The sequence below is a fragment of the Chlamydotis macqueenii genome, chromosome 21, assembly GCF_036417535.1.
Source record: "Chlamydotis macqueenii isolate bChlMac1 chromosome 21, bChlMac1.mat, whole genome shotgun sequence".
In the NCBI taxonomy this organism is placed as follows: domain Eukaryota; kingdom Metazoa; phylum Chordata; class Aves; order Otidiformes; family Otididae; genus Chlamydotis; species Chlamydotis macqueenii.
Genome location: NC_141576.1, coordinates 4,767,979 through 4,887,014, shown reverse-complemented (window position 1 = coordinate 4,887,014; position 119,036 = coordinate 4,767,979). Strand labels below are relative to the sequence as shown.

Below are 119,036 nucleotides of genomic sequence, written 5' to 3'. Positions count from 1 at the left end.
GAAAAAATAACGTGAAAAGTGAGCTTGGAGTAGTGGGAGTTTGTTGCCCTTTGGTGTTGCAGTCGCAGACTTTTCTCAAGGTGTGGAGAAGTTAAACTGAGCCAGGATGGGGTTTGTACTGCTTTGAAGAGGTGAGGTGTGCTTCAGCATAGCCAGCTTCTGATGAAGTAATGTAGTGGAAACTTGCCTCATATCTGCCTAATTTATTGGTATCTGCAAAGGCAGCTACTGCCAATGATCTATAGATGTGGCTGTAAGTGACTGAGTAATTTCTGGGGATGCTTTATCATTCCTCAGTTTTTGTGTGTTGTTTCATGAGCCGGGAGCCCTGCTTGGTCATACTGCTGCAGAGCCTGCTGGAGCTTGGTCGGTCTGTGCTGGGGGGGACAGGCTTTCAGGAAAGTTCTGAAGTTCTAGACTTAGCAAGTTCACATGATTCTGAATAAGACTGTTAACTTCTGCTGTGAAGAACAGCTGCTGGGGTTCTGAGTAGAAAATGAAATTACTGTCTTGTGGCTTCTGGAAAACCAGACTATAAAAATTACAACAGCAGTTCTTTAACTGGTGGGGGAGGGAGTAAGAAAGAGGGGCTTTGTTATGGCTGTTGAGGAATATCAATGACTTTTACCTATTAATGAGTTCTGGAGCTGCAGTTGTGCTTGAAGTTGGTTTGTGGTTAAGCATGCTCACTTAAAGCCTCAGAGGCTTGATAGAGGGAGATCTCCAATCCAGTTTAAGAAGATAAGAATTAAATACTTATGCCTATTTGGTATTAAACAATGCCTTCTCTGTGCAGATGAGCTATGTTTAGAGGCTGGAGAGCTGCTCTGCGCAGGAGCCCAGCTGCAGCAATGGCAGGTGATGTTCCCAAGACCCAAACTGGTGTTCTGTCTGGACAGCTTGGCTCTTAAAGAGCTTAGCATCGAAGTAAAGCTGAGACACTCCAAGGTGAGAGAGTATTAGAGTAATACTGCCTCTTAAGAGCTTCTGTTTCTATTGTTCATTGACTTTCCTTTTTAAACTGTAGCTTTTAAGCTGTGGAAGTCATGTCCAGTGAATGCCTCACAGGTGTGCAGCTTGAGTGGGGCAGGAAAGTGTCTTAACACAGCTGATGTGCTGTGGAGTGTGAGGGAATGACATTACCAGCTAATTCAATCACCTCTCTGCTGCTATCCCCTGCCAGTTGTGGGACTAAAACATGACTTAATGCCCCACTGTGAAATTCTGTCACCAAGACTAGATGAGTCTTTCAGCAGTACTGCTGCAGTACTGATGCAGTCTGCGGTCCCTCAGCAACCGGGATGCAGCTGCAACACAACCACTCTGTAAAAGCAGTGACAAGGGGAAAGGGAGAGCTAATCTTCACCAAGTATTCTACCTAAATCAAAAGAAAATGGATCAATTAAGTAAGCTGTGCCTGCTTTCTGCCTTTTGTTCTAACAAAGTGATGCTCTCATCAGCAGATTAAAGACAAAATACTGGCATCTTCCCCAGGAATTTCTGCCCTGGGACAAGCTGCCTTTAGTCCTCTGGTCGGTCTTGGCCTAAATGAGGAAGGAAATAGGCTAAACATGCTGGTTTTTTCGTTGTAATGTAGGGAAATATTGTCTTCCTCTTGTATGTGAGAACAAAGCTTTGCTTGGCTTTCAGTAGCCACAGGCATTACTCATGGCTCCTGAGGACCTCTTGGTGCATTAACTAAAAGAGTATGCTGCACCTATTCTATGTGAGGGGGGGAAAAAAAAAATCATAAAGCAACTACTGATTCCCCTGCTATAGACATAATATGTGGAGATGGACTAAAATCTGTCTGCTCAAGATAAGCGAAGGTAGTTCACAGATGAAGTGACTGCCTCCTCTCTGCCCTTGGTGTTAAAAGCAATCACCTTTCCTTGTTCGTTCTCTACCATGAACTGTTCTCAATCTGATCCACGCTGATTCAGAGCTTCAGCAGTTTTCAGTCTGTATCATAACTGGTTAATTTACTTCAAGAAGCAGCACAAGGCAGGTAACTTGTGGTGTTGTCTGGCTCTGAGAGCTTTTGGAGAGCTCAGGCATTGAAAGCACAGGGCAGGACTTTGTCCACTGAACAGTGCTGGCTTTCTCCAAACTCTTTGGGGCTGAGTAAGAAAGAAATTGCTTTTCTTGGCTTGTGGTGTAAAAGGTGGACAGAAGACAAACATGTAGGGAGCACTGAAGTCACCGAGTCACCTGAAGTTCCCCAAAATGTACTTGGTAGGAGTTTAATAGTTTATCTTAGGTTAATAGTGATTGGTGAAAACTGACGCACTGAACTTCTGAACTTGGTAATGGATATTGTTGTGCTGGTAATCAGTTTCCTGACTAATTAGTAATAGACATCTTGTCCTAGCTTAATGTCGTGGTTTTGTTAGTGAGGGGGGGGCCTAAGGTGGTATTTTTGTTGTTGTAACTTTTTTTTTTAACAAGTATGTAATTTTGTTGTTGTTCTCTTTTTTTTTTTAAAAAGTATATAAATACCACACTTGTGAAAGAAACCTCCAAATACATGAAAGCTTCCTAGTCTAGGAATATCTTAGCTTGTGCTTTGACTTTCGCATCTTCAGTCCTAGGTTTTTATCATTCTGTGTGCACAGTGCAACACTGAATGCCAGTATCCACCTTTATATTGAAATCTTATTGAGTGATACAGGTTTAACCATTCTACCTTTATGTTCTAATGTAAATAGTGGCCTAGGAAGTGTCTGATGGCATCATACTGCAGCAGAGCTTCGTGGCAGAAAGCTGATCAGCCCAGGACTGCTACACTCGAGGACAGCTGAACTGCATGAATACAGCTGAGGGAAGTCAGAGGTTTTTGTCTGAGCACCTGGCAGATAAATGGGAAAGCAAAGTTGAAAATATATCCCTCTGCCATTATCTCGCTGCCACGTTAAGGTTAGACTGATAAAGTTTAAAACTAAAATCCTTCATCATAAGGTATTTGTTCTCCTGTAACAAAGTGAAATGCACCAAAATGCATCACCATGTTGCTATTAATGGACTGTGGTGCAGCAGCAAATTGATGCAGCATTTGGGATGGTACGTGCTGTTCGCTGCATTCCTTGGCATATTGCATACAGGCTGTGCATTGGAGCTTTGTGTCATTACAGCGGGGCTTCTTCTCATCTTATCTACTACAGATTAACTGTGGCTTTGGTTTGTAGAGCGAGTGGCCTTGAAGTATTGTGAAACAGTTCAGTGAATCAGTATTTTAAAAGCCTTGGCAAAGATGTGTAACACTTCAGTAAAACATTGTGACATTGAGAGCAGTCTCTTCTTGCCGTTGGTTTTAGCCTAATTTCAGGTGTCGCTGAAGGCCTGGGGAGGTAGTGGGCTTCCTTACACGGAGAATATCCTGCTTGTTAATCCTAGCTCTGCCATGCAGTAGCTGCAGCAGTAAATGCTGGTAGGAAGGCACAAGTAACTATAAATATAAAGCTGAATACACAGCTCTGTCTCTGTGCTCTTCTGTGGTGGTGTAAAACCAGAAGAATTGAGTACACATCTTAAGCAACATGTAGGAAGAAGTAAAAACAGACCTATTTCCCTGAATCCTAGGCTAGACCTCTCCTGAGTGGGAGGTAATGACTGGCACGCTGGATGCAGAGCTTAATCCGCATGTGCTACATCCCACCTGGCACAGAACAGGTATCCCGTGTGTTTGGGTTATGCAACCCACAGGCAGGGTAAGTGGTCCAGTCAAAAAACTAATCTCCAAATGGAAGAGCAATGAAGGTGAAAAGGAAGGAAAAGGCTTTCCAGTCAGTGCCAGGACTCTTTTGGATGCGGATAATCAGCATATCTGAAAACTTGATCTAAAAGCTTTCAAGGGTGGTACCAAAAGGCAATAATAAATTTAGATTGACCCTGATGTACGCTTGGCATTTTGCTACAGTGCATCGAAGTATGTGGATGAAAAATTAACATATTTCAGAACTATCACTCTGCAACTGTTGGTTCCAGAACCAGCTTGCTGTAGAACTCTTGTCCAGTTGTCCCCCTGGCAATATCCTTCAGTAACCTTGAGCTTAAACTGGTTTCCCCTTTCTCTGTCTTGCTTAGTGCTGGAGACTGGAATAACAGAACTACAAGTCATCGATGACTCTGGGATGTAAAGTGAAGTCTCTTCTCTGGACACAAGTTCTTTTGTTCCGTAGTGCTGATTCTCCTATATATGAAATGGAAGGAAAATGGACCAGTGCAAGTTGTCTCTGTGCCATGAGAATGGGCTGAATCCACCAAGAGATACAGAGGTCTACATAGCTTCATGGATGTAGCCTTCCAATGGAGTAGTTGAGGGATAAATTGTGCATTCCGTCAAACCAGTATCAGGCAGGAATTAAATATGTGCAGGGCAAAAAGCTTTTCTAGGCCTGAACTGGTTTTAAACAACACAGCTTTGCTGAAGTTAGTGATAACTCTTTGGATCAGGCTTTATGCTGTTCTTTGTATGGGGAAAAAAAATGGACGTGTTCAAAGTTTGTAGAAGATGTCAGCTTTTGGGTTTTTTTCAAATTTACAATTTCTACTTGCATCTTCTTTCTGAATACTTGACGTGGTTAATGCTGGTGTTAGTAATACAATGGAGAATGAGATTTCTCCCTGTTCTTTTTGTCATCCCGTCCTCGCTGATCAAAGTTGGAGGACTCCCCCTGCATCTTTTCAGCTTCTGTTTGCCTGAGAAGCCACTGCTGACTCCTGAACAAGTTCCAGCCTGCACCTCAAATTCAGCCTAGCTCAGGTGGGAGCAGGGTATGTTTGAGAGGCTTCTGCAGATGCCTAATCTGCTTTTCATTTTTCCTCTTGCAAGAGCAACATCACCAGGTGAGAAAAGCCAGCAGGCACCCAAATGGCTCAGTCTCCACCTTGTCAGGAGATAGGGCTGTACAGAGAGCGAGCGCTTGCTTTTTAGACAGAATCCTATAGGATCAGGGTTCTTGCAGTGTCAGGGTTTTAAGACTTTTTAACTCCCCCTCCCCCCTCTTTTTCTTTTTTTTTTTTCCTTGCTTCTCTGAGCAGCTCTGGGCTCTCCCGGCATCGCTTCAGTGCGAGGACCCGTCTGACACTACTTATGCCAGGTCCTGCCTCCCTCACAGAAGCTGTCTGCAACTTTTGCTGCTCCAGACAAGGCTTCATCTCTGAGAAAGCAGAGCTCTGCAGAGTGGATTTGGGGTAAGAAGAGAGAACTTGGGATGGAGGGAGGGTTTGCTAACCTGGTTTAATGGAAGCTCTTTGCTTTGCATGCTCTTTTAAGAAGGGAGGCATTTTAAAGAGGCTGTGGTCCTCCCTTCTGCAGGGCTGTCTTTTGTAATTGATAAAAGATGAAAAAGTCCAACTTCTGGTGTGTGCTTGCTAATTAAACTTCATTCTGTTTGCTTCCTTTCTGGCTTTTAAATTCTCCTTGGACCAATATGAGGGAGGCTGAATCAGTAAAGTATCTTTTTTTTTAAATCTGCTTTTTTTTTTTCAAAACAAACCAAAAAACCAACTCCCTCTCACCCACACCCCCCCACCCACCCAGAACTAAAACCACTAAAATAGCTTATCAGGAGCTCTGGTTTTGTATTCTCTGCTGCTCATTTTCCAGGCAGGTGGCCGGGTTTAATGCCTTCAGGCTGGTGCAGTTGTGCTGCAGTCCGAGCCCTGTGCTAAGCTGCAGAGCCTTTGCAGGAGTGCAGCAGGACGCAGACTTGCTGCTGATGCAGTACTTGGGAAAGGAAACTTCCTGCGTCTCCCCTCCTTTCCCCCTGTCCTGACAGTTCTCAGCTTGTCTCCCCACTCTCACTCCCTGTCACACCCCCCCAAAGAAACCGGGGGGCTGTGTGGCAGGGTACGGGGAGGACGAAGGAGAAATTGGACACTGCAGCTTTAAGAGTGCAGTAGTGCCAGCGCTTTTCTCCTTCAAGTGATCTGCAAAGCAGCAGCCTCAGCCAGGGATTCCCCTTTTCGTGCTCATCTTGAGCTCTCCGGACCTGCCTGCTGGAATCAGGGGTTCTGCAGACCCAACTGACTTTACCTCTGATTTTTAAGCCATCCGTTAAAAACAGGCTGTTTCCTGAAATAGCTGAACTCAGACCTCAGCTTCAGCACCCTTCTCCCCAAAGACAATGTCCTTGTGTGCTTGCATCTGCTGAACCGAGCTTAAAAAGTATGTTTTAGGAATCTAAGGAAAGTGGTCCCGTGTCCTCGAAACACTGCTACCTTTCTACAGCCTTCAAAAGTTGAATTTGTGTTGGAAATGTGTTAGCACAGCCTTTCACTGCAGAAGTTTAACTTGCGTTTTCTGGAGAAATGTGCAGTCTGAACACCATTTGTTAATGGTATGAGGACTGAATTTTTAACTAAAGTGAAAAAAATTCACTTGGACATAAATGTCTGCTAGCAACTTGCATTTTTCTAGTACAAACCCATCTATATTAATTGAAATGTAGCTTCTTGCCAATTCCAGAGTCTTGGTAACTGTATGAATGAATGGGGCAAGGGGAAAAATGCAGGTTTGAGCAATTATCCGTTCTGTTGAAATAGCACTGAAGTCAGCTGTGCTGAAATCCCTGCAGATACAGATTTCATATTATGTGTTGCGGGGTGAGAAGCTCCTCAGCAGCCGGTTGTTACAACACATACCAAGTGAGATCCTTGGTGCTGCTGTGGAGTTGATGCTGGATGACATCAGCAGGATCTGAAACGATTAAATATTTGACTTTCCTTTTTTCAGTGATGTCTCTTGACATCAGGAAGGGTGTTCTTTGTCCCCACTGAGGCTGAGGCAATTACTTGTGTCTGCAACTTTATTTGAGAGGAGTAGTGTGTGTTTACATTGGTTAGATCTGTAATTGTGATGACTTTATCTTGTGCTTGCACAAGGGCTAAGAAAAGCCAGTCAGATCTGTAGGAAAGGTAAGCGTTATCCTGATCAGAGGAGGGGAGCTGAGATGGAAGTGTGATCTCTCAAGGTCACACAGTGCAAGCTGATGGTGGAGGCAAGCCCCTGGGCACCCTCAATTGCAAAGTCATTTTTCTAAATTTAATGAAAATTTCAGATCTTCCATCAGAGATATCTCTGTCCCCAAGTCTTGAAGATACAAGGGGGGAGTCAGATGTAAAGCTGAAACCTTGAATTTTGTGTGGTATAAATCACAAGTAACTGAAACTCAAAAGGTTGTGATGCAGACTTTACGCAGCTCACTAACACCGTTACCTCTGTTTTCCTTACGTCATATTGACGAGCAAAGAGACTTGAGTTCATTTGTAAAGTACTCATACATGAGTTTGTGGCACTTTTCAAGAACCACTCTAATTGGTGGAATACAAAGAAAATAAAAGTGAGTTAGCACTGGCTTTGTAAATCACCAAGGGATAAAGAATGTGTCAAGGAGTTACAACACAAGGGCGTTGTGGAAGGGTAATCAGCATACAAGTGTATTGGTCTCTGCCTTAAGTGAAGAACAACTGCTCTAACAGAGAAACACAAGAACAGATGTTAGCAAAGGTGGTGAAAGCATGGGAGCTGCAGGGAAGCAGCTACATTCTCTGGAGTTCTGCTTCCTAGAATTTGGCATGAGAGCCTCTTGAAAGGGTTCTCTTCATGTCTCCTTGAAAACTTGGCAAGATGACTGTCTACCAGAGATAGGAAATAAGAATGATTATAGAGGACAGAAATGAGCAAAATCAAGACTTGTGCATTTCCAATAGCAGTCCCTGTATTGAAGTGTCAGCATAACAACAATCTCCTATACAGGTGAAGTATGTAACTCCTTATGTGCTACTATAAGGGAACTGAGGGCAAAAAACCCCATCAGTGCTGAGCAGAGGGAGGAAAAGTTGCAAAAGACAAAATAACACCAGAGTGCAAGGGTCAGGGGAGGGAGGATGTACTTTACGCTATCTATCCTCTCACATCCTGTGCTGCCCTAGCAGTTCTTGCTTTGCACACCTGGGAAGCCATCCTCAGCACACATTAAATAGAAACTGGAGTTCTTAGCACCTCCAGTACCACCTTCAACTTCTGGGCTGTGCCTACAGCAATCCAACGTGATAGATATCCAAGTAGCCTGAACATAACATAAGCCTGAGTGCATAGATTGAGTGCCTCTGGAATCTAGCCTTTGCTGTGTCTGGTGAAAGACCATATTTCACCTGATTTCTCCCTTTAATGCAGTCTCTGATTTGGAAAGCAGTGATCTTTGCCAGGCTGCCATATTGATTCTAGAGTAAGGTTTAGCATTTTGGGCTGCCTGGGGTATTTGGTCCTGATAGTCTTTTTTTTTTTTTTTTAAGAGTAAGGTGTGTTGAGGAAGTATAGCTTTATAAAGTGGGGGGATTTATTCCTAGTGCCTGCTCCTGGGGCTCAGGAGCTTGTGCAGAGATGTGCCATACCAAACTCTCCGTGGTTATAGCCAGCACTGCTACCAGAGCCTCTGACCCTGCTGCACCACGTTTAATGAGTGAGACTGGAATGGTGGTTTGCTTGTTGCTACTGACTTTTATCTCTTTCCAGTGGCTGGTATAGAAATGGTTAAGGAAGACTGGGTTAAATGACAGCAAGTATTTTTAGAGAAGACAATGGATTCTGTGCCTGGTGCTCCACTGCTAAAGGCACATAGCCTTTAAATGTCTGGATATGTCTACAGTTGGTTTTAACTCTTGCCTTTGCTGCTAAGGCAAATGGGGTGTGGTGCAACAGCAGGCTGCGTGCTGGGCTGTAGCTTTCTTCCAAGCCAATGTGTGCTGCTGCTTCCCCCCTGCTTAATGAGTGATGTTACTCCATGGGCATCACCTGGCACTGCAGCAAACTCCCATGGTGCGAGTTTCTTTCTTCTAAGAGGCTTGGTTTTGAGTGAAGAAATACAGAAGTGATGTGAGGAAGGGTCTCTTGCACAAAGGAGAAATTAAAAATTGCTACTGGACCCCAGTTGGACAGTCATTGGTAATGCCTGTTCCTGTGAGGAATTGGGAAGATACACTTTCTCTTTCCAAATAACACAGCATTTAAGTTTTGCCCATTTTCCCACAGACGTGAAACATTTGGATTGGGGTAAGGAAGAGAGGCTGCTTCTTGCAAACCCTCCGCAGATTCTTCCAGTTGGCTTTTTCACTGCAGGATCAGGAGTGGGAGGGGTGGGGGAAATTGTTGGCTCAGTTGTGTTGTGATGCACCGATGTATTAAAGCCTTACCAGCCGCTCTAAATTGCTTTCTGCCCCTTTCTGACACGTGAGCACAAGAATTCCCATGTGCCAGGAATCTTAATTTTTTTTTTTTTCTCCTACCTCTATGCCTGGGCATAAATGTCCTTAAGATGTAATTTTTCCAGCTCAGCCTTCAGAATTTCTAATTACGCTGGGAGAGCGAAGCTGCCGCGGGGTTGCCATTCGCCTACCCTTGTGCCTTTCCCCTGCTTTTCAGACAACTGATCTTTTGAGAAGGGAGAGTCCCTACTGCTGAGTGAGGAAGAACTGAGATCTGGCAAATCTAAATGGGTTTTAATTTGCATCAATGTTCTGCAGCAAATAACTGTACATTTACAGAGGGCAAAGCTTACCTCATTTTAAAAGCTTACTTGTGATGAAGAGAAAGGGCTCTTGTCTTAAAGACCAAAATTAAGCAAGGATGTGCTTATTGAAGATGCCTTTCCCTTGGTTTAGCAGCAGAAGTTGTGTTGAATCCTGTGGAAACAAAATAAGGTCCCTGCCCCAGAAAGCTCACAGACAAGAGCGATTAGATGCAAGAAAAGCTTGGAAATGGCCTTGAGCTAGCTGTTGACCTTGAATTGTCGGTGAAATTTTTAGGTTTAAAATGTCAGTGGATTGTAATTTAGCATCAGTCATCACTCTTTTGCCAGTCCTGTCATTCAAAAAGGTGAAGAGTTGGCTGATTATGTACAATTTGATTAAAGTGAAATCATGTGGACAGCCGTTTTCAACTTTGAAGGTCACTGTCAGTGTGGGGACAAAAATGGCTGGTTGAGGTCATCCCTAAGGTGCTGTGATACTGGGGTCCTGCGGAGCTCCCAGGCTCTGAAATGCTTGTCCCAAGGGATACCTGAGTGCATCTTTACATAAAGAACATTTTTTTTTTTTCCATAAGTCATTGTACTAAATGCAGCAGCACTGTCAGTGCAGAACACGCGATGTTAACCTGTCTCCCTTGCACGGTTTGTAGAAGTGCTTGCTGTGCTTCAGAGAGCAACTTCTGGACTGCTCTAGGCAAAGAGGGGACTGAGGCAAATATCCCTGAACTGAAGGCCAGGAGGTAACTGGTCACTGAAACCTATTTTGGAATTGAGATTGTTTGTGGAAAAGCACGCGAGTTAGGGCACTGGGTTGCAGTCCTGAGGAGACAGACCTTGGGCTGGATACCAGGAAATATTCCTCGCTTGGAGGCTGCCTTGCCCGTAGAACTTGTAAAATCATCGTGCCCCAGGGCAGAGGTGCTCTGCAGAGAAGCTGTGTAAATGTGGTTATGGCACAGAGAGGGAAAAACTGAGCAGGATCCTTGTGTACCCCTGAAGGACTCTAAAGGAGGGGTGGTGCAAATCAGACCTGCTCCTCCTTGAAGGCTCTGTCCCCCAGACAGGGTAGGCAGCCATTCCGTGTCCGATTACCAAGTATGAGCCGGTGTGCCTGGGGTGGACGGGGGAGAGGTGCAGAGGAGGGAACACTGTGGTTTGCTGGCAAGTCACCCGCTCTTTGATGCACTGCAGCAAAAGCTCTGTCTGAAAACTCTTCAGCAAAGAAGGACATTGCAGGGAAAGGAGGGGGGGGGGACGACAACGACGACCGGCACACAACTGAAAGGTGCTGCTGCAAGCACAGTGACAGCCAAACCCTGTATTCTGCTTCTTCCTTCCAGTCATTTAGCGATTGAGTTGGCCAAGTCCATTGCCTCATGTCTGAGTAGAATGCAGTGTCCTTTTCCCAGATGTCCTTCAGTTGCAACGAGGGATGCTGCTGTAGGCATGGCCCCAGGGGTTTATTGTAACAGTTCAGGTACCAGGCATGATGAGGAAGCGGCAGAGCTCCAGTAGGTGAATTGGACTTGGGCGACAAGCCCCCGCTGCAGCATCCACTCTGCAGTTGCCTCAGCCAGGACGTTCTACTGTTCTGGGGACTGAAGTGACGGATGTGGCGCATTATGTAGCAGCAGTGTTGATGGGAAGGAAGTGTGGACCAAAGAAATGGATAACTGCTGATGCAGTGCAGGTGATACTTGGATTACTGTTGTTGCGGCATGCGCTGGACTGTACCCTGAGGCAAACTGTAAGATAAAGGGCTGTTCATGCATCTTATCTACTAGGGATTAAAGCTTTTCAATTGGTAGTAGCCTTTCTTGGCCCCCCAACAACTATACTGGTGCTGCAGAGGAAGACTGCAACATGCAGGCCACCCTGGCAGATGGTCTGTTCTGCCCCTCTGAGGAGCATTGCACCCAAAGTGGCAACCCAAGAGTGGGAGAAGACCCCCACTATCAATGAGCCAGGTGCAGGGCTACTGGAGGACTGAGGTGTGCTCATAAAGGGGGTGACCAGCTATGCTGCTTCCAAGCTGGACCCCTTGCAGCATGACCTGCTAGCTGAGAAGAATTTGGCCTTGTTGCAGGAGGATGTGGTAAGGCTTTTTAACTTGATGTCTCGAAGTTAGCTTGTTAGCTTAACTGTTTATACTCCAGTCATAATATTGAGGTAGAGGAGAGGGGACACTAGCTTGGATGACTTTATATGTGGTTTCTTGTGGTGTTAGTGAACTGATAGTGTAGCACTGGAGATACAAAGTTTGCAAGAGACCTCTGATACTGGGAAAAAACTTTCAGTGCTAAATTGTTTCTATTCTGACCATTCCTGTGTAACACACAAGTTGAATACATCATGTGATGAATGTATTTCTGCTGGTAGGTAGCATTCATGACATTAAAATCTAGCTGATAATTTTCAGACTATTTTAAGAAACTGAGTCAGATTTACATGTGAGTGCTTCTGGTAACAAAGCCCTTAACTCAGAGCTGTGTTGCTGGCAGCGTTGGTGTGTTCAGTTGCACAAACAACTTGTGTGGCACAACATCTAAAAACCCACTTGAACTGTGAACATGGAACTAGCATTTGCGTGCCTGTGCAGCTTGATTTAAAGCTGGCCTTTCTTCCCATGTTCTCCTCACGTGTCCTGATGGGCTGCAGAAGCAGCCAGGAGGGATGTGGAGACCTGTGCATGCATGTTTTCCCAGGTTTGAAATTGTTGTGGTTCTGTTCTTGGTGACTCCTCTCTGCAGTGCCATCTCAACGGGTTCACAGCTGCTTTTCACCAGGCAGGAATGGGCAGGCATCTGGAGAAGGATGCATTAGGAAAAGTCTGTCTTTCCATGGCAGTCATCTCAAGAGGAATCAAGGGGTTGCAGCAGTGGTAGAGAAAGTGTGGCCAGGCTAACAGAGATGCTAGTTTTCTGCTGGCCTTGCATTGTTCTTTGGGTGCAGAGGTGGATGCTTGCTGCTGCATAGGCTTCCCTCCCGAAGCAGCCCTGCATGTGAGGCAACTGAACTTGACTCCTCTTGCTGAAAACTCTATTGGTTCCACAGATGGGAAGCATGTAACAAAATAAAAATCTTGGCAGTGCAAAGCTCAATTTTCTTAAAATGATTGTCCAAAATGACCCTTTGTCTCCATCTGTGAGCTAGTAGGGAAAAAGTGATGAGCATTTCCCTGATGACTCTGAAAGAGACTCCTCCATCTGTCCCCCTCCTCACAGCTGCAGCCCCTTGACCCTGTGTGCCTGCAGAGCCCCTTGGTGAGGGATGTCTCCAGTAGTGCTTCAGGTTGGAGGAGGAGCGGATGCCTTGTTCCCAGGACAAGGTGTCCCCTCTGGGTCTGGCTGCCTGTCTCCCAGCAGAGGGAGGCAGAAGCACACCGAGATGCAGTTGTGCAGCCTTCAGCTGCTCTGGGCATTAAAAAAAAAAAAAAAACAACCAAAAACCCCAACAAAACAAACAGCTCACCAAGAAGAGAGGCATTTCTTTTGCTGCTTAACGATAAAGCCTTTGAGTAGCAGGGAATTGCTACCTGTAATTGCACCAGCTAATCCTACTGGCAAGCTCTATCCTTCACCTTAGGTGCTATTCTTAGCTCAGTCCCTCCTGGATTCCTGAGAGAGCAAATGCTAAGGCTTGGTCTGATTAGTTGAATGAGTGAATTAAGAAGCATCTTCTCTCTCTTTAAGACGCAAAGCCATGCAAGAGATTGATGGAGACCCTGCTTTTCTGAGGGAGGTAAGTCAAATACTGATGGAAATGCTGGTGGCTGAACTCGGTGCACTGTAGCTAGCCCTAACTCTGCCGAGGGAGTGCACTGACTGACTGAGGTTTCTTGTGACTCTCTGCTCTTATGACCTCAGTACCAAAGTCTGTCTTTAGTCATCTTGCCTTTTTTATCTGAAGCTGGGTCTCCAGCTTGCTGCTCTTTACTTGTTCCATCAACAAATACACTATCCCTGTGTCATCCAGGCCCTGCTCTTGTGCGTGGGTGTGACACGGGAGGAGATAAACGGCTGTTTGTAGAGGTGTCTGCTTCCTAGAGGAGTAACATGACTGCTGTGTCCTCTGTAGCGTTCTTTTCCCTGAGACTACAGGGACAGGTTTTGCATTGTAGAAAAGAAGTAGAATATGTCAAAGTGTCTCAATTTTGGGCTTCTGCAGCCTGGTGAACTTCAGTGTGTGTGTCTGTTGGTGGTACAGGTCCTTTTGAACAGGGCAGCTGCAAACCTGTCAGTGTGTTGAGGTGTACCTGCACTGGGCAGTTATTGCTGGATGCCATCTCCGTGCTACATGGAGATCTGGGGGGCGTGTGTGTGTCCTTGCTTTGGTTTCCATCTCATCAGGAGGGAGAGAGAATCTTACTAAGAGAAAAATCCTGATCTTGCAACTGGTACATGTGTGAGCAAGGCCAGACTATCAGACTGAACAAGGCACTTGAGTTTGAGCACTCAGATGTTTCAGTCGTCACTGGAGACGTACTCAATTGCCTGGAACATCATCCCTTGCTCTGTGCTTGAATTAGTACGGTTCCTTATGCTAATTGCTCCACTTCTGTTTCTTTTTTCTGCAAAAAGGGGAAATGTTCATAGCCTGTTGTACCCACTAAATGGTTCAGGAGAGAACTTGCCAGTGTTCTTGGGGACCAGAAGCTTCTGGGAAATGATTCATTTAGTGATGTGTAAATTGTTTTTTGGCTGTTTAGAGGCAACACAGGAAACAGAACTGGACCTGAGTTGCTATGCAGTGATGGGGGAGGCTGGTTAGCATGTGGTGTGCAGGGGTAGCTTGTATATTAGACCATTACCTGTGAGATGATCTTTCCTTTTATCTTAAGATATTTCTCCCCTCTTGGACAAAATATGCCTTCACAAATCCTCAAAGTGCTTATTGAAACATTTATTTATTTTATTCCCTCCACCATCTTCGCTGATTAGTTCTCAAACACAGCATCTCCGTTTGGCAACTGGGATGTGATAGAAGCATAGCCAGGCTGCTGCTAGCAGCCTGGGCCACACAGGATCCCTGACAACCTGCCAGCCACGCAGGGATTTGGGGAGGCTCACTGAACTCTGCAGAGACTCACCTCATCAGGGCTTTTCTCCTCTTGTTGCCAGGATCTTCAGCAGATTTTCCAGTTACTCTTGCCTTAAATGTGAAGCAAAAGGAAAGGCCAGTATGAAAACTAGATTCAGGATCAGAAGGACCTGGGTTCTTCGTGTGGCTGCAAAATCAGTGAGTCAGATTTGCAAAATGAACGGACCACCAATAATACAGCAACCAAGGCATTGGCTGAGTAGCAGTATGCTCGCTGATGCTCTGTGTTTACACCTCTGCAACTGAAGAGACCTTGTCCCCATCTCATCAGCTGTAATTAGTCTCTAAAAAGCATGCATAAGCATGTATGTCTGCTGCAGTCTTGCTGGGGGACAGCCTCTGGAGAAAGTATCTGCAGAGCAGCTGAGGAGAGCTCCACCTGCAACTGAGTTTTCACATCAGTGAGTTCGTGACAGCTTGTGCTCCTCTAGCAGCCTGAGAACTTCTCTGATGCTTATGTTCCAGTTGCAGGTGGTTCATGTCTTAGTCTCTAGCCCTTGTCCATCTATTTGCTGCAAGTAAAAACTTCAGCAGAGGGCTAGCTGCACGAGTGAAGTAATGACATGCTTAGACCCCAGTCGTGTTATGTCAAGTGGAGCTGGTAGGTGAAATGAGCCTTCATACTCATCTTGCCTTTTTTATCTGAAGCTGGGTATCCAGCTTGCTGCTCTTTACTTGTTCCATCAACAAATACACTATCCCTGTGGCATCCGGGCCCCGCTCTTGTGCGTGGGTGTGACACGGGAGGAGATAAACGGCTGTTTGTAGAGGTGTCTGCTTCTTAGAGGAGTAACATGACTGCTGTGTCCTCTGTAGCGTTCTTTTCCCTGAGACTACAGGGACAGGTTTTGCATTGTAGAAAAGAAGTAGAATATGTCAAAGTGTCTCAATTTTGGGCTTCTGCAGCCTGGTGAACTTCAGTGTGTGTGTCTGTTGGTGGTACAGGTCCTTTTGAACAGGGCAGCTGCAAACCTTGTCAGTGTGTTGAGGTGTACCTGCACCGGGCAGTTATTGCTGGATGCCATCTCCATAGGACAGGCAGCTGGTTCAGGGTAATGCTCCCTCAGGGTGCATACTGTTAACATACTTGCTGTGTTAACTCATGTTAACATGGGCTATGAGTTTGTACACATGGACAGCTAATCCAGCTCTGCTGAAGCACGGCATTCACTTAACTAAGCTAAGGGAACTTGTTCAAACATGTGACACTGCAGTTGGATGCCTTTCACGTTCACTTGCTGCTAAAGTTTCCCGGCTTAGATGCTAACCAAGGTATTTCCTCAATGGAAGATGTAAAACAGGTTATTGAGGTTTGTCAGGCTTGTATGAAGACCTTGGCCAGTGTTTAAGCCATATTTTAATTAATGTCTGGGAAGTGCTCATGACACAAGGTAAAAGGGCCTGTTCAGTAAGCACAAACTGTTTATATAATACAGCTGTGAACACAGTAACTGGTGTTGTACCTACAGCATTTCTGTTCACTGTTACCAGGCCACTTCGCTGCAATGAAGGTAGCTGGATCCTCTGCTCATCACAAGTGGACAGCTACAAACTCTTCTGCTTATCTGTCCTTGCAAGGGATATCTGGAAACATGTACTCTGGGGAAAGCCTGGATTTTTTTTTCCTGTTTACCAAGAATTTTGCCATCTATATGTTAGTGATTTTTGAAGGCAAAGAAGTCATATTAGAGACTTGTGACTGACAGTTTGCATAGATGATCATGAATCTGCCTCCGTAGTGGTACCATTGAGGGGAAGGGGTTGGAATGGATGGGGAGTGGCTGGGACCTTTAAGGACGCCCTGAGTGCTGATTTCCTCCATGCTGTTTGAGAATGCTCTTTCACCCTTGGTAGGTGAAATGGTAACTTGGTGTCACGCTGACTTGGCTGCAGGATGGAGATCAACAAGTTGACACTCAGTGAAGATGGTAGGTAATTTTTCTGTGCATGTATTTTTGTCTTCCTCATCTGACATTAAATCCTACTGCTAATATCTGTACATAACACAAGTTTTTAACTACTGCGTGATACTGTGATTAAGGGTAACTGTGAAGGTAAAATAAGATTTAAACTAAATTCACATTTAGATCATAGTTCCTTAGAATTTGAGGACAGAAGGGATCTACTAAAGGAATCTGACCACTAAGCAGTGACAATTCATTCAACCTGCTAGATTGTTGGGCTGAGCCAGAAAGTCAGAAAGGTGATTCACCTTGATTTGAAAATAAAAAGAAAATACACCATTTGCCTAGGTACTAATTTCAATCCTTAATGCAGTTTCTCTGCTTAGTTTAAGCTGAACCTCTGGTGTTGGCTTTTAGCCTCTGGCTCTTCTTCCTCCCTTTGCTGCTGTGAAGAACAAGCAGCAGCATCCATTATTTCTCTCTGGGAAAAGCTTCCTACCCTGTCATCATGTTCTGTCTGAAGGCAGCTTGGTTTAGCAGTAAGGACACTGTCAGCGAGACCAGTTCAAGTGCTCCCCACGTGTCAGCAGAGCCCTAAAAGCTCAGCAAGAGAGTAAACTGAGCCTAAATTACAGCAAGAGGAGCTCAGCTGCTAGTTGCTGTTCTGTGCTCTGGAGAGCTTTCATCATTGAAGCCCATCCTTAATGAACTTTGGTGGATGGGATCCTGGTTTTGAAGTGGTGACAGCTCATGCGGGTTAAAGGCAGCAGTTGCCCCTTGTATGGCAGGATGCCAGTCCTTCAAAAAAAAAAAAAAAGTTCAGTCATGGTGCCAGCATGCCTGTGGGAAGCCTTGGATTGCTGATTTCCAAATGTGTGCACTTAACAAGGTCATCCAGCTTAATCTTTCTGTTCAGCTGTAATGTGTCTCAGTTGTCTGGGAAATGACGAAAATCCAAGTGTTCCTGTGGTGGTGGTGCCCACCAGTGCACAGGAGCGTATTCCCAGCCCTCAAATCTGCTTGGGGTCTGTCAGACTGATACCTACCCATGCTTGGTGAATCTCAAGCATTTGGCTTCAAACCCTGCCTTTAAAGGGAGCTTCCAGGCAAGCCCGAACCTGTGGTGATACCACAAGGCCAATGTGAAGGAATCCACGTGCAGTGTAAATATGAGTGTGGAGATGGGCATGGTCACAGGTGCACAACTGGGAGCCTCCTCTTGTGCTGCAGGCTGTGTGCTGGGGAGCATCCCCAGTCAGAGGCAACGCTGCCTGTTGTGAGGATGTACGGCTGCTCTGGGCTGAAGAGGGTTGGAGGGGGATCACAAAGCCCAGAATGAATGAGGAAATTAAGTCACTTCATGCACACGAGAGTAGAAATTAAGCCAAACTGTCCCTATGCAACCTGGTTCCTTCAGGCCACCTTTCATCTTTCAGATTACTATTCTCTTTTATGCCATCTTGGGGGACGTGTTCATTTTACTCTGGCTTTTTCTGCTCTTTGAGGCCAGAGCATGGTTTAAGAGGAGCCCAGCAGTACACAGGGAGAAAAAGGTGGCAGCTATAAGAAGCGATGGACACAGGAACATATCCAGCATCAGTAGAAATGCACAGTTTAAAGGGCCTTCTCTCATCCAGGTCTGTATGGGTAGAGTATAGCTGAGTCACTGACTTATTTCTCCTCCTCTGTCACAGGCTGTCTCAGTTCAGTGCCAGAGGACTGCTTGGGCACATCTCTTCCTTTTCCTAGCCCCAATGCTGGTTGTCAGCGTGGCTGTAGTCATTTGTGCTTGTGTACTGTTGTCCATTGTTGGCATGCACCAGAGCGAATGTGTGTAACTATACAGGTACCACCATGAAATTATTAAAGATCTCTCTGGAAAGAGGCTGTAGACCTGCTGGATATCTTGAGCAGTGTCAGAGCTGTGCTGCAGTATGCTGGCCCAGTGTATATTGTGTATAATGTATATAAACGTAGTGTATAATGTATATAAACGTAGTGTATAATGTATATAAACGTACTGTGTATATTGTATATAAACATTTCATACAGTCACCCCTCAGAAGTTGATCAGATCCCTTGACAATTGCTTTCTCTGTTTGGATGGCTTATCAAAACCAGCCCTTACTGAATTATGACTCTTACTAGGTGAGGGACACTCGATGTTTTGTGAAAACGTAGGTGTTTGTAGCACTTCCTAAGTTAGGGGTACAATCAATTGCCGTTTGTGGCTACCTCAGCAAGTTCTCTCTTGATATTTCTTATACAAACTGTGGAAATGATTAGCTCAAAGACAGAGATGATGGAAGGTCTGGGTTAAGCATGGTTTGCATGCTTCCTTTTGTATTTCAATGTAGCAGCTTTTACACTTGCCTCCTGTGTAAACTGAAATGCAGAGACTTGAAGACTGGAGACTTGAAATATTTGTACCAAATCAGCCAACCTCTGTGTTAATGTTAGGAGGTGGGAGCTGTGAAAGGTGCTGGGTGGGAAAATGATGAGATTTCCTGGGCTGCAAGGGCTCTCCACTGTCTCATGTGGAAAAGAAAGGCTGTGCAGAAGTTGCGTTTGGAGTTTTTAAATTATTTTATTTAGAAGCTGTCAGTTTAGAAGTTGGAATAAGGTGGAAACCTCAGTCTCATGAAGTAGGACAGACCTGATGAAACATGTGAGTAAATGGAGAATTGGAGCCCTTTTTCCTGCCTGTTGCCGTTACACTGTCCAACACCTCACACTCCTTCCTGGGGGGACTCCCCTCTGCATCCTTCCCAAGCGGAGATGTGAGGGAAAGGAGTGAAAGGCTCATCTCCTTGTAGTACAAGCTTAGGTAAGTCTGTGCATAAGGCTAGTTTACTTTTAAAACATTTTTATGGAGGTGCATTTAAAAAAAAAAAGAGAAATAAAGCTTTGGAGCTGTCAGATACCCCACTTGCCCCTGTCACGCTGTGCATCCTGACCCCTTTTTCTTCCCCCAGCTGCATCTTCACATCACAGCCAGGACAGAAGGGCACCCGGAGGAGAGCACAGGAGGGGACTGCTGTTTGCTGCTGCAGGACAGCCTCAGTGTAAGTTAACTTGGTCTCTGCGGGCACTGCAGACTTCAGAGGGGCTCTAATTGTTGGTTCAAAAATGCTGTAGAAATGGGTGGTTTGTTTGGAAGTCTGTTTAAAAAGAAAAGAAAAAGAACAACTCTACAAACTTTGTTTCATTTTGAGCAGGTTTTTGCTTATGTCACAGATGTAAGAAAAATCATAGATGGATTTAACGGGCCAAATTCTTCACTTTCTCAAGTAGTTAACAGTGGAGTCATCCAGTAAGGGATCAGGGTTGCTCTGCACTTGTGCTGCGCTGAAATTGGAATCTGGCCCTGCCGCTTTATTAAGAAAAGGAAATGTGAACACTCACTGACACAAAGGAGAGGAGAAATATCTGCATTGTGTGAATAGGGAGGAGGCTGCTGCAGTTCTGTCTCTGAAGGGCTCGTTATTAATTAGCTGCGTGCACAATAAGTGCTTCTCTGGAGAATGAATGAGGTGCCTTAGCCTCCCTCTGCAACCTTACTGCTTGTAACAAAATTAGCGTTGGGGAGAGAGGGGGGAGCGTATTTGGGATGGGTGGACCGAAGCTGCATGGGCTGGCAGGAGGACAGCCTCCAGACCCCGACGGATGGCTTTGCGTGTGCGTTTCAAACCTGGGGTCCTGCACCGATGGGTTTCTGATGTCCTTGCCGCAGCACTTCTCTCACTTGTCAGTTTGCTTTTTCCAATTAGTGGAGCCTCTGATGTGATTGCGAAGTTGTGGGTTATATTCCATCGCCAGGAAGAATCCGGGAGAAATCTTGCATTCTTCCTAATGTGGGCTTCTTTCAGTGAAAAATATTAAATTCAGCCCTGGCACGAGTGTGCTGAAGTTGAACTGCTCCCGTTCAGTGTATTTCAGCCTCGCTAAAATCAGTGATGTTACACGGGAAGAAATCCGGTCCTGCTTTGTCACAAATGGATGTGGGCTGACCCCTCTGTGGTCTGCATCAGCCTGCGGGCCACGCGAGACCGGCCGTGGTCCCTCGCTCTGACATCCAGAGGGGCTGGCTTCTCTTGAATCGGGGCAGGCTCAGGAAGAGGCTTTATTTGGGCTTGTCTGGGCTTGTTCAGGCCTGAGCCTGCCTTTGTCTCTGCCATCACAGGGATCGGAGTGGATCAAGAGGATCTCCCTCTGCGATTTGCAGCTGTTTTGCTGACGAGACCTCCCTGAGAGACCCCAGCAGCACCCTACTGATCCGGAGCCTTTCTGACCTTCTCTGTCTCTCCAGGTGAGTGCAGGCTGGCTGTGTTGGTGCTTGTTCCTGCAGATGTACTGTGGGTATCTGCCTAGGTTAAACTCTCTGCCAGTGTTTCTGCGGAGTCTGTTTGTGTCTCAGTGGGGCTGTGGAAGGTGGTGGTGGTCTCTGCAAAAATAGGTAAGCTTCCAGAAGTCTCAAAAGTTATGTAGTTACAGTAACTGCCCTTGATTGTCTGTCATATTGGGGTGAAGGGTGTTTTCTTTACCTTCTGTTTTGTCTGTTCTCCTCTATAGCCCCCTTGCTTCAAGCCTTTCATGCACAAGTGCACATTGGAGTTGGGGATACTGGTGAGTGTCTAGTTTTTGAGGGACCCCAGAAAGTAATAGCACCCAGAAAGCAGCTGTGTGCTCACACTATCTGAATGTGCTGCAGCTGCACTGGGAAAGCTGAAGATGCTGCTTAGCAGCTTGAGTCTAGTGAGCAGTAAGTGATTCTGGAGAATTACTGGTTTGGCTTCTGCATCCAGGAGACAAGGTAACTGAATTCGTGTGGTATTAGCCACTCTGGTTCATCATCATGTCTAACACTTACCTAGTGGAACGTGGAAGCTGAATGCTTCATTCTTCACAAGGAACTGGCAGCTCTTCCCTCTCCTGCTACACTGAGCATGGACTGTTCTCCCATCCTATTTCCAGTGTTCTTACCGGGCTCAACGTGTTGCTTCCACACTCATTTTGTAATGGAAAGGATAAATAACATAGCTGAAATGCTGGTACCACCTGATGCTGTGTTTAGCTTTGTTGCCCACTGCCCCGGTTCAGTCTTCCTGAATGCTGGCGAAGTGCAGCTTGGCTTTACCTGCATCTGGGAGCCCTATGCATCACTCACCTGCTTATCGTGAGGTTTCAGGTGTCTGCAAACAGCCGATGGGATTATCTGTTATCTAGGTAACTGTTACTTAGGCAGGAGAGGGCCTTTCCATTACTTAGGAAGGGCCAGCTCCCGATAAGAATTGAAAAAGACACTGGGAGTCATTTCAGGTCAGAGGCAAGTAAGTACCAGTCCATTAGAGCTAATTGTCTGCACCAGCACAGATCTGGGCTCAGGGCTGGGTGTTATTTCCCCTGCCGCCTTTCAGGGGCACCTCAGCAGGGCAGGTGGGGTGAATGGATATGAAGTTTTTGTCTGGATTTTGAAGACGGGTCCACTTATGCTTATCTTCTATATGTGATATAAAATGTATTCATTTGTAAGCAACCTGCCTCTCATCTGTGCAGTCTGGTTTGATATTTTATTAGCTGTATATATGCCAGTGTGTTTTGGAGTTTCCACCTACTGAGGGTGAGTTTGGTTGATTGTTACTGAGTTCGTAATTTCTAAGTGCTGTGAGGTGTTTTTATTTGCTTTGCTTAGTAGACCAGAGATGATAAGGGTTATATTGCAGGATCTGAAATTAGACATGTAATATTTGGTTATGATTAATGCCCTTCTCTTCTAGTGACTACTTTGTTTCTATCATTGATGGTGTTGGCAACCAGTAATGTCTAATATCCATTCCAGCCAGGAGTAATGTTTGCACATCTGTTTTAAACTTGCAGGTAGCTGTAGGGAGTTTCAGATGAGGCCTTAACCTTTTAACACTGATGGTTCCAGTGGGCAGACAGGTCAGGCTGCAGCTCTTCTGTTCTTTGAAGAACTTGCAGTCAGAGTAATGCATCTTGTGGGTGGGGTTGTCTCTAGGACTCTGCTTCAGGCTGAATGAAAGTAACCAAGTCATGTGCACTGTGAAACCGTTGGCTCTGGGCTCTGTGCAATGACCTACTCAGTCTAAATGCCAGAGTAAGAGGGGCAGAGGATTCTTAAATAATGAGGCTCCTCTTTTCTTCCCTCCTGCTTGCTGCCCTCTGCAGCTGACCCAAGGATGCTGAGTACATGCAGGTCTGGTGACCATGTTTGTCTTGTCATCTCACACTGTTTTGTCCCCCAAGAGGAAGTTAACTGACCTATTTTAAGTAGCTTCAGAACGCTGAGGAACAAAAAAAAAAAAAAAAAATTCAAGGGGTGAGTGAGGTTGGAGCAGCAACACGACGCTAAATCACTGCTTGGGTGACTCCGCTGATTTTGGTGGAGTAACGCTAGGGATTCTTGTTGCTTTGTCCTTTTGACTTCAGATTTGGATTGTCCGAAACTAGTCTTGTAGGTTTGTGGGGCTTTTTAAGTCTTCTCACTTTAAAAGGCCGACAAAAACATCTATCTAGACAGATGGAACTGTGGATAAGCTTTAGGGGAGGGAGTTTGATCAGAGCAGGAAAGGAAAAACTCCTCTGAAAACAGTAGGTCATAAATTATCTATTGCTGCTATGTGACCATCACATTCTCTAATCCTTTGCTCTATTTCGATCTGTTGTGTATCACAGAGAATGGACAGGCTTATAATGTACGGGACACAACAGCAGATTTCATACTGATAACGAGAAGAGAACATTTTCTGTCTTGGCCTATTGACATCTCAGAGCATGTACGTTGTCTCCAAGTGTCAGGGAACTAGGGGATTTTTAGTACAGACTTAGAAAAATCTTTTCTTTGTGCTCACTTATACTGTGGCCTCAGAAGAAAGCTGGTTAAGGAAAAAAAAATCAGTACTTTGCTGCTGAAAAGATGTCAATCCTCCTTTTTATTAAAGTTATTTCTGCTTGTTCTCTACAGCTGGATGGAGAGGACTTCTCAGCAGGTTTCCTTTGTATGACTGGGATCTCATTTTGAGTATATGGTGAAACTTGCTAATCTGTTTTGTAGGCAAGTCTGTGTTTCCTTGTATTTTGAAGGTGGAACACCAGTAATCTTCCAGTAACTGGTACATACCATCTCTTAATGCAAATGGAGACAACTTAACACATGAGCCATTGTTTTGGCTGCAGAGAGAAACTCAGCTGAAGGGGCTTATGCTGCTGTGGGATTCTGGTTTGAGCCTTCAGCTTTATGTATTTTTTTCTGTTTGTGATTGAATGTATTATAGGAACAGTGACCAGGCATCAAAACTATATCCAGCCTGCCTGAAGCAGCTTCCTCTCTGAAGTAAGAATCCTTCCCCCAATGGACAAGAGAAGGCTTTGGTAAGATGAATTTGAGTAAACAAATTGGATACTGCTGAAAGTGGAGCAGCTCACTCAAGCTTTCCGGTTCACCCCTGGTGATGTGGATCTACTGTGATACTCCTCTACAAGGGAAGCAGCTAAGATGTAAGACTCTTACCTTGTCTAGAATATTGCAGTGCACTTGTGATTAATTGAAATGCATCTAACAAGGGATGATAATCTTATCTCTTGTGCAACTAGATATAGCCCATGTCAAGTTTTGCTAAATGTAGGCATTATTCATCTTGGAAGCCAGGATGAAGCTAGATGCAGGAGCAATGTCTGGCACTGTTTCAGTCAAGTAACCTTGGACAGAGGAAATGTGAGGAGGAAGATGTGCTTCTGGGGAGCATCTGAGGGTACCTTCCCTAGCTGTGTTGCAGGCATCCTATTGCCCTTTCACCAGCTTTGGTGGCACAATGTGTATCTTACCTCCTTGGGCAGATGGGAAGGCCACATCCCATGCTGATAATAATCCCGATCGTCATGTCTCGCTGCATGCTTTGGTGCATGGTGAGCATTTCTCAGCATAGAGGATGGTGACAACTTCAGCCAGTGGTGCACAGGACTCTTCTGAAGTTCTCTGGCTGTTGTGGCAAGTGGCTGACTGAGCAGTAGTGGGCATCAAAATGTAAGTTACCCTAATGCAGGTCAGACGAGGGGAGAAGCTGTGCAGGCAGGAGACCCTGTTTGACACTTTGCCTCTTGCTTTGAGGCAAACATGTACAAATGGGTGGGTCTGGCCTTGGAAGGAGAGAGGCAAGTACAGGAGACTCCATAAAGATCCCTCAAAGTCCTGATAAAGGAGGAGCCTGAGCTTAACAATCCAGAAAGGACAGAATGACTGTGACAGTAAAATCTCTGCTCTGAATCGGACTGGTAGTCCTCTATCTCAGCAGACTAAATTGGGGGGACAGGTCAGGAACTTGCTGCATTGGATAAACTTGTCTTTGCCAGGCCCGTCTAGGCTTTAAAACCATGGGTTTTAGGTTTTTGGACTCGCATTCTAGAGCAGACATGGGGCTACTGCTGGCTATGACTCTGGGTTTGTGATCTGTGGCTAATGCTTGCGCACTGCTTGGTTAATGAGTCACGGGTGCTTACATGAGGCTGACCGTCCTCTGAAATCTGCAGCGCACTGGACTCTGCCCAGGCCTCTCCCAAGGCACTGAATCAGCAGAACCCGTGAACGGCCTCGTGTTCTTAACTGACACTGCCCGCTGCAGAGTGGAACCAGCTAGGAAAAGGGACAGCCTTGCGTCCAGAGCTCGGGCAGCACTGCAGCCTTCTGCACAGCTCACTGCTGGGAAACACTCCTGTCTGTGGCGTGTCTACCCAAAAATTAATGGCACTTATACAGAGGTAGTTGCTAGCTCAGCCGCTAGTAGAACTGTGAGCTGTTTGTCTAAGCTCCAAAATGACAACTCCTCAAAGAGCTTCTCTAAGATGCTCTACGGGTATTTGACAGGCAGCAGATTGAACAGAACATGTTACTTCTGCTCAAACCTTTGTGTGATTAAAGTAGACTCTGTGTGTTTTACTTAAGTTAGATAAGATATGGGGAGGGAATTGTGTAAAGGGAAGGGAAGAGATAATATGCAGTAAGTTCAATATGTGAAATATGAAGGAGCATCTGCTTTCTTGGTAACACAAGTGCTAGATGCTCTTCGGACCAGTGAGACTGGACTACTTCAAAGAGCTTGCACTCAAAGTTAAAATGTTGCTGCTGGACATCTCTGATCTCATTTAGGAGAGAAGAGGGGAATAAAAGGTAATGAAAGCTGTGTTAAATATTGTTGCAAGAAGAACAGAATTTACTAAAATGCAGAAAGCAGAGACCTTTTTTGATTGTCTTAATGTAAAAAGAAAAATGAAATCTGAAAGAAAGGAAGAAGCTGCACTGAATCTGGCACAGAATGACTTGTTTAACTCAGCTGCGGAAGGAGGCACAAGTCTGTACTTTGTGCGTGTGCATGTTTCTTACTGCACAGTGTCTGGAGAGATTCAGTAAGTGATGTGCATATTAATTCCATGGCTTTATCTTGTTTTGATGTGAGGATTTAATATTGCTTAAGCCAGTGATATTAGCCGGGGCCAGTGAGGTCCCAAATGATGATTCACTTGGGTGAGATGTGGCAGATTTTAAATATGACACTTTCTAAGCAATGGGAGGAGATGGTTGCTCTAGATTTATTCATAGTATCCTTAACTATACCATGGTTTATGGAGTTTTTGTCTGTATTTCTTGGAGCAGGTGACTGAGTGACAGACATAGCTGTCCTGCAGATCTCAGTAATGTCATAACCTGAACTCCTTCCTGAATTTTCCCTGTTACATCTGAGAGCTTTTGTGCTTCTCAAATGCAGGAAAGCCTGTGGTAAACAGCTATAGAGAGAAGATCTAGTTTCTATCTGCAACGTGATCCCAGGACTACAAAAATGCTGCTGCTTTTTCACTTGTTACTTGCAATAGGATGAAAATAGCCTGTTACCCAAATGGCTGTGTCCCTCTGAGCTGAGGGACTAGCTGAGAATCAGTGGAGTTAGGAGGGCAGCTGTCCTACAGGTAGAAATGCTGGCCAGTCTCAGACTAGGACTCTATCTTTTCCCTTGTTCTGCCACTTACCTGTCTTGCATTATTTTTGCCTGTCTTGCTGTGTTTTAGAGAAAGGAATTGCTAGTACCGTCTATTCTTTTCTCTCCGTTCTGCCTGTGACTCACTGGGAAGGTATTGTCCCATTTCCTTATTAGCTGTGAGGCTGGTCCGCAGGAGCGGTGGCAGTGTGTGGGGTGGAGTCGTAGCTATATCAAGAAAGCCGGAACTGTCTGAGTTTGCAGTGAGACTGAGTTATGAAGCAGGTGTCTGCACCGCTCCGGAGCCTATGCTCAGCTCGCTTGCTGTGTATCTGGCCTAGCAGCTTGAAGCTGGGGTCACTTGGGAGCTGAGATGGACGCCGGGTACCACTGCCAGCTGGCTCATCTCCTGCTACAGAACCGTAAGAAACTGGTAAATATCTTTCCTATCTAGGGTCATGTCAGTACATCTCATAAGGAAAGTTTCTGCTGTATGATAAATAAAAAAGGCAAACAGGCATTGTTAAGCAGCTTGTGTCCTGTATTTGGGGAACTGGGATGCTATAGGGAGTTTGGAGGAGAAAAAAGTGACAGGAAAATAATGATAATGCTTAAAAAACACTGCCAAGAGTCATAGCCTAGAACCATTTTCTGGTTGACCTGGTAGCATATCGCAGGAGTTGCAGTAGAAGTTGGGATCATATGGCACTAGTTCAAAAATTTCTCAGACAAACCCAAAAACCAGGATCCACATATCGTAGAACCTGTATAAATCAAAGTCAGAATTATCAAATGTATTCTTATTTTGAAAAGGGAAACCTGACTGTAAAGTTATAAGTCAGGAAAACTGCCTGTACTTGGAGAAGCAAGACACTTTACCTGAAGGTTCATAACGGGAAAGACTGACACCTTTGTTTTGAGAAAGGACAGAATTTGTTCTTGTTCTACAACCACCACTAGTGGTTCGGTGTAGCTTTACGATTATTTTTCTCCGGGATGTCAGTTCATCCTAGTAGGCATAATAGAATCAGCTAGACATTACTTCTAAATCAATGGTTTAGAAATAGGGTTGATTAAAACAGCCTGTATAAAAGACATTAAGCATCCTGATGTAGTTCTGAAGTTAGCCTTCTTTAAAATAGGCAGTTGAACTAGCCGACATCCAAGAGCCTCTTCCAACTTAAATCTTTCTGGAGTTTGAAAACTGACATTTCATCTTTTTCATTCAAGTTTTCTCCTGTTGCTGAGTTTCACCCACAGATTCAGAGACGAAAATTCAGCTTTGTTTTGTCTTAAAACAGGGAAGTATTTGAAGCCTCCAGTGACAGAGGATCTGTTTGCCTCAGGCTCCCAGCAGGAGTTGTTCAAACCTTTAGAGAAACTTTGTGTAATTCTTCAGGTATTAGCTCAGTCATAGCTTAAAACTCTGCTTCACAATAGGAGGATGACACAATGCTGGAAACGAACTTGAAATAAATGTGCTTAATTAAATGAAGCTTGTGGTATCACATATTTCAGTGATGACAAAGATCGCTGCGGATCTTACCTGGCAGGACTTTTTACCTCTCTTGGAATGCAGTCTTTCTGTAACAGGAGAGTGTTTCTATTCTCCACACCCATCAGCTTGTTGTTTTATAGTAGTGATTTCTTTATAGGCTAATTCCTTGCAGACAATTCCCTAAAGCAGAATGCCTTTCATAAATGCACAATCACAGTGACTTTGCCAGGTACTTGAATTAAAGGGAGGAGAACAGGATTTAGTGTTGACAAGCTGAAACAGAAAAGTTGCTTAGCTTATTGGTCAGCACCTTTGGACAAGTGTCCTCTAACTCCAAACTAGTTAAGTTGTTTGGCTTCCCTGTAAGACTTCAAAGCTGTTTAAGTCAGTCATCCCTAGAAAGATAACTTCTGACCATCTAGAACTAAGAGCAAACTCAAGAGCTGGATAACTTTGTTCAGTATTGCAAATGCTTGCTTTTCCTGCAGCCACAGCAGTGAATAATCAAAGTTAAATGATTCTAGGTCTCTGCAGAGGGGCTGCCTTTCTGTTCCTTAGCTTTTGCTGTATAATTTCTAAACTGGGCTTGTAAAACTTCAAGGATCCTTGCCTGACTGCCAGCTTGTTTGGACTCTGCCTGATGGTAAATCCCATTCACATCTGTGGAAGAGGCTTCTGGATTTCTTAGTTGTGGAAAAAATACTCATGTCTATTGTCCCAGACTCATGTCATTAAAAACTTTGAGTTGCAGCTTACATGTTCTTTCCAGGTACAAAGGGGTGGAGAAAGATGCTCCTACACACTTGCCTGTGATGAGATTTCATTTATACATAATACCCTGAAGATTTTTGTCTATATTAAGGAAAGATATTTTTCTAAGATGACTCTGCTGTGATTTGGGTAAAGAATTAATATCTTGTCTCATGCAACATGTAGTGCAGAATAAACTTTTTAGGGGTGGGGATGCATTCTTCTGCTACGTCCTATTTCAACAGTCCCCATTCAGTTGACATCGTAGGCTGTAGCATAAAAAACCCATAATGGGCTGCACTAATTTAATAGGTATTATCTAGATTTATACAACACTTGTCTGAAGGCTTGTTTTGCTGTCAAACAATCTCTTCTTTCCTCTTTCGCACACTTCAGTCTCATGCTGTGCATATGCGCTGATGTGGTGCTGTGCAAATGGTTATGGTGCTGCCCTTGGGGACCTAATACCTGTAAAATGTAACACTTCTTCAGCGTCAGACGTATTTGAGTTCACTGGATTGCAAGTAATGCATGAGAGTGTTGCCCGTGCACTGATGTCCTTCCTTTATGTGTTGTCTAGAATATATTGCACTTGGTGACAGCGAGACAAAAATCTCAGGTTGGGATCTCTGGCTGCCAGGAGCAGGACTCAGTGGATTAGATCCAACTGAGATGTATATTTGCATTAAAGATGCTGACAGCCGAAGGCTTGAGTGGATTTGTTTGGACCAGCTGAGCCGTACTAATGTGGCATGCTCCACTCCCTCTTTTCTAATTTGGGGACATATTTTTTTTTGGGCTGCCCTTCCTGTGAGGCTTGAATGCAAGGGTGCTTTTGCTGCTCCATGTTCTCCCAGAATGTCTAAATGGTTTCAGCTGGGTGACTTAATTCCACCTTTCCGAAAGCACTAGGAATTCTTAGAGGTAGCAAGCAGAAGAGGGGAGCTAAAATTATTTGAAAAATGAAAAGCAGGATCATCATCCTGCTGCATAGATAAACAAGGTTGTTCCCCAAAGCATCTTTTCCCTGGCCCTGTTGTTCTTAATTTTTAGTGACTCAAAGGAGAGTTCTACAGTTCCCAAAACAGCAGTTCTGCAGTCTTATATGTCCCGGGAGGAGGATGAAGGATGAAGCAGTATCTTCCTCTTCTGTACCAGGTTATTTTGCTGTCCTATAGCTGTGCTTGTCCCTGACCTGTTAATTGCCTTTGAGATAGTCTGGTTTGTTCTGATCCTGATGGGAAATGTTGGAGGGATGATTAGGTCATTGTTTAAACAAGACAGCGGGTTCCAGAGTGGGACACGTTTTCAGGGCAAGAAGGTGGGTATTGTTGTCAAGTCTTGATTTTGATGTTTTGGAACTGTTTGCTTTTTTCCTCAGGGTGAAAAGGTTACAGTGATGAAGTGATTTCTTAATTAATTGGTGCTGTCTCCTAGGACACAGGGAATGGAGCCCATGTTCTGTTATCACAATGCCTGGTGGGTATTGCTGTTCTCTGCTGTGCTGGTTGGATTGACGTGCAGTTACAGCACTTCATTTCACCTTTGCCAATCTCCTTTGGTATTATATAGAGGGCACAAGAGTTTCCCATCACCTGCATTGTCATCCTGTACAATAGAAGCCACTGGACTTTATCTCGTGACTCTTGCAATAAACCAAACAGGTTTGCCTTGGGTTACTGGATGTCTTTCAAAAAAACATACACACCCAAATGCTGACTGTTCTGAAGACTTGGTGATGGCCAGAAGTTTGGGGTTTTAACGTCTGCTTTTCAGTTCAAAGTGTTTAATTTCTTGCCTTTCAGTTAGTGCTCATGCCTTTCTTTGCAGGATGGCAGGTTTCTGATACTTATTGGAAGCTGAAATACAGCTTCACTGTGAGCAAAACAAGGTGAGAGCAAGAAAGAATTTAATATTGGCGCACTCTCTCTTGCTATCCAAACACAAACCAAATTTCTGAGTTCTTGGACTTTGTAACCTGGTGCATTAGGAGGGAGAATAGAAGGCTTAGATGTCTCGAATATACGAATGTGGTGTGAATCACTGAAAAATTAGAGACTGACAAAAGCCAGTGAGCTTCTGGTCATGCAGCATGTTTTACCTTGATACTGAAGGTTGCACAAGAGGCCCACCCCCCCCCAGTAATAACCTGCTTTTGAGGCTATGATGCAAGAGTTCAGGAATTACTTTGCCCTGAAGGTTTTCTTCTCATATGTTCATGTGTTTCCAGGAACTGAGGATTGCAGGAATGCTAGATAACACCATATCTTGTGTATCTCAGGCTGTTCCACATGTATTATAGGAAAGTCAAATGGCTTTAGTACAAATAAGTATTGGTCCCTTTTTCATTTGTTTTGCAGATGACTGTGGTCCCAGTGAGTTCTTCCTATCATATGTGTGACCTCAGAGCTGCGCAGTGCAGTGAACCCACCAAGAGTTGGAACAGTTTTGTGTCTTGAACTATAAAGCATCTGGAAACATTTTCTTGTTCCGCTGTGCCTGAATGGCGGTGTATGAAACTTGGGAGATAAATACGGATTGCGGACAAGTAAGCTGGGTTTATCTTGCCAATACTTATAATTCTTAGATGGTCAATTGTTTATGGTTTTGAGCTGCTTCTCCCTTGAAAGCTGTTTTCTTCAGTACTGCTGCTGTTGCTTCATTGACCCTTTGTTTGTCCCCAGACCCTTGCTTTCTGTGAATGAGAAGAGAGGAGGAGCTCGAACCACCTGCCCTCCTTGTGTGATGCCAGCTGTGAGTGTTTCTTTGGCAGTGTCTTAGCTGGTTGTTGTGAACAATAGTCAAGGAAGCAATCAGCAAGTATACTGCCCTAGAAGTGCTGCACATTGTTGGGCCTGCCTCATCTCCCTGGTTTGAGAGGTGGATGGGGACCCAGAGTGGGATGCTGTCCAGGTGTACGGTGTTGCACTGGAGCTTGGGGTGTCTGACGGAGCGGAGGGCCAATGTGAGAAATGCCACAGGATGCTTGATGATGTGGTCGCTGCATGAGAGATGAGATGAAGAAAAGAAGATAAACATCTTGCAAGTTGCTTTGCTCTTTCTCTGTCCTTCCCACATGCATTTTCCTGAGAGTAAAATAACAGCTGTTGTTACTAACACTGCAAAAATGCAACACTAGGTATTGGGAGAAGAGCCTGCTTTTAGGAAGAATTCATCTGAGCCTCAATCTCAGGCTGGTAATGACAAGCTATAATTTGGGTGTGAACCTAGCATGGGAGCAACTCGCCTATAGTCACTGTTTGTCCTGGGTGCTGGTCAGCAGCTGTGCAGTGCAAATGCATGGAATCAGGGCTCAAAAACTTAGCTGATCTTTGTGAGGAATAATTGATTAGGTTTTGATTACACAATGAGACATTACTAATTATCTTGTTTGGATAAGAGGGAGAGAAGGAGGATTTATGGAAAGGACAAATCTACAGTATGAGATCATTCTAAGGGATGAAATGCAAGAGCACCTCAGCCTTGGAAGAAGGAAAGGCCTTGCCTAAATTAAATCTTGTTTCAGAGGGTAGGAGCTTCCATTAATTTTGGTCAAACCCAGTAGGTTTTGTCTTTTCTCTGTGGCCGTCAATGACTTGGCTGGAGTTGGGTGTCATAATCCAGGTACACTCACTGGAGCTCCAGCCCTCTTGAAAAAAAAAATAGTTATGACTTTGGTTGCCCACACTTCTGTATGCCTTCTTGTTTTTTTTCCAGACATGAACATAATTGCACCAATTACAGGGAGCTGTGAAACTTCACAAACTGTCTATAAAAGCTCTGCAGTCAAAGACGATGGGTGGCCAAAAGGGAGCATGGTACCATTCTGTTGCAAATCTTCTGAAACTTCATCTCTGCCTTTGCAGAGTATTTGTCATAAGACAGATGTTTTGAGCTAGTACATCAGATTTCCTGAAAAAAAAATACTATTTTTCTATTGCTTTTCATTTTCAGGTTTTTTTTTCCTTTCTATGGAGCCAAAGATGACCATCACTTCCAGGCTTTTTGGGGAGAAACAGGGTGTGGTGTTATAGGTAATTATAATGACTGAAAAATATCATTGGAAGATCACCATGAAGCTCACTACGGAGACTGCCTCTTTGTGTTCTGTGTAAATGCCCTTTCTAGTGCCCTTTCCCAAAGTGCCACTGCTCCAAACCCGAGTCTGCGCTGGGCGTTGGCTGAATGGAACTGATGCGATGACTGGAATGGGATTAGGGTGACCAACATGTGGGGCTTGACTTGTCTCAATTAGCATGTAATTGCTGAGCAATTTCACCGGTGTTAATAAAGCCAGTGAGTTTGAATTCCAGGTTGTAAGATCATGTTCTGCTCTTCGAGTTTCCTGTACGTAACTTTGCAGTAGCGCTTAAACCAGGATGGCTAGAAGTGACTAACCATCCAGTTGGTTTCTGTAAATATGCGGACACTCTATTTCAAAGAGTTGTGTGAAATGTGCTCTTTGCTACCTGGGTAAGAAGCATGATGCAAACAGCATTAAATACCAAGTGGTGTTCTGGAGTTCTGCGTTGGGAGTGTGACTACAGCTGACCCCGTAGTTGGATGAATGGCAGTGGCTGTGCACCATTCTGCTGGGACCTGAGCATTCAGCACCCACATGTGCAGAGAGAATCTTTAAATTGTTTACCACAAATATGTTCTGTCTGCCTTCAAAGAAGGAGAGTGAGGAATATGACATGGTGCTTCACAACCCATTTTGAAGGTAATATTTGGATTCTGGACAGTTGAATGTCCTTGTGTCAATGACAGAAATAATTTCCTGGGCTCTGTTGCATCTTTTTCCTTTAGCAGAATCATCTTTGTTTTGCACTTCATCTGTTTCAAATAACTTGTGTGAAATAACTTGAGTGAGGCTTCAAGCTCAGTAACCAGGGAAGCTGACATGCTTCATGACTCTTCCTACTTGAGGGTCTCATTATTAGCTTTTTATATTCTGGTCTCATCTGTGTTACAACTACGGGCTGTAGGCAGACTTTCCTGTTGCCAAATACAGTTTATACCTTGGATTTGCGTTACCGTAAAAGCTACACCCCTAAAATACTACTATTTGGCCTGTTTTCCTACTACCACGTATGAGATGCAGTCCATACATTTTTATTATAGGTAATAGAACGGCTGAGAAAAAAGCATTGAAAGATTGCCATGAAGATCACTACAAGGAGTTGCCTCTCTGTACTCTATGCAAGTGCCTTTTCCTGAAGTCCATACTTCAGTCTGAGCTGGGTGACCTTAAGACCAGCTCTTAAAATTTGGGTTTTTTGTTCATGGCATGCTCTGTTGCACTGTGAATGTACAGTATTAATACCTTTATTGTTCTCCATGCAGCCACAGCATGAAGGAATAACCCGTTTAAATTTAAAATGAAAAACTATCACAACACGTGGAACACACTTTAATTCATTGATTGTGTAGGCTTGATTCTGGCAGTATAACTAATTACGTTCTGCCTGAAAAATAATTCTCATTGCTCGTGGCTTTTTTTTTTTGAGAGTTGCTGGCTTCAATTCTTGTGCGATCTCTGCAGCCTGACTACATATTTCTGATGCTGATGGAAGACTGCTTAAAATGACCAAGCATCTCTTCCCTGATGAAAGAAAAGCCATTGGGCTTGCTGAACAGATCCAGCCTGGTGATCTCCTGGCAGGTGATGTGTGTCCTGTTTCAGCAGTTGTGTACACGCACTCAGCTCTGCAGTTCTAGCGCACTGGAGGTGGAACGCGAAAGACTGCGCAAATCTCAGGCTCACCTTGATCCAGCAGGTCCTTACACTGTCGTGCTTGCCTCAGGGCCATTCTTCTCTCCCAATGCTGAGCATGCCAACAGTTGAAAATTTGTGCCTTCTAACAGTGGCCTGTCGTGTTGGTCTGGTTAAAGGAGATAAGGGGACTGCATGTTTCAGCCTTGTGAGAATCACAAGGGTTCCGGTTGGAGTAACGGCTAACGTGCCCAAGTTAGTACTCGGACCCTGAAAGCAGACCTGCCTGCCCTGGAGGGCGTACTGCTGTGTTACTGCTGGACAACAGAGGGATGGGAGGCAGGAAAATGGTGGGTATTTATCTAGAAGTAGCAGCAGCAGAGAAAGTCACAGTATTTGGTCCGGCATAATGAAGATAAAATAGGAATTCATATAGCATTTCTTAATTCCAGAAGACCTAGAATGAATTTAAACTCACTAGTTATAAAACTATGAAACTTTGCTTTGTAGTTTCCCACAGAGAATCAGGGAAAAGAGTCCATATCCTTTCTAGCTCCAAATTACTGAATTGCCTTGATGTACTTCTATGTGTATTGCAGTTCTGCTTCCGGAAACTCGGTGTGTAAAATGGCCCCTCACTCTGCCAAACTTTCAGCGTGACTCTTTGCATGCGAATGTCGGATTCTTCCCGGTTCGACTTGGTAGTACCTAGTTGTACTTGTAACAGAGCTGTCTTGACCCCAGTATTTTCCAAGTAAAACCTTTCAAATCTCTGAAAACTATTTTTCTGAGAAGAAAAGCCATGTGAGATTTGGCTATAGTGTCTGCACCTATTTAACTGACTGCCTTGTTGCTTAGCGTTCGTAACAGATACGTAGGGGATGTACTTCCTTGTGGGGTTTTTTTGCTTGATTCTGCTTGAAGAAGTTGTTGTCTAGAGGGGAGAGCTACTGAGAAATTAAGGCAACTGTCAGTGATCAATTTTGGAATTTTGAGAGCAGCCCTACATGTCTTTCATTAATGCTGTATCGGAAGCTGTTTGTATTAGCATCCATCCAATATGAGGTTAATAAAGTCAAGGATTAGGTCCTTAATCTTTGCCAAGACTCCTAGAAATGTAGATTTTTTTTTGTCACATGCTAGAAAAAGCAACAAAGGACAAACATGAGGATTTTTCTCTCTCAGCAGCCTTCTCTTAACGATGCTTCCTTTCAGCTGATGCAGTGAACCTAAGGATCAGGTGATGACTTAGAAAAATAATCTGGTTCTCCTGGAAATCCAGAGCTTGGGTGCTGGTAAAACAGCTGGCTAGCTTTCTTTTTAAAATTATGTTACGATTCCAGAGTCTGGTTTGTTTCCAGAGGGTTGGGTTTACGTTAACTCCTGTCTAGATAGTCTCATAGCTGCATGGTGCCTTGCATGGGAGTAGCCAGGCTATGCAGATCTGTGTCTGTGAAAGGTTATGTGCCACGCATTTAATTTTGCATTCTTCTGAGAAGGATGGAGGTTGGGTGTCTGATTGCTTCCAGGCTGAGTCCTGAGAAGCTATTAAGTACAAGAAACAGTTGTATTGATTTCCTTAGTAGGAACTGCATGGTGATTTGAAAATAAAAACATTATAAGGTTTTTGCCCTTCTAATGAGTGATTAAAAAAAAAATCTGGTTATTTCAGTACACACCCACTTTTTTAATGGATGTAATGAAACTGGGCTCTACTTTTTTCCAGGCTCCTATGTGAAACTACTTCTAAGCAGGGAGAGCAAAAGGTGAGCAAGGTACATCTACTGGTGTTAGAGCCCTCTGCCTTCATCAGAGGGGAAAAAATACCGTGGAGAAGCTCTTGTTAGATCAGGACAACGCTGATGGGGAAAAATATTACTGCCTGAACAGCAGTGACCTCTTGTGGGTAGTGAGGACGGCTGGTTATGCTGGCAGTTCGCAATGGAGTCAGGGGATATTATCCTGTTGTAATTATGTCCCTGGCCTTAATGTGGTAAAGGCAGCTCGGGTACTCTTGGTTGGGTATCAGAAACAAACAGCTATAAATGGTGCCAAGGCTTTTCTTCCTCGCATGCGTGTGTTCTGAAGCTGCGATGTGGAATAGTGTCCGAATTGCTCAGGAGCAGTCCAGACCCTTCTCTCCCTGGTGAACCCAGAGCTGGCCTTTGAGCACTTCACGGGAGTAAAATAGTGAGACCAGACTTTTTGCTCTTGTACTTTTTTCATGCAGTGTCTTCATCTCTGATAAAAGTGCTCTCGCTAATCTGGCACAAAATCAGTAACATGGTAATGTGCAAGCCAAGCATTCTGTCTGTGATAAGCAGAGGTACCATGGGCGTCTCAGCCGCTAATAATCATTTAAAAGCCCTAAGGTATATAACCAGATTCTCAATTAACTGAGAACTATGCCTCAGCCCAGCTTCCTATCCAGCTGCAAAGGCAAAGTAAAAACTTCTTGTTGAAGCTTTTTTTTTTTAAAAGGTTATGTCAGAACATTCTATCTCACGGTTAGTGGAGGTGAATTTATTAGTTCCAGCTCAGCTGATGCTTTATAAGATGCAGGGTGTAGCCTGTGTGTCAGAAAGCTATTTCAGTAGTCTGTGAGATGAATTCAAGTCAGGAAAAAAGACTTTCTGTGTCTTACCACCAAATACCAGGTTGCTTCACCTCCCTATGTTTTAAGAGCATCTGAAGGTGAAATTGTCAAAGGAAACTTTCATTTTGTGTGTTTCTTTCTGACAAGTTAGCCGCTAAGATTTTTACCTCTGAGCTATTCACAACACTGCCTTTGAACTGCCGTGTATCTTTGGTCAATATCAAAATATTTCTGTTCCCTGGACAACTGCAGATTCCATGGGGCTGAAGGTAGGAATGTGTATCTGGGCAGAGACAGCTGCTCCGCTACCCTGCGCTTAGAAGGGAACAATATCAAGAGGACAGGAATGGCACAGAGATGCTGGGTGGGGGATGTCTTGCACATGTAGATGTCCGGAAAATGAAAGGTAGTGGGAATCCTTAGTAAGAAGTTATCTGCCTTTTTTTACTCAGTTTTGAAGCACTAATTCTTCACGCGTGCCTTTCGGTTGAGTGATGACTTCTGTGTGTAAATTTACTGTATTCCTATTTTTAAGAAATAGGGAGAGATCCAGCAGAAGATCCTATGCCTGTCCTATTTCTTCCTGATTGCTATGGGAAGGACACAAACTGTATGATAGAGACAAAACCAGAATCTGCATTTCCACTACCTTGTAGTTGTGATTCTGATATTCCCTTCTCTCCAGTTCTGAACAAGTAGTTTGTCAGGTCACCATAAGTTGTAGAAATAAACAATTATCTTGCAAGACTTAATTAAGCTGTGTTGTAGGGCCACATCCGTCACCCCAAAATAAAAGCAACACTTGAAACCAGGGTATTTGATGAAGTGGTTTGTCTGGTTGTTTGCGATAAGTGGGGAGAGGGAAACCAAAGAACAAGGAAGACAAGAATGTGTAAGAGCAACAACGGGGAATGCAGGCTTGACAAAGTTTTGTCTCGTGGTTTTTTTAGGGTCAGATGGTGGCTAAAGAAAGCCTGGAATAGAGTTCAAAAAAAGCTATTGGTGTCAGATTGTGTTCAGGGGAAATGCATGTAGCTGCAACTTCCTTTTCCTATGAAGAACATGCAGAGGGCACCAGGCTCCAAAATAAACTTGTAAATGTAAAAGCCTGCTTGCCTGAATTTTAACTGAGTGGTAAAAGTCACAAAGGTATGTAGAAAGATCTTGTTTCCAAAGGAAGTAACTCTAACAGAGCAAATGACAAGATGCATCAAGGTGGCCAAGAAGCAGCACACCAAGCCTGGATACAGCTGGAGACTTAGGAAAGAGAATTTTTAAAAGCCCTGAAGTTTTATCTAGCAACTTACTGGAAAGTGTTGGAGTGACTTGTCCTTGGAGGTGAATCTCTGGAGCAGAACAGTGTATCTGGATGGCACAGGAAAGACAACTGGAAGGTGGTTCATTTGTGGGTTGCCCTGCATGCTTTACCCACTGTGGCCTCCTTCTGTGCTGTGCCAAAACCGATTTAAATCGATCTGATAAGCGCTGTAAAGACTTCATTCAGAACTGGCACCCAATCCTCGGTAGCCAAGGCGTAGCTGAACGTTAGTGAAAAGCTCTTTGTGAAATGGCAGAGCGGATGTGTGAAGACTTATCCTGAAAAACTGATGTAGCCCCAAGGACTTCCAGGATTCATTAGAAAATTGAATTTGAACTTAGAAGTCAAAACCAGATGAAGATAACGAAAAGCTTGAGGAGGCAGTGGAACTGGCTGTGGGTTTTGAATAGAGTTGTGCAGCAGAGTAGCACCAGAAGAAATTGCTGCAGTGGAAACATAGGAAAACCTGCTCTTAAAACTGTGTAAGTAGTAGTGGCCCTCTTATACATCTGAGGGGAATGCGAGTTTATTTTTTCAAAAACGCAGTTGTTTGAGGTTTTTTTTTTTAGTACAGTGGCAATAGTGCAAAAATAGAGTTCAATTAAATATTAGTTATCCTGAAAAACTTATTTGTAAAATGGTGTGTTCTAAACACAAGACTGGTAAAAAGTGATTTAAAATGTTGAGACAAACCCCTTCTCAATTAGGAAGATGGGAGTGTAAAACTGAAAGGACATCCCAGCCGAGAGTAAAATGCAAACACGGATAATTTGTGATGTTTAAGATACTTGTCAGATGTGTGTTCTTGGATGTGTTAGATGGCTTCAGCGTGCTGAGAGAAGCTTGGTTTGGGTGATAAGGCACCTGGTTTTACAGGCCAGAATAAACCTTATTCAAAAGGGTGAGTTTGGCAGTGATCTTTCACTGCTAGGGAGCTAGGAAATGATTAAGCTACTGGAGAGGAGACACCTGAAACAACAACCGTCACCTTTGCAAACTGAGCCCATCACTCTCCAAATCAAAGGTACCACGAGGTCTGTGTGGAAGCAAACAAGGACATGTTTCCAACTTGTCAGCTCTTTGAAGGAGGCGAGGGGAAACCCACTTTATTCCCAACAGAAACGTAAAATCTGTTTAACCTGGGGGTGAATGCTTCCTTGTGCCTGCCTATCGTTTTCTGCTTCACAGGTGCTGGCGGGCTTCAGAGCAAGGACCGTGGAAGGCAGAGGCGATGTCGGTGCCGCCCGGGAGGGTGAAGGGCCGGGGGAGCATTGCGTTTGTTCCTGAATCGGTTCCTCCTCTCAGGCCGCACCAGTCTCGGCGCAGGTTTTGATTTCAAGGAGGTGGTTTCTGGGCCGTGGGGGAGGCGGCAGGTTTTCCCCACGGGCCCTGCCGTGGGTGGCCCCGCAGTCCCAGCCGGCTGCTGGGATCCCGCCGGGGTTCCCTAGGGAAGCGGCCCGGGGGCGGTGGGTGGGGGGCGGCTCGGCTGCCGGGGCCGGCCCCGGGGCTCACATGACGGCAGGGGCGGGCCGGGTCCCGCAGCCCCGCTCCGCTGCCGGGACTGGCTCCTGCCCTCGCTGTCCCGGGCCCTTCCCCTGCCCGGCCCCCCGCTGCCGTCCCGCTCTGCCCCGCACCGCGGCGGGGCGTTCACCTCCCTTCCCGCCTTTGCTTTCCCGCCCGGGACCGCTCCCCTGCCCTGCCGCCGTCTCCAGCATGCCCGGGCCCTTGCCCCCGACGGAGCTGTACACCTCGGAGCGGGTCGTCGTGCTGATCTCCTGTGTGCTGTCCTTCCTGGGTTCCAGCCTCCTGGTCTGCACCCATGCCCTGTGGCCGGAGCTGCGGACGCGGCCCCGCCAGCTCCTGCTCTACCTGTCGCTGGCAGACCTCCTCTCGGCCCTCTCCTACTTCTACGGGGTGCTACAGGACTTCGACAGGACCTCGTGGGACTGCGTGCTGCAGGGTGCCCTGTCCACCTTCTCCAACACCAGCTCCTTCTTCTGGACCATGGCCATTGCCCTTTACCTCTACATCACCATTGTGAGGGGCTCGCCCACGGGCACGGGCTTGCTCTACGGCTTCCACGTCGTGAGGTGGGTGCCGTCCGGTGCGAGCGGCAGGTGGGGATCCGGTGGCACCCACCCTGGGGCCGGGGGGCCACCGCGACTGCGTGCCGCACGCTCTGCTCCGTGGGGAAGCGCTTGGATGGCTGCTGGAGTCACCCTCTCTTTTCTTAAGGGTGGCGTGCCCTTCTCAAGTTCCTTTTAAACAGGGGTTTTGCGGTCTTGTAACTAAACACCTCTGCTTATGTCCCCCCTCATCCCCAAGTGATTAAATGGAGACGTGGAAAAAGTAGAAGTTATTTGCTTAAGGTCACATAGAAAAATCTCTGTCATGGCTCTAAAAAATCTCAGCTTCTGCTTTCCCTCCACAATCTACTCTGACATCCTAGAAATGCTATCACAAAACTATCACAAACACTATCACCGTGTTTGCGGTACCGGTCTGCTGCTGCCAGAACGCCTGTGTTTGCGATCTGTCTCCACGCGTCGCTGACTTCCCAGGGTCAGCCTGGTCTGCGGCTGGTCTCCTTCCCCTTTCCCCAGCCAGGCTGCTGTAATTCAGTGCTTGTAGGAGAATGTAGTAAGGTGGCTGCTAGAAAAGCATTCTGAAGGTTGTTTTGGCATGTTTGATTGAAAGCAAGACAAAACAGACCACAGTGTAGCTTTATGTCTCAGTTTCTGCTATTTAGGGAGCTTATTTTCCACATCGTGTTTAGTACAAGCTTTCATTATGCAATTTGAGCTTGAGGAATCATGTGCTACCTCCACGCTGAGCAAAACAGTGATCCTTTAGAACTCTGCGCTGCCAAGCTTTTGCAATCAATTATAAGAGGAATGATCTGGTTAAAAAAAAAAAAAAAGCCATCAGGGCAAGTACTGAATTTTCTTTGGTTTCCTTGTCAAATATTTGTCACTTTTTATTTTCAAACAGCATTATTTGGGAGACGATCAAATTAGAGTCGAGTCTGAGTAAAGGTGGGCTGGAGGAAGACATCAGGGAAGAACTTTAATTCCTTTCCTACTTGTTCTAATTATTGCTTGACAGCAAAGTCTGCATGTGAGGAAGCCTGTGGCGAAGTTAAAACGAGATGCAGTGAGACAGTGGAGTTTGTTAGATTATTTAATTTCAAGTGAATAGAGAATTGCACTGTAAGAATTATGGAGAGGACAGAGTGCTGGTAAGGAGCCACATGTTGTTTAAGGAACAGAAAAAAGGAGTTGGACTTGTTGATAGGTAGGCTGTCTACATCAGGCTGCATCAAAGAGCTGATGCGAGTCTGGCCTGTTTGTAATTTTCCTGTCTGCTAATCACTTGTTGTGTGATCTTTGTCTGTACTTTAACTTCTCCATCCGGTTTAACACTTCTCAGCCTCATCAGCTACGAAATGCAGAAACAGGTGGGTTCACTGAAATCGTGTTGGCCATAATCCGTGTGTTCTTCTAGAACAGTAAAAATCCTGAAAGATTGCTGTAACCCTGCGACAGAGAGGGAGGCAGTGTTCAACCTGGACTTTCTCTGGGTGAATTTTTAGGTTTATTTTCAAATCTTTGTAGTAAAAATAAAATGTCCCTTTCTGCTCTTGATATTGACTAGCTCCGCTTGCTCGGTTTAAAGGGCAAGATAGTTTTCACTGAAGATCTACAACCAGGTCCTGCTTCGTAAATTACTCCCATTCTGTGCCAAGCCAGCATTTAAAGCTTCTTCCTGCTTTATAATCTGTATGAAAAGCGAGAGAAAACAAGTGAGGACCTGTTCTCTGCCCATCCCTTTGTGACACATCTTCCTCTTTTCCTTCCCTGCACTTTTGTCATTACCTGAGAACTCAATCATGAAACCAAATTCTGGATATAATGCTTGGAGATGGCTTCCCTTTGCACTTTTCAGTGTTTCAGAGTCCTACCGACTGTCTGTGGTGCTTTTAGCTTAAAAATCTTTCAGTACCAGGCAGATAGGAACTTTTGCAACAGTTATGAAAAGATCCTAGTACATACCTGAATTGCAGAAGGTAGGTGAGGGAGACCTGTCTCGGGCAAAAGGAAAGATGACAAAGGGCAGATGGTGTTTTAAGGGTTTAAAGATAATTTTCCAGTGTTTTTGTCTAGGCAAGAACCTGGGAATTTTTTTTCCCCTTTTCCACTTTATAGGTTGCTAATGCAGTCATGCAGCAACCATTGTGTGAAGAGTCCTTTTGAGAGCTCCTTCTGGAAGGGGTTCAAGGCAGGATGGAGTTTTGTCATGCATGTTTCCTATTCTTCACAAGCAGTTACTCACAAGGGGCAAGTGTTTGTAAAGACAAATACTTTGTAACTGTTGAGTATAACCAGAGACTGTTCTTTAGCTGAGTGGAGCTGACTAAATATATGTTGGAAGTCAGTGCCTGAGATTTTCTCTTCAGGAAAATTAGGATGTCACACTGGATCAAACCTGTCCAACAGGTTTGTTCCTTATGGATTCGTGTAGTAACACATCCAGCTATTCTGCTGCTAGAGAACTACAGGCTCTGCTTGGGTTTTAAACTTGTTGAGCTCAGATGAGCTTTGAAAACAAGCTTACAGTTAGCTTTGAAAATATTTGTGTAGTTGTAAGGTGTAAGTTCTGGCATCCAGAGCGTAAATTTCCAGGCTACCTTACTTGTACTGGACTTCTGAATAGCAAGTATCATTTAGTTGGGTAATGTCATCTTTGCTGTGAGAGCAGTTGATCCAAACTCAGGGTGAGGAATAGACCGGAACCCACTTTGGGATTGTTTCTTGCTTTGCTTTTGATGGCAATTGCTGTCGACTCCTGAAGTATTTGCATTTAATGATCAAGCTATGCAGATGTTTATAAGCATATAAATGCTTACTTAATATATATATAAGTAAATATATATGGGTGTGCATATATAAATAAATATATATGTGTGCTTATATATACATTTATAACCATGTATATATATATATAAGCTTGTCCGTGGAGTACGAGGAGATCTTTCGATGTACTGCTGTAGTGTACCCTTGGGTCCTCAATGGCCTCACGCATGATTGTGACAGTGCCAGTGCCAAATTTCACAACTGGACTTAAGTCCTTAACTGTTGCCTGTAAGGTGCGGGGATTTGAAATTCCCATTGGATTTATCATGTAGTTTATAAAAGCTTGTAGGTCAGGCCAACCTAAGTGTGAGCTACCTGACTGCTGGTGCCTTTTAATTCTTGTGTGCTTTTCTGGGAGGAGTCTCTGCTTGGTACCAGGACGATGGTACTTAGGTACTGCAAACTTTTAATGTTTGAGTGGGTAAAAATAAAAGGAAGGGAGCAAAAATTAAATTGGAGTAGATTTGGTCTGGAGTTCTGCTTGCAAGATATGCTCGAAGCTCTTTTCTAAAGTTGGCTGGTATATCCAGAAGACTGATTTTTCTCTCTTTATAGAGTAAAAATTCCTGTCCCCAGAGGAACTACCTGCAGGCTTGCTGGTAGGATGACTTGTTGCCTAACCTGTGCAGGCAGGTGACTGCAAATCTTCCCTGCTTGTAAGAATGTCTGGGAGGAAAAAAAAAAAAAAAAGCAGCTGCGCAGCATAAATCAAAATATGGTATTAAGCAATCTGACCCAGGCACACTGAGGATAAGAAAACCAATACAGCTTGGGCTGAACGCTGCTGTTCAAGGGTCCTTGTCTTACCCTGTGTAACGGCAGCACTGGTGTTAACATGGAAGGGTATGCTGGGTCGTGTGTATTTTTATTAATAGATTGTCAGGGGCTGCATTAGGGAAGTAAATACATTTGTGTCTGCCTTGCAGAGGGGCTTGCCAGCCTTGTTACAGAGATGCAAGCAGTAGTCGTCTTTCCCTTCTCTCTCACACCGATTGTGTTTAGATCCATGTCTACTTTTTAGAGGCCCAGCCTGCATAATTGCACTGTCTTGGAGGCTTGGAGTAAAATTTCTGACTTTGTGTTATCTTGGATCCTTTTTATTCCTGTCTTTACACATGCCTTGTGTTTATAACATTCTGATTCTGCTGTTCTTCTGTTCTGGTAGATAGGTTAAAGCATGGATACTTTCCAGTTCTTGAGAATCTGTCATTTAGGGGTTCTTCAGAATAATCAAATCGCTACTCTTAGTTCTCCTTTCCAGTTTTCTAAAATGGAGCTGAAGAAGTTGGCTGAGATGACTGATTACTTCCTCGGTTCTTTCCGACTTCACTGTGAGTTTGTAATCCTTTGTCCTTGCTCTTAGTTGTAATAGCCATCTGATCCCAATACACTTTATTTCAGTGAAAATTAACTGTCTGGCAGTTTTCTTCCACAATCTTCCTTTAGATTAGATCCTTGAAGATTTTTTTAAGTCCCTTGCGTAATGGTCTGTTATTTCCTACTGTTGCCTCTCTTGCTGTGTCTGTACCTACTTGTGCTGTTCTCTTTTAGTTCCATGCCTAGTAATTTTGACCTGGTTTTATCCTCTCATATAATTCTCTTTCAATTTCAGGTCACTGTGGAGATTATTATTTAGGCAAATTAGTTTCTTAAGAAACTTCCTTTTTCTTGGTGCTGGACTCATTTGTGCTTGTGTGCCTTAATATGTTTGGTTTTTTAAGGAAATGCCAGTTCTCTTGAATTCTTTACCTCAGTGGCCAGTTCTTCCAAGTGTACTGAAATTTGAATGTCTTTGCATCTACCATCCTTGTTTTCAGGCAAATCACCGTTTTTACCGAAATGAGTCTTGAGTTGTGCAGAAATTTTAATGGCGGTGGCGATGTTTGGAATGTTTTTTAGAAAGCCTGCACTGATAATAGCACGGGGAGGGCTTCCTGCAGCAAACTGTCCTTAAATAACAACACCGGCTTGGATTAGCACTGGCTGTTCTGAACACTGAAAACAAAATGTTCTAAACATAGTAAAAGGTTGACTCTGAATTTTTTTACAGCATTATATTTACATTTGTTTTGTGAGAAGGTGAACCCGGACATTATTGAAGAGTGGGAAATGGGGTATTTTTGAGATATCATGGGATTATCTCTGATTTTTCAGTTGGGCTGTGGAATTTCAGATAATCTGGTCTAGCCAGCTGCTGGTTGCCTACATAGTCTGATGCGTGTGAAACTGATTTTAGGAGGAAGATCCTTCTCATGCTCTCTGCAGCTGCTCCAGGCTGTCGGTGAAAGACAGTGTGAACCTGGAAGGTAATGAGAGCCATACAGTAAGGGCTTTGTTTTCTTTGCGTCTGGAAAGATGAGGAGAGCTGTGCTGGGAGCGCAACCTGAGCGTTTGTGTCATTTATTGAGGAAGTGCCCCTTGTCCTTCTTAAGGCTCCACAGAACTTTTCTCTGAGGGTGAATATGGGAAGGGCAGGTGAGGCATTTGGCTGAATGCAGGGCAGTCGTGGAGTAATTTGTGAGTTGTACGTCATGGGCACGCCTGTCAAGTCCTGGGTGTTAACAGCACCCAGGAAGGGGCTGAATGTTTTTACATTTGGGGTCATGGAATTTTTCAGTTCTTGCTCATGGTTTTTTGTGGGCTGCATAAGCTGTTGAGTGACTTAATTCATGTGTGTCACCACAGTTATTTTTCTTACAAATGTTTCCCTGTGTTTGCCTCTCCTGTCAAGAGAGAGGCCAAAGTCAAAACACAGCTCCAAATGATGTGAATATGCCTCCTTTTTCATTTTTCAGCTTTTTGCTGTTACTGCCCTGCTTTTCCTGGGGAAGAAACTTTCCCTTTGTCCTTCAGATATTATCTTTTTGCTCCCAAAATATTGATTACACCTCCCTTTAAACACAAAACAAAAAACCCAACCCACTGACAGAATAAACTTGTGCATTTCTCTGTGTGCTTGGCACTTTGTGCCAAGTGTCACTTAGGAATCAGAATGTGGCATTTGGTTGCTTGTGTTCTGAAAGCTGTGAATTAGCCAGCTTGTTCTTGAATGGCTGGGTCCTACAGGATAGTCACCTTGTACAAAGCTCTGGCCTCATCAAATCCTCAACCTCACTGTATCCAGGAGAGAACGGGAGAGGGAGAGTAGGTGGGATGTCTCCTGTTCACCTCGCTGGACCCTGACTGCTTGCTGTGCAGGCCAGGTTCCGGTTCAGAGTGTAGCACATCATTTTTGCATCTGTCCTTCAGGACTGGGGATCCAAGTTCCTAGAGTGGGTCCCTGGGATGTGGATTTGCAGACCACATCCACATAATGTCAAATACCTGTTTGTCAGTCACTTCTCTTCAGCCTGGTGCAGGAGGGTTGATGTTCTGGAATAGGTATTGGCATCCTGTCTGATGAGGAATGCCATCAGACAGTACGGCACCCGTTTCCCCTGAGGTGTGGAGGGAATAAAAGTATTATGTTCTTGGCTTAACCTTGCTCTTCATGTTCTTTCCTCAGCTGGGGCATCCCCCTTGGCATTACGGTGGCGGCTGTTGCTCTGAAGAAGATCGGCTATGACGCCTCCAACGTTTCCGTGGGCTGGTGTTGGGTCAACTTGGATGCAGAGGATCGGGTCTTGTGGATGTTGTTAACTGGGAAAGTTTGGGAGATACTGGCCTATGTGACTTTGCCGGTGCTCTACATTCTCATCAAGAAGCACATTAATAGAGCGGTGAGTATTTTGCTGCTTTCACCGTAGGTTACAGACTTGCTATGTGATTATATCCTCCCATGCTCTAAAGATTTTGCTGTGTATTTAGCAGCTACGCAGGCAGGAATCATTTCATGTACCGCTGAAGTGCATCCAGCACTGGGAGAAGCAGTACACCTGGTTGAGCAGCTTGAAGCATCATTACACAGTAACTTAGCACAAGAATGTGAAAGCCTTTTGAAAACTTAAGGGCTTATGGGATGCACACGAGTGAAATGTAAATCCTACAGTAAGAACTGAAACAGGATGTGAAGGACAAAATTCAGTTTTAATCAGTCTTCCACAGTTCCACTTGTACCAAGCCTGAGATTGGTGTCTGGACTTAGCTAACCTCAGTCGTTTTAGGATCTCTAATGGTAGTTTGCATTTATTAATATCTGTCTTGTATTAGCAGCATAAAGCCCCATTTGGGCGTCTGGGCACTATAGCCTTAGGCACTGTTTGCATACACAATACAGGGAGACACCCTGTCCTACGAGCTCTTCGGAATTCAGAGGCTTATTTGCTGCTGTTCCTTGTGAACACAAAGAATCCAGGCAACTTGGACATAATTTGCATAATAGAGAAATCTAGATTGAGAGTGGCAGAAGGAACTACAGAGATTCCTTTTTTCTTCTCTAAGTTGTATTGGGGGGGGAAAAAACCCCACATCTGGATAGGTGTCCTGGAAAATGCAACCTGCTTGCTGTGGTGAAGATAAGGCAGTAGTACAGGGATAAACAAATCTGGTTAGGGCAGGATCCCACAGACAAGTTGGAAGAACAACGTAGTCTGAAGCTGTCCTAAGGGTCCTGGGAAAGGGGAGCTGGGAAGGATTTGCTAGTGCCTGTCACCATCACCTGACATAAATCAGACAGGACTCTGTGTTCCAGCAGCTGTCAAAGATAGCGTGGCTGCCTGGAAATCTGACCCTCCACCTGGCCAGGCTCCTACCCTCTTGCTCTGCCAGGGATTCCTGGGCGCTCTGCTCTCCCTGCCCCTCTCCCAGCCCTGACCCTCTTACGGGAGCCGTGCTGAGGGCAGGCAGCTCTCATTCTGTGCTCATAATGGGGGTCTGAGGGCTGGAGCAGCAGCGCATGGGGCCTTCTTGACTGGAGCAACACTAGGGATTTTGCTAAGCCTGGTAGCCTGCTTACTAAGTCTTTTGACTGCCAGGAGGTCTCCCACTTCCAAGGAAGAGCAGTAGGCAGGCAGGGCTGGGTTTGGGCTGAAGTGGGTTTTGCAGTAGTGGTTCCTGCACAGTCTGAGAGCCAGGAGAACTTAGAGAAGTAGCTGTTGTAGTGGAGACATGCAGAGTGTGTACCAGGGGCTTTCCAAATGGAAACGACTCCATGGGAGGGGATGGGAAGCTGCAGTGAAAGCGCTCAGTGGGGTTTGACTCAAGCCAGTATGGAGTGTTACCATACTTGTTCTGGAGAAGGTATGGCATCAGGACTGGGAGTACTGCAGCGAAGGAGAGTACTGTGCATCAAAGTTGTGCATGCTCCGTAGCCCTAATGGTAGGAGAAACAGTTTTCTGCATGGCAGCTGTCCTGAGATTTAATCTCTTCACCCACGTTAACATCCTGGTATTCAGCATCATGTGTCCCTGCAGCTGCTCTGTGCGCTGTGTTGACCTGCTCTCCCCCACCCAGGAATCTGAATGCATCCAGTAGCTTCTACCGCAGGAAGGTCTCACCTGCAACCACCCTGATCCAGGGCACGCATCCCTCATTTTTTCCTACGTGTGCTGCTATGGAGAGGTTTGCTGGCTTGACCACACCCGTGGAAGCCCATTGCTGCCAGTATACGGTCAGAAATCAGGCAGCAGGCTCTACACAAACGTACTGAAGGACAGGTTCACGTGGGCGTGAATTCCTTGTGGAACTTGCTGGCTGTGGTGAAGGCCAGAAGTTTGAACAGTTTGAGAAGGATGAGCCAGACTTCTCCCCATACATACATATATGTGAAGAGAATTTTCCCAAGGCCAAACCCTTAGCTGTGCATTTACAAAGTGGTAAAGCCCCCAGCAGTGGGGCCAGGTCACTGGACCAGTGAAACTCTTCTGTGGAGCACTGCTGGGTTTTTTTGCATTGTTATTGACCTGGTTTCCTGGCAACTATGTAGTGATGTTTGTTAATATAAAGCTTTAGTGGGACTCTGATAAGGGCCAGATATCCTTTATTTGCCACTCCTTGGCTTCAGAAGGAATGTTTGCGTTAGCAAGGGCAGAGTGTATCTGAAGACCGGTGCTCATAACTCTGTGCCTGTTAACTTCCCACAAAATGCAAAAATTGAGTTTGCGTTTGGAAAGAACCCCAGGAGCTAAATGTCCAGTGCGTGTAGCTTTTTAAAAGTTCACGGTTTTGTTTCCTTCTCTCCCTTCATGGAAGCATGCAGCTCTCTCGGAGTATCGCCCCATTCTCTCAAGAGCACCTGCGTTTCAGCCCCGCACTTCCATAGCAGATAAGAAGTTGATTCTCATCCCTGTCATCTTTATCATCCTCCGCATCTGGAGCACTGTGCGATTCATTCTGACCCTTTGTAACTCCCCTGCAGTGCAGAACTCAGTCCTGGTTGTCCTGCATGTAAGTATTTGCCAGGAAATGCATCAGAAGGAGGATCTGGGAGGGAGATGGGGCTTTATTGCTCCTAATATCAATTTTTTTTTTTTGTGGCAGGATGCAGCACATACTGGTAAAAAAACCGTGTGCCTTGGAAGAGTATCTGCTCCTTCCTGGCAAACCCTGGCTGGGATGCTCAGCAATTGCTGTTCCAGCAGCATCTAGTGGCTACAGAGACTAACTGCAATAGGGGTGCTGGGCAGTGCAGGCTGCTTGTAGGGAAAGCAGGCTCAGACCAGAAATACTGGGTGTCTGTCCTTCAGCAGGGCTCAGCCTGCTTCTCCTCTGAACCGGGCTGTGGAAAGGGCAACCCACAGCAGCCATCTCGTCTTGTTTTGGGTGCCCGGCTGATTTTCTGAATCTATTTTTCTCATTTAGGTGGAGGTTGCTGACTGTTGGTTGGGCAGTGCTGTAGCTGGTCTGACACGCTGTTTGCTCTTCTCTGGGGGATGCCCGTAGGAACGGCACTGGTTAATTCCTGTCTTGCCCTTGCAGGGAATCGGTAACACGTTCCAAGGAGGTGCCAACTGTATTATGTTTGTCCTCTGTACGCGAGTGGTCCGGACTCAGCTGTTTTCCTCCATTTGCTGTTGCCACTGCGATGACTTGGATTGGCCTTTGCAGAGATCAAACAGCTACTGGCAGCGCCCGGAACCCCACAAGAACAAGGATGTGCCAGGCCCTGAGCGGACAAAACCCCTGCTTTCCAGCACCTGAGCCTGGGCTGCGTACACCTCAGTGTCGATTTCTTCTTTCTTGGTAAAGATCTAGTGTGAGTCTTTCCTTCTGCCCTGCCTGTGCACAGCTTCATGATGGAAGGGGTGGGGAACAGCTATTAGTAAGCAATTATCAGAGGTGGGTTTCTGCTGCCGCTCTGGGGAGTCCCTGTCTGACTCAAGAGCAGCTCCCGATCGTGTTCCTTTGGGGTGAAACCATTTATAGAACTGATCCGCTCCCCTGCCCTGTGAGCTGGGGTAGTGTCTGTTACTCAGCCCTCTAAAATGAAGAAGCAGACTGCAGTGCTGTCTGGCCCACAAGAAAAGGGCACCAGTGAAAACTGAGGAAGAGGGATTAGTGGCTCCTTTGGATGTAAAATGCCATGCACACATACATTTCTTCAGTAGCGCACAGTTCAGATGTATTTAGTGCCCCAAGAATTCCACTTAAGGCACTGCAATCTCTGCTGCTGAGCATAAAAAGAATCATAGAATCATAGAATAGTTAGAGTTGGAAGGGACCTTCAATGGTCATCTAGTCCAACCCCCCTGCAAGAAGCAGGGACATCCCCAGCTAGATCAGGTTGCTCAGAGCCTCATCCAGCCTGGTCTTGAACGTTTCCAGGGATGGGGCATCCACCACCTCTCTGGGCAACCTGTTCCAGTGCTCTACAACTCTCATTGTAAAAAATTTTTGTAAAAAATCAAAGAAAACAGAGGGTGATTCATCCAAGCTTAGGTAGAAAATCTGTAGGAGCAAAAACTTGACAGCTCTTCATCTTTTCAGGTACAAGATTGGACACTGATGTCCTTGCATTGGTCTACTTGTGTAAGCATCTTATTTCCTTGCACTTGACGTCAGGAGTGATAGTTGCAGAACACAGAGGGGCGTCAGACTTAATCCATTTAAGAGCACTTGGGGCTGGGGCACTGTGTGGGCTTCTGTTTGTGAAGCAGATACTGATAACGCTCTGTCTAAAAACACAGTGCAGCTGAAAGAGGTGAAAACTTAAAGCAGTTTAGGTAAATGTAAACCGTAATGTGTTGGGAACAGCAATCGCTTCAGAAAGAGTATGAAACCCTGTGTACTTCTGCAGTTGTACTTACCCAGCAGGTCACACTCAGTAAAAAGGACTTGAGTCTCTGAAAGGCAGCAAACAAGGGTTGAGCATCCTGGAAAGAAAGCTCTGTGTGGATATGGTAGCTCTCTGGGGTAGACCTGTCTCATGTACATCTGTTTCGTGACCTCTCAGTCCACAAAGCTTGAAAAAAACAAAGTATTTTTAAAAATCAATTCACAATTCTTTTTACTTTATATAGCCAGTTTTTGCAAAAAGAGCAGGAGGCTCATGAATTGCATGGGGAGAGAGGGCAGCTGTCAGGCTCCCGCTGCTCCAGGCACACAGCTGTTCAAAAGCTGCTCTTATTAGTTCAATTTTAGTCATTTAAACAGAGTGCAGAAGGCTTAAATGATACAGTAATCTCATGGGACTGCAGGCAGAGGTGAGTCTCGTTATTTCGTGAATTGAAGACTTGGCGTTAACTTTATTATTGTATGAGTGTATTTAAGCCCCCTTGTACCCCGGCTGTGTAAACATGGGAAAGTGGAGTCCTCAAGAGCTCCTTAGCCTATTTCATGGGGCTGTAGAGGGGCTCAGCTCTTTAGCATCCCTAGAGTCTCTGAAGGGTAGCTGCAAGCATCTTATATCTGGCTTAAATTACTTCAAGAGGTTTTGCCTGCTTTCAAAAGGCTTTTTTAGACTTCTAAAAGCTAAGTAGCAACCTTGGTAGCTCAGGCTCATGTTAATCCCACGCGGCTTTGAAAGAAGAGCTATGTTAAAAACTTGTTGCAGAAAGGTAGGATAGTAAATCTTAAATTTTATGAGACTGAACATTGTACTGTGTTGAGTTTTTTGGAGCTAGCCCCAAAGAGAGGAAGTAAAATTGTCACCAACTTGTCTTGAGGTAAAACAAAACAAAACATCACAGATTTAAAAAAAAAAAAAAAAACCCAACCTGCCCCTCTCTTCCCCCAAAAAACCTAATCAAAGCAGACTTTGTTCTCGGTTTGCCTTTTTCCATAACAGAGCTCTGTGAAATGCTTTTGGAAGAAAGTGCAGCTCGACAGAATTAAATTTCCTGCTCGCAGGGTTTCAGGGAAGCGTGCTGGTTTGTGAAGGCCAGCTATTGGCGCTAGCACCTGTGCTGCTACAAGTGGAAAACCTCTGGTCATCCTCATGTAGGCAAGGACAGAGACAGGAAAACAGCCAACAGAAGCTCTTAGAAACGGCTGTAGCTCCTAACGCTGCAGCCGAAGTATAAGCAGTGATGGGGTAACAGGGAGGTGGTGTGCAGAAGTGCTTGGCTGCTCCTGGCAGGTCCCCCTCAGTCTCCGGCATGAAGTGCAGGGCGGTGCTGGAGTGCAGTTCTCCCTGCAGCCTCAGTTGTCTCTGAAAATGACTCTGGACTCTTCCCTGTTAGGCATGGGCCTGAGAATTTTAACTCAGATCATTCTGAAGGTGGCTGAGGTTGGGGTACCTGGCTGTACTTTAGGAATGGATCCCTTACGCCTGTTTTCAGCTCCTGCAAGGTGATGTCCTGGCAGCTTGAGCTGCAGCAAGCCTGTTGTCCTGGCTCAGGGCAAACCTGATGGGGCAGTCCTGGATTTTAACTGCGCTTCATTTTGAGCAGGTACGGGATCATCCCAGAGTCCCACAGAGGGAGCTGAACCCTGGGGAAACGCACCGCTGAAGTGGCTGAGCAGACAGAAGAGGTCCCGCTCCTCCTTGGCATTCAGATACCAGTTGCGTTGGTCTTGAACTTTGGGGATCCTCTGGAAGATACTGTTTAGCTGTACTCCAACATCCTGGTGTTCTTCCTTCCTTCCCCTCTCCTTCAACTATAGATCATAAAAATTGTTTGAGGTTTTGCTTTTCTGTCTGACAAGGCAAATGTGTTGCAAGTTCTGGGGTGAACAAATATCATGGCGGTAGGAAAACTTTAGTAACTGCTGAACAGGACTATCCTGGGCACGGATTTTGGTCCTAATGTGTGAAGTCTTCCAGGGAGCTCCAGACTGGCTCCTGTTCTTCACTTGAATGTGGACAATGGTGTGCAAACGTGCTTGTTTCGTGGTGGTGATGGATGGTTCCTCTTGACGGTTTATTCCTCCTCCTTGGTGGTTAGGGGTCATCATCGTCAGGGTTTGTGGTGGCAGCATGCTTATTGCCTCCTGGGGAAATGTGAACTCTGCAGACCCCCTTGGTGCTCAGGGATCTCTGGATGTACTACTCCAGCCTCCAGCAAGGACAGCCCTTGCCAGCATCAAGGTGATGCCTGGCACATGCTCTGAACTCCAGATGTTACAGTCTGTTCTCGCTTTGGGAGCGTTATATCGGAGCTGGGGAAGGGATGGGTTTTGTTTGCTATTTGGAGACAATGTTTTAGCATATTTACAACTCCTCCCCTGCTTGTTTTTTAAACATTTTCTCCAACTTTTAAAAAATAAAGTTTTGTTTCTTTACCAAGATGTTGTTCAAGCATGTTGTGATGGGTGTCAGCACTTTGGACAATTGGGATGAGAAACTGTTTCAAGATGTTTCTCCAGGTTTCTTTTGTGTCTACTATAAAGACTAAGGCATGTACAGGAAGACAAATCTTTTCTACCTATTTGGAGATATGTTCCTCTTCCTGTTGTCTTTTTATTTGTGTAGAAATGTAAAACTTCTGTGAGTTTGAGCAACCTGTTCACCAGTATGCTTTGTTGTAGGTCGTTCTTCCTGACCTTATTGCTATGAACTGTGAAAAGACTTCTGCGAAGGGACTATGTGGGCATTGTTGCCCTTATGGGCTGTGGCTCTTGGCTATGTGGGATTACAAATGTTATGTCATCAGGAGATTACAAATTGCACTTTCTCCAGATGAGGCCAGGCTCTAAGGTAGGTGGGACTAATGTTGGGGAGAGCTGGTGCTGTCCCAGGATTTGCCCAAATAGAGAAAATTCAAGTCATTATGGGAGGAAAAAACGTGAGGCATGGACAGGCTGACAGTCGAGTATTGCTCTGTGAGTTGCCATGTGATTCCAAACTGTGAATGAACATTTTTCAGACTAGGTTCAAACTTGGTTGGCCATCTCGGAGGGCTGGAAGCAGCCAAGACCCCATGAGCAACAAGTGGTGCTGGACCGTGGCTGTAGTCACAGCTGACTGAGCAACAATGTCTGTGACTAGGGTTGCACAATGCTTCCCATCTGGGATGTCTGCTTTTCTGAGGTTTGTTACTGTGCCTCAAATTTAACTGGTTGATCTGGGCAGGCGAGGAAAGGAGTCCAGCTGCTGTAGACAGCAAGCAGAGGGAAGCTTGTTTGTTCTGCGGCGTCAGAAATGATTGAAGGCTCCTTGCAGTGTTGTGGCTGCCCTGTCAGGGGGACTTGCAGTGTGTGCTTTGTGTCAGCACTCTGCCTTCTGACTGCATGGCAAGCCTTTGAGAAAAATGTTAGCTTGTACATCAAGGGTTGTCCTTGCTTCTCTATCCTAAATATTGCCATCCCATCATCTTTGCCACTTGGAGCTCCTGTGCTCAGCATGCTCCAACACTGGGACTAGGGGTTGATGTCAGAACAAAGGGCAGGGAGCCGAGCTGTGTGCTGGTTTCCAGTAACTCTTAAGAGTCCTTGAAGTTGACAGAGAAGTTCTAAGTACATAAAAAGAGAAAGCTGCATGTGTGGGGAGGGTGCTGGCTGCCTGTTATGGACGACGAGAATGGAGCCTGGGGAGGGGAAGTAAGAAAAGCTAAGTCTGCAAAGAGCAGAGCTTGCTAAATAACAAGAGCTGGAAGGAAACCAGGCTGGAAAGATGAGAAGGGCTTGTGGAGTGGAGCTGAAAGTTTTAAGACTGGACAGAAAAATACAAGCCTGCAATGAAAATGTTGGGTAGAGGAGCGTGGGGATGCAGGTCTGGATGGAGTGGAATAACGAGCACGGGCTGTAAAGGCTGGAGGGTGCTTGCCCATGCTCTTTGCCCAGGCGGGAGTTAGTTAGAACTCGAGGAGTTCACCCCAGTACTATCAGTACTGTTATACTACTTATCAGTGCTGTTGATACTGGTTTGCGTTGCAAAATCCTACTCTCTTTTCTTCCTTTTTGTCTTCTTCCCAAGAATTGAGTCTAATTGTGCAAGATAATCCCTGGCTCTAGGAGTGAACTGAAGTTCTGTAGTACAGGAGGATTTGGGCAATGCCTATTTTACTTTAAAACCTACAAGTTGTGTGTTTAACAAACCATCTATTTGCAAGAAAAGGATTAATTTTCTCATTGCTAAAGCAGGGGGTCATCTTAGAAATGTTATTTCTGATTGTGCCACTATCATCTTCTCTTCTCATTGTGAAGAACAGTTACAGAGATAACACCAGAGTACTCCAATGCTGCCAAACCTAATGTCTATAAGAATTCCAATTGCATAATACAAGTCACTCCCGCTGCTCAGAAGCAGTGTGAATGTTGTGCTGTGCTGAATTCCATGTATCTTGGAGTTTGTGCTGGCAAAAGGCAGCTCTCGGCTGGCACAGTCGGTATTTCTGTCCTGGACAGAAAAATGAACCCACCAAGGCCCAAGAGGGCAGTGTGGATGGTTTGACAGCCAGGTGCTTCTGCTGAACAAAGTGAAGATGGAGATTTAATATCCAAGCATTCCAACACTTTCTGAAATATCTTCTGGGTCACACAACACTGCTAAAAGAGAAAGGACCGAACAGTTCCCAGGCCAATTCATTGGATCACGATACGGTAAGTTTACAGGTCATTCTGCTCCTTTGTTTTCATTCTGGCGATGCGCCTGTGGCTGAGGCTCCTCTGAGATGGTCTTTGAGGGCAGCAACGGAAAAGGCAGAAGGTTAGCAGGATGCTACCTAGCATTGCCTTGGTGCAGCAAAAATAGGGTCTCGTTTGCCTCGTGGCTGATACTGTTTACCTGCAGAGCATGCTTATGTATCCAGCAACTCTTTTTCCTATTGCTAGGGGATCAGGCTGCCATATCTGCTTCTTGCTTAATTGGCTGGAAGCCATTTATGTGGCTGATAAGACAGTATCTGTATGACTTATTTGCAGGCATATAATTGTTACTTAAATCATTATTTCAGCTCGAGGCCCCAGTTATAGCTCAGGACTGCATATGGTATTGAATTAGCCTTGACTGAACATGAAATTCCTTCCCAAAATGCAGGTGAAAAGACTGCTAATGTCACTATTTTGGACATATACTGTGGGATGTCTCCTTCCTGCCAGCGTTGCAATCAGCATACTGCCGCATGGCTGACTGCCAGCTTCTAAATCTAACTATCACTTCCGTATAGCTGATGTTCTCCAGCACATTTATTCTTCTGGAAACTAAGCCTCCCCTCTTAATTATTTTTGCCAAGAATATCAGGATTTCGTAGGATCCAGCTTTGAGCATGGACAATTGGGCTGAATGTGAACAGTTCCCTGCACACATGCATGGAGACTTTTACCATGTGCTGGATAAGTGCAGAGGAGAGAAGGGACCAAGCTGAGTTTATGTCTTCAGGCAAATGCACTCTGCAGTGAAGAGCAAATGTAAGAAGCTTAATATGTGCTGTAGCTGAAATCGAGAATGTGCTTGTAAAATGCCTGTAAAATTGGCTCTCTTTACTTGTTACTGGCTCTGTTCTTTGCCTAAGTCCAACAGGATCTCAGCTGTTGAAGAAGTTCTACCCCTGCAATTGCTTTGGAAGTCCAAGAAGTTCATTCACCATCCTGTCTCCCTTCCCAGTGCCAGTTACTACCTTATGGATGTTGTTAGCAGTTCCGTGCTGCAATTGGCAAATACTCAAAGTGTTCTGCTGCCATAAGTAAATATTTACACTGGAGGGTTTCTGATGGCAAACATGCGTGTCCTGTTTGATTTCTGTATGTGTCAAGATTATTTCTTCAAGTTCAGGGAAGAAGTTTAAAGACCATGATGGAGAATTCTCCATTCTTATAACTACTGAGTATCAGAGTGGCTGTCATTCTGCCAAGAGCTCCCAGAAGAGTGATACTGTCTTTAAAGAACAGGAGTTTAATGAAAGAAGTTGGTCCTCCTTGCAACTTCCCCACTCGTGGGGCGGAATGGCTTGCTCTTCATTTTCCTTCTTCTGGCCAAAGATCTGTGAAGGTAAGAACTAAACTAGTTACTGAGTGAGCCATGGCCTGTCCCGTTTGTTTTGGGGTGCTTTGAGCAGTGTTTGAAGGCAGCACGGGAAAAGCTGAGCTAGCTCAGAGTGTCTCAGTTAGTCCCAGCTGGCTGCATTCTTTCAATGGGAATGCAGAGGAAGGTAAAGAAGAATGAGTTCTGGGTGAGATTAATATTCTGGTTTGCACCTCTGTTCAGTTAAGACACCACATGACAGGTGGGACTGTAAGCAGGAGTAGTTCTTGAAAGACATGGGGGTGATCTTCAGGTGTGATCCACTCTCAAGATATCCTAGCAAACAGCGTCCTCGAGGATGTTAACTTAAAACAAATGCAATAAGAGACAAATGACAAGAAGTCTAGGGACTAAGCTCCACTACCCTGAAAGGAACAGAGTTCTGTTCTTCTTCCTATTTTCAGAGCAAGATGCTTTCACCTGGAGGAAGGGAAGCTGCAAGCATGCAAAGAATGCATGCAAGACACGTGAACAACTCCTGTTGCTCAAGATGATGCTTTTTTTTTTTAAACTGGCTGTTAAAGATAGACCAATAAGAAGGTCTGGTTCCAGTTTCTCTGGCTGATGGACGTATCTGTGAACTTTGCATTTCTCTGATAAACCCCAGAAATTGTAGTTGACCATTAACCGAGTTCTGTACTGTTCAAAGTAGTCTCATAGTGGAGGAGGTTAATACTAAGCCAGCAACACGTGGTAGACCTTGCCTGTAGAGGGAAAGGAACTAACATGCTTTGGTGGAAAAACAGTGTGTTCTGTGCACTGTCAAAAACAAATCTGAGAGGATGAACCTGTTCTCTGCGAACTGCAGAAGTGCCCCGAGCAAGTTGGTCCGTGCAAGGTAGGACAACGAGGGGCATTTCAGCCCGAGGGCAGATATGTAATTTATGGCTGCAGGAGGGTTAATGCAGCTTTATCGCTGGGGCCCATGGCAAAAACCCTCTCTGCTGCCAGGGCTGCTCACACTGAATGCCCCATTTTTCTCTGGAATACAACAGTCTCCAGGCGGCCTCTCCAACTGCCCCGTCATGAGCTGCAGAGTAAAGGAGCAGCAGCTCTGTTGCTATAACCCGTCTTGTCCATGTACCTATAGCTGGGGGAAAACAGCTCCTTTAGCAGCTTTTGTGGTAAGTCTGCCCCTTCTAGTTGGACAGATGAGTCTGTTTCCTCTGTAGCCGGAGTTTTGAGTCAGGATCTGGCAAAAGAACGTCTGACCTAGCAGCGACAGACTTGAACAAGGAAAAGAAAGGAAACACGAGGGAATCACGCAGAGCAAGGGAATGATCAACAACTAACTTCAGCTGATAGAGCTTGTCGTTGATTGGATGCTTTCTGAAAAGTCACAGAGGGAGATTTTCAGCGTAGGGCGTTTCTATCCCCTGCGTTGTCTGTTTTGGCTATAAAAGCCTGTCCTCTGCATCGGCAATTGAAACGCCAAAATGAAGTTGAAAGGAGTGAAGCGGGAGAGCTCTGACCACAGCGAACACAGCGAACATGCAAAGGGGGTAAGTATGCCGGACTCGATACTTCCAGCCTCAGCCTCCCGTAGAGATGCAGATCAAGCTGCTTGAGATCTGCACGTACTTGTGGAGGAAGGAGAAGACCAAGATCTTTTGGGCTAACATATCCTGGTCTCGCAGGGAAGGCAGAGACGTGGTTGTTCTTGAACTCTAAACTGAGTTTGTCTGCAGCTGACCTACCATGTACCTTCTGTGTGACTTTCCCCTTCTGTGTGTGAGCTTTCTTTTCTGCTTTCTGATCGGTTTTAGGCTGCTTCTGGATGAGGGTTGCAGCGTTTTTGTGGAATCTTGTGCAATGCAATGCTCGTGTATGCCAGAGATTTTCCTAAAAGTGCTGAACGTGAATAGTTAACACTGGTGGGTCTTTTGAGCTGCTGGGATTTGTTTAACGAGAACAAGGCAGCCTGCTTTTCATCACCAATGCGAGAACGTCAACAGTCAGCTCCTAGAAAATGTAGCTGGAAGCCTCAGCTTCCTATTGATCCTTACTCTGAGATAGACTTGAATTTGGATCTCCTGCAGTGCCTTAAACTCTGCAGATCTCTGTAGGTGAGCTGCTAGAGCTTCTGAGGAATATGGGGAATATAAGGAGTGCCAGCAGCTATTTGGACAAATGGTCAGTTAGGAAAATGACAGATTCTTCATGTGGGACCCGAGTTGCCTGTTGGGACATAAAACCTTGCAGACGTTAAGGCTAATGATGGTGACAGACAGTGACATGCATCTGAATGAAAAATTACTTTATTGATGTAGCAGCAGTGAGATGTATTAGCGAACTACAACAAAACCCAAACCAGCAACTAACAAAACAGCTCAATCGACACAGCAGAGCCAGCCCGAGGGCTGAATAGCAACTAAATTTGTTGTGAAAAGCAGGTTGCTTGTAACCCTGAGGTCTGTGTGCCCACAGACGTGGCTGGTGTTTGATCCCACTCCAGATGGCAATTTCACCCTTCTGTTTAACTGCAAAGTGCCGCTCTTGTACCCCACAACCAAGCGCTCCCGGAGCTGCTTGGGTAAGTTCTAATTGGTTTGGGTGGCAATCGGATTAGATCCATAAACAGCTTGATCCTGAAATGTGGGAGGCAGAACAAGCCAGCGTGTGAAAGAAGAACAAATGAACAGGGAAGATTTTGCCACTTTGTGCAAAATCTCTTCTTCTTAAAGCTTTCCTGTGCCAATATCCTGTGTTATTTCACTAACCAATTTGCACGTTGGAAGAAGAGTGATTGCGTACAACTTCTTTTTCCCTGTAGAGTGGTATTTTAAGCAGGATACCTTAAAATTATTAATCATCCAAATGACTCATCAATATTGGGGAAGAGTAGAATGAATTACTGTAATGACCGTACGCAGATCAAGCAGAAGAAAGAGTTCTAATGAAAAGAACCCATAGGGGTTTCTTTATACAGTAACACGAAGCGAAAAACACAGAAGGCAAGTCTGAGAGTATTTTGTTACTTTTACAGAATGCCATTTACGCCGAAAAGCCAAACCTGCTTCTAAGGTGGTGTTTGTGCATTTTCTTTCCCCTCTGCAGAAAATGACATTTTTGCTTGCGATGGTGGCACTGGTATCTGCGTTTGGATCTTCGTTCCAGTATGGCTACAACGTGTCTGTGATCAATTCTCCGGCCCCGGTAGGTTGGACTGTGGAGTGGACCATGACCTGGGAGGACGTTTACAAACAGAACAAGGCAGGAACGTAATGGGCAGATTACGGGTGTTTGTGGGCGGTTGCTTGTACTTCTCCACACTTGGGATCACCGGGCAGCTGGTGAGAAGTGGTTCCCCAGGAAAGGAAAGGGAGGGGGTATTAAGCTGTTCGGACTTTGTGCCCAGCAGAAACGGGGCATGAGGAATGCCTTCCCTTCTGGAAACCAGGCAAATCCTGTGAGGCAGCCTAACTTGTAGTACACAGATATCTCGTCCAGGCTTCTCCATCCCTCTCTTGAATTCATTTTTCCAACTCAGCCATTCTGTTTTTCATCAAGACCTTCATGTAAAGCTTTATGGCATTTGTTGTTAACGAGCTTTTACGGCATGAAAATTTTACTTACTGTGCTAAACATGCTCTGTATTTCGTTCCAGTACATGCAAGACTTTTACAACCGAACCCACTTCAACAGGAGTGGAGTGCCTATGGACAGTGGCTTCCAGACACTGCTCTGGTCTCTTACAGTGTCCATGTACCCTCTGGGTGGCTTGTTTGGGTCCCTCCTGGTGTGGCCTCTGGTCAACAATTGTGGCCGGTACGTGACAGTGGTGTTGAACATCCTTCACCACCAGTTTGCTGGGTTCAGATAAGACTTGCCTCACTGGTCACTCCAGCTTGCCAAGCCCATCGGGAGCATGACTGTCGCATACACCTTGACTGGAAGGCAGATGGGCCCGTGATTAGTTGCTGGACTCGGCACCACGTGTTGTCTCCCACGTGTAGAAGAATTTATATGGTTTCAGTAGGGTCAAGGCCAGGCTGTATGCTGGGCGCTGAGCCAGGTCGAGAGCAACGATGAAAGTCCTGGGCTGGGATCTGAGCTTCTGCTGCTCAGGCTTCCTGAGAAACGTCAGTCCTTTCTTGAAGCCTTCATCCACTGCAGGAGAAATGGGACAATCACCACTTTCTCTTTGATTAGTCTTTGGGATGGTGATTCTATTGACTTTTGAGTAGTATAACACGGAGAGGGTCTACCTGCTCTTAGGAAAAAATAAACTAAGTGTGTCTCCTTCTCTATTACTCTGCAGAAAGGGTACTTTGCTTCTAAATAACCTCTTCTCCATTGTTGCTGCAATCCTTATGGGAACCTCAGAGGTAGCAAAAACCTTTGAAGTCATCATCGTTTCACGTGTTATCATAGGAGTATTTGCTGGTAAGTGAGAGGTTGGAGGGTAAAGGGAGAGCAGTAAGTATATTGTTGGCTATGTAAAGGTGTTTTATTCTCAGGACAGATGGTTTCCACCTGTAGCTCATTTTAGCCATACATCTGCATAACAGTGCTGTACTTGCTTGAATGACAGTTGTCATCTGTGTGCTGCAGATGTTTACTAGAGATCTTTACAATGGTGGTGAGCCTGGAATTGCAGATTTACAGAGGAGATGTGTGTACATGCACCTATCTTCTGTAATAAGCATCTGCTAGGCACTGGAGTTCCAACAGCCAGCAAACCTGATGATGATAACCTATTTTCCCAGACGTCTTAAAGAAGATAGCCTAGCTTTTTTTTTTTTTTTTCTCCACTTTTCAATACAATCAGAAACAGAATAATCCTTCTAAGTCAAAGTCATTGGAGACAAAGCCAGATCCAGTAATCCAGTCCTGGCACTGGCTGTTCTTCTTCCAGGAGAAAAGAAATGTTAAAAGGGAGAGTGAAGGATTCAGAGCCACTGGATTTACTGCAAAGATAGGGGGAAGCCAAGGAGAAGGGTGTATGTGAGATGCTGGTATAAGTGGCTCTACTAGAGCTGCAGAATTATGGAAAAAATAGAAACCCAGCATGGCTGGGTCCCCCATGCATGGTCCCCTAACAGCATTTAGGCTCAATGAATTGGCTTTGGGCTGGTGAGACTGACATGCTTCATGGTCTACTAGGGAGTTGAGATATCCTGTAAAGATAAAATGAGAAAACAAGGAACTGGCTTAGGAAAACAACTTGATCTGTAACATGCAGCAATTGCAATTTGTGAGCTAAGGAGGAAATGTATGTAGTCTGATGGTTCTGGTTTGGGTTTTGACTCTCCTATGCCTGGCAGCTGCTCTTAGCATTGGTTCTCTGAATAAATACCAAGGGACCTGTAAAGAGCGATGCAGTTATTTATAACCGACAAAAGAATCTGGCCTGGCTGTCTGACCTTCACAGCTTGACTTCACTTGAACTGTGGACCCGGGGAGGGAAGCTGCTGAGCCGAGGCAGCCCGCTTCGGGCTCTGCTGGGATCCAAGCGTCGCTCGTCCTCGCGAAAGGGCAGCCCCCTTGTATGCAGGGCCCCTCTGTGACAGGGCTTGGGCAGCGTAGGTCGGAACAGTTAGAAAGGCACTGTCACTTGAATGCAGTAGTCCAGGAGTCACTGCTAGCAGGTTTTAATCTGGGCAATTAAAAGGCTGATTATAGTGCAAACTTAAAACACTACACTAGTTGCTTTAATACTTGTTCCTGTGCTTTTTAGCTTTCAGATAACAGCTTGATCATCTTTGTAACTCCAAACTCCGAAAGGCTCGGAACTTTAGAAAGGCAAGATAAGAGCCTCATGTGGTCATTTGACTCCAGGAGTTTGGGTTTTTCATGCCAGGATTTAAGGGGTCAGGATGTGAGCTGGCAGCTCTCTGGGATTACTGGGGGTAACCATGCAATGCTCCTCAAAATAACCTGTGTCGTTAGTGTCCTATTACAGTAGCAATACCTATTCCAGCATGCTACCTGTCAGAGATCTCAAACCAGCAAAGCTCTCTGCAAAATGTTACTGTGCAATTAAAGGAGTAGTGAATTTTTAAAAGCTCACAACAGCTTGTTTGGATACAGCTTTCTTTTCTTGTTTTAGAGGAAGTAGAAATTCCTCTCTTAGACTTTGAGTTTGTTTCCAAACACAATTTTTCTTGGCAGACCCTGCTGGGAGAAAGCTACTGTTAGGAAGATAACCACTGAGAGCCCCCAAATCATCCACCGGCTCTGTAGGCAAGACAGGCTACTGCTAGCCTTCTCGGACTCCTAAAATGCTTTGCTGCTGAGCAGTTAATAAGCTAGACCCTCAAAGCACCAGAAGGTGGGCAGGTTTCACTCCCAAGGCCCATCATGCACATGTGGTTGGTTCCTTACTGTATTTCAATTGAAATTTGTGAGACAATCGACGCTCCTTGAACTAACTCCAGCATGGGAATGACATTAAATCTTCAGCTGGAGCAGAAGAGTTTGAGTGTGAGGTTTCCTGTGGTCCAGCGGGGATCACTTGGGTCTCACATGGGAAAAAGGTGTCTTACTGAAGATGGGTCTGCTGACATCAAGCAGCTGCATGTCTAACATTGTTCTCTAACTACTAGGTCTGGCCTCCAATGTGGTTCCCATGTTCCTGGGAGAAGTGTCCCCTAAAAATCTGAGAGGTGCTGTTGGGGTGGTACCCCAGCTCTTCATCACTGTTGGGATCCTTGTAGCTCAGATCCTTGGTCTCAACAGCATCCTTGGGAAAGCTGAAGGTAAAGCTCTGGCTTGGGACTTTTCTGTGGGCTCCATTGGGGAAAGATTTTTCACAGTTGTCATTTTGTCTCACTTGTTGCAGGCTGGCCTGTGCTGCTGGGGCTCACTGGGATCCCATCGCTAATTCAGCTCCTTATATTGCCCTTTTTCCCTGAGAGTCCCAGATACCTGCTGATACAAAAGGGCAATGAAGAGCAAGCACGAAAAGGTACAGTATTCTGCTTTAACGAAAGGGGAGATGGAATGGAATAGATCTGACTGTAGGACATGACTGACAGCAACCCACAGTGAAGCAAGTGAGTGTGAAATTCTTCACTGACGTGTTGCTGGCAGATGGAATTCCTGCAACATTGATGCTTTCTCTGCATGTGTGAATCTGTGACTTCCCACTATGGAAGCACTGCTGCCCGTGGTCTACATATTGTTCTGTCTTGATTTCAAGCAGGAGAACTCACTGTAGACCTGCTCTCTGGGGTCCTTAACTTGCCTTCCTCTCCCAATTAGCTCTGCAGAGGCTGAGAGGCTGGGATGATGTGGATGATGAGATAGAAGAAATGCGCCAAGAAGACCGGTCAGAAAAGGAAGAAGGGCAGTTCTCAGTACTCAGCCTGTGCACCTTCAGAGGCTTGCGGTGGCAGCTCATCTCTATCATTGTCATGATGATGGGCCAGCAGCTCTCTGGGATTAATGCGGTGAGTGGGAAGGCATGTGGGAGCAGCTACTGGGGTGAGTGATAAAGGGATGGGGCTTGAGCATGGATGATGTGGGGCGGTGCTGACACAGGAGCTAGAACCTAGGACACAGGAATACCCCTTCATCAGGGACACTGGTTCTGTATCACGTTGTGGTGGGTTGACCCTGGCCAGTGCCAAATCCAGTACCCACTAAATCTAGTGCGCACTAGATACAGAGTCAAGCTGTCCTGTTACGGATAGTCTGGATGTTTGTAGAGTAAGGTGCTTGTGCCTGGATCCAAACACCAATGTCTCCAGGAATGAAATAATTCAGTTCTGGGGCTTCTGTGCACCAGTTCCAGGATGTAAAAGCAGCCACAATGGGATTCCTGTGTTCTGCCTTGGGCCGTGTATAAACACAGCTATGGTTTTGCTGCAGGTCTTCTACTACGCAGACAGAATCTTCCAGTCGGCAGGCGTGGACGACAACAACGTTCAGTATGTCACTGTGGCGACAGGTGCCATCAACGTTGTCATGACTTTGCTTGCTGTAAGTTTCTCTTGGGGCTCTCTGAGTCCTGGCTTGTCCAGTCTCTCCTGTCTGTTGCTGTTTAAATTAGACAATGCTAATTACACATACTGTGAGCTGCTTTGCACAACAGATGCCCTGCAGTGTCCCTGAGTTAATACAGCTGCCTTTAACCAAAGTGATGAATCGTGCTGATTTCTCACATGCCTCAGAAGTTTTTGATCTCTGATCTCCAGGCTGGTATGCCCTCCTTTTGCTGTGCACAGGGCTTCCACACAGTTCTTGCTTGGACTGGGTACTGGTCTCTCAGTGTTATTGACACATTCAGCTTTTTGCAGTTTCTGGGTGATTTCATGCACGCAATCCATCAGTAGATGGTAGAAATGTCACTGAATAGAGAAGTGCTGTGCCCCAGGTGTCTGTTCTCTCACCCATTTCTCTTTCAGGTTTTCATTGTGGAATCTCTGGGGAGGAGAATCCTTCTCCTTGCTGGCTTTGGATTGTGCTGTGCCTCCTGTGCAGTGTTAACTGTGGCTCTCAATCTCCAGGTGCGTGGTAGAGTGGCTCAAGTGATCCTACCCACGCGTTTCTGGACCTTCCAGGGAACAGGCCATTGGCGTATTTGAAGTTGCTTCTACGCCCTGGCAGGGAGGGGACAGTATGAAAGGACTCTGTACTTGTATACCTACCTAAAGTAAACCCAGGAAAAGCCATGATCTTGCTTCTGGATGCTACTTCCAGTACATGGTGTTCATAATACCTGTTGCATCCATTTGTTGGAGGCAAGGATCATACCCAGGCTGTGATTTTCGTGGCTAAGTATGGACATCTCTGGCAGTGGAGGGTGACACTGGGTTTGTAATGCCGTCAGATCTTACTACAAATAGTGACTTGAATGTGTTGGTGATGTTCAGATAGGAACCGTATCTAACTTATGATTAACTTCTTCACAGTCCACTGTCTCATGGATGTCTTACCTCAGCATCGTGTGTGTCATTGTTTACATCATCGGACATGCTATTGGAGCCAGTAAGTATGCACAGTCTACTTCAGTCTCCATCAGAAGCTGGGTAAAGCCAAGTGTTACACTAAATTTGAAATCAGAAGCTTTGTGGAGCTAATCCAAGGAGACCAAATTTCTCCTCTGTGTGGCCATGCGCCTTGTCTGCTAGGTTTACGTTCCAGTGATTTGCTGGCTGTGTCTGTGAGGCAGGGGAACATCTGGATTTCAAGAGGAAAAGCAAAGGCACAATTGTGCTTGTGCCTGAGATTCCTCCAGTAAGATCTGGAGCAAAACTACGCTGAGACAGTGAGTCCTACCAACCAGGCAGAGACGCATGCTTGCATCTGTAGGCAACAAATGAAACAAGAAGCAACTCAGGTCGTACGTGTGGCCCTGCAGATCACCTTGCAGAAAGATGTGCAGATAGATGTGGATATTGGAAAGGCTTTGTCCTGACTCAGCGGGCAGAGGTGTCTGTTCAGCTTAGAAAGCTCTGCCAGACCCTTGCAGGATGCAGCAGTGCGGTTTTGAAACTCCTGTAGAGATTGCACTGACAGATGGAATTATGTACAACATTTCCTTTTCCATTTATGCCATCAAGCAGATTTAAGCACTGGGGGCAGGGAGGTTGCTGGAGGAAGAACACCAGGCCAGCTGGACCTGTGGCCTGACCATGAGAATATGGTCTGTTTCTGCTTAACCATGGCAGCAGGGCTTGGTCCACAGATAATTTTTCCAACACCTGCATGTATTGGGGTGATTCTTTGGGGCTTTTTTGTTGGTTTTTTTTTTTTCTTATTTTTTTTTATGAAGCAATAACTTGCTTAGTTGTTGCTCATAGTGTGCTCTCTAGAGAGACAGTTCATGTTTATCAATCTTGTTCTACAATTTATACTGGAGATGGGTTCATGGCTAAGATGCAGCCATAGGAGAGAAGAGGTTGATTGCTGTGTGTGTGTTTAGTAAAGTCATTTCGTTGCTCTAGTTTTTTTATTTAATCGCTTAGTTGATTTATTGGGTGTTTCTAAACACTAGTGGCTTAGAAACGATTGCTTGCCACTGAAATGAACAGTGTAATCTAGGAATTCAGAGTAAGGGAATTGCCTTTGGGATTTCCAAATCTGCGACTGCCTTCCAGGTCCAATTCCCTTTGTGATGATCACCGAGATGTTCCTGCAGTCATCCCGGCCTGCGGCGTTCATGGTGGGTGGGTCTGTGCACTGGCTATGCAACTTCACCGTGGGGCTGGTGTTCCTCTACATGGAGGTAAGATGCAATCACACGACAGGGCAAGGCTTCAGCTGAAAACCAGTATCTTCACCCCTGTGTTCTTACAGAGAGCTTTTTTAATCCTGAGAGCCCTAAATGCCCAAGTTGGTTCCCAGCACCTGTTTGCAGGACTGTATATTAAGGGCAAGAAACTGATGTTAATCAGCATTTTTTTAATCACACCTGCCTGTTGCACGTGAAAGCAGTTGTTTTTCCAGGTGAATGTCTGATCCTGAATTGAATTTAGGGGCATGCAAAAGATAGCAAATTCCCCATCTTCCACTGGGGGATGAAGGCAGGACGTGTGTCTCAGGGAACTAATTTTAGCTTTTGATCTCTAGGTCACCAGACCAAACTGATCCCCAGCAGTAGTGTGATTTATGTAACAGACCCTCGCTCTCCTTTTCCTGTAAATCCGTGGTGGTTTCCAATAAATCCATGGTGGTGGTATGAGAAGACAGATTCTAGAACTAGGCCTAACTCCTAGTCTTTCAACTTAAAATATGTGCACATCTCTGTGGTTGGTTTTTTTTTTTTTTTTGTAGCTAGGGTTCAGTATGTCCAAATCCATGTAATGTACACAACTGGAGTATTCCCCTGATCCCTGCTCTGTCTTTTTTCATTGCCCTAGGCTGGACTGGGCCCCTACTGCTTCCTCATCTTCTGTGCCATCTGCCTCGCCTCTATAGTTTACATTTTCTTTATTGTACCTGAGACGAAGAACAAAACCTTCATGGAAATCAACAAGATCATGGCCAAGAGGAACAAGGTGGAGATTCAGGAAGACAAAGAAGAGCTCAAGGACTTCCACGCTGTCCCAAGTGGGCAGGCATAGATGAAAGAAATCTCCAGCAGTGAGCTGTGACCCAACCCAGTATTTGGCCTGGGCCAGACATTTTTCAGGATCTGTTCAGCAGGAGGACACATACATCGAATCATCGTTTGATACTGATCTTCATCCGGACCTTCTGCAGACTCCCTGCAGTAGGAGTTTCCAAATAAGCCATTGTGTCTTGAGAGTGTTCTCATTGTGAGTAATTGGCAGGACCCTTCTGCTTCACGGCGTGATGGGGTGGGTTGACCCTGGCTGGACACCAGAGCCGCTGTATCACTCCACCTCCTCAGCTGGACAGGGGAGAGAAAATATAACGAAAGGCTGCCGGGTCGAGATAAGGACAGAGAGAGATCACTCACCAGCTACAGTCACAGGCAAAACAGACCCGACTTGGGGAAATTAGTGTAATTTTATTATAAATCAAAATCAGAGTAGGATAATGAAAAATAAAAACTAAATCTTAAAAACACCTCCCCCCCTCACCCCTCCCTTCTTCCCAGGCTTAACCTTACTCCTGAATTCTCTACCTCCTCCCTGCCAGCAGCGCAGGGGGACAGGGAATGAAGGCTGCTGTCAGTTCATCACACATTTCTGCTGCTCCTAGCTTCTGAAGGGGAGGACTCCTCACGCTCTTCCCCTGCTCCAGCGTGGGGTCCCTCCCATGGGAGACAGTCCTCCACAAACTTCTCAAACGTGAGTCCTTCCCCCAGTCTACAGTTCTTCAAGAACAGTTCTTATCTTTTTCCCATTCTTAAATGTGTTATCGCAGAGGTGCTACCACCATCACTGATGGGCTCGGCCTTGACCAGCGATGGGTCCATCTTGGAGCTGGCTGGCACTGGCTTTATGAGATATAGGGAAAGCTTCTAGCAGCTTCTTGCAGAAGCCTGTAGCCCCCGTGCTACCAAAACCTTGCCACGCAAACCCGATGTGCAGAGCCAGTCCCAAGGCAGATGACCCATTCATGGTATTTGTGACAAGGAAAGGGCAATATCCTCAGCCAGCTCCGTTCCTGTGATCAAGTAACCGATGTCCTAAGGTGATGTATGTCCCTGACTGACACATCTCAGGTGACATAACCCAACACTTGGGCTGGGTTTTGGTCAGTCCTGTGCAAGGATGCACTATATTCCTCTGAAGACCGGTCATTCATGTATTTTGAGGGTCCAGCATGGGTGAAACCAGCCCTTTGGTGCTCTGGGAGGGGAGAGAGTGTCAGTTGTTCTGAGGTACTTCATTAGATGGGCTGATAATGGCATTTATCCTGTCAGTGCTTGTCCTTCCTTTGTGCGCTTCAAAGGACTGTTAAACTGGAAATGCGTACCACTATAATGTCACCCCCAGCCTGCTCACCCAACTCTCTCCATCAGAACAAACCTAGTCCTCCCCTGTTGCTGATGAGTCCTTCCAAAGCCTTATTCTTGAGGTTAGGAGTCATCCATCTGGCCGCTGCTTATTCACAGCCCATTTATTCCAGTGGCACTCTAGGCTTGGAGCTATTTAGCTCCTTTTACTCCTTAGTGTTTACACTTCAGTTGCCTAAGAGCAACAGTCCATCTCATAATCCTTTTATAACCCCCATATCCCTGCTCTGTATGCGTGAGCCAGTCGGAGCTCGTTTGGAGATACCTGGTATTGAACTTGGTCAGAACCTCCCTGCTGCGTTGCAGGAGTCACATTCGGGTCGATTCCTGTGCAGCAGGCTACGGGTTGGAGCCTGTGTTTGCAAACATGGCCAATCTTGTCTTCAGCTTCTCACATTAAGTTGCTTAAATTCAATTTTTGAAACAACTCAGGCTTTCGGTACTTGAAAGCACTTGAAAAAGTCTTCAAATGGTTTAGAGCTTGGTCCTTCTACTGGTTTCTGGCTGTATCCCCTAAAGGCACCATTTCACCTGGAAGCTAAATTGGTTTGGAAAAGCTCTGAGTCTGAAGGACTAGTGCTGACTCTCAAAAGTAAAGTGCACACAGACAAAAACAGAGGATTTCTGTAAGTATTTATTAGTGTAAGGGGTTTGGGGGTTAATTATGGCATAATTGAACATGGGGAAATTATATTGAATTAACTGATATGTGGGGCTGCTGCCTTCTGTTTTGAAAAAAAAAAGCAGAATTACTGAACAGCCTGGTGCAGATTTTGTTCTTGATGGAGATAGCTCCTCACATGATTTACTTTAACCTTAGAGGATGAGTTTTATACCTGCACTCAAACTTGGGATGTGTACATGCTGAAAAAGAAGCTGTTTTTATACTCCATCTCTACAACCACTTACAGAAAAGGTGTGCCACTGATCAAAGCACGATGATGGTGTGGGACCACATTCTGTCCTGCAAGGGCTTTACGTACCCCTTCCTATGCGATAGGCCTGCAGGGGAAGGGGTGGTGGTTTGCTGGCGAGACATGGGAAGGAAGGATGCATGCAGGGAAGATGGTGAGAAACTGAGACTGAGTGAAGGCTGTGAGAGAGATTTCAATTGAGAAAGTGCCTCCTTTGACCAAAGAGAGCGGCTCTCTGGCATGTAGGAAGATCTATGTCTGGGGACCCAACTCCTGGGAGGGATGTGACAATACAAGGTGTTGGACTGTGCCAAGTTCCACTCTAGTCTTTGCCTCTGTCCCGCTGATGGAGGCTTTGCTCCCATCTACCTGCTTGGAAAAATGACCTGGAGCACTAGCAGGTATGTAGTGAGCCTATGCAAAGCAGAAGGAGAAATAAGCAAATAATTTAATTTTTCCTTGATTTCCTCAGCCAAAAGCTTGGATTCTTCTGCTGCCTTAAAAAAAAAAAAAAATTTGGGATCACTGACAGCTGGTATCAGACTCCAGAACCACTCCCCCCAGGAGGGTCATGGGGGTTTCTCCCCATGCTATGACATTTCCCTTCAGCTGCCCTGGTTTGCACAGTGCAAGTGCCCGAATATCTGCAGGACTGAGAACTTGGCTCCACAGGTTCACATGAGTCATCCACCCTGCAAAACCATTGGAGAAGGTCCCAAGAAGAGTGTCTCTCTCTTTCCCAAGGACAAGCGTCCCTCCAGCCTGGCTCACATACCCCTTCTGGATACTCTTTCCTTTACCAGCTGCTCCGTTGAGCCATAAATTTGCCATTCCAGACTGGGAGGCCCATGCCACACAGTAGTGCGACCAATCTTGTGCCTTGTGGTGCAGGGGGAAGCTGATGAAATGGTCTCCAATCCACAATCCCACGTCTGTGCCCACGGTCATCACTAGCTCCTTATCCCTCTCCTGCGTGGAGTAGGAAAGAACAGTCTGGCTGCCAGCGCGCTGGGCTTTTGCCCAGAAACATAAAGTGAAGGCTTGGAGAGACATATCATGGAGGGGATGGACGTCCACAAAACTCTCAATGTTTTCCGCAGGGAAGTAGAAAGCTGGAAAAGTGCTGGATTGAATATCTGAAAGAACCAAAAAGCCAGCTGTTACATTTCCTGCTGTGCTTATAAATCAGCCCAAATCCTGAAGGATGCACCCATAGGAACAGGCAGGGCTGCGGCAGGCTTAGCTGTCTTGAGCTGCCGTTACTGGCATGTGTTGTCCCAACAGGGAAGGGGCTTGGAATGATGAAAAGCTTAGCTCCCTTACCCAATTGTTTAGGAAAATCAATTTTTTCCTGCCCTCTCTTCCTCTTTTCTCATCTTGTGTAAAATAGAGATGATGATGATTTATTCTAGGGGAATTGTGAACTTAAATCCCTTACTCTTTGTAAAAAATGTGCTTACATGTTGCAGGAGAAAGCTGAAGTAGCTAGATTAGGGCTAGTTCTAATTATGCTGTTGTTGAAGAATTTTCCTCAGCAGGCCTAGATGTGGGACAAAATTCTATCTGCACGTATCGGTAGCAAACCTGTTAATGATTTAGGCCATAAAGGACACCAGGACATGGGCTCTTCATCCTCGGAAGGTAAGCTGGACTCGAGAATAGATGTCTGTTTCTTTACCTATGTGGCTCACTTCATTCAGCAACTCCTTCTTCATGTCTTGGAGCTGCAGCTGGATTTGTTCCAGTCTGAGGTTGAATTCTTCTGGATGGCATTGTTCTAGAGCAATCAGAGAGCTAAATTTACAGAAAGCCAGGAGCTGCACGTGGTAGGTTTTCTGCTTTCTAGTTTGTAGAAGGTTTGGGGAAAACCTTTTTTAAAAAATGCAGCATCCAACCTCCACACGGTGCCTGGCCAACCAGCCATGCCAGAGCTGTTTCTACGTGTTCGTGTGTGGCACCCATATGGATGCAGACACCCCTGAACCCAGTATTCTTGTGTGGTGCCACCTAGCACCCCTTACCTTGGGAGATCCACGTGAGCAGATCAAAACAAGGGGCTGGCACACAACCTACAGCCGCCACTGCACCATCAGAAGCAAGATGTGTTGGCAGGGGACGAAGAGGCACATGGGCCACGTCCACCTGATGTGCAGGGACACTGCTGCTCCTGGGAAAGGTAATCTCCACCATGCCAACCTTACGTGATTTGCAACTTGACTCCTTCCACGTAGGTTCCTTGCCCCTCCCAGGGAAAGCTTGAGTCCTGCCTGCTGGCTCCCGTTACCTTGGGTGAGTTTGGCTCTGAAGGAGGACTCCACCACCCGCCCGTTGAGCGGCTGAGCATGCCGGTAGTCGTTGCGCAGCGTCCTGTTTTGCCAGTCCAGCAAGGTGTTCTCCAGGAGGCTGATCTGTGAGCGATGCAGGCTTGTTACGGAGGGCAACGGGAACAACAGATCTGCCTAGAAGCGCAGTGCAGATCCTGCAGCTCAGGATTAAACCTAGCAATTTGTTATAGAGGGACCCACGGGGTCTCTTGCTGAGCATAAGCAAGGGAAAGGAACAGAAGATGGGGCCTCTTATCAGCTAATTTATGATAAAGGTATTTTGCTTGAAGGAAGTTTTTAACATCTGCCTGATGGCATGTGTGGATGGAGAGTTTGCTGCTTTCTCACAAGTGCCTAGTAGCCTTCCCCCTGCCAAAAAGAGTATTTCTTTTTCAAATGAGAACGTGCTGTGATCCTTTGCTACTGTAGTCTCCGCTTTATCTTGTTTTTCTAGGAGAAAATGTTTCTGATGCTTCTTTTCGTTAAGGAAGATGAACCACTCTGCAAGACTCGGCAGTAAGCTTGTTTCACTTGTGTTATTTTTTCCTTCCTAAAGCCTTTGTCCTGACGAGGCAGGCAGAGAGTAGAGAAGGGGGTCCTGCCACGTGATGGTATTCGACTGCTGGGACGTGCGGGGTTATTGCCCAGCGCTCCTGGGCACTGCACAAGACCCTCTGTGATGACAAACCCTCTCCTGTCACGCAGCCAAAACTCACAGCAGGCCACTCCCGAAATGATCCCTTCGAGCGGCACAATGTAAGTGTAGACAAGAAAAAACCTGAAATACCCTTCTAAAAATGCACCAGTTATTCTGTCATTATTTTAATGTTATGAATGGCTCTTTTTATGTTGTGGGTTTTTATGTTGGTTTTTTATGTTGTTGGGTTTTTTCTGGACTTTCTTGCAGTAGTTTCTGCCTTGTCAATTCTCATTGGTCTCTTCCTTTTTAGTGCTTCAGTATGGTTGGGCTTAACTGAGCACAGAGCTTTCTTATCACTCACCAGCCCTCAGGTAAGCTGCTGCTATACAAAACTGACCCTTGCTGTGATGTCACCTCACTGCATCATTACAGCCACCTGTCGTTCCAGTTGCTTAGGGGTCTATCCCAAAAGCCCTATATGAGAAATGCCCTGTTAGCTCCTCTGTTCCCCAAATCACTGGAGGACAGAAAAGGAAACTTGCATAGAAAGATGAAGCGTGGATGAAGTTCTGTGTCCGGTAAACAGCTATCACGTACCTGTGTGTGTGACAGGACAATCGGAGAATGAAAGATGGTCCAGATCACACTCTCGGAGCAAGGTGGGGTTGTTAGGGAGCCCTGGTACCTGTAGAAGTGCGAGAGGTTTTCTGGCAGCATGGCTTGGACATCCAGAGAAAGCAGCTTCGTTGATTGACCTCAAAAGGAAACAGGCAAAATTAACAATTAACGGGGAACAAAGAGAGAGGTGAGAGTGGTGTTAGAGCTGGTGTTGGCAAATCACTTTGCCCAGAGCACTGGTATATTAGACCTTTGGCAGCACTGGATGAAGACGGAGGGGAGTGGATGCTCCTTTTGGTGGCTCTATGGTTTGTCATTCAGAGACACTTGGGGTCCTGGGGGTGGGCAACTGCACCCCAGTGCTCTGCCAGTAGCCGTTCATGCTCCCAGGACGCAGAGTGTATGAGTGCAGCAGAGCTCCTGCTATCTGGGCAGGATGGTAGGAAGGTGTGGTTTGATGGTGCTGCAGCGTGCTGCGCAGACCTACCAGGACCACATTTGTTGGTGCCTTCAGCACCTTCCACACCACCCTGCTGTGTGGGCTGCGTGGGCAGGGTTGCGTGAAGTTGTGCATGGCTGAAGATGTTTGGCCACGTGGCTGCAAGCAAAGCAGCAGCAAAATATCTGTTTGCAGAGCCAGTGCAGATGTACGGGTTTTGAGAATATCGCGGATGGAGAAAGGCATTCCCAGGTCTTACCTGCAAACCTGATTTTGGCCAGTTTGGAAATGAATTCACTGTAGTAGGTATTCTCGAAGTGCCCATCCTAAACACAGCATAGGAACTTGAACAAAAGGTTAGTGACCTGCCTATAGTACTAATCGGCTTGGGGCACTAATTGATGAACTGGGAGACAAAGAGAACAAATACTATCGCAGATCTCGGGATGGGCTGGACAATCCTAGGCACGATAAGGGATGTATGCATAGATCTCGGGTAGAATAGTGAACTAAAAGGATCCTTTTTCACCACTTCTAAATCCAGACAAAGTCAAGTGGTCCCATTTGCAAATCAGAGCAAGGCCTTGAGGTACAGCAGGGAAAACCCAGCTGCCACACCTGATAACCCATCTCTGCTGCTTCAGGGGCAGATTTTTCTGGGGCTCCCAAGCTGTATTGGCTGGCATTGTGTGACCCACAGATGGTATAAGGGAAGAATGGTCCTGCTGCAGCACAGCTTCCTCAAACCGGTGGCAGCCATCATCTCTGAGGACACACGTGCAAACCTAGCACAGGCTGCTTGTGCCTGGGCTGCGATTACGGTATAAACAATGATCACAGACTGGCCTTGCTCAGCAGCCTGGGCATCAAACCTACCGCATACAAGAAGGCAAGCACAGCCAGTCCGTTTGGTTTGTCTTTGGCTTCTTCGAAGCTTGAGTAGTCAGCAGAGTTGTAATGGACAATGTGCAGCTGTCAGGAGAGAGACAGGGTCATTAAGCAAAGAAGTGATAAACAGCTTCCTTGGTGCTTTAGAGGACCTCATACAGACTGAAGGGAGAGTCACCATCCCACCTCCTGCTGCTTGTTCCCCACAGCACAGCCAAATAGACCTTTAGTTTAATAGGTTTGTGATGAATGTGGAGGAATAATTCCATCTTTGAACAATAGTAGTGCTTTTCTCAGAGTCTTCTGTGCCAGCACCAATCAGGGTCAGCCCTTGCATTGCACCAGCCACCTGCACTTAGGGCAGCCCTGTTTCTCCCATTTGCCTCTGTATTGCTTCTTGAAGGCTTTGTGGGCTGCAGCTTCCCATTTCCCATTTTCCAGGCTTGCAATGCACCCTCCCTCCAGCCCGTTCACTTGTGCTCCATTCACAAGTACCTCTGCGAAGTATCTCATCCCGTCTATGGTGTGTTCGGAGCCGCTGGTCTCCAGGTCCAGGCCACCCCAGTGCAGATGCATCTGTACAGCTGTGTAGAGGGCTGGGAGCCCTCTGGAGATGTGCATGGTGGGTGGCAAATCAATCTGAACTGAAAAAACAGCATTGGAGACAGCAATGGGTACAGCCATGCCCGTTCTTGTAGCTATGCTTGCAGTGCCTAGAGCTGTCGGCCAGTAACACCCTCTCTGAAATAAGCTGGTGCAGTCGTGTTCAGGGAAGCAACTCCAGTAGGCAAGGAAAACCACTGAAGCTTAAAGCTAGGTGTGCTTAAAATCGTTCCTGACCTCAGGCATATAAGCATCACAGACCACACCAGGCACAAAGATCACTGGGCACTAGCTGCATCTTCAGACTGCTTTTTTTTTTTTTTTTTTTTTCCTTTCGCATCTGAGCAGCTCTGGGTTTTTCCTTAGGCACTAATAAAGGCGCTTTAATGCTCATCTCTCTCACAGCACATCACATCTTGCAGGGCTCTGCAGATTTGTTAACTACTTTATTTCCAAGGAAGAAAAGGGGGATATAAATCAACAAAGTGACTGGCCTCATCTAACCTGTCGTCATAATTTCCAGTATTCTGAACTCTGCATCTTCTAGAAGCAGGCACGCTGGGCCAGAGCCCTGTACGTTTGAAAAGCCTGTGTTAATGCTTGAGGGATTTGTAGAGACAAATTCTTTGCTTCTCCTTGCCAAAGAGTATTCACAAGAAGACTGTGAACCATAGTCTTCCTGCTAATGTCCTGCCACAAATCATTTATTATGTTAATAAATATGCCAGCCAGAGGAGTGAAAATGGAGAATTGCCTCATTGCAATGAAAGCCCAGAGTATGTTATAAATAATAGAAACTATCCTTGCAAAATGCATATATGATTCTTTTGTCATGGTTTGGGTTTGTGAGAAGTCTTTTGTTTGTAAACTGTTTACAGACAGATGAGATGAAAACACATTTCCGTGTACTATCCTAAAGAGTCTCGAGTGGGGAAAACCCCAACCATCTACTTCACTTTTTACATGAGATCCTTGTTGACTGCCTTCCATAATTAAGGTTATTTACCTCAAATACCTCCCTACAGTTTCTGCTTTCTGTAAAACACAGCCAGAGAATTGCATTCTGAGTTTATGAGAGGCTTAAGTCTTCTGCAAGATATTCTACGCAAATACTTTACTGAAAGCATGAAGGTAGGTAACAGCCCTACGAAGCAGTATGAAGTGTGACTGCTCAGAGCTGGAAGTGCCTTACTCCTACTTAGCCCTAGGTTTGCCTGGCAGTGGAAAAGCAGCTGGGATTCTGCAGCGTGAATCTGAGTGCATCTGCGCCTTTTCCTAGCATTTCTGCGCAAGTCCAAAGGCCAAATGCAAAAGGCTTCATTATCCTAAGGTTATCTGTATGTGTCTGCACAGATGTGGTAGATGGGTGCAGATTCCTTGTGCAGACACTCTGCACTACCCCAAATAGACTTTATCAGGTAGGATTTAGCCTGGTAATTAAACAACTAGAGAGAAAGTGGAGCTGGTTTCTAGCTGAGACACTTGGTCTTCAGCTCCTGAGAGCCTGTACCGAGAGTCCTGCTCATAAGTCCATCTCCTGCCCCTGCCAGATCTGCTGAATGTTTTCTGATGTGGCTCAGAATATTTTCTTTGAGAGATGTTGCTTTCCCAGTAGGAAAACCCAGCCTCGCTTCAGACAAGCTGTGAATAAGGAGAGTCATTTTGCCTTTGTGCTTTTTTAAAATGCCCTGCACCAGAGAATTATTGTTTGGCTGTTAACAAAAGAATAGGAAAATACACACGTGCAGTCAGAGATAGGAAAGCTAAACCTGCGGGAATTAATTTGTAGGCGGTCGAGGTAGCAATGCTGACATGAGAGCTTCTGGCTGCGTGTTGAGCTTGCGTGGGCAACAAACAGGACAACTTATTAATACGATTTTTAGAAATATGATCGCTACAGTCTTTCTCTGAAGGCAGTATGGCTCTCATCACTTCATTTCCATGCTCTCACTCCATGCTTCTCTCTCTGATACAGAGAGGAAGAAAGGTGTGTCGTGTGGGATCACAGAGCTACCAGCTTTATGTTCCAAATACTCCTTCCCTCCCCACTGCAGCTATTAGAAAATTCTCTCATTGCTCATCTGTAGTCCAAAAGCATTATCTCAACAGCTGAGGAATTATTGAGACAATGAATTACAGACTGCAGCAGGGGAATCCAGGACCTCCTAAACTATAAACCCTGTCCTGAGATAGCGTGGTCAAAGGCTTTTAACCCGTGCTGTGCCTCAACTTCCCTTCCTGAGACCTGGAATATCAATCCTCTGAAGGGAGGGATTCTCCTCTGTGTTGTACTTTGTGTAACTTACATCTGACCAAACGTCAGATGCAAACCTGCTACTGAACTACAGGTTCCTCTTTTTCGGTAGGTGATGAGGAGGATCCTCCCAGTCTTACCAGAGTGGCCGTTGTTGGTCATTGTGAAATCCCCTTGCAAAGGGCCATCGTAACCGCTCAGCTCCAGCTGCAGCAGCTGGGGGTTGTACCTCACTTTTTTCCTCTGGATGTCGACCGGAGATTGGTGCTTGCCAGCGCAGTCTGCAAAGTGCTTTCCCCAGTGCTCTTCATCCAGCTCTCCTTCTGTGTGGAGGAGAAGCAAACCGGGTTATTAGGACATGGCGAGAACTGCTGTTAGCTCAGGAGTCAGAAAACTCTCCTCGTTTGCCAGAGGGCATGCCAATCTAGTGATTATAACCCCAGGAGCTGCAGCAATAAAAGGTTGCTCTGCCTTCCCTGGAGTGCAAATACACGTTATTCTGTCTGCAGGACAACCGCGCGGCAAAATAGGAAACCTGCATTGCAGTAATAGCTCACGGGTCGCTGGAGACTGAGCCTCCACGGCAAGAGAAGCAGTGTTTATATAGAAACGGGGATTTAAATGGATCTCAAAGGTGTGGAATGAGGTTCTTGAGCAGTGGGAGAGGGAACAGGACCAGGGCATCAGGTGGGAAGTCTCTGCTTAGGGCAGCAAGTTTGCTATTTTTAATCTAAGGAGAGAGCTAACAAAAGAAGAATAGGTGTGAGGTGGTTTTAAAAAAAATGAAACTTTGGTATGTTTTCTGGGACAGGAGTGGTCTGGGGTGGCTTTGATGTCCTGGGTGTGTTTTTCATTAACAAAACCCACCCCTCTCCTGAGCACAGTGCTGTGCCTCTTCCTGCCTCCCCCCTTTTTACACACAAAAATAACAACAAAGTGATTTCATTGCTTTGGTGAGACAGGTTCTGGTGTGGAATAGGACTTGGGTGCCCCGATTTCAGGATTTGATTGATTGCTTTGAGCTCTTGATGCCACTTCAGCCCCCAGGCCTAATAGCCCTTAAAGCTATCACTAGGTGTTAATACCAGCTCCTCCTGGTCCCTGTCGCTAGCTCAGACACAAATGTTTGATGTGGGACTACGAAGGCCCTGCCTTCACCTGCATGTGCTCTGCAAGTATTTGATGCTAAAAACCTCCCGTGGCCACCTATGGAGGAAGCAAAGGCATAGGAGAGCTGGCTGGATGCTAACCCTTTTGCCAATGGCTCCGAGCCTCTTAGCCCTAATTTGAATCTTTCCTGCAGAGGTCTGGGTGCTGCTGAAACTATTAACAGATGCTTAAGCCTTCAAGGCTCTTTGCTTTCTCCGTACTGCTATATTTAGGACTTGAAGGATAAATAGAAATTTTGATGCCATCTCTGCCATGGCTGTGGCTGACAATCAGTATGGAAGCCTTTTCTTCGTCACCCCAGAACTGCAATGTATTGATCAATAGATCAATTTTCTGTCTGAGACAAACAGCTCGAGCTAAGGAATAACCACCGTGTGACTGTTGAACTCAAATCCTGCAGTGATGGTTTGGAAGGAGAGGAAATGGTTTTAAAGAGGAAATGGTTCAAAGCTACTTCATCATTTTCCTAATTTTCAAATTATTATAATTACAGCCACACCTGGGGACTTGTTACTATTTGCCAATTCTTTTCTTTTTATTTCATGTAAGCAATGTCAGTTTGCAGGTATTTGTTTCCTGACACTGATTGAGTATGAGGGGCTTAGGAGATGGAGACAGGCTGGCCAAAAGAAAATCTTCTGCAAACAGCTCAGTGTCCTAATTGCAATGTTGCATCTATTCAACAATATCCTTTTTTTTAATCTTGATTCTCAGCCCCGTGAAGATCATAAAAGGACCACCATGTACTTCAACGAGCTCTGCGAACAGCCACGTGAAACAAGTGAAAATCAGATAAAATTTCACAAAATATATAAATCCATAACTAAGCATTTCTTAGTGATCTGTACTGCATGGGATATGACAAGAAAATAACGAGCAGGCAGTATTTAAAGCTTTTCCTTCCAGGATCATCCAAAGGGCAGCTTTTATTCTAACACATTGTAAAGATTTTCTCCATTGTTTGAAGCTCATTGATCTGGCAGCTCTGACAATGTGTCCGAACCACACAAGGGAGTTAAAAGGGGTGACATTGAAGAGAATCACTTTCAAGACACACAGGCATCAGTAAAGTGGAATAAATTAGCTGCTCTGTGGAGATCTTTCACTAATGGAATGAGAGTCGAGCTGAGTGCTGCTTTTGCAGCACAGAAAGGATGAGAGCATCTCTAGCAGCCTGGCAGTCAGTAGCAATCCCAAAGCAGCCTTGTTTTTCGTTACCTTTGTAGGTCCAGTGCACGAGGTGAGAGCAGCTCAGGTGCACCAGCAGCAGGAGGAACAAGCCAGCCGCGCCCCGCATGCCTCTCGCTGTATCTGTAGTGGGAACCAAGGTGGAGAGCGCATTTCTTTAAAAACCCTCAGGAAGCGTAAATACCCATTTACTCCAGGTCTGGCCCTTCCATTCCGCCTTTCTCCTCACCCATCCAAAAAAAACAGCAGCAAACAATGCCACTGAGATATTTCATTTGGACACTCAGCTTTAACTGCTAAAGGCACTTTATTGATCCTCTGAACCAAGTGGCCCGTAAAACGGAACAGGTTTCCTCCGACGGCCAAAGCGGACGGTCGCTGTCCGACCCCGGCTGCTGCACCCTCTCTGCCTGATTTTTCCTTACTGCTTTGTAAGCAAATAAACCTAACACAGATCTCAAAACACTGGCCTGAGGTGGCCAGCTGTTCCCTCCTTACACGGAGGAAGGAGCCAAGGCAGAAGGCATTTAAGGGACTGGTTTTCAAAAGCCTCAAGTATTCACTCTTATCAGAACTCAAAATTGCAGACGCTCAGCTCCTTTGAAAATCCGACTTCTGAGGCCAGATTTAAAAGCGCTCCACGCCCACAAACCCAGTATTTAAAAGTATTTTGCTTTCAACACCTTTCCTACTCACTGAAAGCAAGCAGTTTTGAGAGTGAGAGGTTTGCAACCTCTGGAGACTTCAGAGCTCTGAAAAAGTATTTAGACTGTTGAAAGATACAGGCACGATACAAGATGCTGAAACCCTGATTATTTTTTTTTTTTAAACATACAGGCATTCAAATAAAACCTTGGAGGTATCAGATGTCTAAATGCTCTTGTGGACTTCAGCAGCTGCTCTGTATACCCTCAGAAACTCGATTTTCTTAAAATTGCGTTCCAAACAAGTAATTGCCCGAGGTCCGGTAATCAGCATACCAGGGAACGGGCCGTGGATCTTTTGCCTGCCTTTTTGTATCCTTTTATTGGGCAGATGTCATTCCCTTTCAAAAGCCTTCTCCTCCCCCAAGAATGACCCACTACCGACAGCCCTTTCTGCCCAGCAGTGCCTCCCAACCCATAAACCCAGGGTTTCAGAACAAAAGGGGAGCAGAAATTTCCGCAGGAATAGGGTTTTCACCCGCTGCTGAGAAGAGCTGCAGCTTCTACCGCATGCAGTAGAGCTTCGCTGTCGATGTTAGGTGACGGGCAGCAGTATTAAACACTTGCAAGAAAGCTCGCATCAGTGAAATCTCAGCACTTCTGTTGGCAGTATCCCACTTGCAATATTTACAATTCTTATTTTCAGCAGTAAGGGCCATAATAACAGCAATTCAGTACCAGGAGCCATAGGTAAGCTACAGGTTTCATGTGAACTGAGGTTTCGACTGCGCTGAAGAGCAGAAGCAGGTTTTTTATTCAAGATCTTATTCTTTGCAAGTCAATTGTTAGCATTAACAGGCCTTTCCTGGCTTGCTGGTTGGTGCAGTGCATATTTAATCTTTGGGAACTGCTGTAATATTGAGTTGATTAGCCAAATGTGTCTTTTTCCCTCTCTCCCCTAAAGAAATCATGTCTTCTGACAGCTGCACTGAGCTGTGGAAGGACTAAACTAACCAAACATGCCCCGCAATGCCCTTCGTAATCCTTGTGTATCCAGTTGGGTAAATAGGCTTTGAAATTAGCTGAGAGGGAAATTTTGGGGGTTTATACCTGGTTACACTCCAGGATTCCACACAGCAGCACATGAGGGTGTGAATAAGAGTCAAGAAGAGGAGGTCACCTCCGCACTAAGGCATCCCTCCTGTCACCCTGCCCACGCGCACCAGGAGTGTTTAAACGGGTGTCACTTAGGGACAAGCTGTTTCTCTTGCCTGCGCCTTATCGATCAGCCAACACAGTCTGCACAGAGGATTTGAAATGAAGCCCATTCGGGAAGGTACTGGTGCCAGGAAACTGGAGATGACAGCGAATTAATTTTTAAAGGAGCTTTTGCAACCTGCTGCAGTTGTGACATTTCGCTTGACATCAGCGGGAGCTGTGCGTGCTCAGCACATCCAAAAACCACATCTCTGTTAGCTCAGGTTACCTTCTCCCAAATTAATGGCTACTCTGGAAGACAGCAAGCTGGGGAGAGGATTTCCTAAGGGCACTGAATGAATTTGTTTTGGAGTTATGACAGAACAGTAATTTTAATTAAACTCTTTAAATATATTTGAATATTAAACTTCTCACTACAAGCTGAATAATATGGAAGGAGTCTTTCTCCGGTATGAAGTATTGCACATGTCAACAGTCGCTTACTGGTTCTTGGAGCTATGGCTTTTTAAAGTGTATATGGTATTAAAGCTGGCTGGCTCGCAGCTTGTCTTTGTCAGCCATCTAGTTTTTTACCTCGATGTAATTGCTAGAGAGAGGTACGGACGTAGTGCCTAGGAACTCCAGCTGTCACGCCAGGACTGTGCTTGAAGTAAACTGGTGTTTTACAGGTGAAGAAAATTGTAGGTCTAATTGGAATCATCTCTGCACCCAAATTTAGCCAGTGGGAAAATCTAATGTCAGGTATCTCAGCCATGAATATTCTTGGCATGATTTCTTCACACAGGCAGGCTGCTTTCACACAGACGCAGACTTCAGCCTCCCCGCTCCCGCCCCGACGACAGTAGGAAATAAGCCTTTTATCCCACATCACTGGCTTCCATGCATTTCACTTTTATCATCTCTGCACTTTTCCCTGACTCTTTGCCATTTCTAAAAATCCTGCTTCTCCCAGGCTGTTCCTTCTGTCCGTGCTGGCCTAAAGCTCAGCTCAGGTCTGACTTTCAGATCCGTTCTGAGTACTGGCAGCCACAATAAAACCCCGACACCTCAGAACTCGAAAGGGTTAACTCCTTTCCCTCTGAATCAGCTGGAATGTCATCAGCAGTTGCAGTATGAGCTGCATCCCTCCCAAGCCCAGCAGATATTTGACCAGGAACAGGCTATTTGATGTGAGACGGACAGATTGCCTTCAGTCAGGCTATCGGGGCTTTCCTGAGCGAGTCTAAAACCTCCTCAACTTGAGCTCTCTCTGCTGAAGTCACGCCAGATGAATAAAAGTATTCAGAGCCTACACGAGTTTTCTGAAAGACAAAAGGCAGCTAGTGCTGGTGGGCCCAAACCCACGTGTAAAGCTGGCGATAGCTGTGCGGATTGAAACACCAGATCCTTTTATTCAACAATTCCTGCCATGTTCTTACATCTTCCTTCCAAAACTGGCCCTGGCTTCTTTGAAATTTTGCCCATGCTTTTTGGTTTTTTTTTTTTCCTTTTTGCCCCCGGCTTTCAACTACATACAGAGATGACAGAAGTGAGAGGCAGAAAAGCGCTAGAATTCCTTTCTCCAGTTCACACAATCCCTTTAGGCCTCCTTCCTCTTACATATTTTGATGTACTTGGCTAAATTCACCTTCTACCGACACAAATTCAGATACATTTGTTGATCCTATTGAAGCCTTGTGATAGAAATGGGCTTTGAGGCAGCCAGAGATCGGCACTGGGGGTTTACACCAGCGTTCCTGAAAGCAGGATTTGCCCATTTTAAAGCGGAGAGGTTTCCTCTGCAAATTCCATTTCACGGTCAAACAGATCTCAGCATTAGCGACCTGCAGTTCCTTGTCAATCTAAACTTTCTTTTGCTCAGTTTCAGCCAGTTACTCTTAGTTATAGCTCTAGCCCTTGGATTATCTTAAAACAGTTTTCCCTCTCTAATGTTCACATCACTTCTGGGTCGCTATCACCTCATCGTGCCACCAGCACGAGCAGCCTTTCACTCACCATTCCCCCAAGGTGGCGAAAAGGACAATGTGTTGCTATAAAAAGAAGAGAATATCTTCAAATAATCCCTCTTAATTTTCATTTTCAGGAAGTGTAATTACAGTTCATGTAATGTCTCTATAGGTCTCCTCTACAGATTTTGCTCAAAGCGACTTCATGTTCTGGATCCCTGCTTGAGACTTTTGGGGGAAAAAAAAAAAAAAGTGAAGGGAGGATTAGGAGAGGGGAGGTCAATCTTTGCTCTGTGTTTAGTGTGAGGTATACAGAAATGTGGCCTGAGTGTGGGGATTGAAGGAATGCTGTCAAGAACCAGCCTGGGAGAAATTTTTCTATCATACCAGTGCTCTGCGCTGTAGATTGGACGGTGGTGTGATAAAGAAGGAATAATTCAGTGACAGGACAGCTTGGCAGCCTGTCCAAGTACCTGTCCAGCTTCTCAGAAACGGTGTTATTAATATTTTATATGTATCTGTGCCTCCTTCCATAAAAATATTCATTTTGCCTCTGATCTCCCAGTGTAATAACATGCAGAGGAAGCACAGTTGCTGCTCAGTCTCTCTGAAAATCAATATTAGCGGTGCATAAACACAGGAGAAGATGCCAAGCCCCTTAACAAACAAGCACTCTTCACAGAACAAATAATGGCTCTGGAAACGTGGCTGTTGCCCACTGCTGGGTAAGCGCTTTTCCTTCATTTCAGCTGCATTCTGTGTTGAGCAGCTGTGACATCCAGTGGCCAAACACAATACAGTTGGGTTTGGTACTGAGCTCTTCATACGCGGTAACAATAACAGAGCCCTTCCACTGCGCTTTCCATCTTCAAAAGCTGTATAAACAGTAATTCGTTAACCCTTACCCAGCGCAGTGGGGCAGATGAACGTAGTGACCCTAAAAGTAGACATGAGAAGGGGAAATTGCTCTCCAACCTCTCCTGAGAGATGCGGGATCGGAAAGGTGCAGCTCATTCAGCATCTCATGAGGCGGTCACACCTGCGGGAAGGGTTGTGCTCTTTTTTCCTAGAGCAGGAGAGTCCACGGTTAGGGTCTGGGGAAAGCTGTATGAGAGGACATAGCAGGATCAGAGCTGGTTTGGAAGAGATGCTTCGTCAGGGGCCTGGCCAGAGGGAAAGGCTTCTGCAGCGATTTTCTGAAGATGTCAGAGGAGTTTGTGGATAGATGTGGAAGGCAGGGAAGGGAGTGCAAACATGGCTTTGGATTAAGAAATACAGTGGTGGAATCAAAGAAATGTGACTGTAATCAGATCCCAGTAGTTAACTGGGATCCCTGTTGTGACAGGTAAATTGGAAAATACAGAAAACAAGATGACAAATCAGTGGAAAAGAGGAGCTGGGTTTCACCCATGGAGCAGGGAATCCCAGACTGACGCTAGCAAACAAAGAAAGAAAGAAATGGACCAGAGATGGGTTCTCACAGGCCCATGCTAATGGGGAGGAATAGTGGGTACAAAGTCTTTGACAGGGGTTTAATCACAGCATGTGGTGCATCTGCTGCATTTCAGACTTTGCTCAACTCTTTGCTGTGCTTGAGGTTCGCGCTGAGGGAGCTGAGCAGGGACAGAGCGTATTTGCTGACAGCCTACGGGAGGCAGTTTTCAGTGTTATAGGTGCAATTACTCCATATCCACTAGCGTATAAGATCCAGGAAGGCATGTAAAAGTGAGGTGTCTAGGTATGAGTTTGCCACCTTAAGCTTCCTTTCTAGCCCTGTGGAGAAACAGCCTTGATACAGACGCTGTGTTTTATATGAGTATCTTTGGGCTCAATCCAGACATGCCTGCTTCCTTCTGATTATACAAGCAGACTGGCATGACTCAGAGATCCAAACTACGGACAGATGCATCCAGTTTCAGAGATCAAGAAACCAGTCCCCACTTTCCGCAAGTCGGCTGTGCCCCGGTGTTTGCTCGCTCGACCTGCAGTGTGGTGTTTTTTTTTTTTTTTTTGCTGCAGGCAAGGTCCATGCAGGGACATTCAGCAAGATCACAAGTGCCCACAGCCCCTCCTCTCCCAGCAGCTCATCACCACTGCGCTCTGCCTGTGCAGGAGCGGGGAAGGCGGTGTGAGAGAAAAGTGATTCCCATGAGAATGAGGTCGATTTTTAAGGCAGGACAACAACATGAAGGAAATTTAAATCCTGTCTGTGCTGTACCTGTTCTGTGGCAAGAGAATCCTGCTGGATAACCCTTGTGCTTTACATAAGTATTATGCACTCATTAAGAAAACAAATGAGTTGTTATTGATTTACTCATACTGGTTTTTTCACATTTCCATTCTAAAAAAAACCCTAAATATCAAATACAATTTCTTAATGGCTAATCAATTCCTAGCTTTCTTTTGCCTTCATAGCAGAATATATTTCAAGGTGAGAAGGAAAGACCTACTCAGCAAGGAGTCTCCAACACCCAGACTTGCACACTGGCCTCTATAAAGGGGATTGCTTCGTGGTTTCGTCATGGTTTGAGTGAGCAGCTATGGCCTTCGGATGCACAATTCCTGGCAGTTCACATCCAGCTGGTTTAAAAGCTTTCAGTCTCACCGTATCAGACCATTAGTTGCTGGGAAATGTACTCTTTGCTATTAGCACCCTGATTTGTGCATTGGTTCACTTCCAAATTACCCTTCACCATCACCTGGAAATTGATGTGGTAGTTTTATATGCAGGTTAGCATTTACAGTAGTTAAAAAGTAGTATATATTTTTTTCCTATTCCGGCCATCTTATCTGCTTCTTTTTTGTTGCCATGGTTGTTGTGCAGTAATGCTCCTTTTTAAATACAATATGCTCATGTATTCTGCCTAACACAGTTCTCGTATACTCGTGTAGGCTGCCGATTGCTACACTATTCACAGCCTCACACAAACCTGCGTCCCTCGTATCACTCTTCAAAAATAGCCAGTTAGTTTAATGTCATCCACATCTTCAGCATCCCTTAAACCCCCTTTAGTACTGAATAAACTCTGAGCTCCCATTTAATAGAAAATCAGACATAAAATTCTCTGGCCAACGTCTGTAAGCTCCCTGTCCTGTCCTCGCTGGCTTGCAAACTGGGGACAGTAATTTCCACAGAAAATTCCAATCCCAAACCTACCAAAGCCAGCTGGAGTTGGAGAAAATCAGAAATCAGACTGTCAGGTGAGATAGCCGCTGAGGTCCCTGCAGCTGTGTGGGGTTTGTCACTCTGACAGCAGATCCTCACTGGCAACTTTTAGTTTAATTTTTGTGTTGTAATTGCGAGTTTTCTATATGAGGACCTGAAAAAAACCTAATTCAGATGAGATCCTCCCCTTACAGACCCCAGTCATTGTACTGAAGTTACTTTCAACCGGCTATTAAATGCAGGAACTGGTGGCTTTTAAACCGTTTTCAGGACACTGACCAGTCCATCTCTAAAATCCTGGGAGAAGGTAGGAGAATTAAGAGAAGCAGTAGAACTTACAAGCATTAAGAAAGACATCAGGTCTGTCATCTCAAGTAATTTAATTATTCATGTGCCTAAAACTTGTGGTGTTTAATCGCAGAGTTAAGCTGTAAGACAAAAGCGTGCTAGAAAAGGGGGATGAGAAGCAAGAGAGAAGGAGGCAAAGTCAGAGAAGGTTTTGAATTCCTGGAAGAAAACATCTTAAATAGTCATCCAATCATTCTAATAGATACCCAGAAACAGCGTTAGTCAGACTCTGCCGTTACCTTTCCAATGAACGTTCCTTTAAAATACCACTTCTTCAACGTAGAGAAGAAATCTGAGCAACAGTGCTGACTTCTGCACCCGATCGCCTTCCTCCGGAGATCTCACCTCGGCTGCGGTGACGTAGTAACGCAGTTAGAAAGCCTCATTCGTAAGGCCACTGAGATGCAGGGCTGCTTTTCAAAAAGAAACCTACCAAAATGCAAACAGGCCGGCACTTGCAGAACTGTCGGATTAGAGTAGGTGAGGGTGGTGCGTACACGGCGACCCGGACGCATGTTCTGCAGGTGTTTCGTGAGGCACTGGGGAGAAAGAGAAGAATTTGAGTATGCAGGAAGTGCGTTCAAGGTGCTACGAAAGCTCACGCCCTGGAACGCGCCCTACACTGCATAATGGTTATTAAGCATATTAGTGCACTGGCAAACAAGTCCTGGTCTGTGGTGGTTCTGCTCCCTACCTTGGCATCCTCAGCGCTTTGAACCAGTGACTTCACCCTCTGCACAGCTCTGAACTCTCCTGCCCAGCCACTTTGAACAGGGAAGGAAAAGGCTGGCCTAGTCAGCTTCTCTGCTCATGAGCATGTTACAAGCAATCAAAAACCTTAGATATATTACACTTAAAATTTTACCATGGCCTGTAAAGCAGAAGGAATGACTAGGCCTTGCAATGGAAGGAGATTTTGATCTCGAGAATTGTTTGCCATTTCTGAGCGGTGGATGCCTGTAAGCCAGATCTTTGTCGGTGTTTTTTTCTCCATCTGCTCCATCAGCATGTTATACCAACGTGTGAGGGAACTTGCCTGGGCTGTCAAGTTGGATTACTAGCTACAATGGATTTCTGTTTCCTGAAACTCTCAGTTCCCAGTGTCCACCCCATCAGCCATGCATCCCCCTCCCAAGCCACGAAAGAAATACATTATTTTAAAAGAGTGCGTTGAGTATTTGATTACCTGGTAACAAGCCTGGATATCTCATAGTCTTAGGGATGCTCAACTTTTTCTTTAAAGAAAAAGAAAAATCAGGCAGGATACATGACTGAGCAGCGGCATTTTAAAAATCAGCTCTGACTTTTATTTTAATATGTACGGTAACACGCAATTTTAAATCTGCTGATCCAGGAAAAACTATACCAACACCTGAACAGTGCCAGACTTCTGATCATGGATGCCTGATCAATGCTGCCTCTAGCTACTCCTGTGCCAGTGTCTTCAGCTGCGCCCTTTCTCGCCAACACACGATTCAGTGGAGCGGACGCGGCTCTTGGCACGCCGTCTGTGGCCAGGACTGCGAGTGAGTCCTGCCTGCCGGGGACAGGACCGTGCGAGTAGAGGGGGATGCATGTTCTCAGCACACAGCTTGTTGCTCACACTGCAGCGGAGGAGATTTGCTTGCTTTGCGCTGCTTTTGTGGTCACAAGGAAAGAAAAGCCTAGGCAAGGGCCAAGGGGGAGAGTTTAGGCTGGTCTTGTACTGCCAGTCCTCTCTCCCAGCTTTGGTTCGGTTGAACGGCAACATAGAGCTGCAAGAGGCTCAGCTTTCCAGGTCAGAGGGTTTGCTTTACACTCCACTTCTGCCTGCCACCAAGCTAACTGTGACCTTTCATAATATGTCTTCTATTCCTAAAGAGCACCCTGCCGTACTTCACCATCAGTCTTTTGCTCAGCTATTAAAATGCCGAATTTCCCTCAGCCTTACTCTTCTGCTCCATCTTTTCCAGCTCATTATAAGACTCAGCACCTCTACGTGATTTTCCACGCACAGCAATTAAGGGATTTTTAAAAAGTGCAAAGATGGTGGAGCATCTCAAATGCAGCAGTTATCCAGCATAAAAAATCCAGTTCTGTGATTCCAGCATCTGATCAGGCAGGAGCGTGTTTGTGCGGGGAATGCTCCCCTCTCATGCCTTTGCACTAGGAAGAGTAAGGCTCCAGGACAAGTCAGGAACTGCTGCCAAGGTCACAGTTGTACAGGGTATAAGAGGCAGTTTTGGGGAGGCTGGTACTGCAAAGAATCATTTACCTACAAAGTGACAGTTTAATCCCAAGGGCTTTTGGTGGCCAATATTGCTCCGTCTCAGCTGTGCGCAACCCAGAAGCATTTCAAGTTGATTCATGGCTGTGCAGCTGCACGGATCTGCACCCCCAGCAAGGCAGAAAAAGCACAAAAACCAGCATGCAGTGCCGCTCGGGGCACACGGGTCATATTGCACTGTCACGAACCAGCTTGGGTTTCACCCAGCGTCTCTTTGCTAGGAGCTTAAGAGTCACGCAGGGTGGCCTCGTGGGGTACTGTGTCAGCACGGCACGCCTAGGGAAGGCGGTCAGTTCAACAGATTTCCTCCGCTTTTTATTAGACTTAAAGCTTGTCTCGAGGGGATGTTCTCAGGAAGGAAAGAAAAACGTGCCCAGAAGAAATGATCAGGCATAGTCAGGCTGGAAGGGCGAGGCTGCTCTGGAGCAAGCACAAACATAACTTTGCAAGCAAGAAAATGGCTTTGTATGGTGCAGTCAGGATGAACTGGGCACTGACAGACCCCTGGAGCCCCTAAACCCCAACTCCAGGCTTGGGGAACTTCACAGGTGTGATGTTATGTACCTGAAACACTGCAGAGCCAGGCCCCCACCAGTCTGAACGCAGGCTGTGGAGCGTCACGTGAAACGGGAGGAAGCAAACCCTGGGGAAGTGGGAGTCCCCATGGGATTACACGGATGGGTCTGGGCTCCGCCGTGTCCCAGCAAGGCAAAGCGCCGGTCCCTGCTCAGGACTTCACAAGCTCACGGCTGGGGATGGTGCTCTGATCATGTCCAGGAGTAAGGGCTAAGGGCATGGGGAGGTGAGAAGGGACAAGACCGCGCCTTTCCCAGGTCAGCCTTTGGCATGTTCAAATGTTTCAACCTTGCAATGGGATTCCCCTCATTGCAGACTCCCTTCTGTGTGACTATCCCTCAGTTAAAGAATCCTAGAAGAAAAACAGGCTTATGAGAAGCGTGGGCACAGCTGTTCTCCATACTAAACCCACAGAGACCTCGTATTACAACTGCAACTCATCTAACATAACCAAAGCAGAACATTCCCCGGGAGCCACAGCACCAGCGAGAGCCCGGAGGAAGGGTGGCAGCCAGGGCTGAGGGGGCAGGAGTCACGCCCCCGCCCCAGCACCACACATCCCCACGGTCCAACGCGCCAGCACCGAGGAGACGGAGTGGGGCCTTTTGGGGAGTTCGATAAGTAAGTCCAGGAAGCAAGAGGATCCCTCCGCAGTGCCGCAGCTGGGAATAGGTCATGCGAGTGGTCATGCTCTTATGAAACACCATGACACTGCTGAGTCGACAGAAAGTTGAGTATTACTTTCCACAGATGGAGGTTTTCCTGATCACAGAGCACCTGGTTCATTCAGTGGTGCATGGTTCATCCTTCACCATAATGCAGCAGACAAAATAATTACCAGTGAATAATTTGATGGTTTTTTTCAACACCCGTGGAGGGACTGGACCTTTTCAGGAGCGTGAGTCACTTCATTTTGGCAAAGGTTTTATTCTGTGGCCTGGTGTTGAGTTCTGTTCCGCTCTATTATATTTTGGTGACAGCACAAGCATGTGTCTTGGGGCATCCCTTGTGCAGATCACGGCCAAACACTTGAAAAAGTTTTTGTTCCTGTTGGCACCCCGGTGTCTGAGGTGTCAGCAGCGACGGAGTGAGCGCCCTTTCTCCACCCCAGGAAGTGTAACCGCTATTCACTTCGAAATCAAAGCAAAAATTCCTTGTGTTTGTAATTAGCTTTTTCCTACAGTACAGTTAAAACCCCTCTCTCTTCCCAGCCTTCCCCTTGCCAGCGCGCGGCCTTCTCGCCGGCGCCAGTCGCTGTTTCTGCGCCTGACCGAAATCACGGCCGTGCCTCTCCTCAGAGCAGGGACGGGACTCCGGCGACACCGCAGCGCCGAGGGGAACCACACGCTCGTCCACTCTTTGCAAAAAAAAATCAAGGCCCACCTTCCAATTTTAGCCACAACAAAGACGTCGAATGCCCCCTCTCTCTCCCCAGCCGTGCGCGTGGGTTCGTCTACCCACGCAATGCGTGCGCAGGCGCACAAAGGAACCCTTTGCTTTGTACGGGCCTGCCAGCAGAAAAAGCGCTGTGGATGTTACTGGTTCACGGAGAAAAACCTCCTCAGCGTGGCCCCGGCTCCCCGCTCGGCCGCCTGCACACGCGTGGGCCCGCCCGTCCCCCTGCACACGCGTGGGCTCCGCCCCCCGCCGGCGCTGGGATTTTCCAGAGCCGGCCGGGCAGCCGCGGCACGTAGCGCACGCACACGAGCCCGCCTCTGGCGCGAGGCGCAGGTAGCCAATGGGAGAGCGGCGAGGGGAGGGGACGGCCAATGGAAGACGGGAGAGGGGAGGAGAGGACCAATGGGGAGCGGGAGGAGGGCGGCTCATCTGCATGGGGTGGGCTATAGCCTGGCGGCCGCGCAAGCGCTCTGTCCCAGTCGGTGGTGAGGCGGCCAGCGGGGCGGTTGCGATCGGGGCTGCTGCGGCCAAGGTGAGTGCGGCGGCGGGGGCCTTTCGGCCTCGTGGTCTCAGCCACCCAGCCCCTCCGCGGGGCGAGAGGTCCCGCTGGCGCTGCGGTTTCCCCTCTTCCGGGCAGCAGCTCCAGAGCCCTTCCCGCCGCCCCCGTGAGATGGGGCCGGGCCGGCGCTGCCTGCGGGCCGGGCCGGGCCTAGGCGGGCTGCGAGGGGGTGCTGGCGGCTGCGGGGCTGCTTCCCGCAGTGCTTCCCCGTCGTTCCCGCCGCACGGAGCGGCGGGGGCGAGGGGCTGGAGCGGTGTGCGCCGGCCATAGCCCCGCCAGCGTGCGCGGGGTGGCGGGAGGGGGGCGTTAAAATATTCTGGGGGATGCGGTGGGTCAAGGCTGCTTTCAAAGGCAGGGTTTAATCTCTCTTTCTCTTAATCATTAACAGTTGCTCTCGGATTGTGTGTCGTGATTTGGACCTTCCCCTCTTTAGTGGCAGCGGATGTCCTTCGGCTTCGCATCTCAAATATTTAATATTTGATGTCCACACTCAAGTCTGTGTGCCTTAGGTTTCCCAGTGGGGTTAATTATCTCAAGGCAGCATTTCTGGGGAGCAGCACCTGACAATTTGGTGTGAATTTGTGAATGTTAAGGTGTAGGGGGAAAAAAAATGCCTCTTAACCAGCCTGCCTCGTGCAGGGTTGCAGGAGAGGATCTTGGTCTTTCTCCTGTTCCGTTACTTGACTGCTGAGTCACAGGGCAGGGCTATGACTTTCTGAGCCTGGCAGGAAGTAGTGAAGTTTGTCATCCAAACCCACAGACGAAGGCAGTGCAGTTTCAGGCCTCCATCTTATTAAACAACTAGAAGAGAAAGTAGTTCAACGTGTCTGTGACTTATTCCCTGCCAGGCATTATTTAAAACACATTGCATCGTGTAGAGCATAGAGGTCAATTAGCACCACGTGGAACAGAAAGGAGTAGAACGGGAGGGTGCCCTTGTGGGCCTACCTTTGTTCAGTTTTTAGGAGTGCTTCAGCAGTTGAGTTGATATGTTAGGGTCTGGTACAGTGAGGTCAAAGGTCTAATGAGCAGTAAGCTTTTTTTCCAGAGTGGAGATAGCTTGAGAGCTGCAGTCCTACAAGACCTTTAAGTGGCGTGTAAGACTTGCAGTGATAACTGTGTGGCAGGTCTGTAATAAGACACTAACTGGGGTAGTTCTTTCTATGGCCAAATTTAGTGTTGTTTTTTAGTCTCCATTCAGATGCTTGCAGTGCTCAGTCTTAACCCTGTTTTGACTTAAGAGAAATGTGACCGCAAAATAGCTCACAAGTACAGCTCTTGGTGATAAACTCAGCTGTAAGCAAAATCTCTGGGAATAAGTTGGAGTCCTCGGCATGGGTGTTGGAGTACTGCGTTCTTTGTGCCAAGCACAGGATCAGATTGGGAATAAGTAGTGATTTCTTGGACTTCAGTTGATAGTAAAGCTAGTACTCAGAACTGGCAGTGGTGTGTTGGGCTATAACTCGGCCTTCAAATGCGTAAATAACGTGTGTGCTCCTGGGAAGGCCAGGAGAGCTGGTGTGCGTCTCCTGAAGGGAGACACTGACCTTGCTGTAGGATCGTAGTACGAAAAAAAGGTTTAAGGCAATGCATTAAATACCACTCTGGTATTTGCATGTGTTTGGCTAGCTCCATCACGAAGTACAAAGGTCTGGAGCAGGCAGTGCTGCTGATGAGCTCTCTTGCTTCATTTTGTATTTCCACAGACCTGTGCAGTGGGCTGACTCTCACTTTATAATGAGACTGAATTGATTGAGGCAGATTGTGTAATGCTTAGCTTGTGATGAGCTCAAGAGCATCAGATTTTTACGCAGGAATAGCTCAGTGGGAAAACTGTTTCTTGAACACAGAAGTGAGGCTCATTGCAAAAGGAGCCAAAAAAAAAGCAACGTGAGGAATTTCAGGAATGGTGCAGTGCTGTGAAATGCCTTTTCTAAAGAAAAGGGAGGAGCTGCTGGAGAGGTCGTTTGTCAAGGACACTTGAGTAATGTCAGACCTGACATTTCTCGGTGGCAGCTCTTGCAATGCGTGTTCCTGAAGTGCTGCCGCTGTTGTGAAGGCGAGCAGACACTTCTTGTGTTGCACTAAGACATCCTGAGAGCTGACTGTGCTTTCAGACAATAAGGCGTGTAATGTTTTGTTGCAAAGCTGTGGTTCTGAAAATGAAAGTGAGTGCTGCAAGCACTTCTCAGATAAATAGGGGTTCTTCCCATTAGCCATTGCTCAGTGTGCACACAGGAAGATAAGCCTTAGCGTGGGTGGGACTGATAACTGGAGAGTTGCAGGGATTTATTTCTAGTATATATATTTACTGATTAAAGCTAAGTAGTGGCAGCGTGAAGGCCAGCTTGAAATAAGTTGTCTTGCTTATTAGATTAGTCATATAATGTGTCGGTGTGTGGATCTAACTGTAAAGCAGGCAACATGTAAAATCTTTGAACTGCTGTATACAATATGCTGCTTAGAGATCAGACAACTGGAGGGATTCTTTGAAGCCAAGGGGACAATCCATATGGCTGCCCATGTTTTGAACATGGGGAGAGAAAAATCTGCTGTGGAGGAAGAATGAGTGTATGATTTTAACTCCACCTGTGCACACACACACTCTGTACAAGCAGCAGTGTTTTAGGCCCTGTTTTCTTAACTTCGCAGTAACTGCAGAGAAATTCATGACCATGTCTGTAAACAGGGTTACCACCCACACTGGCTTGCCAGAAAGCCAGCTTCCAGAGAGTTCTTCTGAGGCTGAGCTTTCTCCGCAGATGAGCTGGGTTTGGTGCCAGTCAGTGGTTTAACAGGCATTTGTATGACTTGATTTTTAAAATGTAGCTGAGCTTACATAAGGCATTCCTTACTGCAGTTTTCTTAAGGAAAAGTGTATAGATAAGTGAGAAGGGGGGAAGAAGGAAGTATTCAAAAGGTTGTGGTGATTTTTTTATTCCTTTGAAGAGGAAGAACTCTTCCTGTAAATACTCAAGACAGGGTGTAACTATTAATGCAAGTTCTTAATTACGGCTGTGACTGTTTCTATTTCAAGATAAGTTATATGTGGCTCTGAACAGCTGCTGTCCATACTAAGAACTGTTGCACTTTAGTCTCTTATCAAAAAGAATTCTAACTAGCAGCAGAGATTTCCTATATTAGAATTGCTTGGCTGCTCTTCTCTGGTGACGTGATATTCCCTTAGATCTTTCTGTGCACAAGGCTTTTGGTTCTAGGCTGTTCTTCCCACCTCGGCTGAGCTTTCTGTCCTCTCAATGTGACTCTCTCACCAAGTATAAGAAGTTTCCCAGTTGAAATAGTGTGAGGGGATGTTTTTGAACTGTTCTCATGACTGTAGGTGTTGCTTCAGGATAGAAATGTCAGGCTGATGCTAGCAGCAGCTGCTGCATGCTGAGAGGAGTGCAAGGCTCGTGAGGTCCCTGAGGAGGGTGTCTGAGGGGGTTTCTGTGCCCCTGGCACCCCTGGGCTGTGTGGGAGAGGGACCGGGGGGGCAGGTCTTGTGGGAGGTGAGTGAGAGTTGGCTGGTGCAGGTGTGCCTGGGGCCAGTTCAAGCTGCTGGAAGCTGCACACAACCAGTCTCTTGGAAGTGCTAGCAACCAGGGCATGGAAACAGGGAGTGGTGTCTGCGGGGAGTGGCATCAGCAGTTTGCCTGGCAGCTCTGGTGGGAAGGGCATGCTGGTGACTGGGCTGCTGTCTGCTCTGCTCACCTGCTTGGGCTGCAACCTGCCAGTCACCCCAACTCCGCTGGTGGCTGTGCAAGCCTACCCGGAAGCTTTAGGCCTCCAGGGGATTAGAAGGATGACACCTTTAAAAAGAATTGCCACTTTCTTAGTGGACTTTTTTCCTGAGAACTATAAGGAGCCTGTGACTTGCTGAAATTAAGTTGTGTTCACCTGCTGCTGCTGCAAGGCTGTGGCTGAAACTCAAACAGAAGCACTACAGCTTGCCTGTGCTGATGTCTCTACGCTAACAATCCTCCCAAGGACTGGAATAGCTGTCCAGACCTTAGGTTGCATGGAGCTTCAATATCTGGAAGTCCCCATGGTATATGAAGGCAGTGGTGGATGTCGTAGTTGCAAGTGCAACCATGGAAAAATTCCATGAACAAGTAGCTACCTTACAGGAGATGATCAACAGACAGTGCAGTAGATGTGAGCAGGAGAAGGGTGGGTGATATTGTGCACTGTCCCAGGCTGAGCGACAGCCCTGCTGTAATGCCGTGCAGGGGGCAGGTAAGCATGACTTCAGTCGAACTAATGCAAGTAACTCATGAGATGAAGCATGAGGTGACTGCCTGGCTGTGTAGCTGGTAGCCGTACTCAGGACTTTGGCTTTTATGATTGTGGATCAACCTTTGAGAAGCTGGATCTTTGGGGAGCTGACAGGATCTGACCAAATGGGGCAAGAGTATTTTTGCCAACAAGCTGGGTAGACTTATAAGGAGAGCTTTAAACTGGACTTGGAAGGGGGAAGGGATAGTTTTGCATAACAAAGAAGAGTCAGGGGCTGCTAATATATTAGGAACCAACAGGGAAATGGTTGTGAAATGCCTTAAAGGATTTCAGGCCTGTTATGAAAAGTTGACAGGGTCGGTAGCCCAACTGAAGTGTATCTGTAGCAGCGCATGCAGCATGGGTAACAGGAGGAGGTGGAAGCCCCTGTGCATCTGCAAAGCTGTGATCTAATTGCTATCACTAAAACTTGGGATGAATCACATGACTGGAGTGCTGCAACTGATGACTGTTCAGGAGGGGCAGGCAAGGAAGGAGAGGCGTGGGAGTGTTAAAAAAGACTGACTGAACAGAGCTATGTTTGAAGAATATTGATGAGCAGGTTAAAACTGAAAGAGGCTAGATTTAGTTTGGATATAAGGAAGAAGTTTTTAGTGCTGAGACACTGGAAGAGGTTGCCCAGGGAAGTTGTGGATGCCCCATCTTTGGAATTGTTGAAACTCAGGTTGGATGGTGTTCCAAGTGATGTGGTCTAGTGGAAGATGTTCCTGCTCGTAAGAGGGGCATTGAACTAGATAATCTTGGAAGATCCCTTCCAGCGCAGAGTATTCTATGATTAATGCTGAACTCTTCTTTTCAGGTGTTAAAGATGTCCATCCTCAAGATCCATGCCCGTGAAATCTTTGACTCTCGTGGGAATCCCACTGTTGAGGTAGACCTCTATACCAACAAAGGTGAGAACTTAGCTGTAGATGTTTTCCTTTCTTGTATCTGATAGAACCTAAGAGGCAGTTAAAAGTATACGAACTGTCCTGTTCTAGCAGTGGAATTGTTCTTACTCTTTCCTCCCTGCATACAACGTATTGCTGGTTTTATGGGAATTCCTGGAAGAATCTCTGCCTCATTCTATTGGGATGTATTTGCTGAGCTCAAAGTGTTGGCCTGAGCAGCAGTGAAGGGCTTCTTGAAGTGGCCTGCTTCTTGCAGTCTAGATTGTGCAAGTGTTAATGCAAATTTGCCTTCCTCCCCTTGCCTGGAGGGTAAACTGGGATAGCACTTGCAAACTCTGGGTTAACAAGACCAAGACCTTGGTTCCTTTCCTTAAGCAGCTGCTAATGGTCTTAATTTTCAGTATTCCCCAAACTCTGTATGACTGCACTTGAAGTTTAATTCTTGATTTGTCTGGCAGTCACTTTGTGTAATGAAACAGTCTTCTGCTTCAGAGTTGAATCTTGGGTAATGGTTTCTTTGTGCAAGTACTCAGGCGTGACTAAACAACTTGTCTAATTGGGTTTTCACATATAACATCTTATACTTTTAATTATTGTAGGGCTTTCCCTTGGTTTGCTAGTTGTTCATCCCACATCTGATAGGATCTGACAAAGGCATTGTGCAAACACATACCAGTGTGGTTTGGTGGACTGAGCAAACACAATAGCTGTAATACACTAACTAAATAGCTGATCTTTCTGCCTCAAGAGATTAATGAAGTCATTTAATGAGATTGCCCCTACTAAGCTCTTTGCTGTAGTGGGATAAGGGAAAGGCTGGAGGCTGAAGCTGGCATCTTGAACCACAGGCAGACTTCCTGTACCAATTCACTGTAAGTTCAGCATCCTTAGCTGGAAGAATGGGCTGTCTGGGTGGCTGTGCTGTTGTCAGAAGAGCTCAGAATTCATATTAAGAAAAGAGGCCTCCTAATTATCCCTTTTCTGCTATATCTTAGAAGAATTTAAGAGCTTGTCTGCCAGACTAAGCTCAAAAGTAGATTGGGTGACTAAAGCTACCTTTTTGGGAGGGGAGTGGATGACTTTCCTGACTTAAGCACTTGAAATGCACAGCGGAAGAGAATGAGTGAGTGAACTTGCTGTTGATCAGTATGAGGGAGACACTAATGAATTGATGATACTGTAAAGAGCAGACAGCTCTCTCGGGATCAGTAGAAGTGAGCAGACGTGGTTTAGAGATTACCTCTCCCATCTCCAGGGATGGAAGTATGTGGTAGGTTGGGATGGTGTATGGGTGGAGAGTGTTTTGAGGGCTTGAATGCGCTAAGACTGTTCTCTTTTCTGTTGTGAACAGGTCTGTTCAGAGCTGCTGTTCCCAGTGGTGCCTCAACTGGAATCTATGAAGCTCTGGAGCTTCGTGACAATGACAAGACACGCTACATGGGGAAAGGTAAACCTGAATTTTGGTACCCAGCTTGACCATTACAGCAGCTGTGTTGCTGCATATATTTATGCCAGATTGTAGCAGAGGATACGTGGACTCCTTTACTGCCATCCATGTTCTGTACAAGGCGTGGCAATTAGGCAAAAGCAATGGAGACTAACAGTAAGATGCTAGCAGTACATACCCCACATAGAGCATGTGACTGGGGCAGAGGTAAAGCACAGACGGCTGGATTTTCCAGAGGACAATGTGGAGAGTGACTCTGCCTCCAGCAGTGCAGCTACGTAGCGGTGGTGATCACTGTACTGCTGTGGGTGGGTACATGGGGCTCAGGCATCCAGCTAGGTGATAATGTCTCTAGTACAGTGTGCCCAAATGTACTTCGTTACACCACTCCTGTTGCCCTGCATGTTGGTGCATGTCAGAGAACAGAGTGCTTTAGTAGTGTGCTGTAAGAGCATCTAAACTACCTGCTCCGAAAGGCTTGGTGGTACTGCAGCTAGTCACAAGATCTCGACATTGACCAAATCTTCAAAGAGCCGTTAAATATATCTGCTCTGGCACTGGAGACTCCTTGGATCCAGCATGTTAAATCCTAAACCTGAGGCTTATGTCAGCTGCAGACCACAGCTAATGTGCAGCTTTACACTGGTAGTCATGGAAGACGCTTTTGTTTCAGAATGCATAATAGCTGAAGCCACTTTAGCTTTTTGTCTGTCATTATAGGTGGCTAGGATACTTAAGCTTGTGTTAGTGGCATAATATTTTAGTTGTCTTGGAACTGATTGCATGTTCTGAAAAGAAACTAAACATACCAAACACCAGATTAGCTTGAGAGCAAGTATGGGGGAAAATTAGTAGCTGCATACAAGATACCATTACCTAATAAACATCCTAATAGTAATTCTTATGGTTACTTAGAGCTGGGACAGTCAGAATTCCTTTTTAGCTTGCTGCTGTAAAAGCGTTGGTGATGCCTTCCAAAGGTATGCAATCAACTGAACTTTTGGCTGTGACAGAGAATTACTTGTCTTCAGACTCTTCCACCAGTCAGGTGAAAGGAAGCTGAAATATGTTGTGTCTATTGAGAAAGAGCAGTTACAGGGGGTAACTACTGAATGGAACCTGGAGAGCCTTGTCTAAAAAGATCTGTGGCGGTTATTACTGAAACACAGAATGAACTCCTAGATGACTGAATATCCTGAAGAGCTTATGCTATTTACTTAGGGCACCCTTCCTTGAGAAGAGTAACTATGTGCTTACCTCAGCATGCTAAATGTGTTTGTGCTTAGACCTGTTAAATTTGATCCTACAGGCAGTTCTTGATGGGACTTAACTGGACAGTAGTCTGAGGTTCCACAACAGGCTGAAGGTTTTTGTCAGCTGGGGAATAATAGGAGTTATGAAAAAATCACCAAGTGTGATGAGTTGCAGATAGCTGTTAGGCCTTTTGCAATATAAATCTGCAGACTGAGACCATTTAAAAGGCAATTAATGTGGTTCAGGGTGTGCTTCATTAGCATTCACTCGTTCTGAAGCTTAGCTCTTTGGAAATCTTTAAACACTATGCAGGGATGACAGTATTCCTTGGGCTAATATTGGTAGCTGACTAATGATGGTCTCTGCTTATGGGGAAGAAGCAAGTTCACACTGGAACTGCTGGCTTACGTGATGCTGGGTCCACGTAGGTTAAAAGGATGGTGCTGTGCTCACTCTATATTCCCTGTGTGAAGCAAGAGCAGACAACTTCTGTGCCTGCATCCACGTACCGAGGCAGTGTACTTCAGCGTTGTATCAGGTGTTCAGCGTGCGCTAAGGTTATGCTTTAGCAGTGTTACAAAATGGTAGCAGATAGTGAAATGCCTGAGCTGCTGCATGCTGAACTTTGGTGGAAATCTTTTTATTTCCCCATGCTCATCCATTCAGTGAATGGATAGGAATAGCCTATCCTAAAAACTTAAGTGCTGTCATTCAGCCACTTGAGATTTGGGTCCCCAGTGGTGTTTGCAGTAGTAAGGAAACCAGGGTGGAAGGACCAAACACAGCCTCACTGGCTGATGCACACTTTTCCTCTGCCCTTTGAACCCTTTTCTTTCTAGTCCGCTGCTCAGTATCAGACTCTTGCTGATTTGTAGGTCTGATTACCTGTTTGTGTCCTTTTCTTTTTCTTGCATGACTAGCTTTGGTTTTGGCTGTGGGTCTTCATGTCTTGCCTTGATTCTCTTGTCCATTTCGCTTCTGTCAGGTGTATCCAGAGCTGTTAAATATGTTAACGAGTTCCTGGCGACAGCATTGTGTACACAGGTAATGGATGTGCTTTCAGTGCAACCTTGTCACTTGGATGAATTTCTCCAGTGCATGGTCTTGCAAACTAACATTGCAGCAGGCATTCCTAGATGATGCTGACTTCATGCAACTTCCATTCGATCGAGATGACCTCTAAAAGTGTTAGATTTGGCTGTTAGCTCAGGTTGGATTGGGGTTTGAGTAGCATTAGGTGGTATTCTTGAGATTTTTTTGTTACTGAGATCACCTACTAATGCCTGCACAGCCAGTGTGGTTGACCAGTGTCCCATTTGCTTGTTCCTTCCAGGTGTTTCAAAAGCTGTTGAGCACGTCAATAAAACAATTGCGCCTGCACTGATTAGCAAGGTAGGAGCAATCTGTCTTCTGCTAACATCAGCTAATGCCAGTCCGATGTGTCTGAATGATGGGTTGTTTCTAGAGACAGTTACGGGAGTGGTATTATGTGGAGGGGTGTTAGCCTGTGTACCGGAGTGCATGTGAACAAACTGATCTACAGCAATTGCTTCACTTAATGATTGCATATCTAACACTTAATCAAAACAACCTCTAGCAGCCTAGTGTTGTAGTGTGCAGAAATACTCAAGCACCTGGGAACTTCAGTGGTGTGCAGTTAAGAAACAAGTCTTTTATGTTTAAAAGAGTGACTGAATGATGGGGAGGGACTGGATTTTATCCAAGCTGGATAATTTGGAAGGGAATCTGAGGGGATCTTGGTGAAGTCTTCCTGAATGAGATTCCTGTGCACTTCATCAACCCTAAGCCCTAGCTAGAAAGGATGGTTCAAAACTAAGTGGTAATGCATAAAGTGATTGCACATTCTTAGCGACAGTTCCAGTTATGTATGAAGTTACAAATGGGTGTATGTTGTGAGCAAGCTGCTCGTCTCTGAGCTTGCACCAGAGGGGCAGGAGGCATAAACTGGAACTTTCTCCTATGCTATGCCAAGCAGCTAGCAGTGTAAATATCAGGAAGTCAAGGGACATGACAGCCTTAGGGCTCTGAATGTGAAGAACAAAACAGGCCTTTGATGTGTCCACATCTGTCAGCCTCTGCTGGAATCGACTGGAAGATGCTGCTGTGTGATAATGATGAGAACTGGTCTCTTACACTGTTGGTAGTTGCCCTTAAGCAAGTCTGGGTGCCTGCCAGGGAAAGAAAAATGCAGTGGGCAGGTGAGAGTTTGTATAGCCGTGTTTGTGTCAAGCAGTGCTTTGCTTGCTTCTCTCTGCAGAATGTCAGTGTTGTGGAGCAAGAGAAGATTGACAAACTGATGCTGGAAATGGATGGATCGGAGAACAAATGTAAGTGGGCTTTGTGTTGCGGTGAGGTGTGAAAAGGCAAAGATGGGTTTATAGAATTCTAGCTTAGCTTGTCAGTGACAACGGGCGGTGCGTGGCATATACTGTTTACTTCCATAACCAAGACCATGGTGCTGGTGTTGCTGAGTCTCTCTATGAAGATCTAACACTTCTGTAAACAATTTCTTCCCTATTTCAGCTAAATTTGGTGCCAATGCCATCTTGGGTGTATCTCTGGCTGTATGCAAAGCTGGTGCTGCTGAGAAGGGTGTCCCCTTGTACCGTCACATTGCTGACCTTGCTGGAAATGCACAAGTCATTCTTCCAGTTCCTGTAAGTCTCTTGATACAGCTAGCTAAAGACTTGATGCGAAATGTCTCTTAACATAAATGCTGTTATCAGTTTGCCCTGAAACCTTCTAACTCGGCTTTTCTTTCTGGTTACTCCAAGGCTTTCAATGTGATCAATGGTGGCTCCCATGCTGGCAATAAGCTGGCTATGCAGGAGTTCATGATTCTCCCTGTGGGTGCTGAGAGTTTCAAGGAGGCAATGCGCATTGGTGCAGAGGTCTATCACAATCTAAAGAACGTAATCAAGGAGAAGTATGGCAAGGATGCAACCAACGTGGGTGACGAGGGTGGCTTTGCCCCTAACATCCTGGAAAATAAAGAAGGTAAGAATGAGTTAAGTGTGGGACGAGGTGTAACTGATAGCCAGAGAATTAAGACCATAGCTGTCCAGTATGAGTGGAAAGCAAGATCAGTAGGTGGCAGGACTTGCTGCTGTTTCTTCATGCTGTTTCTTATCCCGACAAACTTTCCAGGGTGCTGTACTGCTGTGGTCCAGTGTAGGACCACAGAGTTAATCCCTCGGACATCAGTTCATGCAGCTTGACAGGATGGCTTTGACTTCAGCCCCTTGTTACTGTTTAATTCCTGTAGCAGCTCAAGGCAATCTTAACCCCTTCCAGTTCAAAAGTGATATGGGAATGTCTGCATGCATTGCAAGGTTCCCAGAACTCTGTAGTCAAAACTAAGTGGAGTTGTTTTTCTGCCGACAAAGGAGGAAAACAGTTTGGACTGTGCCTGGTAATGTGTGGGAGTGCCTGAAGGCTTGCCTGGGAAGTTGAAGCTTTTGCTGCTTCTGCAGCCAAACAGTTCTGTTCAGAAACCTGTGGGGGAAGGAGGCAGTTTGTCTTGTAGGAACTGGTATTTCACTTCCCACAAAAACTGAACTGGAAGAGCTGCTTTTCTGCCTCTTGCAGAAATGGAGCTGCTATTAAGCCAGTAGAATACTAGAACTCTAAGCTACTTGTTACTTTAAAGCTCTTAGTTACATTACTGGTGAAAGTGGCCTCTGAACTGCATTACCTGACACCGAAGGTACTGACCCAGCACCAGAAATCGGGGTGTTTGAATCCCACAGTCACGTGCAGCTCCTTCTAGGTCTGTACCTTAGTGGGCATCAGTGAAGATGACCTTGAATGAGTATTACAGTCCAAGGAATTTGTGTTGCTCGCAGCAGCTGCTTTCTTTAAGAAAAAAAAACAAAACAACAAACAAACAAATAAAAAAAAAGACGAACCCAAAAGCACTTGATCTAAGCTTCCTACTGTAAATAGCCTCTCTGTCCCAGTTGCTTGGCTTTGAGTCGAGGTGATTGGGAGACCCTTACTGGTTGTGACCATACTGAATTTCCTTGCTTGGACTCTGCCGTACAGGGTTGCATAGTAGGTAGTATCCAAAGACTCCTGCTGAAGTTAATTTCCTCTTCTGCATATAAATGTGCAAGTGGAGAACAGGTAGACACAAAGAGGATGCGCTGCGCAGAGGCAGGCTGTGTGTCACGTTTCCCGTCAGGGTTTGGACACGTACTGCTTTCATGGTCAACACCTGATCTAGAGCTAAAAGGGATTAAAGTGCAGTCACTGCTTCCTGCCCACATGCATGAAGCTGAAAGAGGATGTAGTATCATCTAGTATTAAGCTTTCTGGGCTGACATGCAGTCCTGCCTGAAGAGATTATGAATCCCATAATGGTGTCTCAAGGGTATTACAAGCTAAAAGCAGTATTAAAGGAATATCTTGTTCCAGTCAGTTCAGAACTGGGAGAGTTTAAGAACCTTTTCTATGCAGCCTTTGGGCTTTTTCTGTAAGGGGTAATGGAGATTCTTTGCTAAGTGAATATTTTTGAGTTAAGATGATTGGCAGGAACTCAAATATCTTACTGTGTTTCAGCTCTGGAGTTGCTCAAGACTGCTATCGGCAAGGCTGGCTACACTGACAAGGTTGTCATTGGCATGGACGTGGCTGCCTCAGAGTTCTACCGTGATGGAAAGTATGACCTGGACTTCAAATCCCCTGATGATCCCAGCAGATACATTTCTCCTGATCAGCTGGCTGACCTGTACAAGGGCTTTGTCAAGAACTACCCCGGTAAGTTGTTTGTCAACAAGCAGCACGGTAGTGGTGGTGAACAGGAGTTGATTGCTGAAGGAAGGAGTTAGGATGCAGCCTCCCTTAGAAGAAGGATCAAGGGCAGAACAAACAGCCTTTTAGGAGTTGTAAGAATGCTCTTTGAGATGGGTAGGACTTGGCTGCAGCACTTAGGTACCACTGCTTTCAAACAAGACCTTTCAGAGTGGCATTGTCTTAAAGATCCTTGTATCCTTCTACAGTGGTGTCCATCGAAGACCCGTTTGACCAGGATGACTGGCCTGCCTGGAAGAAGTTCACTGGCAGCGTGAACATCCAAGTGGTTGGTGATGATCTCACTGTGACCAATCCAAAGCGTATTGCCAAGGCTGTGGAGGAGAAAGCCTGCAACTGCCTCCTTCTTAAGGTCAACCAGATCGGCTCTGTGACAGAGTCCCTGCAAGCGTAAGTTCTCCCCTCTTGGCCATGCCAGGGAGGGGGGTTGTCTGAGGGAGATGAAAATACAGACTGGAGCTAGTGGAGTAGAAATTTGTTGATTGGGTATCTGTGAAAGAATAATTGTTAACTAATAGAGAATATTGACAAATAAACCTGTGCCTTTGTGGTCTTGAAGTCCACATAGGTACAAGTCCACTGGGTCTAAGCATGTGTGAAAGCAGCTCTGTATCACTGTGTTTTCACGTGATCCTAACCGTAACGTGTATCAAAGGGCAGCTCTGTCTTGCTGAAGTGGGGAATGCCTGTTGGCAGCACCACTAGTGACTAGAGAGAAGGCTGCTAAGCAAAGGGGGATGGTGTGGGACTTGATCTGTTTATCTATTCCAGCTGCAAGCTCGCCCAGTCCAATGGCTGGGGCGTGATGGTGAGTCATCGCTCTGGAGAAACAGAAGATACCTTCATTGCTGATCTGGTAGTTGGTCTCTGCACTGGTCAGGTTGGTATCTGTACTGCTGTAGTTTGCTGTTGTTTGATGTATTACGGTGATGAAGCTTTGCCACAGAGTAGTTGGAGTCTATTCTGACTTAAGGCATGCAGATTTGCAGCTTCTGTATACTGGAAGCTGATTTGTCTAATGGGAGCGTGACAAGGGAACGTATGATCTTGTGTAAATTCAACTTTAACCACCAATTAAAAAAAAAAACCAACAAACTTCTATGGGTGTGTTGGGATTTGCTGATACTGAAGCTGTTAGCAAATCTTTATTGCTCCCAAGCCCAGTCGTGTTTTGAGTATACAGATATTTAGAGCCTGATGCTGAAATAAAGCTTGTGATTATGCTTACTACTCTAAACAGAAAAGAACAGTTTTGTGTTGGCTTCTGTGGCCTTATTTCTGCTGTAGTTCTTCACTAACTTTCTGATTTCCCTTTCAGATCAAAACTGGTGCCCCTTGCCGATCTGAGCGTCTAGCCAAGTACAACCAGCTGCTGAGGTGAGACTCTTGAGGGATGGAGAAGGGTTGAGGGTCAAGCTTCAAATAGAGTGGATGCTCTAGTAGTGGATTCAGGGCACAGCTTGGTCTTCATCTCAAACACTGCAGCTTAAGGACAGAAACTGACACTATGAGACATGGTCCTTCTGTCTGCATGATGCTGTTGCCTTGGGCAAGTGTTGAAAATGTTTGGGTGAAGTTATGAGATGGATGATACTGACCAGTGCAGTTAAATGTGTAACTGAAGTTGCTTGATGGGAACTGGCTTGTGACACTGGTAGTATCTTCAGTACCAGGTAGATCAGATGATTTGGTACAGGGCCAGCAGCTGTGCTGGTGCAGGAGTTCTACACTGTTTGCTCACACCCACTGCTCTCTTCCCTTCCCATCAGAATTGAAGAGGAGCTTGGCAGCAAGGCCCGTTTTGCTGGAAGGAGCTTCAGGAACCCTCGTGTCAACTAAGCTCTGTGGATCAGTCAACCCTGGTTCTGGTTTAACGCACTAGTCATCTACTTAGATCACAGTTACTTATATTAGAAAGATAAAGGCAGCTGAAGGAAAAAACAGTTTGCAGGTCCTCTTACCCCCTAGACGGTTCCTTCATCTAGTGTTTTCGCCAACTCTGACCTGTTACTTGTGATGCTCTACTGCTTTTGTAGAACAGTCCCTGTGAGGGGGTTCTGTGTATTAAACACCCTCTGGGGCCATGACCTTGTGAGTCTGGGCATAAACACTTCAATTCCTTTCTCTGCCTGTCTGGTTTTCAATGTTTGGAGCTGTGTGACTTGCAGCACAGCGAGAGGTACCTGCAAACAGAAATAGTAGTGTTTTTACATGTGATAAATAAAAGCATCAAACAACTTAACAAAGTGTGGCTTTGACTTACTCTGGGGGAGACTGAGGAGCAGGGATACCTGCCTCTGCGTAATCATGTCATGTTTTAAAGCTGTCTTGCAGGGAGCGAGAGTTGGACTGCTCTCACTGTGGCTGTGGGGTGGACTTAAGTTGCTTTGTAACAAATAGATAAAGAATTAGCTGAATGTCTGTGCCTGCTATCAAGAGGTGGCCTTCAAGGGTATGTTTAGTCATTTGGAAGGGGGACTAAGAATAGATTTCTAACCCCTAGGTCAACTGAGACCCTGCGGGGGAGAAGAAAAAAAGCTCAGAGGTCTTCCTTCATTTATCAGAGATGAGGGGTATCCTGACAAGTGCTGTGGTTAACCTTTATCATGGACTGTTGCAGGTGTCTGCTTGGCAGTCTTGTCACAGTATTACTGAAAAACATCGGTGATAGCCTTGGCTTTTAGCAGGAGGCTGGCACAGTGTTAACCGTGTTGAGAGTGAATTTGTAACCTCCATCTCGATCTGTTGCTGCTAGGAGGAGGTGTAGTTTGACAGGATGCGAGTTGCGGAACAGTACTGTTCCAGAACCTTTGTGCTTGGAAGAGAAAAAAGGAAAAGCTACACCTGGAATCAGTGATTCTAGGTGATGGTGATATGTTTTGTAGATATTTTTAGTGTCATGTGGTACAAGGAACCCTGGTATAAGTGGGATGCTTTATTCAATGAAAATCAAAACCCTAGTCAATGTTAACTGCTGCATTTGTTTTATCTTGGTTAGTAGCACTCTAATATAAGGTGTAACTGAAAGTTGATCTGATAGCTGCACTTTAATTTTTACCCTGTTAGTATTTAGGTACCATCTTTTACATGAGGAAAGAAAGGACTTCAGGGGCTTTCCGGCTGTGTAAGAACAGATGGCCATAAACAAAAGGCTGATGAGCAAATATTTGTCTCCAAAACTCTCTTGTTACAGGTTGCAGCTCTGCTGGTTTGGCTGCCAAGGGAAGGCAGGGAGAGAGACTGCGAAGCATATGGCTCATCCTCAGTTGATGCTTATGTTCCTGTAGATGAGGAGGAAGAATTCCTTTTTCCTGGGGTTTGGCAAGAGGCTGTTCAGTGGCTCTGGCACCGTTGCTGTTCTGTGCTCTGTGTAGTCATTGTCAGAGCAGTGGCACCAGAATGGGGGAGTGGGCAGCAGAGCTGTAATGTTGGTCCCTTACCAGGTAGGAAAAAAACAAATTATTGCACAACTGAGCGAGTGGTTGTTCAAGCCAGTGCTTATTGCTTAGGATTTTTTTCCAGAATGGCAGATATGTAAGGAAAAGATTAATTTCTGCTTGACTTCAATGACTATTCTATGGGTCTTTCAAGCCCAGAAAAATACCTGGGGCTGGAAATGTTTGTTCTCTGTGAGGAGCACAGCAGTGCCCCGCTGTGGGCATTGTATGTGTTGCAGTGTGTTGGGTTTGAAGTCAATTTTCTCTTTCACGGTTTTAAATTGGTAAGATGGAGATGGCACACTTAAAGCCAGTGATGCTTCAGGGTACACAGAATTTACTTTAAACCCTGGATCTTAAAGAACATCTTCAGTTCTAGTTTGGAAAAAAAAACACAGACTTTATTTCAAAAGCTGCTGTTAGGAAGTAGAGCTGTAAAATGCTCGGAGGTAAAGCCTGTGTTACATCCCTAAACAACCCTGTACAACAGTGCTCTGCTGTCAGAAGATGGGATATGAGGCTGCTCGGTGAGGAGTAAAGCCAGAATAGAGATGTTTGAGAGATGCTAGGTCTGCTTAGCACTGGTGTGAGTAACAGCTGTGAAAGGATTTTGCACAGAAGGGACTATTTAAGGGAAAAAGCCTGGCTGCCTTTGTCTATTGATCAATGTTAGGGTTTTTTTAACTATAGTTAATTTTTTAAACTATTTTTAAGCTTGTCTATTTATCACTGCATTTTTTTTAGCTAGACAGACTCATCATTTGTTGGCATTTTCTAAATACCTTGTCTTGTGTAAGGACTGGAGAAGCTGCAATGCCAAGAATGCTCAGCACCCCTTACGTGAGAAAGGAGTTTGAGTAGCAAGAACGTTGGACCTGGGATGAGGGTGTGTTTGGACCCGGGTCTGTTTGGCAGTGTCCAAATAAGCATGGACCAGCATCTATTGGCAGTAAGGTGAGTTCACAGCTGCAGTTGAGGCTTCCCCAGGCCCCACAGCTGGTTCAGCAGATGAAGTCTGAAAGCAGATGCAGGCACAGTTAGCTACTGAAACAAACCTCTCTGCTAAGGCAGTCAGGACAATGACAACATCCCTTTCTTTGGCAACTTTTTTCCTTCTGAGATTTATCTCCTCTGTCAAGCCCTTCTTAAGAAGAGCTTTGCTATAAATACCAAATTTACCAGGCCAAGCTCAGTGCGAGGTAAATACCTCCTCTCACGCACTTTGTGTAAGGTGTGGTCTAAGCTGGTTGAGCTCCATGCAGGTTAGAAACCTGGTGCACTTCACACATAGCTGATCTCTGAATTAGACCTGTTAAATGAATAAACCAGCTAATTGCACATAAATCCTATCAAGGGATTTTTTTTTTCCCTTCTGTCAAAGAGGCAAGCTTGTAATATATGCGAAATGGTTTAGGAAGGTTTTTTAGAGGAACTGTGTTAGGAAGCAAGAGCATGGCTGTTTCTCACCTGGTACTTCAGAAAGGGAAGTCCAAATTTTGAACCCACCCTACCTGGGCATCTGCATTTACACCTGGTGATTTGCTTTTAATAAGCATGAGGAAGCAAAAATAGCTGGGGAATCAGGTCACTGGTTGCAGTAAATAGACAAAACAGTAAATGGCCGATGAATGACGGGCTCCTGGGCTGCTGTACTTGCGTACAGCTACACAAACCTGGGGGAAGAAGTAAGCTGGTGCACGGAGCTGGAATCCCCTCTTCAGATGAATGGTTTGGTCCCAGCTCTGACAAAAGAGCTTTCTACTTCTGCTGTTCTCCTGGTTAACAAGGCTGCAAAAGAAGCCCAGGTGTTAATTATAGTGCACAGTTTGTTGCCATCAGTGCATGATGGAGAACTGTTCTAGGTACAATTACCAGATGTGCTATATTTAAAAAAAAATCAGGAAATTGCATGCAAAATGGCAGGGCTAGAAGAACATTGCTTGGGCTGTCAAGTCAAAAGCTAAAGTCAGATGCTGTTGAACTATATGCTCCTTCCTCCACCAGTAAAGCAATCCCACAATGTCAGATGCTGTGCTCCTGCCCCATCAATGCAGAGCTTTCCAGTTAAAATCTCAGAGTATTTGGGCCAGATGAGCAAGGTGCTTCCAGCTGCAGAGGATTTCAGGCTCTATCTAATGAGGCTGGAGCATTGAAAGGAGTTACTTGAAAAGGAAGAAAAGAGACCAGAATGGGTGAGTGCTGAAATGCAGGACTGTAGATAAGAGTTTAAGGTGTGTTAGAGAAAAGTGAATGATAGCCAACACCGTGTGTGTGTGTTCGGGGTGAGGGGAGTAAGTGAATAGGGGAGATCTGATTGCTGAAAATCAAGACCCAAACCTGCAGTGCCAGAGAGGGCGAGAGATGTGTCTGCTCCTTAATCAGGGCTTGGATCCTGCTGCATAGCTCCTCACCTTTCTGTGCTGTCCCCATGGAGCTTCTGCTCGAAAGGCTGTGCTTTATAACAGAGTGCAAATGTAGCACAGCCAGTGTCTTTATTACTGTAATAATTTGCAGGGATGGCACTCTTTGGAGCAGGAGGAGGCATCAGCTTAGCAAACATGAACTGGGAGGCTATTCTGAGAATAGCAGGCAGCCTTGAAAGTGGATCTGAAGAAAGAAGCAGGCAGAAGAGATGACTGATGAGCAGAGAGGAGAGGCAGGTGGCACTTTCGGGAGCTATTCAGGTAATAGGATATATAATGGAGTGATGCAAAGGACTGGAGTGGGAAAGATCTCCCATCACCCACTGGCTCTGTTTCTAGGTTTGTAGAGGTAGCTTTTCTGCTTCATATCTCAGCCTGCTGTTAGTATTCACTTTGTAGTATCTTGGCTTCCAGGTCCCATACAAGTCCTGTCTGAAAGAGTTTGTTGTGGACACAAAGGAATGTTGCTATCCCTCTATGATCAATGAGAAACCAAATAATTCACTATTTGGCTTTCTTGCTAGGCATTAGCCCATGGTATGGAGTTAGCACATGATCCATAACTGAAGCTGTGGGTGCAAGGTGTGTTTTCCAATCCTTTGGTTATTTTGAACCACTCATAAAGCCTGCTTGCTTATTTTCTACTATTGTGGGTATCAAAACTGGACTCTATCTTCCAGCAGCAGCAGCAGTGGTGTCAAACATAGCGGCACGGTGACCTTCCTCGTTCCCGGTGGTTCTGTTGGAAGCTCTGTGAGATCACCCACCTGGTGAGGACAGCTCTGTCCCTCAGTGGGGAGACCTGACCCTACACGTGTCCGTAACACGATGCTGGTTGGGGTGATGATCTGAATTGCTCAGTGTCCATGTTTCATCCTGTTCACCATTTTTCCTCAATTTCTGTCATTCAAAAATGTTAGAAATAGTAACTTTGGTTGATTTTTAAAAAGAAATGAAACTACAATTTAACAGTTCCTTGCAGGAAGTCAGTGAAATCGTGAGACTTGCCGGGTAGGAGATTTTACTGCCTCTAATGAGGGTAAGAACACTTTTACACCCAATGCTTTTTTCCCCTCCTGCTTGCTTATCCCAGCCATGCCTGAGGGGCCACTTCCAAGCATCCTGTGCACAAAGAAGTCCCTGTGTTATAATTTGCAGCGGGATCATCCTGGTGGAGCTGGTGCCATGCACTACTCGCCCGGGGCTGCTGTGCCTTCTCATGTCCCCACATTTCCCTGTCTTTGGAGAGAGAGAGAGAGAGATGCTGTGGGAGTGATCCACCTTTCTTTGAATGAAATTAATTGTCTGCAGTGCTTCGTCAGCAGCCACTGGCTCATTCACAGATATGAAGGCTTGTGCAAACAGCCTCGCACGCTGCTGGGGGCTTGTCAGGTAATGGCTGAGGGGAAAAGCCCCACAACAGCACACAGGACCTGTAAAAGCAGATGAAGGGAGTGCAGCTGCTATGTTTTCCCCCCTGGAACGAGGATATTTGGCTTTGCTGCTGCTGTGCAGACTGCACGGAGACATGAGAGTGGATGGTGGATGCAGAGAGGCTCTGTGCTGGGCAGGCAGCCAGCCCCGCCTGCCCTGCAGCAGCATCTCAGGCTATGGCCTCACGCTCCCTTTCACAGCAGGATTTGAAGAACTGTGCCAGGCACCAGCTTAGTCCCACTGCTCTCTTGGAACGCTTTTATTACTGCTCTCATTGTATTGCTGGGTGAAATTATTTGCTTGTAGATATGAACTGTGGGTGGGTGTGAGAAGAAAATGCGAGAACCCTGCTCCTCTCTGAACTTGTGGGAACACAGCCTCTCCCTGCACCCAGCTGTTGGGGTTACCACGATTGTGCTCAAGCTCTCCCAGTTTGGTCATTTCTGCACTGAGAGATACCCATTTCTGTTCCATCTTTTGGTCCCTGAGAGGGACTGAAGTGCTATCGCATCTGACACACTCTACAGGTATTGGTGCTCCAGGGATAGATCCAGTTGCAGAGACTAGAAGTGCAGGGTGTGGAGGAGGGCAAGAAGAAGAAATAAAGCCATTCCAGCTACAGCACCCCATTCTGTGAAGAAAAGCAGAAGGTAAAAACAAACAAACAAAAACCAGGGAAGATAACTGAGGCAGGGAGGAAGAAAAAGATTTGAGTGAATAATCAAGATGACAAAAAGGAGAGATATGCAAATGAACTATAAGGAAGAAAAAAATGACAGGGTCCAGCTTGCCTCCTTGTGCCACACTTGAAGTGTGTGTGTGGTGAAATCTTGTCTATGATACAATGCACAGGCTTAGTTCTGTCTAAGAATACATCTTACATCATCCAGGGTGGCAATTTCAGGCTTAAGTTACAGGAGAGGAAAAAAAACCACAAACCAGCTCTGCAAAATAAAAACCTTGGACAAAGCCCAGGCAAAGTGACACCTTGCTGACAATGGCGTCTGCAGCGGAGGCACCCTGAGCAGCCTTGGGCTGTCGCCTCCTGCTTCTAACGGGGCTGAGCCTCCCTCTCCTTGGCTGCGCTTGCAGTCCCGCCAAGTTCAGCTCTGGTTCAGCATCTCCCCGTGCTGACGCTGGCTGTCAGCACCCAGCAATTTGACCAGTGTAGCAAGGTGGATGAGGTTCACCCAGTCATCCAAATGTGAGTAATTTGAGAAAGAGGGAATTCTGTGATGGGCAGAGGGGTGGGGTGTTTCCTCAGAAAATGAGCTGGGAGAACACCTGGATTGGTGCATTCCAACAGCAGAATATGTGCTCTTCCTTGGCTTCTTTGCAAGGACCAGACCTGTCCTGAGCAAGCATCATCCTGTGCTGTCCAGAAAGGCTTTTTTCAGAAGCAGTGGCTCTGCCAGATGCTTCCCTTCAGACAGCTCAAACTCCCGCTAACACTGAGGAAAGGCATAGCTCCCTTCTGCCCCCGGGAACTGTTTACAGACTTGGCAAATTGATTTGAGCTCAAAATGCCACTTGTGTGATGGTGTGTTTTGTTTTAACGTTTTGAGAAGAAAGCACTTTCAGTAACGTAGTTTGTTTTGAAGGGATGTTTCTTTTGAAAACTCCTTAAGAAAGCTTTTAAAACAAACTCACAAGGAAACCAAACACTTCCTGCCAGACAAAACATTTTCCCTGCTGATGTTCCACGCTGCTGAGTGTGTCGGTTTGAGGGTGACCCGACACAACGTATGTGTGGACAGGGAAACAGAAACTTTGATTTTTGTGCAGCACATGAGTTGCCTGAATCCGTCAACCCACAAAACCCACGTACTTTTATTGTTGAGTCCCTGGTTAATAGCCAGCACTTTATGACGTGTTTTAATCTGAGAAGTCATCCAAAACCATCAGCTGGCTCGTGCTTGCAAACAGCGGTGGTCACGAAGGCACCGATGTCCTGCAGCAGTCGCATTAGTTACAGCAAAGGACACAGCTCGAACTTCTTACCTCCAGGTGCCAACATGCCTCAGTTGCTTGCTGTGGACTTTAGCCATGTCTCCGTGCAAGTGCTTGTTCTTGCTCCCTGAAATTTTGCAGAAAGGTCTTGAATGATATGCGTTGCATTAAAGAGGCATCTAGTTGTGAAAAGTAAGATGACCGATTCTGTTAATTCAACTCCCTACGCAGATATTAAAACTAAAATGCAAGTAAAGACGCTTTTCAGTCTGAGTCCCAGCAGTGAGATCCCTGCAGCTGAGCACAGAGCAGCTCAGCCCTGGCACCAGGCATGAGGGGTGAGAAGGTGTGGGGTGAAGATGACCTTGGGACAGGGCAAAAATGCCTCCACTGACAGCTTTCAATCTGTTTCTGAAAGCTCTTCAGCAAAATATGTAGACCTTGGTTTTGGTGGCTTAAGAAATGCAAGACCTGGCCTTCTGCTGCGTGTTTGGAGTGACAGGATGAATGTTCATCGAACTGACCCAGTAAATGTCAGACGGCTGCTGATCAGAGACTTCCGGCATCCACCCAGGTGAGAAGTGTTCGTAGATTTCAAGGACAGAAAACACCACTGTAACCTGACTGGATTAAATTGGTTTAACTTAACCACTGTCCCAAACAGAGGCAGCCCCCAGGGCCATGCGAACACCCCGAACCTGAGTCTGCTTTCTCCCCAGACACTGCTTACACCAAGAAGGGAAGAGCAGTGGGGTTTTGCAGGGAAGAACGGACATTCGTGCTGTCCTTTTGCCTCCTTCTCACTGTGACCAGAGTCCCTGTGTTTTTGGGTGTCTGAAGCGTCGCTGTGTGGCTGTGCAGAACGGATTCCTGCCTAGAAAATGCCCTGCCGACGTCCCAGCCCTGCCACGGCTCTGGAGGCACCAGCTGGTGGGTGAATACCAGTGTAGGTTGGGTTAATGCCAACCATGCCTCATTTTGCACTATTTGTGCAAAATCAAAAAGATGCTGAAAAAAACCAGTGTATGCTAAAGCTCCTAAGCCAGTGCTTTGGAGGGGAGGTGACAAACGCCTGGAAAAGACCTTCTTGCTAATCAGTGGAGCCGTAGGGCTTTTGTGAAGGCAGGTTCCAGGATGTGCTCCTACCTCCACGCTATTTTCTCTTTTGATTTGTCTCCTTGTTGGAGCAGATCTGCAAACAAAAGCCTGGGGAAAAAAAAAGCTCACAGGCTGCTGCGCTGCTCTTCTGTTGCAAAGCTGACTGATCCATTTTATTGCACTGCTTTAAATAAGTCCTAACTTGTGGTTTTTATGTAGTATTCAGGTTCTCCCATCTCCTGCAATAAACAGTGATGGAAAGACTCATACCGTGGCTTCTATGTATGCTATAAAATCACTGACAGTGGGAATAGCTGAATTCAGAGCCTAAAAGTCTACTATCCCATCAAAATCCAGAGAGCAGCTGTTTCCAGGTATGTACAGCCTGAACCTGTCTTCAGCCTCTAAAGAGGAGAGGTATATGTCTTTAGAAAGGCAGACAGACTTCTCTATTACTTAACAAAAACTTAAATCCTCTTGCCCAGCTGTGGAGGATGCAGAGTGTTAGGAACAGGTCTCTCCAGTGGGGAGAGCCCCACGCAGGGGCGAGGAGCCTGTGAGCTCTCCTCAGCCCCAGACCTATTCTGAGACCTCAGACACGTTGTTCCATTTCTCTGTTGCTCGCTTGTCTCACCTGTCCCATGGGATGGATGATACTTTGCAGTAAGGTGGGGAGAATTCATCAGTTGATTTTGTACAACGCTTTGAAGATAACAAGTGCTGAGCGGAAAAAAGAGATGGTGCTTGAAATGGAAATTTCCCCATTTCTGTCGCTATATTTTCTCTCCTTTACAAAAAGTACGCTCAAATGTACCATCAAAGGCAGCGGTGTTGCAACACCAGGGAAAGAGCAGCTACAAGGAGAAGGTGGGAGCCAGAAACCTCCTCCTGGAGGAGCAGATTTCCAGTGGGAAGGACAAAAATGCTAATCCACAATCAATCCATCTCGCTCTCCCTTGAACGCTGTGGCCATTTATAACAGTTAAAAGTGAAGTCAGTCACTGGGGACAAGAAGAGAAGCTTGTAAATCCATTTACTGCTCTCTGCACTAAAGCAGAAGCAGTGAATTTATAGGGGAAATACAGTGAGGGCACAGATGAGGTGTTCTACATTTGCCGTAGAGGATGGCTCAAAAATATCAGAGCAAACCTTTGAACAAACAGAAAGCATGTCGGCCCGGGAGCCAGATGTATCAGACAGCTTTGTGAACTGATCTTCCCTCTGCTGCCCCGGCTCTGAGCTTCCATCAAAGGCACGGAGGTGCCTACGCCACATCTCCTTTCGAGTCGCCCTTTGATCATGGGCCCGTTGTGCTGGCAGCACAAGCCTTGTTGCTCCCCTGAAACCTTCCCAACACCGTAGGGATGGACAGTTGGTCCAAAAAATTGAGGTCGTGCCCGGAGTGGTGGAATTTGGCCTCCCCAGGAGCAGGTGAAGCTGTTTACAGCTCAGTGGGCTGAACAGCAGGCACTGCGGACATCTGAATTCCTTCCCATCACGCCTCTTCTTGATCGCACACAGAAACCGCTTTCTGCTTGGTTTAGCAAGACCCCGCGCCTTGCTGGACCAGTGCTGTGATTCCAGAGCTCCGCTTCCTGCAAGGCCAGAACCCTGTACCAGAACCATCATGCCTTTGCTGTGTCGGGGGCAGCCAGCTTTCCAGTCTGTAATTTCAGATGCAACTCGTTTTTAATACTGACATTATTACGGGCAATCAGTTGACGTTAACCGTAAGAAATGCTGTCAGTGGAGTCCCTTTACAAACGTGGTGAAATTAGGAATACTTCGGAGCCGTGTCAGGTCACCGCAGTGGCTTACACAGGGCACCTCCTCCATGTGCATCTGCAGGATACGACCTTAGGAAAACTGGGATGTTTCTGTTGGAAAGAAGGAGATTGGACGCCTCTGGCTTCTCGCTGTGTGGCTACGGAAGTAGATCTAAACACACCCGTGTGTCTGTGTGTGTGACTGTGCACGTACTCTCTTGCTGGCTGATGTCCGGGGGCTGCCACGTCTCGGACGCAAGGCTGTGATACTTGAAGGTACAAAGGTACCGTCACAGACACCAAAACCTCTGCTGCTGAGGGCCCTGTGCACGGTATCCTGCCTAAAAGGACAGCTTTCACTTTGTGATGTCATTACTATCCAAAAACTGGTTTGGGCTGAAAGTTAGTTTTTTGTGTTTTCTTGATTTCTCGGATTTTATCCGGTATGTAAACTGCAGGATGAATTACCTCCTAACTACCCCCGGGTATAAACGGGATACAGAAATAAGCATCAAGGGGTGATGCAATTAATCCCGCTCACGAGGAAAGACTGTCATTAGTCATTTGCAGCTTCAGCACTGGTGACTTTCAAGGTGCACAAATCTCTCGTTAGATAGGTTTCGTGTTCTGCAGATGGCCATTTTGTCTTCTCGCTGCGTGCATTGGAACATGCCCAAGTATACAAAAATGAGGGGAACGATTGTGAGGGCTGAAATTTTTTGTTCGTTTTCAATGGGTTTTTTTTTTTTCTTTGCATGGCGCACATCCTGGGCTTTGATAAATGAGTCTCACTAGACACTGTGGTAAGCCAACCTCTGCTAATATTCATTATGCAGAGCCCACTAGGAAATGGTCTGAGTCAGGGAAATGGAAAACCTTTAAAAGATAAAAAGAAAATTTTTCTTTTTTTTTTTTTTTTTTTTCCTAAGAAAACTAATTTATAAGACTTCACATTTCTGGGATGTTTTAGAATATTAAAAGCAGAATTTTTAGGGTTGTATGTGCTATCAATGTATTCAAATCTTCATAGCAAAGACATATCGACTGAGCCATGTGCAAAGGCACAGACGAGAGACTTTTTCA

At 45.9% G+C, this 119,036-nt stretch overlaps 4 protein-coding genes across 6 annotated transcripts; 3 read left to right on the top strand and 1 right to left on the bottom strand.

Moving 5' to 3' along the window:
* The first annotated feature begins 39,445 nt into the window (after positions 1-39,445).
* On the top strand, positions 39,446-53,915 carry GPR157 (G protein-coupled receptor 157). Of its 3 annotated transcripts, none has more exons than XR_015260866.1 (5): positions 39,446-40,488; positions 46,817-47,030; positions 49,442-49,636; positions 50,168-50,444; positions 53,080-53,915. XR_015260866.1 is itself a non-coding variant. In XM_086764694.1 (5 exons), the coding sequence occupies exons 1-4, from the start codon at positions 39,911-39,913 to the stop codon at positions 50,387-50,389; spliced, it is 1,209 nt and encodes a 402-aa protein (XP_086620820.1). In that variant the 5' UTR covers positions 39,446-39,910; the 3' UTR covers positions 50,390-50,431; positions 53,080-53,915. The 3 variants fall into 3 exon arrangements, 1 of the variants encoding a protein (XP_086620820.1); XR_015260867.1 differs by having other exon boundaries at positions 50,168-50,527; XM_086764694.1 differs by having other exon boundaries at positions 50,168-50,431.
* Positions 53,916-58,863: 4,948 nt separating this feature from the next.
* On the top strand, positions 58,864-69,071 carry LOC104473557 (solute carrier family 2, facilitated glucose transporter member 5). Its single transcript, XM_010125471.2, has 12 exons — positions 58,864-59,092; positions 60,648-60,746; positions 61,198-61,358; positions 61,852-61,976; positions 64,139-64,291; positions 64,375-64,500; positions 64,797-64,984; positions 65,406-65,516; positions 65,942-66,043; positions 66,449-66,524; positions 67,637-67,764; positions 68,399-69,071. Exons 1-12 carry the CDS (start codon positions 59,027-59,029, stop codon positions 68,600-68,602), a joined length of 1,539 nt encoding a protein of 512 aa, XP_010123773.2. The 5' UTR covers positions 58,864-59,026; the 3' UTR covers positions 68,603-69,071.
* Positions 69,072-71,131: 2,060 nt separating this feature from the next.
* On the bottom strand, positions 71,132-81,113 carry CA6 (carbonic anhydrase 6). Its single transcript, XM_010125496.2, has 9 exons — positions 81,035-81,113; positions 78,787-78,969; positions 76,285-76,433; positions 75,778-75,873; positions 75,161-75,227; positions 74,442-74,599; positions 73,165-73,288; positions 72,559-72,657; positions 71,132-72,016 (listed from the first exon to the last, which is right to left on the bottom strand). The coding sequence occupies exons 1-9, from the start codon at positions 81,111-81,113 to the stop codon at positions 71,403-71,405; spliced, it is 1,569 nt and encodes a 522-aa protein (XP_010123798.2). The 3' UTR covers positions 71,132-71,402.
* An 11,925-nt stretch (positions 81,114-93,038) lies between these two features.
* ENO1 (enolase 1) lies at positions 93,039-108,091 on the top strand. The gene is made up of 12 exons (XM_086764500.1): positions 93,039-93,098; positions 98,221-98,314; positions 99,663-99,758; positions 102,346-102,404; positions 103,291-103,360; positions 103,557-103,690; positions 103,808-104,030; positions 105,594-105,791; positions 106,034-106,235; positions 106,617-106,725; positions 107,164-107,222; positions 107,615-108,091. Exons 2-12 carry the CDS (start codon positions 98,230-98,232, stop codon positions 107,682-107,684), a joined length of 1,305 nt encoding a protein of 434 aa, XP_086620626.1. The 5' UTR covers positions 93,039-93,098; positions 98,221-98,229; the 3' UTR covers positions 107,685-108,091.
* The last annotated feature ends 10,945 nt before the right edge of the window (positions 108,092-119,036 follow it).

Bases quoted from the DNA above. Each gene is read 5' to 3' on its own strand.
- GPR157 (XM_086764694.1), top strand. From the start codon at position 39,911: ATGACGGCAGGGGCGGGCCGGGTCCCGCAGCCCCGCTCCGCTGCCGGG. The intron at 40,489-46,816 runs GTGGGTGCCGTC...TTCTTTCCTCAG, and splicing joins TACGGCTTCCACGTCGTGAG to CTGGGGCATCCCCCTTGGCA. The intron at 47,031-49,441 runs GTGAGTATTTTG...CCTTCATGGAAG, and splicing joins AGAAGCACATTAATAGAGCG to CATGCAGCTCTCTCGGAGTA.
- LOC104473557 (XM_010125471.2), top strand. From the start codon at position 59,027: ATGAAGTTGAAAGGAGTGAAGCGGGAGAGCTCTGACCACAGCGAACAC. The intron at 64,985-65,405 runs GTGAGTGGGAAG...GTTTTGCTGCAG, and splicing joins AGCTCTCTGGGATTAATGCG to GTCTTCTACTACGCAGACAG. The intron at 66,525-67,636 runs GTAAGTATGCAC...ACTGCCTTCCAG, and splicing joins CGGACATGCTATTGGAGCCA to GTCCAATTCCCTTTGTGATG.
- CA6 (XM_010125496.2), bottom strand. From the start codon at position 81,113: ATGCGGGGCGCGGCTGGCTTGTTCCTCCTGCTGCTGGTGCACCTGAGC. The intron at 78,970-81,034 runs GTAACGAAAAAC...TCCTCCACACAG, and splicing joins CGTGCACTGGACCTACAAAG to AAGGAGAGCTGGATGAAGAG. The intron at 76,434-78,786 runs GTAAGACTGGGA...CTGTTTTTTCAG, and splicing joins GACCAACAACGGCCACTCTG to TTCAGATTGATTTGCCACCC.
- ENO1 (XM_086764500.1), top strand. From the start codon at position 98,230: ATGTCCATCCTCAAGATCCATGCCCGTGAAATCTTTGACTCTCGTGGG. The intron at 105,792-106,033 runs GTAAGTTGTTTG...ATCCTTCTACAG, and splicing joins CTTTGTCAAGAACTACCCCG to TGGTGTCCATCGAAGACCCG. The intron at 106,726-107,163 runs GTTGGTATCTGT...TTTCCCTTTCAG, and splicing joins TTGGTCTCTGCACTGGTCAG to ATCAAAACTGGTGCCCCTTG.